The sequence below is a fragment of the Astatotilapia calliptera genome, chromosome 12 (genome assembly GCF_900246225.1).
Source record: "Astatotilapia calliptera chromosome 12, fAstCal1.2, whole genome shotgun sequence".
NCBI lineage: Eukaryota > Metazoa > Chordata > Actinopteri > Cichliformes > Cichlidae > Astatotilapia > Astatotilapia calliptera.
In genome coordinates, this window is record NC_039313.1 from 7,552,234 (window position 1) to 7,693,124 (window position 140,891).

The following is a 140,891-nucleotide window of genomic DNA, read 5'->3' on the forward strand; positions in this document are numbered from 1 at the left end:
TTGCAATAGTGTTTACTGAAATGATAGACATTGTTTCCCCCATTTTTCTGCATGGTACGTTTAATCTAAGATAAACTAATCTGACATATACAAAGCAGCTGGCTGTTTACCACATGACAGATTAGAATTCTTCGAGTAAATAAATGTATTTTCCTGAAGGAAGCGTATTTTGCTTAAATACCTTATTGTTTTTCCCTTCTTCATTTATATAAAGTGAGCGCAGATTATATAGATATTAGCATCACAACGTGCTGAGAACAATGATGATTTCATCAACATCATGTGTAATTCTTAAAAAAAATCCATGATTAGGAAATCGTTGAACAGTGATGCTTGTTGAAACAGTAGGTGACGTAAGAAGCCGAGATGTCAACATGTGTACACACTAAATCCTGGATAAGTCAAAGATACTAAATGATCCCAGGTTACGGGGCATTTGCTTTTCTCTAATATGGGCATGCAGTGTTTTGTAAATGCATCAATTCTTGTTTGGTGTTCTTGCTGCGTAATCCGGCCTAAATGTACCAAATATGTCAGACGATTTGAACCTTAGACATGTAAAGTATACGGCTACAGTTTCATCAGAAGACTGCCCAGAGTGTTTGACCCTTAATTTCACAATCGACCAAATGTATTTAGAAAAAACTAACATGTGAATTCTACTGATCTGCTAAAAATAAACCCATATGTTCATAGCAATGAAAACAAGCAAGCAGGTTTTAGAAGTCAGTGCTGGTAAATGAGTCAAGCCATCTTAGTGTATATAGCTCAATAACAAGCGCTGGTAATAATGACGAATAATGAATCCCCAAGCTCCAGCTTTGTGGTTACAATAGGAGAACACAGGCCTGTGTTTATAACTGACTGTAGGACCTTACTGGAATCTGGCAGCAAACACCCAGCCTGTCTGTTTGGCAAGCAGCTGCTTATGTAAGATGTGACAGGAAGGGAAGGACATTGGGGGGTAGAGTGGGAGTCTCTGGGGGACTAGTGTGTATGTGTGTGTGTGTGTGCATGTGTGTGTGTGTGTGTGTGTGTGCACACTAAGGGAACTGTAAACATATCCCCCTTAAGTGCGCTTTCAAAGGCAGCTTGTGAAAGATCTAGATGTGTGGTGCAGAGGCATGAAGCCAGCACACATTATTCAGACGTAACTGGCACCTTAGTTGTCATGATGGTAACACTTAAACAGTGATATTATAAGAGAATTTGCCGCAGTTGCAAGTGCCCTATGCAAGCAGGGGGTCCTGCTGAGGATTTAAAAAACAAGCTAATTCTGGTAATTGTTTAGCCAAAAATAAAAACACTCAAAGTGCTCAGTAACGTCCAGGAGAGTGTCTCAATTATAAAACAGATATAGTGACTCAACCACCTTCCTCTGGTTTTATGTCATGTTCATTTAAAACATACAAAACGCATCACATGAACACCATCTTCACCAAATGTTCAGAACGAAGTCTTCACAGGTCGTTCTGCCAGCTTTTCTTTTAATCATCACCTTTTGTTTCACAGCTTGCTGGGCACTGGAGCCACAGGCGGTAACAGTAGATGCGGATTAGATGACTGAGCATTGAGGCCACATGGACACCTAGGCAATGTAAGGCACCGTTACACCGAGCCAGTTCAATCCGGCTGCAGCTCGGTTCAGGGCTGGTTGCACCACAGGGGCCCGAGACAAAAACTCCTCTTCGTCTATCCACATGATGCTCCCCCAGTCAGCAGCATGAACTGAGCCTGCAATTCCAAGCATCACTGGATAAGGTGGATGGTACTGAGGTCACTCGTCCATAAGCTGGTTGGTTTTCTAATGTCATTAGTCCACACATTAGTGCCTATAATATATATAATAATATATTATATATATAATATGTATATAATATATATATAAGTCAAACTCAGCTCTTACACTTGCACTTAGGATATTGGAAAGTTTTAGTGCAACCATTATTTTGCTTTTGTTAATGTTATGTATCATAAGGCTGCAGACCTCTCAAGCTCTTATAGCATAAAACGTAATCGCTTAGAGGATCATTTGACCTACATCATCATACATCATCTAGTGGACCAAACACTATTGTATCAGAATATGTACGTTTTTACTACCTCCCAGCCCAACACTGGAAGTACAAATTCTAATTTGCAATCTCTTTTCTTTGTGTTGAATCCAAAAATCCTTTGCCCAGGCTTTAAGGTGTTTATGGCCAAGTATTCCTGTTGTCCTAGTTTTGTGAAAATTTAAGTGCAGCTTCTTTTTTTTTATAATTCTACCCATACATACAAAACAAACGATAACAGTATAGCTCAATGAATAAAGGAATGAGGACAGACTAATCTGAGCACAGTTCAAAGCTCAAGAGTCAGTACGAAGAGAAAAACAGCCATAAAACACATGCCATGCATACGCTGTTTCAGTTTCTGTTTATCATGAGCAGACGCTGCAAAACAGGGCAGTATGGTCACGCACCCTTTACTCCTGAGTGAGGATGCACTGCTGCAGACAGCTTTGCAGGGGCTAACATGGCTCACTGTCTCCATGGCGTAGCCTTAACGACAATAAGAGTCAGCGAGTGGAGGTGGAGAGACAGGGAGGAAACCGAGAGGGTTTGACTGGGTTTCCATAACACTGCACCAGTAAACACGGGGTGACTCAGTTAGATGAATTATAATGTCCTGTTGCATTGGAGGCCGTCTGCTTCTTAAGAAGTGATGAATAAACCATCCCACAATACAGTTTCCGCTTTACGCCTCAATGTTTAGAATAACATTTTTTTTAAAAAACGGACTCACAAAAAGGAGACGACCAGCTCTTTGTTTATAATGATGCTGTTGTTAGTCAGAGGATGTAGATTGATATATTCCACCTCCTGCATAATCTGGCCTAAATGTGCCAAATATCTCAGACGATTTGAACATTAAACATGTAAAGTAAACGGGGACAGTTTGAGCTTCTTTGTTTTTTGTCCTGTTTGCCATTCCTTCAGATAATATGTTCTCTGTAAGCTCTTCAATCGCTTCCTCCCAATGTTTGCCAAGTGCTCATTTTACACATCATTTGATTATCAGGATTCTTTTTTCTAATATGGTAGGGCCTTTTCCTCACCTTAAAGTGCCTTGAGATGACTGTTGCTGTAAAGTGGTGCTATAAATCTAAAAATGAATTGAGATAATATGTTGTTGCATAACTTCGCCAACACTCCAAAACCTGCTTGTTGCATAAACCTGGCAACTCAATAAAGATCCATAACAAGCTGAAGGAGCCTGGGTGCGTTGCATCCTCCGCTGAGTCAGCTGGTAAAGGTTGCAGTGTATGTGGGTGTTTATCTCTGTGCTTTGCCTTGGATATTATTTCGACATGCAATCAGATATTGTAAATTAAATGATCAATATAAGTAATCATTTAATATCTCCTTGGAGTGAATCACACCCTATTCCACCTAGTTGTACAACAAACTGTACTTCAGTGTGTTGAGTCAAACACTAGGTGTTCCCCCAGTACAACCACAGCCTTGTGCCCTTGCCGTCTGCCTCTCCACCTCAGATGTGATAAAAGTGTGCTGACCCCATGGCGTGCACGACAAAGAAGTGTATGAGCTGATGTCGTTTGGTCCGGCACCAGGTAAAGGAAATGACTGGGATGTGTCGGCAGTAGGTCCATTGTTAGCATAGCAGGAAGGCAAGGTCATATCAGAGACACAAGAGGGTGGAGCACGCAAGTCAAGTCTGCACTGATGAACAAGTCAGCTATTGCAAGGTAATAAATCAAGAGGGGTCTGATTGCAGAACACTTTCAGTGGAGACTCCAATCATAGCCTGTAACAGTGAAGCCAGTGCGGAAGTTCCTTTTTACTGGCCAACTGAGGCCAATAGCTGCAGGAAGACGTCCTGGCCTATGGAAGTCTTAGAAAAATGACTGTTAAACTTTGGTGAGTTTGGTAATTAAATTCATGATGGGACTGTCTCCTTAGTCACTTATTTCAGGTCATACTGAATAGATCATTTAATGCAGTTTGTACATTTTGGTCAAAGTACTCATGCTCATTGGCCAACAACTTGTCAAACACAAGTTACTGATACATCCGCTCCACTTCCTGCCAGTGAACCTGTTGCCGCTGCTGGCTTATTTCTACAACACCAGGAAGCAAAAATGTTATGTCTACATTAATGTATTATAAACTATCTTGGTTTCTTCTGTTCTATTCATTTATTTGTTTCATTAAAAGTAGGTCAAAGGTCAAAGATGTTTCAAGTGACATCAGAGAAGTCGCACTTACAGCCCTGCACATCCCTTTTTTGTAAAGCAGACACATGGAAACCAGAAATGACTCTTTCATTTTTGAAAGCCAAAGAGTGGTGGTCAGACGCTTTCAATCACACAACTGGATCTCTGTTTAGACAGAAAGGAAAACGTCACTTATGGGAAATAATGCACCTCTATTTACAGTCACTGGACAATTATTAGACCACAGTAATGCCGACTGAGAGCTTCCACAGACTACTCCTGCCAGTTTCTGTCTGCAGAACAAATATAACAGCTTCAAGGTGTTGACAGTACTGTGCAAAAGTCTCGAGCCACCCATTGTTTCCTTATGATTTAATAGGAAAATGGTTAGTGCCTGGTGTGACTACTTTTATTCTTCAACACAACACAACTCTCTTCGGCAGCTTTCTTGTAATTTCTTAAAGTAGTCTTCAGAAATAGTTCTCCGGGCCTTTGAAGAACATTTACTTAATAGTTGAGCAATCTTTATGCCACTTTCTGCTTATTCACTCAGTAACACACACAATCATACAGTACTTTATCTATACTTAACCTCCATAGTTTGTCCAGGGACATGCAAATCAGAGGAGCTGTAGCGCGATCTACTGACCTGATAGTGACAGTTGACATACTTGCACTGTGTGTTTTTCTACCCAGATAGGCTTTTATTCTATTGCCAGCGTCTCTCATATTATGTTTTTCGTAGACTCAACTAAAGAAAAGAAAACAGAATAATTACAGTAGTTTTTTTTCCCAACAGACCACTAGTAACAAAGTGCCTAAAGGTACAATTTAAAATTAGGTCAACTGAGTTATCTTTTATGTGTCAACACATCAGTAGTTTGTTCCTTGAGTAAGGTGTTTTCTTTATACTTGAGTGAATCGATCAGATAATGGTCAGGTACTGGTACTTGTCTGAAAATGAGTGCATATGCAGGTTTGAAAGTCCTCCAACAAACCTCCAAAAATGAGAAGAAACTCTGGCTGCTTGGAAGTGAAACAGAAAGAAATAACAAGTGGGTCAAGACTTATTAACAGTGCCGTATGTACAAGTGTTTAGTGTGAGCCTTTTCAATAAGTCTGTGAATTAAAAGAAAGAGGTAATGACCTAGACGCAATAAGAGGAAGTCTATCAGCCGAGCCTTGCAGCAATTCTATGAGCTCAGGGAGGTTTAAAAGTGCTTAGCATGATAGTTTGGATATGGAACTGAGAGCAAGTGTCTGCTTTAGGCTGGTTCAAAGCAGTATAGTAAGAAAACTCAGTCTTCTGGATGGCTTTGCGAGTATATATGCTATATAGCCAAGACAGATTGCAGAGAAAGCTGGCATAGGAGCAAATATCAGCTGGGAAAACAAGAAGCACATCTCCTTTAAGATGGGCTCTCTTGACCTCACGTGAAACGCATCATAATAGTACAACTCATCCACTTAACACACTGTATACTGCAATAGCTACACCCTTTTTGCACACGCTCTCCTCTTATTCAGCTATTCATCAATAAGTGCCTTATATGTGTATAAGTCATGTATATATTGTATATATTGTGTCTATTTCTTACTTAGTGTATTGTCTGTCTTTGTTACTGTTTATACTGAAGCACTGTAACCAAAATAATTTCCTCTAGGGATCAAAAAAGTATTTTGATTCTGATTCTGATAATATATGTGACAACGAGGACAAAAATCGTGAGGAAGTGAGAGATAAAGAGAAATGAGGTCAACAGTTACTCTCCACAGGGATCCACTCTTAATGCACACTGAAGTACTGACAAGCACTGAGTCATAAGTTTCAGAACGTAGCATTAAACTAAAAGGCTGCTGTTTCTAAGTCCTTGTTTATACTGCATGCTGGACAGCAGGGCAGGCATCATCATCCCCCCTGCTCCACTTTGGACCACGGCACGTGGCCCACACGAAAAACAAGCCATGTGTGGAGTCAGTGCAGCCTCTTCTTCAACCTGCCAGCGACGTGTTTCCAGCCAGGCTCCTGAGAAAAATCCAAATGAAAAATCACATGTACATGAAAAATTTATTATTCTACAGCTATTAAGGAATGAATGCAAAATGAGAAGGAGATGGCTCAAGGATATTACATAAACATACAGCCTTACAGACATTCCAGAGGTTAATCCTAAGGGGAGGATTGGTTAGATGGAATGTATGATTTGCAATCGGAGCATGAGAGAACAAAAACAAATAGGAAAGATGGAACAGTCAGCATGCAGTGTTTGTTCTGTTGTATAAATGATGCTCTTAAGAGAATTCCTGCCTAATATTCCGCATTCGATCACAACCGGAGAAGATTGTTGACTTGCAAAGTAGCTTCTTTCCACTTTCTGTGTTTATACCAGTAGCTCTTCCCGGCAGTTCAAACTGAATGTGGATAACAAGCAGTTTCTCAAAAAAATGTAATCAACTTAAGGAAATTCAGCACACCAATTAGGGGAAGTGATTTAGTAAATAAGATATAGACCTGTGGAAAATGTGTATCTGCATTTACACGTTTTAAATGGAATTTATACAAAGCTATGTTGTGGTCAGTATATAAAATATAATGCCTTCTAAGAGACACAAGATTTGACTCCAACCCAGGGTTTGAACTCCGGAGAAGCTTTCAATAAAAAATTGTCGATGGATTAGTAATTATATTCTGCTAATACAGTACAGTTAACACAATCTCCCTAGTTCTTAATAGTTTATGTATGCTTTGTTTCTTGCAAACATATTTACCATATCTTACAAGAGTAAGAGACAGTCCAGTTACATGCATGTTAGGTTAGCTTATGATTATAAACTGAACCTATTGGTACAGCTGTTAGCCTGAGTGCTTGTCTGCATGGTTGTGTGTTGGCCCTGTGATTGGCTGGAGACTTCTGGGTGTTTCACTCCATGACAGCTGATATAGGCTCCAGGTCCCCCCTTCAGCAATGAATTGGTTTAGAAAATATATGTAAGTATGGCAGACAGATGAATGGATGGAGTACCAGGAAAATGAAGATTTTTATTTATTCTTATGTATGCCACTCTTCAACTTCATTTTATTCATTTAGCACCAAATCACAACAATAGTCACCTCAAGGTGCTTTATATTGAAAAGACCCTACAGAGAAAACATTCAGAGGACCCCCTATGAGCAAGCACTTGGTAGCAGTGGCAAGTAAAACTCCCTTTTAACAGGAAGAAGCCTCCAGCAGAGCCATCGGCTGTGACTGGTTAGGGATGGATGGGAGGGAGACAGAGCAAATGGTATACTGTGGATAAGTGCCACATTGTTTCTTACATTGTGGGCCCCCTTTCCCCGTTTTTAAGACATGGTGTCTGCTCTATATACCACTCTAATCTCAAATGAAGACTATGAAGTTGCAAGACAGTCTCTGAAATGTTGCTTTTTTCAAAGTATCAGCAAAAAGAAGGCATCTGGATGGCTGAATGCTAACCACTGTCAAATCTCAAAATGGATGTGACCTTTTTCCACTCTCACTGATGTGTTATGGATCTTGGCTTGCGGGTAAATTGGAAAACTCCTGAGCCAGATTAATTTCAAGGTCAGACCAGTGGTGTGGAAGTGACTGTAATGTCCCTGGAGTCCAGTAGTAGCACAGTTGTCATGCTTTCTGTGTTTGCAGTCAATAAAGTTCAATTTTTCCGCACATAGGTCATGCAAGCCAGCTGTTGGATGTCCAACAGCAGAAGCACTGACCACTGAATGACACCAGTTGGTAGGCAGAACAGATAATATGTTCCAGTTAGGGGCATTAACACTGAAATTGTGAAGTGGCTGGTTTAGAGATCACATAAGCTGCCTGTAATCACACGCTGTTATAGTGTGATTTCTCCCATTTCAATATTTCAAACAATATTGCAATGCCCAGTTTCAAAATGATTGTTTAACATCACAGTAAAATGTCATGTTAATGATGATATGCTAGAGCCTCCTACAGGCAGTTCAGGTTTACTGCAGTTTCACTTCATAAACAGCTGATTGTTTAAAAAGCGAAGCTGCTGCTCTCTGCTGGTGATGCTGAATATTTCAACTTTCAGTTTGAGGAGGAGGGATGACACCAACCCTGAGTCTGTCAGGTCATCCGAGGTTACACATATTAGTCTGTATAAAACTGCAATCAAAATGTTGAATAAACCAAACAGTGATATGTTAACATCTATCTGCACTTTGCACCTATCCACACTTTTATTTTGGCTTCACTTTGACGTTTTGACATTTAGAATAGCAATTCTAGAATAGAATAGAATAGAATAGAATAGAATAGAATAGAATAGAATAGAATAATCATTTAATTGTCCCACAAGAAGAAACTTGGTTGTAACAGCGGCAGAAGAAAAGCAAATATACAAACAGATCAGGACAGAGAACAGAAACACACAATTTTTACAGAAAAAATATTTACATCAACTTTAAATTTTCAAATTTCTTTAATGGCTTTTGGTGCCCTGCCTCTTGCTCCATAACAAATGTAAATGTCTCCACGCTGCATCACTTGTTACTCTTTTTTTTTTTACTCCACTACAATATAAGGATGTTAATGGAACGGAGGGATACATCCTAAATTCACACAACAGAAGAAGAATCACTAGCAAACCAAAAACTGTAATATTTTTAAACATTATTTGTAAATCTTGAGCTTTTCCTATCCTGTATTTTTTTTTTTTTTGAGCTTGCTTGTGAGTGCGAAAGCCAGGCTAAAGTCTAAAAATATTATTTTTTCCTTTTTTTTTTTTTGCTTTGTTTATGTATCATTTTTCTATCTTTATTTTCTATGACTTTCTAATCTGCCAAGCTGCCAAACCCTGCCCATTCTTTGAATTATTGTAGTTTACTGTTGCACAATTTTATTAAAATAAACAATGGTGCATTTGAGTCCACCTTTACTGTACAATCTTAAAATATACAGGTGTGAAACAGGAAAAGTGATACATCTCCTGCTGTCAGGCCTTCAGGTTCCATGTGGTGTCTTGTAGCCTGAAAAACAATTTTTTGCACTGGCACAAATAATTTGTGGGGCATCATTTTGTGCCACCTGGTTGTTCTTTCATTTTAGTTTCTGTTAAATTTTTACCCAAAAATGTTTGTAAAAAACCCCCACAAAAACACCAGAGGCTTTGGCTCCATTTTTTTGGTATTTACTTAATTCATTTATATAACAACATTTGTGCATAAGTTTTTAAAATTTACAATTTGTATTAGCATTTAATGTTATGAAAATAATTCACTAAACATGTTTGTGGTTTTTACAGTAAAAGAAATTACTTTTTCCTACCAGGATTTTATGTTTTTGTTGTGATTTCAGATCAGTTGTGTTAATACAGCATGCCAATGAAAAAATAACTGTAAATTCAGACACGTGAGATTGTGCTGAAAGTTATGATACCAAACAAAGCCAGGCACAATATAAAGAAGTTGAAAATGGCCAGTTCTACCCTGAACCCCAGTAAATCATGAAAAATTAGGTTTAAATTTTTGGTGAAATATGTGTTCATGACATTGAGGATGTTAGATTTGTATTGTTGATTGTCATTTATGCTTAGAAATATTTACTTATATATGCTTAGAGTTTTGTAATTAGTTGTAGATTGGTAGAGGTTTTGATCCTTGATAGTCTGCAAACTTTGTGTGTATTAGACAGCACTTTGGGAGCATGAGAGGTCATACCGTGTCTTATTGTTTTATGGTAGGATTAACGTAGTTGCGTCTGTTCTAGTCTAAGTGCTCTTTGTTTAGATGAACTGCAGGACTTCCTCACCGTGTTATCTAGGATGAACCATCTAGGGTGAGGGGGAGGTTACCCTCTTCCTGACCAAGGATGTTTGACCCTTTGATCAGCAGTCCACACACACACACACACACACACACAGGCAAGGTACTCTTTGTGTATGTAGACGTCATATGTTAATGAACTTATGCATATTCATGTAACCTCAATAAAAGGACAGTGATATGGGAGAACGGAGAGAGCTACTGGGGTCAAGCGAAGGAACGGTGCCTGTCCGGTTCTCTCCCGTGCACGAGTACCATGAAGAAGTTTGCCTACTTGCGTCTTGCTTGCAGTGTAATTATATTGTCTTAACGTTCCAGCGAATAGGTTTATGCTACAAACCTATCATTAATTGGTCCTTCGATGCCGGAGCCCTGGAATCGCATTCACCGAGGGGAGGAGAGGCACGCTGAAAAGACTGACGTCAGCCAGGAAGTTCCTGTGGATTCGCTGTATGTCTTTTCTCCTCGATGAATGGCGATTGGCGGGATTCGAGGCTGATATTACACGCTAAGCAACACCGAGTAAGTTTAGAGTCCAACTCTATAACTGTACGTCTTCGCCGCTCAGTGGGGCGTTGTCCGTGGCCGCTCAGTGGGGCTAAAATTCGCCGTCTAAGTGGGGCGATGTACAAGGCCGCTCAGTGGGGTTTTTTGTACAGAAGCATTAAGTCGCAGAGTTGCGCAGTTCGAACTTTTTTTGGTTCGCCGTCTTAGTGGGGCGAAATACAGACCGCTGTGTGGGGTACTGTAGTGAGTTCTCCACCGCTCAGTGGGGTGTTGAGAAGTTCCGCGGGGTCCAGATTGTGCTGGACAGTAGGCCTATTTTGTGTTGTTGTCATTGTCGTCGTCGTTGTTGTTGTTGTTGTGTGTGCGGAGCAGAACATGTGGTCTGTGACACCGACTGTTGTTGTTATCATGGGTTTCTAAGCAACCAAGAGTGAGTCGGAGGGAGACAGACGTTTGTGCTGGACTTTGCTCCTGGCAGCACAAAGTATTTATGTAAAAAAGAGAGAGAGCGACGGCTCCACAGCTGCGCGGGTTCACGCGAGCGCGGTCACGCGGACCTGAGCCGTGCGGTTAATCGCAGGCTTATAAATGGAAGAGATTCAAATGTTAGAAGTTTTCAGAAAACACACCAGCCTTGGAGAGCTGTGGAGAAGGCCAGCCCACATCAGCAGCACTTAAGATATGCTCTGGTGAATGGCTTTCCCCCCACCCCTTGCTGACACAATGTTTATTCTTTAGCTTGCCCTGATCGACAGCAGCCTGTGTGCCAGACCATAGATTTAATTGAGGTGGATAGTTGTTAAAAGTAATCTACATTAAGCTTGTGGTTGCTTAAATTCAGTACGATGACATGTGAGGTGAAGTGATATAGGTAAATATTTAAACTAATGAAGTGCATAGAGGCACTTGACCTGTGTGGAAGACTGTCGTCTTATTATGAACCATTGTTGAGATGTAGAGCACACCTGTGAAAACAACTAATATGCTGAACCCTGTATGAAACATCTAAAAGTACATGATGGAGAAGCTGAGTTGAATATGAAAGTGTAAGACTTTGCCGCTGTGGGCAGAGCAACTACTGTGTGATGTTGCGTTGTAGTTTTTTTTTCTTTCTTTCTTCTGAGCTGATGAGCAGGCTACACATTATCAGATCGAGAGCTGTCTGAGAACTACTCTAAGAGAGGGAAACAGCGCTATGATAACTGTGATAACTGGAGTGTGCAACGTTTCCATGAGCAGTTTTCCTGCATCTTGACTTGTGTGTAGAGTGTTCATAACATCAGCATCATGTTTTTGATTATTTGTTTGTTGGGTTGAAAAATAGTTAAATAAACTGGTGATCATATTTACGGATCACCATGGCACATATCATCAGCCATGTGATTTATTTTTGCAGATGACAAAGTGAGTGTGAATGTGTCTGACATCACAGTGTTTTTGTGCACTGTGCAAGAGTAATTGCCTTTGATTGTGAGTGACAGCGGTGATTTTGCAGGTCACCAGCTATTGTAAATAAAAAAAAAAAAAAAAAGAGTGAATAAGAGGGAGAATTTATATTGTAGAAAAAAATAATCATAGGAAAAAGGTTTTGTGTTGATCAACCAAAAAAAAAACAACTATAATTTCATTTTCTGCTTTTAAGAAAGGACTGTTCACAAAAACACAGAGCGAGAGAGAGAGAGAGATGTGTGTTGATTAAGCAGTGATGATAATGAACATGTTTTAGTTTGTCACTTTCAGGTGAAAAGCAGACCTGTATCAATTTTCCACATGCAACAGTCGGAAGAAAGTTATAGTTTAACATCATTGGAAACATGCAGGCCAAGTTTCTGGCTGACTTATTTACAGTGCCATGTGTTTCTCAACCTCACAAGCGAGCTCACTCCTCCCTGAAGATAAGGAATGCAGCTCCAAAGCAATAACATGATAAAGAGACAGCAGCAAGTCCTGAGCACAAAAAGTCCCAGCAAAGCAGCAGCAATGTGGATAAACAGCAGCAGAAGAAGAAAGCAAACCCATCTTCCTGTCTGATTGGTTGAATTTCACGGAGGGGCGAGCAAGATGGCAGCGTGAAGAGGAGTTTTTGTTTGAGTTCTCAGCACGAGACACTTATTTGATGTCTTTCTGGCCTTCGGGACTTTTTTGGAGATCAGCGCGCTAAACTTGCTGGATCTGAGGCCAGGGTCTGCGGCGGCAGCATGTTGAAATGCTCAAAAAGGACTGAGTGACTCGGGCAAGCCACATGCGGCTAGCGACATGAAAGAAATGGACCCTTCATGATGCGTTCAACGTGCCAGCGCTGTGGTGGGAAAGGCTCCATCATAAACACGCCCTGCACCGAGGTTCAGGCCAAGAAGAAGAAGACGATGACTTCCAAGCCCAAGAAGGTCAGCCTCAGCGTGGGCGAGCTGATTGTGAAAGCCGTGGCCGCTTCCAAGGAGCGCAACGGCCTGTCCGTGGCCGCCCTCAAGAAGGCTCTGGCTGCCGGAGGCTACGATGTGGACAAGAACAAGGCCCGTGTCAAGACCGCCATCAAGAGTCTGGTGGCGAAGGGCACTCTGGTGCAGACCAAGGGCACCGGGGCCTCCGGATCCTTCAAGATGAACAGGGTTACTGAGACCAAAGCTAAGACGCCCGCCGCGGCCAAAGCCAAGAAACCGGCAGCAGCTGCTAAGAAGTCGCCCAAGAAGGCAGCAGCAGCACTTCAGCTACTAGACAGGACAAAGCTGAAGGAGAACTGCCGGGACTGTTGAAGAGGGAGAGGACAAAAGAGTGAGAGGACAACAGAGTGAGAAGACTAGGTGAGAACACATAGGAATTATTTAATGTGGGAAATCAAAATTTGGGTTAGCAAACCTGGGGAAAAGAAAACTGACTGCTTAAGTTGGAAAATTGAGACGGAGTCTGAAACATTGCGAAAATAGAAACATATACAAAATCACACACACACAAGCAGAACATGCATTAACCCTACTAACAATTCCAAACACAAAATGACTCATGAAGACTCATAGCACATTAGTTAAGAAATGATTAAATAATAGCAGAGAAGTGTGTAGGAAAGGCAGCTTTAAGAACATGCTCTGCTGGAGATGCAGCTCCACAGACATGCATTAGACCTGCCTAATAACACAAACACATGTAATGAAAATTAGCTTGTTATCTTTCATCAGTGTTACAATAGTGTCAATTTAGCAGACACTTGTTATCAAATGCTGAATTTATCCTAAAGAAAAAAATTGACTCTCCAAGTTGCAGGACAACAATTTAACTTTTGTGAGAAAAAAAGATCCTGGTTTGACCAACCAGTGATCAGACAATAAATTTAGTTGTTAAAATGGTAAATTGGGAGAAGCTTCCTGCTTGATTGATGCAGCACAAGTAATTTACTGTATGAGGGAAATTGTCTTTTGTGATACTATTTTGAACATGCTTTTCTGTCGTCCTGTCAACTTAGTGGGTTAATAGCTGATATGCAAATTAGTTGATCGGTTTTAGATTAATGAAAGGTGACTGAATTCTAGTACGAGTGAATGAGATGTGTTGGAGTTGTTGTGTGTTGAGTGGAGACTCTAAAACACTGAGTTTCCTGTTTTGATGTGCGAGTGAATCCTGTATTTAGATACACAACTCTGAATACGTCAGAACAGACTGTTTTGTGAAGTGCATGACAGCATGTCACATGTTTTATGATGAAGGGAAAAAGGAAAAATTGAATAAAATAGATCTGTGGCTTAAATGAGTGAAGAGCACAGACCTGGTAATTAAACTCATAGCTAATAAGACATTAGGATTATGTTGTGTGTTGTGCAGCTGATGGTTGATTTGGAGTGAATCTAGCTGATGATTTTTCTTTTGTTGTGAAGTTGAGCCTGCCGATTAGTATGATGGTATGATAAACCATGCTAATGGTATGATTTACCCTCCTGAGATGAGGAGTTTGTGTCATGACTTAACAAGGCCTTTTTATTTTGATACTTTCACAGTGCACTGAAAGTTTTGTTTGATAATCTCTGTTCTTTAAGCAGATCTGCACGTCGGGAATTAAAAGCGCTACACGTCGTCGAGAAAATTGTGCCAAGTGAGTTCTCCACATTTAAATGGACTCTGGAGAAAGCCACTTATTTGGGACAATTATTAAATGACAGTCCCAGTCCAAAAGGATTCAGCGATGTAATCCAAACTAAAGTTCTTCTTTTTCTTTTTGAAATGACGTCATTTTGCTGAGAGTGGAAACTAAATGCGACGATAGGTTCCACTATCAGCAAAGAAAGAAAGAATGAATGCATGAATGAGTGAGTGAAAGGAAAACAAACTGACTGACTGGTAAAAGCTGACAAAAGCTGACAAGACTTTACTGATGTAACACGACTGTGTGAAGTTGACCCCCGCCTGGCAGGGGTGCAGATGAGTCTGTGTGTGCTTCCCTTTACAGAAGCAGGAAGATGACAGCAACACTCGAGGTTGCGTGATGATTTAACATTTTAAATGCCATTTTCTGTGTCTGTGAATTTACTATGTGTGTGTCATTCACTAGCTTGTGTGCTCACAGAGATAACTATGACAAAGTATGCATACGCCTGCGCAAGCGCTAACATTTGCATTTTCGTTTTTACAGCATTATGGTTCTTCATGTGTTTGATCATGTGATTTATAGGAATACTGGCTAATGTTTCTCTACTACAAGATTTCTGGGTTTCTGTGTGAAGAAAACTGTAGTTACAGGCTATATGTTGATGGAGAAATTAATATAGTTTGAGACATACTGTGATGAGACCAGTGTTACTTTTTCCACAGCGAGTGTTAACTTTATGGTGTTTTATGGCACCTCTGGAATGTGGATGGCCGACGCCTGCCCACCAGGATGGTCAATGTGTATTGCTAATGTTTGTTTTTCTGAGACTGCATTTAGTAGATTCAGCTGAAGCGGACAAGTGACATGGGTAAAACAAATAAGAGATTACGGTAATTATGGAATAGTTTATTATGGGCTCATTTGCTGGCCACTTTTGAACCCATAATAATAATATATGAGTGGAGTGACTTTGCTTAAGAGAAGTCACTGATTACATTAATGTTAACAGAGTACATGGGATAATCCATGTCTGAGGTGAATTAGGGTAATAGTTGTAGTTACTGATTTGAGAAAACCTGCACATGACACTTGTCTTGCTGACGTTGAATGCTTATTACTCTTATGATACAATTGTTTACAGGTATGAAGTTTGATTTTACTTCCAGATTTTGCTTTCCAGGCCGTGATGGTGTGTATGCAGGCTCCTGGGAGAGCCAGGTGTTAAGCAAACTTAATATGCAACACACGCTAACATTTTCATTGCAGGATTATGGGTCCAGGGTGGTGCTGCTCCAGGGGAGGAGATGCCCTGATGTTGCCTGGGATATGATCTAGCTAATCTTTTTCTTTAAGACTGGAATCCAGGTTTGGTGAGTTGACGCATGGGTGTGTCCATGCGTCAAGAGGAGGGGTCCAAGGATTAACATTAAACAATGTTTTTTATTATTGTTGCAGTGATTTGTGTGATTAGCCGTTTTATTTACAAATATTAAACCTATGCAAGTGGTGCACCCATGTTCAGATGAGGCTTTGATGGCCTATAAGTGAAGTTCACTGAACTAAAGAATGTGGTTTGATGATTGTTGACATGCTCTCCAAATAGTTTGTCTTCCTAGCAAGGAAATACAGGTGCAGCAGTAATCTCCTGAGAAATCTTCAGAGGCCCAGTGAGAAGCGCATAGCTGACAGGACCAGGCAGTGGTTGAGGTCAAAGATCAAGCTGGTTGGGGCCCATCATGAAATCAGACCTTGGAGCCACAGCAAGGACCATGAAACTGCCTGCAAAATAGAGGAGAGGATCGTCCACAAGATGGGAGAGAGGCTTCAGGAGGATCAGAGATCATCTTCAGCACAGCAGACATCACACAGAGAGCTGTGCTACTAAGCTTCCAGGGAATCAAGAGGAGACTTCCCACAGCAAGATTTTAAATACAATGAAAGATTCAATATTGACGCTGAGGAAGACGACTAAGGTGTACGACGTGCTCTGCCTTAAACCTTCAGCAGCGTTGGAACATAAACACTCAGGGGATGAGGAGCGTGCCAAGCTCCATCGACAGCGTAGAAGGAGTTCGAGGATGACATCATGATTCTGTGAAAGCACAGGAACCAGAAGCTATGGTGGTGATGACAGCAGTTTCCTATGAACATCACCTAATGCTGTGCCACTATACTGTGCATACGATGACACTCTGAAGGCTGCTGGGATCATAACAGCAGTAAGATGACGGAGCCCAGCACCCTTTCCACAGAGAGCTTTTTCTGCAGAGCATGGACAATTAAGGAGTCATAAATATCCCCCTCACAAGACGAAGGTCTGAAGTCAGGTGATGGGGGCTGGTAAGAGGCCATAAAACTGGAGTGCTGAGAGGTCTGCAGCTTGGAAATAGCTGAGACCCATGTTGACGATCCACAAAACCAACTGGTATGTTTGAATGTTTATTCTACATACATTTGGACTCTGGTCCTATGGACAACGATGGAAACAACTAGAAGAGACATTCATGACGCCCTGCAGAACTCAAACCACTCTGCAGAGAGACATGTGATGTGCACACCTGGAGGAAGCATTACCAAGCTGAGATGTTTTTGAAAATGTTACTTTTTTATTTTCACTTTTAAATTAACAATTTCTTTGTTTGCTCGTAAGATGCAGTTTGCCATGAGATGAGCTCAATGAATGGGATAACTGCTAATACATTTGTTGAACTGTGTACCTTTTCAGTAATTTAGGGTGATTTGACATATGCTGAGTATAAAAATGTTTGCATTGAAACTGTCAGACATGAGGTATTCATACCTGGGAACTTTTCAGGCATAAAGGTCAAAAAGGGGGGAAATGTTAGATTTGTATTGTTGATTGTCATTTATGCTTAGAAATATTTACTTATATATGCTTAGAGTTTTGTAATTAGTTGTAGATTGGTAGAGGTTTTGATCCTTGATAGTCTGCAAACTTTGTGTGTATTAGACAGCACTTTGGGAGCATGAGAGGTCATACCGTGTCTTATTGTTTTATGGTAGGATTAACGTAGTTGCGTCTGTTCTAGTCTAAGTGCTCTTTGTTTAGATGAACTGCAGGACTTCCTCACCGTGTTATCTAGGATGAACCATCTAGGGTGAGGGGGAGGTTACCCTCTTCCTGACCAAGGATGTTTGACCCTTTGATCAGCAGTCCACACACACACACACACACACACACAGGCAAGGTACTCTTTGTGTATGTAGACGTCATATGTTAATGAACTTATGCATATTCATGTAACCTCAATAAAAGGACAGTGATATGGGAGAACGGAGAGAGCTACTGGGGTCAAGCGAAGGAACGGTGCCTGTCCGGTTCTCTCCCGTGCACGAGTACCATGAAGAAGTTTGCCTACTTGCGTCTTGCTTGCAGTGTAATTATATTGTCTTAACGTTCCAGCGAATAGGTTTATGCTACAAACCTATCAGAGGATTTTTGGCATTTTGCATAAATTAAAGCATGCAACAATTTCATTTTTCATGTTTTGATATTTAGATTTTTGTGTGTTCAATTGTAAGTTATTTATTTTTTATCTTCTGTCCCTTTTGTAGTGAACACAGTGACTTGTTCATGACGATATTGTTTCTATTTTTCACTCTAACAGTGATCAGGTATGGATTATGACCGAGGGCTGAGTGATTTCACTCTATGGAATCTGTGGCGAGGTGACTCAGTGCTGTCATGAGATGAGGTGGAGGACGGCCAGGCATTTGAGCAGGAAAGTGACAGCTCAGAGGAGGAGATTGTGGTCAGCATTTACATAAACATTGCCTATGGGACCAGTGCCAGCATTTATGTGGCAGATACAAATATTTTATACAATTCCCACAGTCATATATAAATTTGTTCTTTGATGTGTCAATTGAGCACCGAATGGAAAGTCAGATTAGATTCATATGATCATAGGATCATACTTCCTGAAGTCTGGACACAGGTTGAACTGTGAGGTTGTAAGTCCTGCTGTCCACTACAAATAAGTCAAAGTCAAAGTCAAAGTCAACTTTATTGTCAATTCTGCCACATGTACAGGACACTGTAACACTGAATAAAAGCTTTATTTAGCTCTTAGATACCTTGGCTCCCCAGAAAACTCGAACTGTTTCTTTCTCTCACTCTGCCCCATGGTACTCCAACTTAAAGCTACTGGGCGCCGCCTGGAACATCTCTTAAGGAAAACAGGACTTACTATTCAAAAGGACATGTATCTCAGTCATATACAACATTGAAAAGAAGCTATTCATCATGCTAAATCTGCCTGCTACACTTCTATTATTGAATCTGCTGAAGGAAACACTCGCACTTTGTTTTCTACATTACACAATACTGAAAAAAAACAGCTCAGACCCTTCCAATCTAAATAATCTCAGGCCAATTTCAAATCTGCCTTTCTTAGCCAAAATTCTGGAAAGATAGTGACTGCACAGGTTCATAGACATCTCACTGGAAATAACGTGTACGAACAGTTTCAGTCTGGCTTACGTTCATTTCATACTACAGAAAAAGCTCTAGTAAAAATCACTAACGATCTTCTGCTTGCAGCTCTGGACTCATCTCCATCCTCATTCTCCTTGACCTTACAGCAGCTTTTGACACCATCTCCCACCACATCCTTCTTCATAGATTAGCATTTATTGGCATAAATAGTATAGTAGTCGCCTGGTTTACCTCTTATCTCTCTGGCTGCTTACAGTTTTTTTAATTACTCACTCACAGATCACGATCTACTGCAGTTAATTCTGGAGCACCCCAAGGTTCTGTCCTGGGTCCTTTACATTTTATCATTTATATCCTACCCCTAGGCAGAGATGGGCAGTAACACGTTACTTGTAACGCGTTACTGTAATCTGATTACTTTTTTCGAGTAACGCGTAAAGTAAGGGATTACTATTGCAAAAACGGTAATTAGATTCCCGTAGGGACGCTGCGTTACTGCGTTACTAAAACCGTGATTTTTTGCGAGAATGTCTCACGACAGTGACGTAAGCGAGTGCGCCGTTAGTGACAACAGCTGTGTGCAGATCAACAATGGATCACATATCGATTGTGGGAGAGAGTATGAGCGTGCAGCGTTTAAAGCGTGGAAGTACTGACCTTACTTTGAGTTCGATTCCATAAAAAGTGACAAAAACATTAGCGTCCATCGTGCGTGGGAAGAAAACTTCTTTTTACAGCGAAAAAAACCCCTAAACTCCCAAGCAAACACCAAGTGCGCAACGACGTAATGGGAAACTCACAGAGACACTGCGGTATCCTTCCACTGACCGCTGCACACCTGCACCAGGGTAAACCTCCGCCTACCGCAGTCCTGCTTTACAGGTGAAAATAGAGCAACAGGACCGCTGAGTCTTTGACTTTATTCATGTTCTGCTGTGTTTTACTTGCATCTATTTGAAAGAGTGAGTGTAAACAAAAAAAATATTTTATTTTATGTGCTGGAATGTGGCAGCACGGTGGCATGGTGGTTAGCACTGTTGCCGCACAGCAAGAAGGTCCTGAGTTCAATTCCAACATCAGGCCGGGGTCTTTCTGTGTGGAGTTTGCATGTTCTCCCCGTGTTTGCGTGGGTTCTCTCCGGGTACTCTGGCTTCCTCCCACCGTCCAAAGACATGCAGCTTGTGGGGATAGGTTAATTGGATAACCCAAATTGTCACTAGGTGTGAATGTGCAAATGAATGTGAGTGCGAATGGTTGTTTGTCCCTGTGTGTTAGCCTTGTGACAGACTGGCGACCTGTCCAGGGTGTACCCCGCCTCTCGCCCCATGACAGCTGGGATAGGCTCCAGCGCCCCCCGCGACCCTGAAAAGGATAAGCGGAAGTGAATGGATGGATGGATGTGCTGGAATGTGCAGAAAATAGGTTTAAATGTTCAACTCAGAGAATGTTGCATATAATAAAATTTTTGCTTGATGCATAAAGTTAAAAGATTAAAACTAATAAAACAAGTTTAAAAAAGAGACTTTTCCATTTGATTACATTTTGTATGATGGATTGTGTAGAAAAAGTAGAATTGGGCTGAAAGATATATCGCTTTATCACCTGTTCAGGTTGTAAATCGTGTTTTTAAAAAGTAACTAAGTAACTAAGTAATTAATTACTTTTGAAAATAAGTAATCAGTAAAGTAACGGGATTACTTTTTGGGGAAGTAATCAGTAATTAGTTACTGATTACTTTTTTCAAGTAACTTGACCAACACTGCCCCTAGGTAATATTTTCAGAAAGCATAACATCCAGTTTCACTGGTACGCAGATGACACCCAGCTCTACCTGTCCTCCAAACCCACAGTTACTCTCCCACCCACATTCATTTCTGACTGTTTAAGTGAAATCAAGGTCTGGTTTATTCACAACTTTCTCAATCTTAATGGCAATAAAACAGAATTCATTTTAATAGGCACGAGATCAAAACTGACCCAACAGTCCCAACCTGAAATCTTTCATTATCCATTGGTAACTCTGTTGTCACAACCTTCCAATGTTTAAGAGTCTTGGTGTCATCCTCGATAGCACTTTTTCCTTCACAGCTCATATAAATAATATCACTCAGTCTTCCTATTTTCATCTCCGTAATATTAACCGCCTCGTCCTTCACTCACTCCAAACAATACCACCACACTTGTCAATGCTCTTGTCACATTTCATTTAGATTGCTGTGATTCTCTTCTCTGTGGTCTACCTCATAAATCCCTCCATAAATTGCAGTAAGTTCAAAATACAGCTGCTCGTATTATTTCCAGAACTACATCCACTGAATATATAAAACCTGTTCTTAAACAGCTCCATTGGCTTCCAGTTCACCTCCGTGTCAATTTCAAGATCCTGCTTCTTACTTTCAAAGCGCTTCATAACCTTGCTCCTCCATATTTATCTGCTCTCTTCCATACATACTCACCCCATCGTACACTTCGCTCTTCCTCAGCTTCCCTTCTGTCTGTTCCACCTGCTCGCCTGACTACCATGGGACTCAGAGCCTTTAGTTGTTCAGCCCCGAGACTTTGGAATGCACTTCCAACACAAACTCTCTCCCCACTTTTCAATCACACCTCAAATCCCATCTATGCAAAACTGCATACACCTGATTCTGTCTTAGTCCAGTTTTACGTTGCTCAGCTTTTGTACTGGCTTTTATACTTTCATGCTCTTTTTTTCTCTTATGTCTAAATTTTTTTTGCCATGTTTTACTATATTGTATCATTGCTATTGTTCTTGTGCTATTGTAAGGAGACCTTAAGGGTCTTAAAGGTGCCTATAAATAAAATGCATTATTATTATTATTGTTACCGGTACTATTATTATTATTATTATTATTATTATTATTATTATTATTGTTATTGTGGAAGGGGTAAAACTATTCGTGAAATGCTAGGAAATCCATGTTAGGACTCTCAAATTGAAGAAACAATTAGATTTCTAGCAACAGGGTCATAATGTTGTGTTACTTAACCTTGCTTATTACCATAAAATAGAAAGTCCACGATGTCCGCTTCACAGTACAGTAGGACTCATACACACTGTTCCAAAAAATAGTAATGTCAAATTATTTTACTGTGTATTTTACAGTTGTGTACTGTTTTTCTAGAATATCATTACATTTACATAAGTAGACTGTGATCTGACACGTCAAATGTAAAATAACATAACATCACTGTAAATGTAATAAAACACAATTTACTTGTTTTTTAAATATATTTTTTGTACATATGCATATTTAGATTTTGTAAAAATACATCCAGAAATGTATCATAATTTCACAAATATTTGTCTGTTATGTGAGAGAATGGTAAATGGTAAATGGCCTGTATTTATATAGCGCTTTACTAGTCCCTAAGGACCCCAAAGCGCTTTACATATCCAGTCATCCACCCATTCACACACACATTCACACACTGGTGATGGCAAGCTACATTGTAGCCACAGCCACCCTGGGGCGCAACTGACAGAGGAGAATGATCTGTTAAAGTCAAATGTAATACTATGGAAAAATATATAAAATGATCGACAATTAATGAGAATAATCAATAATTAAAGGAGTATTTGAATTATAATTTTGCTGAAAATTTCATGTCACCTAGGTCTGATTCAATAATTCAGAGGTAACAAGTGAAGATATAATTAATAGGAATAAAAACTTAAAAAAAAACATATTGTGGCGTGTTGGGGGAACAGCTAGTTCTCGCCCATCATGCCTTGGGACATGTGCTGCTGCTTAGATGTTCTTGTTTTACTGTTTATGGTTACGTTACTTTTAACTGTTATCTTGAATGTTGTGTTTACGCCATGGTGCAGCGTCACGGACAGTTGTTGTTTTGTAGAGAGAGTGCTGTACCATGAGTGACTTCTGTTGTGCTGTTGCTGAACATTGAGGCACATTGTTAGGAAGCGTAGAGCTGCCACCCAGGCAAAAGAAAAATACAAGTGTATCACGTTATAAGGTGAAAGGTTTATTGTTCTAACAAGATACTTTTCCTGTTTGTACAATATACTATCATGTTTGTACAATATACTTTTCACGTTTGAACAACATAATATCACGTTATTACAATATACATAATTATCACGTTCGTACAATATAGGATCACGTTCGTACAATATAGGATCACGTTCGTACAATATAGGATCACGTTCGTACAATATAGGATCACGTTCGTACAATATAGGATCACGTTCGTACAATATAAATATTATATTGTACGAACGTGATAATTATGTATATTGTAATAACGTGATATTATGTTGTTCAAACGTGAAAAGTATATTGTACAAACATGATAGTATATTGTACAAACAGGAAAAGTATCTTGTTAGAACAATAAACCTTTCACCTTATAACGTGATACACTTGTATTTTTCTTTTGCCTGGGTGGCAGCTCTACGCTTCCGTACATTGTAGCACCGGCAAGTGTTTTAATAAGGAGCTCCCCCTACCAGTTTGGGATTAAATAACAAGCTCAATCTCTCTCTGTGTTCTTCTTTATTAAGATTTCTCTGCATGCCACAATGTAAAACATTGCACGGCCACGCTGTGCTAATTATATATTTAGCAAAAGAAATGTCGAGGTAGGAATTGCAATTAATATAAATAACATGACGCTAAGCATCGGCCAATGAATGTGAACTAACAACAACAAGGTCGCTGGTATGGCTGCGACCGTAGGAAAAAACCCTAATATGAAGGTATTTTACTGTGCATTTTACAGTAATGTTCTGTTCTTCTAGAATATCATTAAAGTTACGTAAATAGACTTTGACTTCACATTTTGAATGTAAATTAACGTTAAATCACTGTAATGTAATACAACATAATTTTCATGATTATTAAATGTATCTGTCTGTACATATGCATATTTAGATTGTTAACAAAACTTGATGGTTGTATGTAAAAGCCTGTCACAGATACAAGACGGTTTGTGAAATTTCTTTGCTAAAGACATCCTCCCAGTTAATTTTAGAGTTAAAGCCTGAGACTTCTAAGTCAGTCTGCACTGTTAGAAAAAGCATCTTGAAAAAATGGTAATATTCCGGCAGCTGGGGCGCCAAAATACGACCGTATAATTACAGAAAATAATTCCCGCATAAAAATACGGTCATTTTCAGTAATGAAAATAGAGTTTGTTGCGCTAATTTTACATGGGATTCTGCCTTTTCCAAGTGCTTTTAGACATTAAATTAGGAACATTTTAGCGTGATCAAACAATGAAATTACCTATAAACAAGGTCAATGAATGTGGAAATATGAATCATAATACGTAAATGTACAGAAATATACAGTTAAATAATAATTGATTGCATGCCCTGGGACAGACTGACAGAGGTGAGGCTGCCATATCGCACCATCGGCCCCTTTGGCCAACACCCACCAGTAGGCGGTAGGCGAAGAGTCTTGACCACGGACACAACGACGGAGAGTGCCCGAGCCGGGGCGCGAACCGGCAACCTACAAGGCGAGCTGCCAACTCTTGAGCCACGAACGCCCTAACTAACAATGATAATAATACTTATGTGATGTAACACAAGCTTATAGGGCTCATGTTATATGCTTTTACATAGCATTACATTTGAATTCAACAGTTCAATCTTTCAAATAACGGACAGATATTTGTGAAATCATGATACATTTGTGAATGTATTTTAAGATAATGATCGCACTCCGAGGTCGGTATCAAGCATCAAACCTCGTATTCCTCCTATTCCGTTTTATTTATATAGGGTCACATCACAAAAACAGGCTGTGACTTTCATGTCATGAAGTATTTCATCATAACAAAATTAATCTCTGGCTTCATTTTAAAGATTTATTGTCTACCACTTACAACTGCTGCTTCTCACTTTTGGGTTAAGTCACCTCAGTCACTATGAGACAGTCATTCACTTTAGTGGTTTTAGTGTCAGTGAATGGAACTTTGTGAAATTAATGAGAGCCATAAAAATTAGAAAAACTTTTTTTGTTCCTAAGATGTGCATGGACACAAATCTAGCCAACCTATAGCTACTCCATACACAGACTCTCACCCGATTGGATTGTTACTGATTTAAAATTAGGTCTTTTTTTCTGACAGTTTTTGTTGATGTTCACTTAGCTGACCAATGCGGGCTATCGATGTTATCAATGCACTTCTAATTTTGCTCATTTTCTGTGTGAATTTGGTCTTACACTGAGTCATTAGAAGAAGAAAACTTGCTTTCAAAAAACATCAATCACTGTTAATTCCAAGTGTTCCAAAATAAGATTTGGGGAAACCTGCAGTCAGCTGAGACTGAAGAAGTCACTTGGATGAGTGACGAAACGTTTCTCCCACAAAACGCTACGTCCAGATGAACAGAATCAACTTTTGGAGATTTACTTTCCTGGATGATTGAGAATGCATCAAGACGAAATTCCAAGTGTTCAGTGGATGAAGGACAGAGTTTGAGGAACTAGCGTCCAAACTGCTGCATAGAGCTTACAAGACACTTAATATCTATATTTGGAAAACATGGTGAAACGTTATGTTTCTACAGTGGCATGACAAATGTGACAACGGAAATGACTGCAAAGCTTAAACCACAGCACACAGTGAGTCATACTGCTTATTTATGGCTTTTAAGAAGAAGTATCTTAAGTGTCACTCAGTGAAAATGGGAGATTTACAACCTCATTCCATGTACATGTCTAAATAAGGCCTTATAAAGCCTATAGGCGTGGTCAACTAGTTAACCCTCTCAGGCTCAAATTAAACTTTTTGTTGCTAATGCACAACCAAGTCCTGCAGTGGTACTTCTAATTAAAAAAAAAAACCTCATAAAATATCTATGTGGGGTAATCGGGTAGTTCGTTTTTTAACTGTTGCAAATCGGCAACGCCTGCCTCAAGAGGGTTAAAAAATTCTCATCACAATGCTCTGCTGCAGGCTGCGATGCACCTTCACGCGACCAATAGAAAGAAGATGTAATATGGTGTTATTTTTGTGCCTCTATTCGGAGCCTACGTAAATGGATGAACAGGATGGAGGTGGACCCCTGCCTGGTCGCTTGGATCTCCGACTACCTCACCGACAGACCACAGTACGTCAAGCTGAAGGACATCACGTCTGACACCGTGGTCAGCAGCACAGGAGCACCACAGGGAACTGTGCTGTCCCCTCTTCTCTTCACCCTGTACACCTCTGACTTCTGCTACAACTCTGAATTATGCCACATTCAGAAGTTTGCAGACGACACAGCCATCATGGGGTGTATCTGGGATGATCAGGAAGAGGAGTACAGAAGTCTGGTGAGGAACTTTGTCGCATGGAGTCACACAAACCACCTGTAACTCAACACCTCAAAGACTAAGGAACTGGTTGTGGACTTCGGGAGGTCTAGAGCAGGTCCACTGCCGGTTCAGATAGAGGGGGAGGAGGTGGAGGTGGTCAACAAGTACAAGTACCTCGGGCTGTGGGTGGACAATAAACTGGACTGGTCATGCAACACAGAGCACCTGTATAAAAAAGCACAAAGCCGACTGTACTTCCTCAGGAGGCTGAGGTCTTTTAACATCTGCAGGAAGCTCCTGAGGATGTTTTACCAGTCAGTGGTTGCTGGAGTACTTTTCTATGCTGTGGTGTGCTGGGGGAGCAGCACAGCAAAGAGGGACTCATCCAGGCTGGAGAAACTGATCAGGAGGGCTAGCTCTGTGGTCGGCATGAAGCTGGACACTCTGGTGACAGTGGCAGAGAAAAGGACATTAAAGAAACTGATGGACATTATGGACAATGCCAGGCATCCTCTGCACACGGCCATTAACAACCAGAAGAGTCTGTTCAGTGACAGGTTGCTTCTCCCCAAGACAAGAACTAACAGACTTAAAAACTCCTTTGTCCCACACGCCATCAAACTGTTTAACTCCTCTCTGGAGGGGAGAGGGAGGGGAAACAGGAGGACAAAGGAGGGGGGAACAACTAAGCTGTAGTGCCTCTTCACCTCACTGTGCAATACCTTTTGTAAATAGTCAACAGTGCAATAGACAATACTTGAAATGTGCAATTCACTTGTATTTTTATTTTTTATTCCTATTTATTCTATTTATCCCCTTCGTATATTTTATTTATATTGTCTCTGTATTTATATATATATATGTGTGTGTGTGTGTGTGTGTGTATATATATATAATATTCTGTAACTCTGTAACTTCTGTCGGTGCTGTGCTTTTTTGGAAATCGAATTTCCCAGAGGAACCCACCCGAGGGATTAATAAAGTTCTATCTTATCTTATCTTATCTTATCTAAATAATTTTGCAAGGACAAATGTGGCATTTTGAGGGCAAAATTATTCTGAGCAAAGCAAAACTTAAAATTTATTGCATCATGCAGTATTTCAGTGTTTGCTATTATCCATATAGACACACAATAATAGCCCCTCTCGCTCAGTCGTTGCATTTATTCTTGCTCAGATCTCTGCTCTGTGTGCTGACATCTGCGGACCTGCTCTCAGTGTGTTACTCTCAAAATCTCTGCTCCCTGCATACTCAACTCTGTGCCACAAAACCAATCAATCACACACTTGGATGCAAAAATCCTGATTAGCTGTTTTACTCTTCAATCAGCTCGCTAGCTACTGCATTCCACAAACACTAGCCAAAATGTAGCTAAATCCAGTGGAGTGGTTTGGTTTAACTTTATCAGATCAACTATATTTTCAGTTAGAATGTTTAATTATTTTATTTCAAAATATATAATTTTTAAGACCATTGTTGGTGTAGTATAGTGCTGTCGCATTGTCGTGATTAAACTTCTGCTGCCTTCATCCTCAAAATTCTATTAAAGAGAGAAAAACTGAAGAGATTGTTGAACACTCAGCTGCCAGTCAGCTGCACTGCTAAATGTCTTGGTGTTTCAAGAAGGACGATCTACCTGAGGATGGAAGATTTTGACTTGTCTGTGACAAGAATATACAGTACAATGAATGACCAAAACCTGGACAATATCATATCATGTATCAAAAATCAAATGCCAAATGGCTATCAAATGGTTCAAGGACATTTGGTTTCTAATGATCTCCACGTTCAGTGGTGGAGAATGATGGCCTCCATGCACTGAGTTAATGCTGTCTCTCCCTGGTCCACATAGACACAAATCACAACCTTATAAGGTACAATACTCAGTTATACAGCTCTAACACAAGTTCAGCAGAAAGATGTATGTTATACTTTAAAACTGCTTTAATCAACTTTGTATATCGATATTTATATTTTCCATCATAACGACTCTATCTAAACACATAATCTTCTTCAGAAGGTGTGCAAAACGCTGAGGAAAGGCAGCAGTGGGAAGTGTGTGTGTGCCAAACCCTGAACGTATGCCTTGTATTATTGGAACCATTGTTTGATTCTGTCATCTCTTCTTAAGATGCAGAGTAAATGAAAAATCCCTCCTTCTGGAAGAAGGCTGAAGAGGAAACATCTCTTCAGGACTGACTCTTTCCTAATCTGTTTCACAACAACGCGACAGCACTATACTACACCAACAATGGTCTTAAAAAATTGTGTATTGTAAAATAAAATAATTCAACAAACTAACTGAAATGGGTTTTAATTTAAACCAAACCACTCCACTGGGTTTAGCTACATTTTGGCCGGTGTTTGCGGAATGCAGTAGCTAGCGAGCTGATTACAGATCAAAACAGCCAATTAGAATTTTTGCATCCAAGTTTGTGATTGATTGGTTTTGTGGCACATTTATAACGGTGTACGGAAAGAGTTGAGCATGCAGGGAGATTTTGAGACGGGATCTTCATGCTGAGAGGAGGTCCGCAGATGTCTCACAGAGCAGAGCTCTGAGCAAGAGCAAATGCCAACAACTGAGTGAGGGGGCTGTTATTACATGGATATGATATGGATATCTGTATGGATAATAGCAAACACTGAAATACATTTATTGCACGCAGCAATAATTTTTGTTCAAGTTAAGCTTGTCTTTGCTCAAAATAATGTTCCTCTCAAAATGCCACATTTGTACTTGCAAAAATTATTTACTTACTCTAGGTAGCAGGGATAGCTCAGTAGGTAGAGTGGTGGCCCCATGATCGGAAGGTCGGGGGTTCAACTCCACTGAACGGCTACCCTGAGGTACCCCTGAGCAAGGTACCGTCCCTACACACTGCTCCCCGGGCGCTGCATTGGTGGCTGCCCACTGCTTCACTGGGTGAATAGGTTAAATGCAGAGGAACTATTTCTCTATGGGGACTAACACACACACACACACATACACATACAAAAAAAAGTATAGAGGTACAATAACGCCATACTACTGCTGCGCTAAATTCAACCACACGATGAAAGAAAACTTCCTGTGCGGTCTACGTTCACATATAGGGACGTATATATTGGGGGGAGGGGGGAGTATAGTGCAAACGACACACTCTTCACGAATCGGGGAAGTCACAAAGCTTTCTTTTTTAGCAATGAGGGACACATGTTATTTAAACATTTGAACATTATACAACACAAACTTTCATAGAGGATCCGAAGTCTGAGAGATACATGTTTTGAAATGACAAGAAGCAGATGCATCAGCACACAGAGCGGCCGCCAAAAAAAAAAAGCCTTTGCAAGCAGAGTGCAGCGACCAGCGCAACACAAATTTTTGGTCCTTCTTTTTTGCTTGCGGTGAGCGCAGCGCATGACACTCACTGTGTACACTTGGACAATGACACGAAACCTCCTATTGTGGGTCCTCATCCTATATGCCTCCCCCAAGCTCTCGGGTAAGTCACTGGATACTTTTACCTCCACTCACACTCTGGGTACTAAAACCTAGTTTTGTCCTACCCTCTGTTCATTCAACCCTCTACAGGGGACAGGTTTCTTTTCCACAATTAGCCCTCTAAATCTCCTAGCCAAGCAGTTTATCAGTTCTGGTCTTTCATGTTCAGATGAGCTCGCCTCTCAGCCCATTGCATTTGTTTATTAGACATATGATTATAAGGGGAACATTAAAACACTATGTCTCACGCCTGTGGAACACATTTTCGATGCACACTCATTACGGCCAAATAATGCCTCAAAAGACAAACACAATTTAGCTAAAAACATCAAAAGATCCGTTTTTTCGGCCATCCAAAGGTTCCACAGTAGTGGACTCTCAGCAGCTGCAGTCTCCACTTGAAACCCCACAATCGCTGCAGCACATATCCAGCCAAATCGCTGAACATGCTCATAGGCAAGAAGTGAAGCAGCTCACAGCGGTGAGAAGTGACCATCATTGGAGAGCAGACACAATCTGACCACTACTGGCACAATTTTGCACCTGATGTTTTCGTAAAGCTTTTATTTTGGTATTTCCGTTGAGCCGTACCATAAATTTGCATGTTAGCAAAATATTTAGTTTCCTGTAACATTTACATTTAACATTTAGATTTAAATATAATATTTCGATTTAACATTTAACATTTAGATTTAACATTTAAAATTGTGCTTTAAATATGAAAAATTACAAATATTTTACTAAATGTTGTAAAAACTGACTCGAAAAAACATGTTTTTGTAAAGTTTTGAGCTAAATCTTGCCGTTAATTGCAACATGTTTCACTTTACAAACGGCGCCCCATAGACCTCCACTCGAACTAACATCATGCATGCAGTGTGGATGCTGTCATTATGACACATAGCCACATTTTAAATTTGGCAGCCTAAATATGGACATTTCCAAAGTAATCTCAATATTCTGAATTTAATACTACATTTATTGTCTGTAATGTTATAATCCATATCACTCACTCACTGAGCCAAGTGGAGCAAGTAAAAGGAAAGCGTGGGGTGTGTTTGAAGCTCTGTCAAAGTGCTGTTTTAGGAAATAATCAATGCGATTGTTTAGTTGATCATTTATACACATAAAGTTATTCAAGCAATTTTTATTTACATCACAAATAAAAATGAGTGACACTGATTGTTATTGTTTTGAGCACTGCAAAATCTCACAGGGAGCAGGTCAACAAAGTCATTTTGTTTTTTTCTCAAACTTGAGAATGTAACTTTAATTAAATGTTTAAAGTCACGATGATCACATGTTTGAAGCCTAAATGACATTTGGAATGGGATATCAAATTATGTAGTCAGTTTTGGTTTTTTGTTGTTGTTTTATTGGTTTGGTTCAAAATAAATAGATACATAAAACTTTAAAGCAGGATGTAATCAGACGAGATTAGGTAGCACAAATATTGAAAGCAATGAGTTAAGCATTCGACTAATTACAAAATAGACCCTGTTGACACTAGCATCCAAAATTAATATCCTTTTTCTAATCACACATATGTGATTCACTTCCACAGGAAGCCATGGTCCTGAATTTGAGGAGGGAAAGCACTATGAGGTGGTTCGACCGGTCAGACTTCACACAATCAGAAAAAGACACACAGAGGTTTCTTTTCTTTTCTATTTTAAATCCTGTGATGACAATCAAATCAGCTGCTGTTTTTCTCCTGATTATGGAAAATAAAAAAATAAAAATGAATGACTAGAAGCAAAATTTCCTGTTTTTTTGCCCACAGTACCACAGACCAGACACTCTTACGTATGCAATGACTGTGGGCGGACAAGACATAGAAATGCAACTTGAAAGAAATAAGTAAGTTTTTACTTCCCTAAACCTGTGTGTCTGTGCAGTGTGAGAAAATAAGTGGACAAATGGATATACAAGTAATGTAAAATATCCTGTTTCAAAATGCAAAAAAAAGCAACAATTAAAGAGACTAAAAAGTACTGAAAATGCCCCAATCAACAAATGAGTTTCTGTAAGAAAACACTGAATAAACTGGAATTTGACTCAGTCTTCACGTCAAATCATATGACATGTATGTTATTCTTTATCTTTCTGTATTCAGTGAATTATTTACCAAAGATTACACTGAGTCTTACTACCAAGAAGATGGGACTCGAGTCACCACAGTACCGAATGACATTGTAAGTGTTTGCGTTTGTAGACAAACTTACCTCAAACTTACAGCTGTAAAATTGCACATTTTACTAGATTTAAAACGCTTCAAAGGCTTTTAAGGCTGTTAGTGAACGCTGGAGACATAAGCAGATGAAAAGAAAGTTACATGTTGTCATTTAATAACACAGTCACCATTTTCATGTCCTTGCCAGGATCACTGCTTCTATCATGGGAGGATTGTGAACGACAGTGAGTCATCTGTTAGCATCAGTACCTGTGATGGACTCAGGTGAGCCACCGTCTTCTATCTTTTCTTTATTTAAACTGTCATGACATCTTTCCAAAGCGATACCCACCCATGCTGTCTGTCATAATAATTCAAATAACCTCACAGTTTCATTCCTTTGTTGTATTAAGCCACAAAGACAAGTAACCAGTTTTTGTATTTGCATAACGCATTAAATTAATAATGTTAAACCTTCATATGAGATGAATAGATTTCAGGCCAGAAACAAGTTCTCCAAATACTCTCATTACTTTTTAGATGTAAACCTAAAGTTAACCTTATCTTAACCCTCAACCAAACCTCACCTCACAATGACCCGAACTTTAATTACACCTCACCAGCAAAACATTAAATTAACATAGAATAGAATAATCCTTTAATTGTTCCAAAATGGGAAATTTGGTTGTAACAGCAGCAGAATAAAAGCACATATACAAACAGAAAAAGACAATGAACAGAAAAACACACAATTTTTACAGAAAAAATATGTACATCATCGACAATAGTTACAAAAACAGAGTACTGTACAGTTATTAAGATTAAAGTATAGGGTTTTTTTTTAATACGAATTGAAAAAAATAATGTGCATGTTATAACAGTAGTAGTTGTTTGGTTGATTGTTGGGAGCAGTTTCAATTGTACAGTCTGACAGGGAGGAAGGACCTGCAGAAACACTCCTTCGTGCATCTAGGATGCAGAAGTCTGTCACTGAACGAACCCTGCAGTTCAGCAACATTTACATGCATGGGGTGGAAAACTCTGTCCATCAGAGATGTTATTTTGTCCAGAGTCCTTCTGTCTCCCACCACCTGCACTGGGTCCAGGGTGCATCCTAGAACAGAGTTGGCCTTCCTGATGAGTTTTTCCAACCTGTTCCTCTCAGCTGGAGATAAACTGCTGGTCCAAAGTAGAACACTGTAAAATATGACAGGTGCCATCACAGAGTCATAGAAGGTCTTTAAAAGCGCTCCCTGGACTCCAAATGACCTGAGCCGCCTCAGCAGGTAGAGTCTGCTCTGACCCTTCCTGTAAAGAGCATCAGTGTTGTGGCTCCAGTCCAGTTTATTATTCAGGTGAACACCCAGGTACCTATACGAGTCCACTATCTCAATGTCCACTCCCTGGATGTTCACCGGTGTCAGTGTGGTGGGTCTGCGTCTCCTGAAGTCCACCACCAACTCCTTGGTTTTCCCGGCAGGTGGTTCTGCTGGCACCAGTCCACAAAGTCCAGAGTCCACTGTCTGTACTCTGAGCCGTCCTCACCTGTGATGAGGCCGACTATGGCAGAGTCATCAGAGAACTTCTGTAGGTGGCAGCGTGGGGAGTTGATGGAGAAGTCTGTAGTGTAGAGGGTGAAGAGGAACGGTGCCAGCACAGTTCCCTGTGGGGCCCCCGTACTGCAGACCAGCGTATCAGAGACACAACCCTGTCCTCATATACTGTGGGCGTCCCGTGAGGTAGTCCAGTATCCACTGGGACATGTGGTGGTCCACTCCTTATAGCTCCAGCTTGTCCCTCAGAAGTCATGGCTGGATGTTGAAAGCACTGGAGAAATCAAAGAACATGATCCTCACAATGCTTCCAGGCGAGTCAGAGTTCTGTGCAGGAGGTAGATGATGGCGTCCTCCACCCCGATGCCAGACTGGTAAGCAAACTGCAGCAGATCCAATGAAGACCTCACCAGGGGGCACAGATGGTTTAGAACCAATGTCTCGAGGGTGCTCATCAGATGTGATGTCAGGGCTACCGGCCTGTAGCTGCTGAGGTCCTTGGGATGGGAGGTCTTTGGTACCGGTACCACACATGAGGTCTTCCACAGCTGTGGTACTTTCCCCAGCGACAGGCTCAGGTTGAACAGATATCCTAGGATGCCACACAGTTCATCTGTGCTGCATCTCAGGAGCCTGGAGCTGATGCCATCTGGACCTGCAGCCTTCCGCACCTTAATCTTGCAAAGCTCGTTCCTCATTTGAAGTGCTGAGATAGAAAGAGTGGATTTTGGGGGAGGGGGGTGTATGTTGGAGTCCACAGCATACACCCTCCTGACTGGGAGCTGAGAGGTGTGAAGTCCTGAGATGAAAGACAGGCAGTGCCTGAAGATGAGGGAGATAGCTTCAGGGGGGACGATGCTGGGAGGGGTGGGTGGTTGATCAAACCTATTAAAATATTTATTTATGTCATTCACCCACCCCAAGTCTCCTGCAGCCTGGGGGTTGGTTTTTGTCCTGAGATTGTCTCCAGGCTCTTCCAAACCCCTCTGATGTTGTCCTGTTGCAGCTGCTCTTCCATCTTTCTTCTGTAGTTTTTCTTCCCTTGCCTTATCTTCCATTTCTGCTTTTTCTGGACAGCTCTCAGCTCCTGTTTGTCTCCAGATCTAAAGACTCTCTTCTTCTCCTTGAGGAGAGTCTTAATTTCAGGATTCATCCATGGCTTGTTGTTACAAAAACACCGTACTTTTATGATGGGTACGGCGTTGTCCACACAGAAGTTCATGTAATCTGTAAAGCAGTCTGTGATGCTGTTGAGGTCACCCTCTAGGGGGCTGCAGAGGTTGTCCCACACAGTAGAATGGAAACAGTCACTCAGGACCTCTTCAGTCTCTGCCAACCATTTCCTTACTGTGCATTTCACAACTGGTTCTCTGTGTACTAGAGGTTTATACACAGGCTGGAGATTAAAACAACAGAAGAGAAGGTTTGGCCCAAATAAGTCTTTAGATGACAGTGGATAGGTTCCTGAGTTGAGTCAGCCTCAAAGCAACATCTGAAAAATGAATGAACTAACCAGCATGATTTGGTTTAGGGGTTACTTCAGAACATCTGCTCAAAGGTACCTGATTGAGCCACTATCCAGTGACGATGAGGGGGATCATGCAGTGATGACTTTTAATGAAAAGAACTTCACGCCTGCCGTGTGTGGGGTCACTAACACCAGCTGGAGTGACGACTATGAACCTCCAACAAGCCGCAGCCGCTCTAGATCAGGGGTAACACAATTAGTTTTGTCCTCTTCACCAGAGTTCCTCCAAGTCATGACCTCTGAAACCTTTGAGGTCTTCAAACTATCTAAGTTAAATGTGACAAATACTAATACATCCGTCAGTCTACCAATATTATTCTTATAATAACAAAGTTTAAGTAAGTCTTCATTTGTGTTGTTCTGCTTGAGTTATCCATATTAACATTTTTCTTCAGGGTATTTCTATTGTACAGCAGCAGAAATACGTTGAGCTCGTCCTTGTTGCTGATAACAGCGCGGTAAAATTAATCTTCTTTTCTAACTTTTTCATTTTTTCCCCTTGGTTTGCAAAATTTGATTTTTATAAGATAAACTGGTGAGAAGCAGGATGAGAAATTTGTCTTGTGGTGTTTCAGTATGTGAAGATGAACAGGGATCAAAAGAAGATGAGACAGAGAATATTTGAGATTGTCAACTTTGTCAACATGGTGAGTCTGTTTTTTTGCTATTTCTATACAGATTCCATACCAATACAGACGCACTGTACTACATACTGTTCTGCAGTAGCTGCTAGCAGTTGGAGTATAATGTTACATCCCCAATGTTGTCTTCTTCAGGTCTACAAACCTCTGAGGACCTTTATTGCTCTGGTGGGGTTGGAGATATGGACGAATGGTGACCTGATCTCTGTGACCCCCCCAGCAGGAGCAAACCTGGATGCTTTCATGAAGTGGAGAAACTCTGAGCTGGTGATGAGGATAAAACATGACAATGCACATCTTATAAGGTATGGATAGATTCTATAAGTAGAATCAGTCAGACTCAAATCATGTGGAGCAAAATGTCTCCTACTTTCAACAGTAACCGAGCAGGAAAGAGAAAACTAATTTCAGAAATCTGAGTTGTGAGTATCCATATTTTTTTCTCCCAGGTTAAACCGGCCTGACACATCAGCTTAAGAGGTTTTAAGCTTCCACATAACGCTTGTGTAACTTGTGTTTTATACACAAGATACAACCACAAGCAGATCCATTATTGAATCTTAAATAAGAATGTGCTTGAATGTTCACACCTCAACATTCAGGAAAATTCACAGTAGCTAATCTAATCTAATCTAATCTAATCTAATCTAATCTAATCTAATCTAGTCTAGTAGTAGCTAGATTAGTGAGTAGATGGATGATATGAATCCTGTATATGAATTTAAGACTTTCTGATCTTCTCTTTCAGTGGTATCAACTTTGAAGGACCAACTGTGGGTCTTGCTTTCATCGGGACTCTCTGTTCTGGTCACTCTGTCGGCGTAGTACAGGTGAGGTGTTCATGCTTCCCAGATGATGTATCTCACTGACTTCATAACTTCTGCCCTTGCTTCATGTTGTGGTAAATGTGAATTTTGGAAACATGTTCCTAAATCCATTTAGTTCAGTCATTCCTTTGCCCCTCAAAAATCAACTTAATTGTTCATCTGATACTTTGATTAATGACCAAATACCAGAGAAAATAAATGACAGTTCCATCAATTTATCACTAACATGTAGTGACCACTTCCTGCTAAAAGAGAAAAACTAAGTTAAATTATGATCTAGAACTAGACTCGGTCTACAAAGTCTTCTTTGCACATTTGAGATGCACACATCTCCATAAGTGCAACGTGGAAAACTCATTCTTTGACTAATCATGAATTTTTCACAAAATCCTTTAAAACATTTTCCTCCTTTTTGCACTGCACTTGTAGACCACTACACTAACTCTGTCAATAGATCCATGCAGTCTGAAAGTCCCGACTGAATAGACTGAGAAAATGTTAAAACTGAGACAAACATGTGACATTATTGTGTTGCTCTCTCTTGCTGTTAGTAAATTTTTGCTGCTTTCTTGTGCTTCATTTTTTTCTTAGGATCACAGTGATGCAGCCATAGCAGTGGGAGCAACACTGTCTCATGAGATGGGCCACAACCTGGGCATGGACCACGATGACTCCAGTGGTTGTTTATGTTCTGACGATAGCTGCATCATGGCAGCAGCCCTCAGGTAAGAAAAGCTGACTTGAGACATCCTTCAAGTTGAATGCAGATTCTTTCTGTTAGCAAATAAATTCAGGCTATAACAAGTGACCGTAAATTAACAATACGAGCCTTACAAACCTCACTAAATGTTTTGATCATCATAACATGTTTCATTTGGTACAACAACATAATAACTGTGTGTATTGGACCAAAAAGGAGGTCAGCTGGTGCAGCTCTTAATTTCACATGGCTATAAGACTGAAGAACGTGTGTGAGCATGTTTGGTGCGTACGTGCTGTATATGTACCACCATACCGCTTTTGTGCAGCCATGTCTTCCTAGTGTCAGACACTGATCAAGATAACACAAAAAAAGATAATAATACTAATAATGTGTTTGTTCCTCTTCAGCTGGAAAACTCATCGAAGCTTCAGTAGCTGCAGCAGCAGCAACTATGAAAAGTACCTAACAAGCCGCAGCCCCAGCTGTCTGCTGGACAAACCAGCCTACAAGAGTGTCGTGGCTCCCGCGGTCTGTGGAAACGGCTTCAAAGAGGAAGGAGAGCAGTGCGACTGTGGTTCGGTGAAGGTAAATAAGCACATCAGCTGCTTAAACCTTTCATTTTGTAGCAAGTTGATCTGATCTGCAAGCTGTTGATGATTTGATCTGGTGAAGGAGAACTTCTCTTTTTCATTCAGTTCAGTTTTATTCATTTAACAGCAAATCACAACAACAACTGTCTGAAGGGACTATATTTTGTAAGATAGAGGTCTTATAACAACACAGCGAAAACCCCAACAATCAAATAACTGCCTATGAGCAAACATTTGGCAACAGTGGGAGCGAAAACCCCTTTTTAACAGGAAGTTAAAAAGGGGTTAAAAAGGGTCTGCACAAGAAAGCCCAACAGCGTCTCTTCTTTCTGAGAAGACTGAGAAAGGCCCGGCTTCCACCACCGATCCTGACCACCTTCTATAGAGGAACTATTGAGAGCATCCTGAGCGGCTGCATCACTGTCTGGTTTGGGAGCTGTGCCATATCAGACCGCAAGACCCTACAGCGGATAGTGGGAACAGCAGAGAAGATCATCGGGGTCTCTCTACCCTCTATTGAGGACATCTACACCACACGCTGCATTCGCAAAGCCACCAGCATTGTGGCTGATCGGACACACCCCTCTCACACACTCTTTACACTCCTGCCATCTGGAAAAAGGTACCGAAGCATTCGGGCACGCACATCCAGACTGTGCAACAGCTTTTTTCCACAAGCCATCCGTCTCCTCAGCAAAAAGGGACTGACTGATAAACACGCACACACACACATACACTAACATTATCACTCAGCTTAACTCAAATACCTCAAAACATTGAGACTGGACTGACTAACCAACACAAAGCGCAAACACACTGACCTACACCACCAAACCATCGCACACACCAACCTGTAAATGCTCTTTTGCACAATATTATTACTAGATATATTATATATATTTTTTTTTTTTGCACTAACTTGTCTTGTAGCACCTTGGTTCCTGGAGGAACGTTGTTTCGCCTCACTGTGTATTTTTAAACTGTATATGGTTGAAGTGACAATAAAGTTGAACTTGAACTTGAACTTGAAAGCCCTCAGCAGCCTAGGCCTATTGTAGCTCCACAAACTTCTATTTCTTCTATGTTTTGCTGGCCTCTCACTTACAAAGACTAGTTTGATAAACAGTGTAGCAGTACAAATGTTTTTATTACTATTATGCTATGATTCTGATCTGTGTCTGTGCATGCTCAGGTCTGAAATGGCTTCTGAACTCAGAATGGAATTCAGCTCCATGTTTCCTTTGTCTGATCTTGAGTCTTTTAATGAAGTGCTTGCTCTGAGGCGATGTGAGAAAAACAGCTTTCTGATACACACCTGCTGATAGCTAGCAGGTGTGTTCACTTACATCTTCAACGAGTCCCTGGCGAAGTCTGTGGTCCCCACATGCTTCAAAAGATCCACCATCATCCATGTGCCCAAGAACAGCAAACCCTCATCCCTGAACGATTACCGGCCAGTTGCACTGACCTCGGTAGTAATGAAGGTGTTTGAGAGGCTGCTGAAGAACATCATCTCTTCCTCCATCCCAGACACCACAGATCCGCTGCAGTTCGCCTACAGATCCAACAGATCCACAGAGGATGCCATCGCCCACGTCCTACACACCACTCTCAGCCATGTGGACAAGAAACAGGGTAACTATGTGCGAATGCTGTTTGTTGATTACAGTTCAGCGTTTAACACAATAGTGCCCTGCAGACTGTTCACAAAGCTCAGGGAACTGGGACTTAACAGCCGTCTGTGTGCATGGGTGTTGGACTTCCTCACTGGCAGAACTCAGGTGGTGAGGGTGGGCAGGTGCTTCTCCAACAGCATCACCATCAACACAGGAGCACCTCAGGGATGTGTCCTCTCGCCACTGCTCTACTCCCTCTACACTTCAGACTGTGTGGCCACCCATGGCTCCAACACCATTGTGAAGTTTGCTGACGACACAGTGGTGTTGGGTGCCATCTCCAACAACGATGAGACGGCCTACATGGATGAAGTGAAGAATCTGGCATCATGGTGCCAGGACAACCACCTCCAGCTGAACGTCAGCAAGACCAAGGAGCTGGTGGTGGACTTCAGAAGGAGTCAGCACAGAGACTACAAGCCCATTATCATCAGTGGAGCTCCAGTGGAGAGGGTGCAGTCCTTCAAGTATCTTGGTGTCCACATCTCCTCAGACCTGACATGGGCTGCCCACATTCAGGTCCAGACCAAAAAGGCTAGGCAGTGCCTGTACCACCTACGACAACTGAGGAAGTTCAGGGTCTCTCCAAAGATCCTCAGGATTTTCTATACAGGCGCTGTGGAGGGCATCCTCACACAGAACATGACATCGTGGTTTGGGAACAGCTGTGTGAAGGACCAAAAAGCTCTCCAGAGAGTGATCCGTACAGCAGAACGCTGCTGCAGGATTGCTCTCCCCCCGCTTCAGGACACCTACACCAGGAGATGCCGGACTAGAGCAGCGCAGATACTGAAGGACCCGTCCCATCCTGGCAACAAACTGTTCCAACTCCTGCAATCTGGTAGAAGGTTCCGCATCTTCCGGGCAAGGACAGAGAGACTCAAGAGGAGCTTCTATCCCCAAGCCATCCATGCCCTAAACACACACACCCGCCCGCTCACATCATCTATAATTGACTAAGACAGGACTCTCTTCTAGACGCTCTAAACCAAGGCACAATGTACATTTCAATTCCTTTAATTTTAAATATGTTTATATTGTCTATCCTGCAAAATAGTCAGATATCTATTCATATTAATGTACAGAATTCACCTGCTTGCTGCTACTACTGCACATTCACCCAATGTATATACTATATATATATATATACACTGAACAAAAATATAAACGCAACACTTTTGTTTTTGCTCCCATTCCCCATGGGATGGACGTAGAGACCTAAAATTCATTCCAGATACACAATATAACCATCCCTCCCAAACAGTGGTCACAAATCAGTCCAAATGTGTGGTAGTGGGCACATCTGCTATATTGAAATAATCCATCCCACCTCACAGGTGTGCCACATCAGGATGCTGATCTGACATCATGAGTAGTGCACAGGTGTACCTCAGACTGCCCACAACAAAAGGCCACCCTGGAATGTGCAGTTTTGTCTCACAGCAAAATGCCACAGATGCCACAAGCAATGAGGGAGCGTGCAATTGGCATGCTGACAGCAGGAATGTCAACCAGATCTGTCGCCCGTGCATTGAATGTTCATTTCTCAACCATAAGCCGTCTCCACAGGCGTTTCAGAGAATATGGCAGCACATCCAACCGGCCTCACAACCGCAGACCTCGTGTAACCACACCAGCCCAGGACCTCCACATCCAGCAGGTTCACCTCCAAGATCGTCTGAGACCAGCCACCCAGACAGCTGCTGGAACAATTGGTTTGCACAACCAAACAATTTCTGCACAAACTGTCAGAAACCGTCTCAGGGATGCTCAACTGCATGCCCGTCGTCCTCATCGGGGTCTTGACCTGACTCCAGCTTGTCGCCGTAACAGACTTGTGTGGGCAAATGCTCACATTCGATGGCGTCTGGCACGTTGGAGAGGTGTACGCTTCACAGATGAATCATGGTTCACATTGTTCAGGGCAGATGGCAGCTGAGAATGTCCCAGTTCTTGCATGGCCAGCATACTCACCGGACATGTCACCCATTGAGCATGTTCGGGATGTGCTTGACCGGCGTATACGACAGCGTGTACCAGTTCCCACGAATATCCAACAACCTCGCACAGCCATTGAAGTGGAGTGGACCAACATTCCACAGGCCACAATTGACAATCTGATAGACTCCATGCGACGATGTGTTGCACTGCATGAGGCAAATGGTGGTCACACCAGATACTGACCGGTTCTGGGTCCCCAGACCCCCAATAGCGCAAAAAACTGCACATTCCAGGGTGGCCTTTTGTTGTGGGCAGTCTGAGGTACACCTGTGCACTACTCATGATGTCAGATCAGCATCCTGATGTGGCACACCTGTGAGGTGGGATGGATTATCTCAATATAGCAGATGTGCCCACTACCACACATTTGGACTGATTTGTGACCACTGTTTGGGAGGGATGGTTATATTGTGTATCTGGAATGAATTTTAGGTCTCTACGTCCATCCCATGGGGAATGGGAGCAAAAACAAAAGTGTTGCGTTTATATTTTTGTTCAGTGTATATATATATATATATAATGTTCTTCCTCTACACCCCCCCCCCCCCCCCCCCAATTTTTTTGCACATGTGGAGGAGCGTGTCAGGCTACATTTCACTGTGTGTTATACTTGTATAACTATACATGTGACAAATAAAGAACCTTGAACCTTGAACACCAGATATGTACTGGTGGCTGTAGCTCAGGTGGCAGAGCAGGTCAGCCACTAATCAGAAGGTCGGTGGTTCGATCCCAGGCTGCCTCCTGGCTGCATGCCAAATATCCTTGGGCAAGATACTAACCCCATGTTTGCCTACTGGTGGTGGTCAGAGGGCCCGGTGGCGCCAGTGTCCGACAGCCTCGCCTATGTCAGTGCGCCCCAGGGCAGCTGTGGCTACAATGTAGCTTGCCATCGCCAGTGTGTGAATGGGTGAATGACTGAATGTAGTGTGAAGCGCTTTGGGGTCCTTAGGGACTAGAAAAGCGCTATACAAATGCAGGCCAGTTACCATTTATGAAATAATGAATGGGCCTGAGCCACACACATATTTTTTTTTTCAAGTCCCACTATTCAACTGACTTCTTCCAGAAGCTGAAGAACTGCTGATTTATTTATTTTTTATTTTGCAGTATTACTTGGAATATGTACTTAACACTTTTATGTACCTATATAGAAATATAGTGAAAGTATAGCTGTGTGTAACAGATGAACAGTTTGTAGTTTTCGGTGAAAAGAAAATTACAGTCAGAGTGATGTTTAGACCTGTTTTCACCTCTGCTGGAATTCAACAAGGAGAGATCATTAGAAGGAACTGAACTAGTGCTGTCAAAATTAACGCATTAACGCAAATTAATCCGCCATCAAGGTCAACACGATTAAAATTTTTAACGCAATTAAAGCATCTGGAGTGCAGAATGTGTCAAAATCCCCGAAATGCTTCTGTCAACACATTTCAGGCAGTTTGTCCAAGTAGTTACCTTCGCACATGTGCAAATGGGCAGTTGATCTGGTAGTGACGGGCAGCTGAACCAATCAACTCAATATGGAAGATGATAAACGCACATTGGCCCTCTCAATGGGAAATTTGAGTATTAAACCTAGCGATAAAGATTCCTCACGGGAACAGAGCAAACAGATGTTTAATAATGCATCCCAGCAGTAAGACCTAACACCAGCCTGATGAGTTCTAATATATGTCGTCCCTGTAGGAGTGCACCAATCCCTGCTGCAACGCCATCACCTGCACCCTGAAAGAGGGTTCACAATGTGCTGAAGGCGAATGCTGTGAGAACTGTAAGGTGAGTCAGTAAGAAGACCGATCAGTGTAACTGGTGTCACTAAGGCTACGTTCACACTGCAGGGGAAAGCAATTTTTTTGACCCTATGCGACCCATATCCGATCATGGTATGACAGTGTGAACGGCACAAATCCGATATTTTCAAATCCGATCTGGGTCACTTTTGTATGTGGTACTGAATCCGATACATATCCGATGTTTTAGAAAGCGACTGCTGTTTGAACAGTCAGGTCACATTAAATCCGTCTTTTACGTCACTGACACAAGACAGACGCTAATTATCAGCGCCGGAGAAGCTCTGGGTCTAAACAGAGCGTGTTGTGTGTGACATCTTCTTTTGCGCATGCGAGCCGCTTTGAGGGTTCACACTAGAGCGCGTTTGCTGTCACATTTTATTTGTAGTGTGAACAAGCAGACAAAAAAAAAAAAATAGGATTTGATCAAAAAATCGGAATTGAGCACTTAGACCCCCGGAGAGCAGTCATTTTGGTTTTCTACCTTAGACCCCCGCGGAGTCATCATTTTGCGTTTCTACCTTTAAAAGCCGGAGAGCAGTCAGTCAAATGCTGGAGTCATTCATATGTATATTAGGTTGTTACCTAGGAATTCTGGAGGGAGGGGAGTGGGGGTGAGTGATTGAGGGGGTGGGGGAGTGGAGTGTTTCAGTTTGCCATCTTAGGGAGAAATCAACACATGTCCTTTGTATGTCCTTTGTTGCTGACATTTATTGATGAAAACAGTACAAAAAACCAAGCATTTGTACACATATTTACAAATAATGATAAAAAGTGAGTGAGTACATTTCAACATTTTCAGCAATCACTCACAATCCTGGCACTGCCACGGTATCTGTCGTCTGCATTTACCACATGTGTACCTGTAGCAGTGAACACATCGCACAGTGGCCTGATTTTTTTTGCATCTGTGTTTGACCTGACACGTGGCCCTTTTTCCAGGGCTCGGTGTGGAGGGTTGTGTCCGAAGCAACTGTTCTTTTCTTGCCTTCTTCGCAGCTACATGAGAGCGAGCCAATTCTGTTGCAAGCGCCACCAGGAAGTCCACCCGTCTTTCCTTCGTCCCGGTGCATGCTTGATACAGCACATGTGCATTCAGTGCTGCCATGTCAATCATGTTATAAAACACGGCAACTGGCCAGCGCCGTGTTCCTTTGCGGACAGCGTACTCCCGAACCATCTGGTCCATCACATCCACGCCACACTTTGTTTTGTTGTAAAGGGAGACAGTGTTTGGCTTCCTTTTGGTAGTGTTATCAGTCTGAACCACGCTGTGCATGCTGCTAAGAATATAGACTGTCTTCTTCCGTTTGGCCGCATACGCCGTCAGCGTGGCAGCAGAGGTTGAAAACACCTAAGAAATAAGATAAATTGTTATTTCCATAGCCCTTTTACACACTGTTACACCCCGGCCTAGGCAACCGGGGTGCAACGTAGAAAAACAAAGATAAGGAAAATAAAACCACGAAGGCTCTCCACCAAAATCCCAAAACGAAAATATCCCATGACGAAAGTATTAACAAACCCATTCACAACTATTTACAACAGACTATTTATTTACAACAAAAACACCAAACTATTTACAACACGGGGGAGATCGCGACCATGACACACTGAAACACAGGGTTTAAATACATAGAGGGAGCAATCAGGAAATGGACCACAGGAGGGAAACACAGCTGGGGCAAATTAGAACTGACGAGACAGGGAAAATGTAAACTGAACACACTAAGATAACACAGACTTTCAAAGTAAAGCAGGAAATACATAAGTCATGCAAAAACAAAACACTGACACACCGAAACGTAACATTTCCCCCTACCCAAAAATCAAACATGTAACCCCAAGTGAAAAGTTTGATTCAGACAAACGAAGGCTGAAACGAAGGCAGACGAAGCTGATGGAGGCTGGAGCGGTCCCACTGACCCTCCAGCAGACGACGAAGGCTGGAGCGGTCCCTCCAGCGAAGGCGGATGAAGGCTGGAGCGGTCCCACGGGCCCTCCAGCGACGACAAAGGCTGGGGCGGTCCCACGGACCCTCCCCCCAGCGAAGGCGGATGAAGGCTGGAGCGGTCCCTTGGACGCTCCAGCGAAGGCGGATGAGCAGCCCACCAGCTGCACACACGGACACGCAGCCCACCAGCTGCACACACGGACACGCAGCCCACCAGCTGCAGAAGGCTGGAGCGGTCCCTCGGATCCTCCAGCGAAGGCGGATGAAGGCCGGAGCGGTCCCTCGGATCCTCCAGCGAAGACAGACGGAGACTGAAGCGGTCCTCGGACCCTCCAGCGAAGACAGAAGGCCGAAGCTGTCCCTCCTTCGGACCCTCCAGCGATCCCGGACGAGCCCCCATATGTTACACCCCGGCCTAGGCAACCGGGGTGCAACGTAGAAAAACAAAGATAAGGAAAATAAAACCACGAAGGCTCTCCACCAAAATCCCAAAACGAAAATATCCCATGACGAAAGTATTAACAAACCCATTCACAACTATTTACAACAGACTATTTATTTACAACAAAAACACCAAACTATTTACAACACGGGGGAGATCGCGACCATGACACACTGAAACACAGGGTTTAAATACATAGAGGGAGCAATCAGGAAATGGACCACAGGAGGGAAACACAGCTGGGGCAAATTAGAACTGACGAGACAGGGAAAATGTAAACTGAACACACTAAGATAACACAGACTTTCAAAGTAAAGCAGGAAATACATAAGTCATGCAAAAACAAAACACTGACACACCGAAACGTAACAACACAATGAAACACATAAACATAGAACCACAAAAGACCTGCAACATACCTGAGTGGTGAATTCATTGCGATCTGTCTGTCTAGTGGATTGAGGAATTTCCCTGCGAATCTTGTTGACTGTGCCGAGGATGGTGGTTTTCCGTCCAAGAAGTTTTTGCGCAAGTGAAAGCGATGTGAAGAAATTGTCCGTGGTAACATTTCTGCCCTTGTCTAGGAATGGTTCCATCAGCCTCATTACTACATTCTCAGAAAGTCTCTCCCCAGTGGGACGATTGGGGTCCTTGCCAAGATATGGGAAGACATTGCAAATGTACTTGGATTTTAGGTCGCAGGCCACCCAAAACTTGATCCCAAACTTGTCCGGTTTACTTGCAATATACTGCAGGAAACAGCACCGAGTCTTTGATGGGAAAAGCTGTTCATCAACGGTGATATGTAGACCAGGGTTGTAGCACGTGATGCAGTTGGTGACAAATGATCCCCACACACTGGAAATTGCAGCGAACTTATCAGTCTTTGCTCGATCACTGCGGGTGGACTTGTCATCAAAGCGTAGGTGTTGCATGATGTCTTGGAAGCGGTTTCGTGCCATAGTTCCAATTATCTGTGGGTTTCCCAGGTTTGCTGACCAGCAGTCATTTACCGATGGAACCCTGTAAACCCCCCGCAAGATGACAATTGCAATAAATGCCATTAGTTCAGGGAGGTCCATGAACCAATGAACATGTTCCGCTCTGGATGTGATGGACCAGATGGTTCGGGAGTACACTGTCCGCAAAGGAACACGGCGCTGGCCAGTTGCCGTGTTTTATAACATGATTGACATGGCAGCACTGAATGCACATGTGCTGTATCAAGCATGCACCGGGACGAAGGAAAGACGGGTGGACTTCCTGGTGGCGCTTGCAACAGAATTGGCTCGCTCTCATGTAGCTGCGAAGAAGGCAAGAAAAGAACAGTTGCTTCGGACACAACCCTCCACACCGAGCCCTGGAAAAAGGGCCACGTGTCAGGTCAAACACAGATGCAAAAAAAATCAGGCCACTGTGCGATGTGTTCACTGCTACAGGTACACATGTGGTAAATGCAGACGACAGATACCGTGGCAGTGCCAGGATTGTGAGTGATTGCTGAAAATGTTGAAATGTACTCACTCACTTTTTATCATTATTTGTAAATATGTGTACAAATGCTTGGTTTTTTGTACTGTTTTCATCAATAAATGTCAGCAACAAAGGACATACAAAGGACATGTGTTGATTTCTCCCTAAGATGGCAAACTGAAACACTCCACTCCCCCACCCCCTCAATCACTCACCCCCACTCCCCTCCCTCCAGAATTCCTAGGTAACAACCTAATATACATATGAATGACTAGCCAATTTAGCTTCCACTTCCAGCACTTCCAGCATTTGACTGCTCTCCAGCTTTTAAAAGGTAGAACGGTAGAAGCCTGGCAATCCCAGTGTTAAGACCTGTAGTGTGAACGTAGTCTTATTTTCTCTTCCGGCGCCGCTCCAGGCAGCCAGTATCAGCAGCTTCGACCTGACAGAGTCCTTTTTTCTCTTTGTTGTTATTGTCTTTCTTGTTCTTGTTTTTATATTGTGGAGTGTACTACTCCACAATGGAGCTCAGAAATTTATGGACAATTGTGTTTTTTATCACATTTTTTACGGTATCTGTGTCCAGAGAGCGTGTACTGGCCAGGAGTTACACACCTCCACACAAAAGTCACTGATGCCAGAGTGGGTTTAGACTTCGCTTTATATGGCAGGTGTGAAAATGTGATAACAAAATACAGTGTATATGAGTGACAAACTAAAATAATTACTTGACGAGCTGCGTAACCATGTGCTAATGCTAACAGCAAATAACCGCCATAAATTAGCCTGCGTAATACAGCATGTAAGTAACTGCTATTAATTAACATAAAGTGCCAAACAATAACGCATACTCACAGGGAATGCCTTTTTATGAATAGAACACATGTTAGTCAGTCGATTGTCAATTGTCTGAGTCTTTCTGACTCTTCTCCTGTCCACGCACGGACCATGCCTTTCTTTTAAAGGGCCAGCACACTAACCAAACAAAAACAAAACATGTACAACATTGACAATAGTCAGAACAGAGCGCGTGTAGGTCCGACCTCCCATTGTTTACAGCAGGGATCAGCTGTTAGCCCTCAGGGGCTCCGCTGTTCTGCCTACTGCCAAGCGAGCCAACAGAGAGCAGATGCAACAGGACAACATCAGAGGGGTTTGGAAGAGCCTGGAGACAATCTCAGGACAAAAACCAACCCCCAGGCTGCAGGAGACTTGGGGTGGGTGAATGACATAAATAAATATTTTAATAGGTTTGATCAACCACCCACCCCTCCCAGCATCGTCCCCCCTGAAGCTATCTCCCTCATCTTCAGGCACTGCCTGTCTTTCATCTCAGGACTTCACACCTCTCAGCTCCCAGCCAGGAGGGTGTATGCTGTGGACTCCAACATACACCCCCCTCCCCCAAAATCCACTCTTTCTATCTCAGCACTTCAAATGAGGAACGAGCTTTGCAAGATTAAGGTGCGGAAGGCTGCAGGTCCAGATGGCATCAGCTCCAGGCTCCTGAGATGCAGCACAGATGAACTGTGTGGCATCCTAGGATATCTGTTCAACCTGAGCCTGTCGCTGGGGAAAGTACCACAGCTGTGGAAGACCTCATGTGTGGTACCGGTACCAAAGACCTCCCATCCCAAGGACCTCAGCAGCTACAGGCCGGTAGCCCTGACATCACATCTGATGAAGACCCTCGAGACATTGGTTCTAAACCATCTGTGCCCCCTGGTGAGGTCTTCATTGGATCTGCTGCAGTTTGCTTACCAGTCTGGCATCGGGGTGGAGGACGCCATCATCTACCTCCTGCACAGAACTCTGACTCGCCTGGAAGCATTGTGAGGATCATGTTCTTTGATTTCTCCAGTGCTTTCAACATCCAGCCATGACTTCTGAGGGACAAGCTGGAGCTATAAGGAGTGGACCACCACATGTCCCAGTGGATACTGGACTACCTCACGGGACGCCCACAGTATATGAGGACAGGGTTGTGTCTCTGATACGCTGGTCTGCAGTACGGGGGCCCCACAGGGAACTGTGCTGGCACCGTTCCTCTTCACCCTCTACACTACAGACTTCTCCATCAACTCCCCACGCTGCCACCTACAGAAGTTCTCTGACGACCCTGCCATAGTCGGCCTCATCACAGGTGAGGACGGCTCAGAGTATAGACAGTGGACTCTGGACTTTGTGGACTGGTGTCTGCAGAACCACCTGCCGATCAACGCCGGGAAAACCAAGGAGTTGATGGTGGACTTCAGAAGACGCAGTCCGACCACACTGACTAACCCTAACTAAAACAAAAATGCAAAACAAAAGACCTACCTAGCTACTCGACAAAAGGTCAGTGAAAACATACAAAAGTGACATCAACCGAATAACCTAGTGTGTAACAGTTTAAAACTGCAGCCAGTGTATAGGGTACCCCAGCTTACCTGTCCAGCCTCCCACCACACACAATACAAAGAAGCCTTCACACAAATGTTTGTCATAAAGCAGAAGCCAGCAGCCACTAGATGGCCAGGGAGATGCTCATTTGTAGTCGTCCTCGGAGAGTGATTGGCCAACTGTGCCCAGACCAGCCAATAGACACATGCAAATCAACTTTGAATTGGCCAATAGGTCGAGGCTTGACACCTGAAAGATAAAAAGAACACAAAAGAAAAGCCACATCTCTTGGCACGTAACAGTACAGTACTACCCTTAATGTAAATATGTAAAAAAAAATCGTGTATGTTTCTGTTCTGTGTCCTGTTCACTGTTTGCTTGTACATGTGTTTTTCTTGTTGCTGTTACAATCAAATTTCCCCTTGTGGGACAATTAAAGGATTATTCTTTTCTTTTCTTTATTTATTTTCATCCCTGGAAGTCTCTCCTCTGGCTGTAGTGATCCAGTTGTTTGCTCAGCTACAGTCCTCAAGTAATTAGAGGATATTGCAAATGTTTGAACCAACACCACAGTATTGCATTTTGATATTTTGTTTACAGAGCTCACACACTCAGGGTGTTTCACATAGCGCTAGAAAATTTAAACATATAACACTTTAAGAAAAACAATGTTTCAGATAACTTACACGTTGATGGTATATGCTCGGCACAGATCTTGCCTACCTCCAGACAGTGCCGCGCAAAGCAGGATGACTGTGATTTGGCAGAGTACTGTGATGGGAAGAGCACGACCTGTCCGGAGGATGTGTTTGCTGTGAATGGGCTCCCATGTGATGGAGGCCAAGGGTACTGCTACAACGGTCAGTGTCCACAGAGACCTAAGCAGTGTGTCAAGATGTATGGATCAGGTGAGTATCCTGTCAATACGCATATGGATGTATGTGAAAGTCATATGGAGAGTTAGGTTTTTATGCAATCTCCTGCTGCTATCAGGAGCTAAGGAGGCCAAACAAGGATGCTATAACTACAACACCAGAGGAGTCTACTATGGCTTCTGCAAACGCCCCTCAAATAATCAGTTCATCCCCTGTCAGCAAGAGTGAGTCCCAGTAGAACGTACAGGGCAACAGTTGCTCTGCAGCCGACCCTTATTTTGATTCTTCGTTCTTCATATCAACCAAACATGATCAGAAACAAACACTGTCTTTCTTTTGCAGAGATGTTCTTTGTGGAAAGCTCTTCTGTGAAGGCGGTAATGACAACCCAAACTATGGCCGGATGGTCGCCATCGGCACATGCAAGGCAGCATTCTTCTCAGACACCACCGGTGACGAAGGCCAGGTGGAAACGGGGACTAAATGTGGAGATGGAAAGGTAGCAGGCTTCCTGAATCCACTTTTTGCTTACTGCATCTACAGTGTAGAACAAAATAAAGTTAAATATATGTCTGACTTGTCTTTTCCAAGGTGTGCAGCCAGAATCAGTGTGTGGATCTGCAGACGGCATACAGAAACACCAACTGTTCAGCAAAATGCCCAGGCCATGCTGTGAGTACAACACCAAAAACTGATCCACTGAGGTGGAACTGATTTATAACAGTTTTGTGCTGGACTGTACATTCTGGTATTTTCATTATTAGTTCATCTGTTTTCAAAAGGTTATCAAGAGGAGAAGCTGCGTACCCTCATAGTTGTGAACAGGGTTCTAAAGCTTTTAAAGACTTTAATGCCACTAAGAGTGAAATTTAAGATCAACTTTACAAAATCAAAGGGTTAAAAGTAGTTTTTGTGTGATTTCTCGCTGCAAAGTTTAACTAAATCCTTTGTTAGCCGGGGGCAGCTAATCTACCATATCCATGTTTAAAATGTAGCTTATGTGTAAAAGGTGGATGGAGTCACTGTCATAGCCTGCATTGACTTTTGGACTTAATGTTTTATAACTTCAATCTTAATGGGGTCATATTGGTCATATTTAGCCCTATAAAGACAAAGACACCCTTTTAAGGCATCCCTGAAATGCTAATGTGAGATATACAACCATGCCCAAACTTACTCATGTAGACTTTTGTAGAACCATATGCAAACATTTGCAACTGCAGTGTCATTGCAAATATGCACTGAATGAAGTGTGTGATTTGTAAGTTATTTTAAAAAAATGGATATAACAAATTGCTTTTGAAAAGTGACTGTTCTGAGAAAAACAATTCATAAACGTCCAATATCCAAAGCAGTTTGGGAAGTTTTCTTAATATTAAGGTCTTGTATTACTTTTTACTTGGTGCCTTTTAATTGGCTCTGCAAAAACTCTGTTAAACTTTGAGCCCCAAAAAATCTTTAGTTTAGCTATATTTTATAAGAATAACTGATGCAAGGAAAAACTCTTAGCTGATCATAATAACATAATTTAGCCTAGCATCTTATACATATTTTACCTATAGTCTATCCAAAACTAAATAAAACTAGAGTCAGTTGGTCAGAAGCTAAAGTGATGTAGGGATAATATGTTACTATGAACAGAATATGCAAGAAAAGTCCAAGTAATTCAAATTTGGCTAAATCTAGTTAATTACATGCCACCAGTTATACTGGGCATGCAGTGTTTTATATTACTTAAATTCAAAAGGTAGGTCAGTGTTTTTGTTGTTGTTTTTTAAATAAAGCATATTCACTGAAGTGTATTTTTTAAGACTAATAATGGCAACATGTTCTTTGTGCTTTCCAGGTGTGCAACCACAAAAGTGAGTGCCAGTGCGAGCCTGGGTGGACGCTTCCTAACTGTGACTCAGTGGACACAGCTTTTAGTGGTACTGGTAAGAGTCATCTACTTCAGTCTACAGATTAAGTTCAATTTACTGTGTCATGTTGCACAACTACAACCCAAGGAAACCGATTTTTTTCTGTCTCTGTAGGAAAAACTATTGTCACTGCAGTCAAGTTTACACTAGTGGTCCTAGGCATCATTGCTGCCATCGCAGGAATCATCTGGAAAAAGCGGCAAAGTCCCATCCTGCCAACGTGAGTAATCATGACCGCAATCATGACCCCTCTCATGGAGAGTGCCATGCTCTGTTGCACTCTACAGTGAATGCACTCAGAAATCTTAAAGACTGCACTTTCCCCACCAGCTGAACATTATGAAGCACCCTAAGTGTTTGATTTTTTTAATATTTTAAACCATGCTTTCTCTTATGACACTGTAAAAGTTTGAGTTGTATTTATATTTTTATCTAAATGTACATATTTATCTACTTTGTTTACAAAATCAGACTTCTGCATGAGTAGAGAAAGAACAGAAGCATGATGCCAAATGAGCTTCTTATTGGTGCCTTTTTAGAAGCTGGACCACTAAACGTGTATACAAGATTAGGTCTCACATGCAAGTGGTAAGACACATATCATTTGCCACACCATTAAAATGAGCGACTGTGATGTTTTTTAATGTTGATGTTGTATAATTCTTCTTAATTCTTATATTGAAACATTTTGTTTTACATTTATTTGCATTATGGTTGTTTCCCAATATATTTAACTATATTATTGTCCTGCTGTATACTTTGTCCTATTACTTTGTAAAGTGGGGCCAAACTGTACAAAGATGAAATAAAATTGTTTAAGTGACTAACAGATAAGGAATCTTACCCTGTAACACAGTGGCACATAATAAGGGGTGAAATAAATCAGACAGCAAGTGAATGGACAGTTCTTAAAGCTGATGTGTTGGAAGCAGAAAAAAATGAGCTGACTGCAGAACATGGGAACAGGTTGTATGATGCTCCCAGAATCTGGGAGCATGATTTGATATATTATATATCAAATCACCCTATTGCCTAGTGAGTTGTTTCACTAACGGTTTTCAGTTGTGTTAATAAACCTTATATTTTTCTTTTTATCTAACCCTCCTGTCTCTGGGCTCATTTATGTTACATCCCCTGTCGCCTAGCAGAGCCGGGTCGTAACACCAGAATGCAGAGGTAAAGCCTGCCCTATGCATTATAATCTCTACAAAGTAATACAAACTACTAAAACAATGAATTGGAGCCAATTCGAGCTGTCAAAGAGTACGAGGTGCAGTGCATAGGTCACCAGCGTAGGGTTAACACATAGAGAGAACCATTCACACTTAGAGCCAATTTATCAGGATATTTGCAAATTACATGTCTCACTCCCAGCGAGTCAGATTTTGATCCAACATGCAATACTATGTGGAAACCATCTGATTGGCAACAGTTTCAATTTTCAGCATTACAATGACCCCAAACACATTACCAATGCAGGAAATTCATACATGGATTGAATAACATACAGTGAAACACTAACCATGGATCTGCCTCTCCGGAGCTGAACTTCAACATTTTTTGTAAGCTTAGTTGGATCATCTTGACAGAGAACAGATAAAAAGCAGCCAAAACCTAAAAGAGAGCTCTAAATGACCTTCAAGAAGCCTGGAAAACTATTCCTGTGTCACGACACTGGGTCTGTGAGCCAGTGTTTTGTGTTTAATTTATATTTCTTCTTTATTGTTATTCATGGTTTTAGTTCTCTTGATGTTATATTTGTTGTTCTATCTTCTAGTGCTCCATGTTTCATATCCAATCAGTCTTGTCTCAGTGTCAAGTCCATGTCTCTGTGCTTACATCATGTTTTACTTTGACAGTCTTGCGTCCTATGTTGATGTGTTCAGTTTTGCTTCCCCTTTGTCCTGTTGTGTCTGATTAGTCCCAGCTGTGTTTCATTCTGTTTCTCATTATCCTGCTGGTGTTTGAGTCCTCAGTATTCCCCTGTTTGTTGTCGCATCCTCCCACTCTACGTATTCCTCACTCGTCATGTTGTCATGTTAGGTTATGTCATGTATTCCCAGTTTAGGTCATTCTTCCTAGCTTGAGTTTTTGTTGTATTTCTAGTGCTCATGTATTGTGTTTCTCAGTTTGCTTTTGCCAGCGAATAAAAGCTGCCACCTTTAAGTTAAATACTCTGTCTCAGAGTCCTGCGTTCGGGTCCAACCACTGCCTGCCACACAGCAAACCTTGACATCCTGAAGACCACTTAAAGAAATTAAAAGAAAGTTTACCTAAGAGAGATAAGACTGCATTCATGTTTTTTGCCTTGTTTAATGTATTTCCTTTTTTACAGCCATTTTGACAAGAAATTTTATTTGAATAAGTGTTTGCTTAATGATGGCTCTGTACCGGAATAAAACTAGATTTCCTCATAAGGTTAATAAGACGCCTACCAACTATTTGATGTCCAAATAACTGCTGAGAGATACTCCAAAAAAAAAAAAAAAAAATTAGTGGCCCCTCATTAAAATGTAGTTTTTTTATGTCATGGGCCCTGTTTCAGGAAGCCGGTTTAGTGGAAAAACTGAGTAAGTATACCCTGAGTTAACGAAAACTCTGGGTTTTCGGTTTCACAAAGCGAGTTCAGCTGCAGCCTGAGTGAGTCACTATGACGACACACGCCGTGAAGCTAACCTGCCCCCTAGCAGGTTTACTACAACTAACCCTTACTGTCTCCGCCCCTTTGTCGGAAACCTGACAGTAGGAAGTGTCGGACATGGCGTGCCACTTCCTTGAAGAGCCAGTAGATGTTGAAGCCCAAATTCTCCGCAGAGCTCTCCGCCGGGAGAGAGTGATTAGAGCGCGTTCGGACATTTTATCATTTCCTGATGATTTTCTGTGTGAACGTTACCGTTTCTCAGCACAATCTATAATTTATTTGAATAACATCCTCAGGCCATATATTACGCATGTGACACATCGCGGACATTCTCTCAGTTCTGTACATATTATTTGTATTGCACTTCGGTTTCTTGCAAACGGGAGCTTTCTGTATAATATTGGTGACGCTGAGCACGTTTCCAAGGCTACCGTCTGTCGGGCAGTCAGGAATGTTACAGTTGCACTGAAACGTCTCCTGTACTCGTCTGTGGTGTTCCCCGGTCACAGACCCACAAGATTTATCAAAGAGGGATTCCACAAAATTGCAGGTATCAGGATGAACGAAACTTAATTCATGATGTGGTGATATTTGAACTACTACTTAAATTTTACATTTATTTTCACGGTTCCCAGGCGTGATTGGCTGTACAGATGGCACTCACATTCCAGTCATTGCTCCTTCAGTAAATGAAGGAGACTATGTGAACAGGAAGTCTTTCCACAGCATTAATGTACAGGTACATAGTTCCCTGTAGCATGTCAAACTAACAAATTATTTCATCATAGTAATGGATGCTAATTTGTGTTCTCTGCACTGTGAAGATCATATGTGATGCTGCCAACATTATCACAAATGTGGAAGCCAAGTGGCCAGGCTCTGTCCATGACTCACAAATATTCCGTGAATGTACACTGAGCACAAAATTTGGACATGGTGAGTTGAGAATACTTTAAAATATATAAAGACCAATTGCTTCAGGGACATTTGAACTGAAGTGTACCCTTCTGTCTTAGGAGAGTTCACTGGCTACTTGCTTGGTGATAGGGGGTATCCATGTTTACCCTATTTGCTTACCCCTTACCCTGACCCTGAACCGGGCCCACAGCAGCGATATAATCTGGCTAATTGCAGGACAAGAGCCAGAATTGAAATGACTATCGGAATGCTTAAGGCCCGGTTCCAGTGCCTGCAAAGACTCAGGGTCACCCCAGAAAGGGCATGTGACATTATTGTGGCATGTGTGATTCTTCACAACATTGCCACAATTAGAGGAGAACACTGTCCTTCTGAACCAAACATCAGCAGTGATCCAAACCATGAACATCCTGACCCTCCCACGGACATACAAGATGGAAGAGCAGTCAGAGACACCATATGTCACAATCATTTCTTTTGACCCATCACCTCAACATGTTGAAAGAAGAATAAACAGATTTTTTGTTCAACTGACTTTATTGGTCGCCTGTGTTTCCTGTACACAAAGTATTAAAAGATGTAAACCTCATAGAGTGTCTCTGTTGCTTCCTCCTCTGTAACAGCTGTCAATGTTTCTTCATTATTTTCCTGTAGTAAAGAAATAAACAACATTGCTGTTCTACTGTAAACTCATATAATCTGTGGAGTATTAAGAGTACTCACAACTGCATGTTGGTCTGGCTCAACAGGAGGCTGCACCAGATGCAGTACACCACCACCATCAACTGATAGAATATGAGGTTTATACAGGTCACTTATAACTTACAAGGGACCAAATGGCAATTAACAAACATACCAATCACCTTACACTTCATTGTCATTATGCTCTCAAAGACAACCAAGACTGAGGCAAGGCAAAATCAGTAGGAAAATAACTTCACTACAAAATAATCCATTATGGTAAAGAGTTTATCAAATGAATGAGTCGCACTGCAAAGGTGACTGTGAAGAAAGGATGTATGCACATCATGTATTATTTTGGATTTACCCCCTATGTAGGCACTTGTGTCTTGCGGGGCTATTGACTCAGAGGATGTCCCCGCAGAGATGCCTTCGGCCACAGGGCGCCCACTGTTTTGGCTGAGGGCCAACTGCTCAGCCTCTGTGAGTGGTGGTGGTGGAGGACCCCCACCTGTTTTTCGGGCCTGCGCTTTTTTTCTGTTGGCTATAACGGGTCACATTTGAGCATACAGAGTAAGCAAATATGTACTTGTAATGTGCTCAGATAATTTCAATAAGTGCTTACAGACAGAAAATTAATGTAGCCTCTAACTGCAATTGATTTACATGGGACAAACAGACCAAGCACTATGGCTCATAATACAATTACACCTTACCTGTTTGGACTATATTTTTATATTTCATTTTTACTTGCTGCCAGGAACGTTTGGGTCCTGTTGGGTTGCACCTGCGCTCACATCACGTCACAAAATAAAATGTATAAAATAACAAATAAAATAACATATGATAAAATAACGTGTTAAATGGGTGGAAATCCCTCGATCAATGTTTCAATTAACACTCACGCATTGACTCTGTCGGCTATGTTTTGCCATGCATGCTCACTTTCTTTTGCAGCTGTCGCTGTGTTACTTTTTTCCGCGGAATTTGCATGTTATCGGCATATGCTGCCATCAGAATTTCGGCCTCAAGCGCTGTGAAATACATTGACCGCGCCTTCTTTCCCTCCGTCTCCATGGTGACTCGCTTAATCTGTGCTCCGCTTATCAGGGCTTTATGTATCCTCGTCCGCGCGCTTCACTTGGGGTTAAAGCAACTCCGCCTTGATTGAACTAATTGTTATCAGCCTTTCTGAAACGGAATATTCCGAGTTGGACAGTTCGGGGTTACTCAACCGTGAGTGTCGTTTTTCACTCTGAGTTTTCCAAACCGGCTTCCTGAAACAGGGCCCTGGTCTCAGTGTCTCCTTGGCTGACTCAGCATTCAGGCTACATGTTTTGTTATTCTCTCTCTCTCTCTCTCTGCCTGGGCGGAGCTCATCATAGGCTCATGCCCTTGGCCCACACACCTGGTTTGATTACCCACCTGTCACTGAGCTGCCTGATTACCTGGGTCACTAAGGTGGTGGCTCAGTAACCTTTGAGTAACCTTTCTCTGTCTCGGTGCAAATCTCTAGCTTGTTCTATTCAGTTTAATTCAATTTTATTTATATAGCGCCAAATCACAACAACAGTCACCTCAAGGCGCTTTATATTATACAATAGATCCTACAATAATAGATACAGAGAAAACCCCAAAAATCATATGACCCCCTATGAACAAGCACTTTGGTGACAGTGGGAAGGAAAAACTCTCTTTTAACAGGAAGAAACCTCTGGCAGAACCAGGCTCAGGGAGGGGCTGCGACCGGTTGGGGTGAGAGAAGGAAGACAAGATGAAAGACATGCTGTGGAAGAGAGACAGAGATTAATAACAAGTATGATTCAATGCGGAGAGGTCTATTAACACATAGTGATTGAGAAAGGTGACTGAAGAAGAAATACTCAATGCATCATTGGAATCCCCCAGCAGCGTATGCCTACTGCAGCATAACTAAGGGAGGATTCAGGGTCACCTGGTCCAGCCCTAACTATATGCTTTAGCAAAAAGGAAAGTTTTAAGCCTAATGTTGAAAGTAGAGATAGTGTCTGTCTCCCGAATCCAAACTGGAAGCTGGTTCCACAGAAGAGGGGCCTGAAAACTGCAGGCTCTCCTTCCCATTCTACTTTTAATTCTAGGATCGTGTTTGCTTTGTATATAGGTTCCCTGGACCTGTCCCTGTTTCTGGTAGTGTGGTGTGGTGCGGACCTAGTGAAAGCGTGAGTGACTGAACAGGAGCGTGGAATATTCATGAGAGCAATGTGGATTGAATTGTGTGCAGGGACCTGTTCCTCTCCTTCTCCGGAAACCCCGACATTTTGGTGTTTTTTGTAAATAACCTGACTTTTATTCTAAAGAGCTGGTCTGTGCTTGAGTCAGTTTGGTCCCTTGACATTTTATTTGTTTACATGAAAATCAGTCACTTTTTTTAACACAACAAAAATTCAATGTAATCCCGTTATGCTACCCAACAACATAAAAGGATCCAACAATGTTAAGTATGGAACATCATATGGAAAATCATATATTGAACTCTAAACACAGTAGATGTGAAATGGCAGAAAAGATAAGTGCTCTGTTGACATACACAGAGTACAGGCGTAACTCTGCCTTTGCAGACTGATCAAATATGAATGGAAAATTACAAATACCTAAATGTTGCTGTCTTATAAACATTCAGTGCCACCTAAATGCAGTAACTGATAAATAAGACAGCACAGCAGTTACATCATTAGATCTTGCTACAAGAGGTCAGTACAGAAAGACTGAAACTGAACTTTTAAATCATGAATACATTAAAGTAGTAGACACATATCACGCAGGTTAAGGCACATAAAGGAAAGTGAGGTAGTGAGACTGAAAAATTATATTTTCTTTTTCTTCACACAGTCCAGACGGACTGTAGGCTTCTTGTCTGCTAATGGTGGGTGTTTTTCAGGCTTGCTACCTCTTCTTTTCTCCTTCACTTCCAGAGATGGTTGTGTGGGAAAATCCCAGATCAGCATTTTCTGAATTACTCCAATCAGCCCATTTTGCACCCACAGCGATGCCTTGCTCAAAGTAACTTAAATCACTTCCTACTATTCTGATGCTCAGTTTGAATTTCATTGGGTCATCTTGACCATGTCTACATGCCTAAATTCACTGATTTCCAGCCATGTGACTGGCTGATTATTTCTGCTAATGAGAAGTTGAGCAAGTGTACCTAACACAGTGTCCAGTGAGTGTATTTTAGTCATTAGGCCCTTTAAAATGTATTACTGCAATTTCTGTCTCAATATATGTGCACATAAAAACATCCCTACAGATGTCTTACTGCAGTCTTCACACAATAAACCACATAAACCAAGTTACAGTAGGTAGTTCTGCAAACTCTCGTAATTCTGATTGTTGTGAAATATATCTCTTTATTTGTTTTTTGGACTAAATATTATTTCAACACTGAGAAGACAAATCATTATCATCATCTAGCACAACTTCAAAATGCTGAATCAATTCCCCTGACCAGCTCTTTCCTGACATTCAAACCAGGAACAACATACCTATAAAAGCTGAAGTATGATCCTTCCACCCACCAGGGAACCACTCCCAGCTGTGGGTTCACCGAACCTTGCTGAACTCATAGCAGCAGCAAACAACCAGTCCAGAGACAGACTCAAAAGTGTGGCCTCTTTAAAAATCAGGAACTAAGACAACATGTCAGTAGATATCCTAGTAATTAATGACTTAATTATTTGGGGTATTATTGTTATTATTATTATTATTATTATTATTATTATTATTATTATTATTATTATTATTATTATTATTATTGTGCTACTTGAATTTCTAACATCGCCATTCAAGCCAATTTGTAAGAAAAAAAGTGACAGAAATAAATTAATGATTACTATGCATATTTAGCCAGTTTGTTTATGTGTTTATGCTTATGCATTTCTATTATGTGTCCCGCTTGTCTTTGGCATAAGTAGGGAAATGAAAATAGGAAATACCCCCGAAGTGGCACTTCTCGTTATACCACCTCAACATTTGTTCTTCGTAAATTAACCAAATTGTCCCTCCACCTCAGATTTCAAATTGAAAGACTCTGTTGTTTGCAGTTTCAAACACCATCAGCAGAGAGCAGCATATTCACTTCATAAACACTCAGCTGCTGTAAACACATGAAATGAGCTGAAAGTGTCTTTTCCATCTGTCTGCACTTGCACTTTTTAATTTGACATTTTTACATTTAGGGTAGAAATTTAACTTTATATTTTCCTATTTTTTCATTGCTTTTATTTAATCTGGCTTCTTGCCCCATATCAGCTGTAATAGTCTCCACCTCACGTTCAACTCCAGTTGGATAAGAGATTACAATGAATTGGTTTGTCTTCCTATTTCAGCTTTACTCCATTAACATATGACATGTGTTAGGAAAACTTAGACGTTTTGCATGCAAAAAATGATTTAATTTTTCTATCTCTGTTTATGTTGTATGAATTTTTAATCTCAAGATGCCAAACTGTGTCCATTCTTTGAATTATGATAGATTAGCAATGATGCAAATAGATAAATAGCCAGTTGTAACACATTTGTTACATAACACAATTGTAAATGATTAAACTTCTGATTAAAAACTCCACCAGTTTCACAGGAAACCGCAGATCATTGTTATTGCCACAAGGACTTCAGCCAGGGCTTTCCCCTCGTAGCCGAGATTTGCTTGACAAAGAACAATTTTATTTGCATTTAACGCATCAGAAGTTAATGATAAACTACATTTTCAGACTCAGTTTCAAGAGGGATTTGCACAGTGAAGATCACAAACTCTGAAATACTGGAAAGTCCAGATCTTCTTGATTATGTCATTGCTTGGTTGTTTTTGTATGTAGCTGGGATTTGTGTGTGAAACTCAAATAAGTACACGTGTGAATATTAGAGGCCTTTGAGTATTGTTGAATTTTAAGGAATTTGGTAAGAGGTCACTGCTGAGGTCAATTTTTTGACTTTTAGGTTCTTCACTAATCAAAATTCCTGGAGAACAAAAGATGACTTCAGAGAACAATCTGTTTCTGAATGCTCAGATACGCTGAAAAACTGTTTTTTATTGTATTTCTTAATCTCAGCCTACACCAACCACATACTTCATTCATTCAAACTGGAAAAAAAACCAACTAAAATCAACAAATAGTGAAGAAGCAGGAAATAGAGAATGTGTGATGCATTATATGGATAAAAGCCCCACGCTGCCAACCCATCACAGCTGGGGAGGAGCTGCTCAGCGATGAAGGTGGTGTTTACACGGCTGAGCAGCTCCTCCCCAGCTGTGATGGGTAGGCAGCGTGGGGCAGTTCCTGTGCCTAATACCACACACAGAATAACCTCGTGAGACTCGGAAGAAAAAATGTTTTGATATTTAGATTTTTCTGTGTTCAATTGTAAGTTATTTATTTTTTATCTTCTGCCCCTTTTGTAGTGAACACTGTGGCTGTGGCTTGTTGAATGATGAGATATGATATTGTTTCTATTTCACTCTAACAGTGATCATGTATGGATTATGACCGAGGGCTGATTGATTTCACTCTATGGAATCAGTGGCGAGATGACTCAGTGCTGTCATGAGATGAGGTGGAGGAGGGTCAGGCATTCGAGCAGGAAAGTGACAGCTCAGAGGAGGAGATTGTGGTCAGCATTTACATAAACATTGCCTACAGGACCATTGCCTGCATTTATGTGGCAGATACAAATATTTTATACAATTCCCAAAGTCATATACAAATTTGTTCTTTGGCTTGTTAATGGAAAGTCAGATTAGAATCATATGATCATAGGATCATACTTCCTGAAGTCTGGACACAGGTTGAAACTGAGAGGTTGTAAGTCCTGCAAAGAACATTGAATAAAAGCTTTATTTTGGAAGGTATAAAACTATTCGTGAAATACTAGAAAATCCATGTTAGTACGCTCACATTGAAGAAACAAATAGATTTATAGCAACAGGGTCATAGTATTGTATCACTTAACCTCTGTTATGACCAGTGTTGGTCAAGTTACTTGAAAAAGTAATCAGTAACTAATTACTGATTACTTCCCCAAAAAAGTAATCCCGTTACTTTACTGATTACTTATTTTCAAAAGTAATTAATCACCTAGTTACTTAGTTACTTTTTAAAAACACGATTTACAACCTGAAGAGGTGATAAAGCGATAGATCCTTCAGCCCAATTCTACTTTTTCTACATAATCCATCATACAAAATGTAATCAAATGGAAAAGTCTCTTTTTAAAACTTGTTTTCTTAGTTTTAATCTTTTAACTTTATGCATCAAGCAAAAATTTAATTATATGCAACATTCTCTGACTGGAAGAAATTTGTTTAATATTTAAACCTATTTTCTGCACATTCCAGCACATAAAATATATATTTTTTTGTGTTTACACTCACTCTTTCAAATAGATGCAAGTAAAACACAGCAGAAAATAAATAAAATCAAAGACTAGCGGTCCTTTTGCTCTATTTTCACCTGTAAAGCAGGAGTGGGTTAGGCGGAGGTTTACCCTGGTGCAGGTGTGCCGCAGCGGTCAGTGGAAGAATCCACGAGTTTCTCTGTGAGTATCCCATTACGTCGTAGCGCACTCGGTGCTTGCTTGGAAGTTTTGGGGGGGGGGGGGGTTTTCGCTGTAAAAAGAAGTTGTCTTCCCACGCACACCGGACACTAATGTTTTTGTCACTTTTTATGGAATCAAACTCAAAGTAAGGTCAGTACTTCCACGCTTTAAACGCTGCACGCTCATACTCTCTCCTGCACTCGATTTATGATCCATTGTTGATCTGCACACAGCTGTTGTCATGAACGTTGCACTCGCTTACGTCACTGTCATGAGACATTCTCGCAAAAAAATCACGGTTTTAGTAACGCAGTAACGCAGCGTTCCTATGGGAAAGTAACGGTAATCTAATTACCGTTTTTGCAATAGTAATCCCTTACTTTACTCGTTACTTGAATAAAGTAATCGGATTACAGTAACTTGTTACAAGTAACGCGTTACTGCCCATGTCTGGTTATGACCATAAAATGTAAGAGCAAGAAAGTCCCTGTGCTCTGTTAGCCAAACCCCCAGAAGTGTGGCATGAATAGAAACTCCAGGATGTCCACTTCATAGTACAGTAGGACTCATATAGACTGACTTAGAGGTCTCAGACTCATGTCCCGAAAAGAGGACAAAAATTAACTGGGAGGACGTTTTTAGCAAAGAAAATTTCATAAATCGTCTCTTTGCAACTATGACAGGCTTTTACATGCCACCACCAACTAGTATTTTTAGATAATGATCGCACTCTGAGGTTGGTCTCAAGCATCAAACCTCGAGACCACGTCTACGCCCGTCACTACTTTGTAAGCAAGTTGACATTATTTTCTTCCCTGCACACGTTCCTGCCAAAATATTTTTGGCTTAACCTCTAGAATAGCATCATGTTGTTCATCTTTACATATCATCATAGAACAGTGACGGTGACAGGAGATTAATTTAGCATGGGCGTGTGAGAAAGCCAACCAGACAAGGGCTTTCTGTGTCCTGCCTGCCATTTATGGACTTACTTTGCTGTTCATTTTAAGAAATAACAGTATCATCAAGTTTACCTGAAGCATGGAGACTAGTTTAATAGAGAAATATGTGGTTATGGTAAGAAATGACTAACAAGCTGTTATGTTGAGTTAAGATTTAAATGCCATCGTTTTTTAACACACAAAAAAGACTCTATTCCAAGAAATGCAAATTCTTCTCTGAAAAACAGACCATGGCGTTTTTTTCCTCCCCCATCTTTCTCAAAGTACACCATAAAACCAGAGCATTTGCATATCCTGCAGGCTGCCTAACAGCACAGACCAGAACTTTTAGTTCCATTTCCTTTTTCCTTGAGTTTTTCGGGTAGTTTCTGCCTAGCTGATTCATGCCATGTATGCCATCTGAAAGTCTTGTTTTTTGTTTTTTTTGGCAGTTGTACAACCAGGTCTGTGACACATTGTAAGACCAGGTTGCAAAACTTGCAGCACAACAGGCTGAGCATGTAAAGATTCCAAAACCCTACAGGCTTTGGCTCTTCTTGGTGCTAAAGTAGAAGTGGGGCTGCACTGTCAGAAGTGTGATCCCTTTGCCGATTCTAGAGTTTAAACAGTGGTCCAAGGTAACCTTTCAAGCCAGATTATCTCCTCTTGTAGGAACAATGATGAGAGATGAGGTGACAGTTTTTTTGTTTTGTGTTTTTAAAAAAAGAGGGATTTCATGTTTGTGTGGTCAGCAAGGGGAGGGTTGGTGCGGTCGGTTCAGCTGGTGTCCATCATTCTAATCATGCATCCCCTTTTACAGTAGTTGGAGGAGGAGAGGAGTTGACGTAGAGACATTAGAAAGTGGAGTCAGCGTCTAACAGCAACAACAGACATGTGTTTGAAATCACAAAATAAGACATTAACAGTGACATACACCTTGGTTGTCTTGGGTCCGTGCTATAGTGTGGAAAAATGACGCTAATCCAGAGACAGAAGACAGCTGGAGAAAAGAAGGATGAAACAAATCTTCCCAGAGAAAGTGTCCTTTGTATCCTTCCTTATGGCAGTGTGTCAGAGTGGATCATGACCTCGACTGTGACCCCTCACTGGCTACACCTGCTCAACATCCACCTCCACTGCCACCATACAAAAGAGATGAACACCATGTGGCAGGGACAGATTTTTCTAGTGACTTGATATCCAGTGTACTGACCACAGCACATTCATCATCAGAGCTTTCACATCAATTCAATTCAATTTATTTATATAGCGCCAAATCACAAAAAAAGTCGCCTCAAGGTGCTTTATTTTGTACATTAGATACAGAGAAAAACCCAACAATCATATGACCCCCTATGAGCAAGCACTTTGGCGACAGTGGGAAGGAAAAACTCCCTTTTAACAGGAAGAAACCTCCGGCAGAACCAGGCTCAGGGAGGGGCAGGGCCATCTGCTGTGACCGGTTGGGGTGAGAGAAGGAAGACAGGATAAAAGACATGCTGTGGAAGAAAGACAGAGATTAATAACAGATATGATTCAATGCAGAGAGGTCTATTAACACATAGTGAGTGAGAAAGGTGACTGGAAAGGAAAAACTCAATGCATCATTGGAATCCCCGGCAGCCTACGTCTATTGCAGCATAGCTAAAGGAGGATTCAGGGTCACCTGGTCCAGTCCTAACTATATGCTTTAACAAAAAGGAAAGTTTTAAGCCTAGTCTTGAAGGTAGAGATAGTGTCTGTCTCCCAAATCCAAACTGGAAGCTGGTTCCACAGAAGAGGGGCCTGAAAACTGCAGGCTCTCCCTCCCATTCTACTTTTAAATACGCTCGGAACAACAAGTAGGCCTGCAGAGCGAGAGCGAATCAGAAAGATGAGACATCAGAAAACAGCCACCTCCACTTTTTCTCCCGTAGCCCACCATACCTAGCAGGAACATGCAGACCCTCCAGACACTGGGCAAAATTCCTAGCAACTATCCTACACCTACAGGAGAATCTGCAGACAACATTGTGATGCCAGTCAGGCATATAGTAAAGACGTAAGATGTAATTAGTTGGAGACTTTTCCTCCATGTGCGGATACTGAAACGGATACAATGAATACTGTATGGATACAAAAATCTCTGCATGCAAACAAAAGGATGATGAGACTATCCAGGAATTTTATGTTTGCCTGACTGATGTTTTCACTGTACACAATAGCACTGACCACCCTGCAGACCTGGGCAATGAGATAACAGCCTGGGAAGCTGATCTGAAAAATGGCTTTATCAAAGGTCTCTGGGAGGAGATGGCAGCAAAGGTTGAGAGAAATTTTATTTCCTGGAAAAACTACAGACTAGGAAAGGTCAGGCATCACGTTCATGTTGATAATGACCTTAAAGCCCAGCAAATCAAGAAAAATGAGAAATAGAAAAAAGGCAAGCCTAACCATGTATCAAAACTCCTGGTGGAGGAAGAGGCCGTCCAAGCACTAGAGGATGAAGTCGCAGGGGCAGAGATACTGGCATTAGCTAAAAATTGCCCTAATGAGGGCAATGCTGCTGGTGATAGCTATGGAAAGACGGAATGAGGCTGGGAAGGGGTTTAGGAGAAACTCAGCTCATGTTGATGGTACCACACATTCAGGATACACACAATAACATGCAACCAATCCACACAGACATGACACAAGCCATTTTTTGAACTTGAAGATAAATGATCATAGATAGAGTATCATGAAAGTATCATGCAGCTTTGGTATGAATTGATATTAGGTGGCAAGAAAATTCTTTTCTTGTTGAGAAGTAAATTAATACACACTCTGCAGCTCCTCAAGGTGTGTGGCAACTATGGTGTGTGTATATTTGTGTGTGTGTGTGTGTGTGTGTGTGTGTGTGTGTGTGTGTGTGTGTGTGTGTGTGTGTGTGCCACTACAGAAATCCCCACATATGTGCCTGGCACACGGTATTTCTTTGTTCGGTGTCTTTTTACTCACACATTCGTCACTGCACTCGTGGTTCAGAGATGCAATATGCACACCCCACCACAATGATGCTGTTCATTTGGTAATACTCCACAATAGCACCTGCTAGCTATTCCAACCCTACAGGAAGTCTCTAAGACTCACTGGACTCACTGGCCTCACTGACAACAATACCCATGTGGGGTGGCTGTAGCTCAGGAGGAAGCGCAGGTCACCTACTGATTGGAAGGTTGGTGGTTCGATCCCTGTCTCCAGTCTACATGTCAAGTATCCTTGGGCAAGATACTAACCCTCTCTGATGCATCCATCGAGGTGTGAATGTAGTTAGAAAGCATTAAGTATAGAGAAAGTGATTGTGGCATGTTGGCACGCTTTGAGTACTCCGGGAGAGTAGAAAACTGCTATATAAGAATCAGTCCATTTACTCCTAACATTTTTGAGATCTTAGCTCTTTATACAGTAAAGTTACAGTAGGATACAAATAATATCAGGCTGATCCTGCCACAATTTGTTCCCTCTGTTCAAATCACGGACAAACAGTATCCCACAGTTGTTTATGTTTTTGAACCCATTTTGCACAGAGAGGCATTTTTTGAAAAATGTACACAGCAAAATCTCCAGTGTTAAATTAACACTAGAGAGTGTCTATATGGGTCCACACCTCTGAGTGTTAAATACAACACTGTTGAGTGTTAAATTAACACTTTTGACAGTGTTATATGTTTAAAAGTAACCTAGTCAGTTTTGAAGATGAACAATGGCTAACACTGAGCAGTGCTGATTTTCTAACACTGGAATATTTCTAACATTTTGAGTTATTTTCCAGTGTTAGAAAATCAGCACTGCTGTATGGAGCTGCATTGCGGTATGCAGCTCCATACAGCAATGTTACGACTTAGATTACGGTACATCTTATAACTCATAACTCTTATGTTAGCTCCCTTCAGTAGCATACTGTCCGAAATATTCGACGGCTGCAGAATTTCTTTAAGTGTTATTTTTTCCTTGGTATTCTAATTTCACCAAAGTTTACTAAACTCAACAAACTTAATATTACTTACCGGGACATTTATTCTGTCCTCATTTTCTTTCACTGAAAAATTGTTTCCTGCGGTGCCGTCTTTCGTGCTCCTACCTTTGCTAACGTGATGCACATGGCGCAGAAGCCGATGCTGCATTCACTTTGTAATGGGCTAAGTTTCCATTCAGCTTAAACACTCCCAAGAAAATCTCCAGGACTCAGATGATTGGATTCCAGAAGTTTTTACTGGGCACTGTTTTGTGAAACTGTAAACACAATACAATGAAATATACTGTAAACACAATACAATGAAATATATGAAATGTATTATAGATGCAATAAGCTCAAAGCATCTGGCTAATTATCACAGCTTGACAGCCTAGCCGCATAGCTTATATGAGACACAATAAAGCTAACCGAATAACAGACAACGGTTCAAAACGCTTCACCGCTTAATTGTACAAAATGAATTATACTCACAGACTATGCCTTAGCAAAGAGAAAAGGATTAATCCTGTAATGGCGGAGCTGGCGGTTGAATGAGCCCACACGCTAATATCCCGAGTCACACAGTAGATTCACTTCCTGACTCTCAGCGTAAACTGCTCTTGCGTTGTCATGGTTACGAAAATACACACACCGCTCTAAGCTACGATAGCGAGATAAAGAGAACACAAAGAACACATTTCTGGGGGCATAACACACTTACACTCGGATATCTGAGCTTCACCGTGAACACATAATCGTACATTTGATATTTGATTGAATTTTATTGTTTTGCCTTTGGGGTGGCACCTGGGGTGGCCAGTCTGGTTGGGGGGGGGGGGGGGGTGGCCCCACAGGCCACCCCGCTGGACACGCCACTGCCCTCAACCCGCTGCCCCAGCATGCAACAGCATAGAGGATAGCACTGACCACACCAGAGATAGAACAACATAACATTAATTAGTCCGGATAGTGAAAACTTCTGTTTACGTTTGTTAGACACTTGGCTATGATATTAAACAGTAGACACTGATGTAGCTATCACGAATTGTGATGGCAGGTTGTTAGCCGTTTGCACACTATGCATACTCTCTTCATATGTGTGTGTGTGTGTGTGTGTGTGTGTGTGTTTCTCTGCTTAAATTCAGTATTGTTCTGACAACAGTTTTTACAATAAAATATGTTAATGTACAATCCTTAATATGTTTTATGTGTGGGTGGGGGGGCACCAGAGGGGGTGTTCGCCCAGGGCGCTAAACAGGCATCACTGTCACCACTGTCGGCATCATAGCCTTGAAAATGTATGCCATGCCTTCTAATGCTATTACCTAAGGGGAGCATATACGATATGATAATCAGAACTGGTCCTACATGTATATTCCTGATAAATTGATGTACACCCATATTCAATGAAGGGTGACAGGAAGTCGTCAGCGTATTCCAGTGGTTACTGGATGAGAGGCACTTCAACATAAGGTTATCCAAATCACATAATTCTTAAATTCTGGTTTTATGGATTTCATTTGTATGCCTCCTCTTGTCCTTGATCTGTTTTTCTTTACCCTCCAAATTTTAGGGAACTGGAGAGTCCCATACTGTAATGACTCTCTATAGCTAGTCTTCAGCAAATGTAATTCTGCAGATTAAGGAAGATATGTAGTATCTGAGAAATGTGGTTTGACAGACTGCTTCCTCTACTTAAAACTTTGCATCACAAGAGCAAAGTTCCACTTGCACTCCTATTTCTTGTTTTTATGCAGTGCCTCTTAGCTGATGTTTGGGTGAACATTTTGTTTTAATGATTATTTATTTTCAAGTCTGCTTTAAGTCATCAAATGATAAGTAAGGAAAGAGCCATTGATTCCTTACTTCTCATTGTGTCTCTCTGCTTCTCTTTCACCTCACTCCCAACTACTGATGGCATATGGTTGCTCCTCCCTGAGCCTGGTTCCTGGTTCTCACTATTGCCAAGTGCTTGTTCATAGGAAGGATGTTGTGACCTTGATGATCACTTTGGTACCCCTGGGCCCTGTTTCAGGAAGCCGGTTTAGAAAACTCAGAGTGAAAAACGATACTCAGGGTTGAGTAACCCCGAACTGTCCAACTCGGAATATTCGGTTTCAGAAAGGCTGATAACAATTAGTTCAATCAACGCGGAGTTGCGTCAACCCCAAGTGAAGCGCGCGGACGAGGATACATAAAGCCCTGATAAGCGGAGCACAGATTAAGCGAGTCACCATGGAGACGGAGGGAAAGAAGGCGCGGTCAATGTATTTCACAGCGCTTGAGGCCGAAATTCTGATGGCAGCATATGCCGATAACATGCAAATTCCGCGGAAAAAAGTAACACAGCCACAGCTGCAAAAGAAAGAGAGCATGCATGGCAAAACATAGCCGACAGAGTCAATGCGTGAGTGTTAATATAAACATTGATCTAGGGATTTCCACCCATTTAACACGTTATTTTATCATATGTTATTTTATTTGTTATTTTATACATTTTATTTTGTGACGTGATGTGAGCGCAGGTGCAACCCAACAGGCCCCAAACGTTCCTGGCAGCAAGTAAAAATGAAATATAAAAATATAGTCCAAACAGGTAAGGTGTAATTGTATTATGAGCCATAGTGCTTGGTCTGTTTGTCCCATGTAAATCAATTGCAGTTAGAGGCTACATTAATTTTCTTTCTGTAAGCACTTATTGAAATTATCTGAGCACATTACAAGTACATATTTGCTTACTCTGTATGCTCAAATGTGACCCGTTATAGCCAACAGAAAAAAAGCGGAGGCCCGAAAAACAGGTGGGGGTCCTCCACCACCACCACTCACAGAGGCTGAGCAGTTGGCCCTCAGCCAAAACAGTGGGCGCCCTGTGGCCGAAGGCATCTCTGCGGGGACATCCTCTGAGTCAATAGCCCCGCAAGACACAAGTGCCTACATAGGGGGTAAATTCAAAATAATACATGATGTGCATACATCCTTTCTTCACAGTCACCTTTGCAGTGCGACTCATTCATCTGATAAACTCTTTACCATAATGGATTATTTTGTAGTGAAGTTATTTTCCTACTGATTTTGCCTTGCCTCAGTCTTGGTTGTCTTTGAGAGCATAATGACAATGAAGTGTAAGGTGATTGGTATGTTTGTTAATTGCCATTTGGTCCCTTGTAAGTCATAAGTGACCTGTATAAACCTCATATTCTATCAGTTGATGGTGATGGTGTACTGCATCTGGTGCAGCCTCCTGTTGAGCCAGACCAACATGCAGTTGTGAGTAATACTCCACAGATTATATGAGTTTACAGTAGAACAGCAATGTTGTTTATTTCTTTACTACAGGAAAATAATGAAGAAACATTGACAGCTGTTACAGAGGAGGAAGCAACAGAGACACTTTATGAGGTTTACATCTTTTAATACTTTGTGTACAGGAAACACAGGCGACCAATAAAGCCAGTTGAACAAAAAATCTGTTTATTCTTCTTTCAACATGTTGAGGTGATGGGTCAAAAGAAATGATTGTGACATATGGTGTCTCTGACTGCGCTTCCATCTTGTATGTCCGTGGGAGGGTCAGGATGTTCATGGTTTGGATCACTGCTGATGTTTGGTTCAGAAGGACAGTGTTCTCCTCTAATTGTGGCAATGTTGTGAAGAATCACACATGCCACAATAATGTCACATGCCCTTTCTGGGGTGACCCTGAGTCTTTGCAGGCACTGGAACCGGGCCTTAAGCATTCCGATAGTCATTTCAATTCTGGCTCTTGTCCTGCAATGAGCCAGATCATATCGCTGCTGTGGGCCCGGTTCAGGGTCAGGGTAAGGGGTAAGCAAATAGGGTAAACATGGATACCCCCTATCACCAAGCAAGTAGCCAGTGAACTCTCCTAAGACAGAAGGATACACTTCAGTTCAAATGTCCCTGAAGCAATTGGTCTTTATATATTTTACAGTATTCTCAACTCACCATGTCCAAATTTTGTGCTCAGTGTACATTCACGGAATATTTGTGAGTCATGGACAGAGCCTGGCCACTTGGCTTCCACATTTGTGATAATGTTGGCAGCATCACATATGATCTTCACAGTGCAGAGAACACACATTAGCATCCATTACTATAATGAAATAATTTGTTAGTTTGAAATGCTACAGGGAACTATGTACCTGTACATTAATGCTGTGGAAAGACTTCCTGTTCACATAGTCTCCTTCATTTACTGAAGGAGCAATGATTGGAATGTGAGTGCCATCTATACAGCCAATCACGCCTGGGAACCCTGAAAATAAATGTGCAATTTAAGTAGTAGTCCAAGTATCACCACATCATAAATTAAGTTTTGGTCATCCTGATACCTGCAATTTTGTGGCATCCCTCTTTGATAAATCTTGTGGGTCTGTGACCGGGGAACACCACAAACGAGTACAGGAGACGTTTCAGTGCAACTGTAACATTCCTGACTGCCCGACAGATGGTAGCCTTGGAAACGTGCTCAGCTTCACCAATATTATACAGAAAGCTCCCGTTTGCAAAAAACCGAAGTGCAATACAAATAATATGTAATGAACTGAGAGCATGTCCGCGATGTGTCACATGCGTAATATATGGCCTGAGGATGTTATCCAAATAACTTATAGATTGTGCTGAGAAACGATGACGTTCACACAGAAAATCATCAGGAAATGATAAAATGTCCAAACGCGCTCTGATCACTCTCTCCCGGCGGAGAGCTCTGCGGAGAATTTGGGCTTCACGATCTACTGGCTCTTCAAGGAAGGGACACGCCATGTCCGACACGTCCTACTGTCAGGTTTCCGACAAAGGGGCGGAGACAGTCAGGGTTAGTTGTAGTAAACCTGCTAGGGGGCAGGTTAGCTTCACGGAGTGTGTCGTCATAGTGACTCACTGAGGCTTCATCTGAACTCGCTTTCTGAAACCGAAAACCCAGAGTTTTCGTTAACTCAGGGTATACTTACTCAGTTTTTCCACTAAACCGGCTTCCTGAAACAGGGCCCTGATATGGAAATGTCAAAGCCTTTTTATTGGGGTTTTCATGACCAGTTTACTCAACAGCAGGTTGAGTCATTACTTCTGGGTGATGGAGTCACAGCTGTTAGGTCAGCGTATTGTATCCTTAGTGGATCACAGAATGACACAATCACTGGTCTGATTGACAGTGATTGATTCTGTGATCAGTGTATTTCATGCCACACAGTTGTCCTTTTAATCTATCAGTTAAAGATGTATATGTGTTCCACTGGCAGCTCTGTAAACTGTGTGTTCAAATCGAGAAAAAGTACTGCCATAAGTAGTTTTTTTCCTACAGGAAGAGGAAGGATGTTTGATTACTTAACTGATGCTGTCAGTGATATGAACATGTTGTGAATCAGCACAATTTGTTCTTGGCCCTGACACAATTCTGGCAAAACCTATTTGAAATATTGGTGATGCATCAAAAAAATTTCCGTTGTTCAAAAAGTTACTCACTGCACTGGTTAGCTTGATAAGAGGCTAATATGTGCTACTCTTGGTTTAGTAAGCATACGATGATTCTAGTGGTCAAGACATTCAGACTGAATCTAGTATTGGCTGCAGCTGCTGTTCAGGGTCGTCTCCTCTTACAGAAATATGCCACCAAAGTCCATCCTTGTGAACTTTATCAAAACTGAGATTCTGTGACTTGAAATTGTTTTAAGAAAGAGGACAGCCATATCTAATAAACTGGGAAAGGGGTGAGTGTAGATTTTGTTCATGTTGCCAAAAACGTGTTCTTTCATGTTAGTACTGTAGAAAAACTCCATGGGGAGCAAATTCTGATGATCATGCTGCATCAGCTGGGGGCTTAAACGTTACAGGATCTTCCACTTAAGACTGTTTGGTGTCTACTCTGACCAGTGTAAGTGCTTTACAGTAAAAGTCACATTTGCTCTTTTGGCATTTACTTATACGGTACACGCACATATAGCCAATTTAGAATAATCAGTTAACCGAACATGAACATATCTTTGTATTGTGGAGTGCCAATTGGAAACGCAAGCAAGCACAGGGACACCATGCAAATTCCACCCAGAAGTGTTCCTTCTCACACTGTACCTTCTCACCTTGTAGCAAGAGTATTAACTGATGCATAACTGTGCCAACACCAAACAATGACTCAGTTTGATATTGATGTTGAAGAAATTACATGAACAATTTCATGTTGTCTGAATAATACTTCCAGACAGCGATCTTTGAGAGTGATGTATTAGACGACAACCTTGAAGTGGTTAGCATCAAGTATTGAATCTTAATAAAGCTGTGACTTTCATGTAATGAAGCATTTTATCATTACAAAATTAATCTCTGGCTTCATTTTAAAGATTTATTGTCTACCACTTACAACTGCTGCTTCTCACTTTTGGGTTAAGTCACCTCAGTCACTGTGAGACAGTCATTCACTTTAGTGGTTTTAGTGTCAGTGAATGGAACTTCATAAATTAATGAGAGTCGTAAAAATTACAAAAAGACTTTTTGTTCCTAAGATTTGCATGGGCACAAATCTAGCCAACCCATAGCTACTCCATACACAGACTGTCAACCGATTGGATTATTACTGATTTAAAATTAGGTCTTTTTTTCTGACAGTTTTTGTTGATGTTCACTTAGCTCAGACCTTCCCAAAGTGTGGGGCCCGCCCCCTAGGGGGGGGGCGCAGAGCCATTGCAGGGGGCGCGGTATGAAAGGGAGGGTGGGGGGGGACAAAACGCTTGGACACTGCTAGCACTGGGCAGCCACAGAAATGCAAAGCAGGAGATGAAGCATCGCTGAATATGTTTCCAAACCAACTTCATTCTAAGCCAAAGACTAGAAAATATGGTGAAGCATATCTTCCCTTCACCTGCACAAGTAGGTCTCCCCTGCAGAATTGGTTTTCCCTGTGTCGGGAGCAGCACTGGGCTCTTCAAATCACGGACAAACAGTATCCCACATTCTTGATTTTTAGTTCACAAACACTTGTTGTAATGACTAACTACTCCTGACATTTTGGAGATGTTAGCTCTTTATACAGTAAAGTTACAGTGGGATACAAATAACATCAGGCTGATCCTGCCACGATTTGTACCCTCGGTTCAAATCACGGACAAACAGTATCCCACAGTTGTTTATGTTTTTAAACCCATTTTGCACAGAGAGGCATTTTTTAAAAAATGTATTGATAGCAATGTTGAATATTATTACACAGGGGGGGAAAAAACAACTACACATAAAATAATCACACAGTGATGCCTCTGCCTATCTAAATGGAGGGACAGTAACTGCATGTGTAAGCCTGTAAAACCTGAAGATAGAGACAAAATACTTTTAATCTGACTATCTGCCATTTTGCAATTCCTCTCATGTAAACAATAACGTGGCGCACAGCATGACGTGAAAAAAGGCACATACCTTTCACGTTTGGTCCTGAGGAACTCTGTATTCCTTGTCCACAGGTAAACGCAAAAAAGGAGTTTTAAAAAATCTCAGTTTTCGGTGATTCGAAATGCCGTTTACATGTGGACGAAACAGCTGGGTTTTCAAAAATACCCACGTAGGTGTGGACGTAGCGTAAAAGAGTTAGTAGTTTATTTTCTTATTACCTGTAATTTATTGCAGATTACTTGTATTTGCTTAATTGTTTACTAAATGTTCGAGGTGTGAAATAAACCGCAATGGAGCAAAATATGGGTGTGTGTGGTTGGAGGATGTGTTTGTGCGTGTGCGTGCGTGTGCGCGCGCGCGGGAGGGGGGCGCGAACATTTTTCTTGTAGCGCTTACAAGACAATATCTATATTTGGAAAAAACTGTGAAACTTTATGATGTTTCTACATGTGTGTGACAAGTGCGACAACGGAAACAGCAAAGCTTAAACCACAACACACAGTGAGTCATACTGCTTATTTATGGCTTTTAAGGTGAGGTATTTTAAGTATCATTCATAAAAAAGGTGGGAGGTTTACAACCTCATTCCATGTACATGTCTAAATGAGAACTGATAAAGCTTAAGGTTTATAGGACGTGAAAATTTGCCACTTAATAATTAAGTAAGAGCATGGAGCATGTTCTACATGTCACAACACAAGCAGTGGCGTGTTTGAGCCAGTTTGTAGAAGTGAATGTTTGTAAGAGGTAGGCGTGGTTAACAGAACAGGAACTCCTAGTTTATAAATTGTCATTACAATGCTGGTCTGCTCTGTCACACTCAGTTTGCACTTGGACAATGACACGAAACCTCCTATTGTGGGTCCTCATCCTATATGCCTCTCTCGAGCTCTCCGGTAAGTCACTGGATACTTTTACATCCACCAGCACACTGGCTACTTAATAACTAAAACCTAGTTTTGTCCTACCTTCTGTTTATTCAAACCTCTACCGGTGGCAGGTTTCTTTTCCTCAAGTAGTCCTCTAAATCTCCTAGCCAAGGACGATGTATTTTGTCCGGAATTAAAGACACTATGCTTTAACTCTGGTCTGTTTCATGTTTCGTGCTCAGATGAATTTGCCTCTCAGCCTTTTGCATTTGTTTACTAGACATGTGATTATAAAGGGAACATTAAAACACAGTGGCTGTGTCTCACGCCTGTTGAAAACACGTTTTGTGCACACTCATTACAGTCAAATAACAGAAAGAGAAAGAATTACTGTAAACACACTGCTAGTGTTGTGACGCTCCCTCAGAGTTAAGTTATGGAAAACAACAAAGCCAACACCCTCTCAGGTGCTACTATGTACCAGGTTATCAGGTAACCGTGACTCAGAGTCACTTAATCATTTATTCCAGGCAGGTTTTGCAGACTGGGAAATACAATCTTGAGTCACAAATGTTCTTGGTGAAGCAAAGGACTTTAATTTTGTAAATGTTTCTCCACAAAGTGAGAAGAGAATTAAGCAAAAGAAAAAAAGATGAAAATAATGGTTAATTATTTAATTAAATATACTGCATCTGGCTCCTGGAGCAAGTTATGGTACAGAATGGTCAGAAATTTACAGAACTGGCTACTGGGTGGGAGTCTTAGTCAAGAAAAATGCTACACTGAGAATGATGATTTTATGAGAAAATCTGGAATGCAGAAATAATTTCCATAAAAAGGAACTAATAATATTTTCTAGCTTAAGTTGAAATCAACTTAATAACTAAAACCTAGTTTTGTCCTACCTTCTGTTTATTCAAACCTCTACCGGTGGCAGGTAGAGGTTTTTTTTACAAATGTGATTATAATTTGAGAAGTTGCCCTTTTATTTAATCACGCTACTTCTGCAGGCTCTGTAAATCACACCTGATTTTCACTTTGTTTTACGTCAATACCAGTAATAATTGAGTAAAAATCCCCGCCTTGTGAATGTGATGTGGAACATTCTAAATACTGCATGGATTTGTGAGTTAGGGCAAAAAAAAAAATCAGCTGATGTCAATTCTTTTTTGTGTCAGGATAACGCAAAGATGGTAGTAAAACCCTAAAACGACCTCTTGGTAGCCTGGGGGGGGGAATCAAAGAGCAACCTCTGCACCACCCATTAATGCAGGTTAGGTAGTATGTCAATATTTCTATGTGGACAATAAGAAACTATACCCGTGAGCTTAAAAAAATATGAATTCTGCCAACATTAGTCTCCTGCTAAAACCAGGCAAAGACCCTTTATTTCCCTCAAGCTATCGTCCAATATCCCTTATAAATGTAGACATAAAAATAATCTGCAAAGCCCTGTCAAAAAGATTAGAGAAAATAACCCCCCTCTTAATTCATCCTGACCAAACTGGTTTCATAAAAGGTAGGCACTCATCAACAAACACTCGTAGATTACTTAATTTAATAGACTACTCATACAGTAAAAACACTGAAACCACAATATTATCTCTAGATGAAGAAAAAGCGTTTGACAGAGCTAACTGGAAATTTTTATTTGCAAATTTACACAAATTTGGTTTTGGAAACTCTTTCATAAACTGGCTAAGATTGTTATATAATTCCCCAACAGCTTGTGTCAGAACAAATGACCAGACATCCTCCAGCTTCTCTCTCCTGAGGGGCACCAGACAGGGATGCCCACTCTCCCCTTCACTGTTTGCTCTTTTTATCTAACCATTAGCAGCAGCAATTAGGCTACAACAATTAAGGGCATAAAATGTAAGAAAGTAGAACATAAAAGCAGTCTCTATGCGGATAATGTGTTACTTTTTCTCCAAAACTCACAAACCAACCTTTCTGAGGTAATTACTCTAATAAACTGGTTTTCAAGAGTTTCAGATTATTCAATTAACTGGTCAAAATCTACAGTTCTTCCCATTAACTGCTCCTTCCATAATTCTTCTCCTGCCCCACTACAATCTGGAAATATTAAATATTTAGGTATTAAATTCAGAAATTTCAGACCTACCATTTATCAGCTCAAACATCAAAAGACATGAATGCTTTAAAAGTATTAACATCAGCTCTTCTCTGACAGCATGGTGGGAGTTTCTAAAAATAACAGAGTCTTCATTAATCCCATGCAGACGTACACCTATCTGGAACAACCCTGACATATTACAAAACAATAATATGATTAATCTTACAACACAAAACACTACATAGAGTGCACTATACAGGTCATCGGATGTTCTAGATGGGGTTTACATCTTCCAACAACTGCTCACACTGTCAAGGCAATACACCAGACAATTACATCCACGCTCTTTGGTTCTGTCCACCAGTGCAGAAGTTTTGGCGCAGGATATGTGAAGACTAATCAAAGTGTCTGAAATGAAAAATTCCAACCTCCCCTTTAGTGTGCTTGTTGGGCAAATTGGATGATGTCACTACAGAAACTAATACAGTCCACATGGTTTTTACTGCCCTATGCATCGCCAAGAAAACGGTCCTCATGAACTGGAAAAATAAAAATAATCTTAATTCAAGCCAATATAGAAACCATCTAATAGATCACATTAGTCTCGAGACAGCCTCTGCCACCACATTAGATCAATCCCTCTGGGCTACTTTGATCGGCTTCATCACCTAGCGGGGATGGGGGGTCGTGGTTTGGTCCCGCCTTCGCCATTGTGGTTGATGTGGAGGTGGGACGGGCTTAGGGCGTCTGGAGAATCCCTAGGGACGTTATCCCTGGAGGGCTTAACCCAGGGGTTGTGGTCATAACCTTGTTAGTGGCTCTGGTCGCTCTTAGAGGTTGTTCTCCTTGTGGCCGCGTACAGTACGGCTGGAGGAGGGTCTGTGCTGGCGGACGTAGGTTACTGGCCTGGTAGCCTGGTTGCCCCTAAGTGGATCCGGGGCAGGCGTGGGGGCTTGGGGTTCTGGGGTGCTTCGCCTCTGTGCTAGGGCTCTGGCTGGGCCTTGGGGGCTTCGGTCCTCCTTGGTGTGTTGCCGAGGTTGTGGGCGGATGGGTGCACGGGGGCTCAGCCCTGGCGCAGGGGGCCTCTGGTGCATCGGCCTAACTAGGGGGCTCTTCAACTGACAGGAAGTTTGTTCCATCCTTGTAGGAGTCCACTCTGCAGGTGGGGGAGAGTCACAGGAGAGGTGGAGAATAAACTTAACCTGGGTGTCTACTGTCTTGTACAGTCTGGGAGATGATTGAATGTTAGGGTGGGTACAGTTTCCTCTGCGGTGGGGTCGGGTGGGCTGCCCCGGGTCCTGTGGGGCTGGGCGGTCCTGCTGCCGTAGGCCCCGGTCTGGATGGGCCTGGAATCCCAGGCCCTCCAAAGGCCTATCTCCCCTCACCACACTCCCTGCCGGTAACTGATGCCCTCAGGGGTCGGTGCGTTGGTGGTTCTTGGTGTCCGGGGCTGGGCGCTCAGGTATGTACCAGCTCACTCCCGGTGCCTACTTGGCAGGGCCTGGTGCCTGTTGCTCGGTCAGGCCTCTTCCGGGGCAAAGGGGGCCCTCGGGCCTCCAGCCTCTGGGCCTGCGGCTCTGGCACAGCTGGCTGCCGGCAGAGCCGGCGGACACACCACTGCAGCCCCTCTGGCTTCTGCTCCGTGGCTACTGGGTGACCCCTCACCTGGGGCTCTCCTCAGCTCTTCCCAGGAAGATGGCACGGATGCCCCTCTGGTGGTCCTCCTTGGGCTCTCGCACTCTGGGGCCTCTGGATGTCTGGAGCCTGGATCTCCTCCATGCCTGCTTCATGCCCTGGGGGACGGGGCTATGGCTCTCTACATCCTCTAGCAGACCATTACATGGGGAAACCTTTTGAATACAAGCGCGCTGATCCACACAGGTGTGCACACGGGTGTTCACTGTTCATAGACATAAACTACACCTTTATTGGCTGCTATTTCCAAGCACATTGTGCGCTGTCGGTTCTGTTTGCTACACAACAACATTCAATATTTAGTATTTACTGCTGTTTACACTTAGCTAGATTAACGCGATGGTGTTGTGTTTAGTATGTTGCCCTTTTTTTTTCTTGTTTTCTCTTCTTTTTCTCTCAACAGGTGATCCAGGACATTTTTTTTTCTCTTCTTTCTCTTTTTAAGTGCCCTTTCTCTCTGTCCCTCTCCCCTTCTGTTTTTCTTTTCCTTCATCTTTCTTTCTCCCTTTCCTATCCCTCAGTCATGTCTGTCCCGTCTGTAACAACTGAAAATAAAATAAATAATAACAACAAAGGTTGATCAAATGGACCAATACGGCAAGGCCGTGATGATCCATTTGGCAAAGTAAATCCATTGGGTATCCTTGTTGGTCTTCAGACAACAATTCTGATGGCTAAAGAACCAAATGGGACAGGCAATAAAAGTGGTTCACCTCTTTCTCCAGGGGACATGATTGCGAAAGCATTCATGTGACTAACTTGATATAAGGCTATAAACTTTCTGTTTACAAAAGGCTTTGTTACCAGGAATGCACTTAAAAACTTGAGAATGTAACTTTAATCAAATGTTTAAAGTCACGATGATCACATGTTTGCAACATAAATGACATTTGGAATGGGATATCAAATTATGTAGTCAGGTTAGTTCTTTTGTTGTTGTTTTATTGGTTTGGTTCAAAATAAATAGATACATAAAACTTATAGAAAAGCAGGATGTAAACAGACGAGATTAGGTAGCACAAATATTGAAAGCAATGAGTTAAGCATTCGACTAATTACAAAATAGACCCTGTTGACACTAGCATCCAAAATTAATATCCTTTTTCTAATCACACATATGTGATTCACTTCCACAGGAAGCCATGGTCCTGAATTTGAGGAGGGAAAGCACTATGAGGTGGTTCGACCGGTCAGACTTCACACAATCAGAAAAAGACACACAGAGGTTTCTTTTCTTTTCTATTTTAAATCCTGTGATGACAATCAAATCAGCTGCTGTTTTTCTCCTGATTATGGAAAATGAAAAAATAAAAATGAATGACTCAAAGCAAAATTTCCTGTTTTTTTGCCCACAGTACCACAGACCAGACACTCTTACGTATGCAATGACTGTGGGCGGACAAGACATAGAAATGCAACTTGAAAGAAATAAGTAAGTTTTTACTTCCCTAAACCTGTGTGTCTGTGCAGTGTGAGAAAATAAGTGGACAAATGGATATACAAGTAATGTAAAATATCCTGTTTCAAAATAAGCAAATTTTTTTTGAATAAACTGGAATTAGACTCACTCTTCACATCAAATAATGTTATGTTATTCTTTATCTTCCTGTATTCAGTGAATTACTTACCAAAGATTACACTGAGTCTTACTACCAAGAAGATGGGACTCGAGTCACCACAGTACCGAATGACATTGTAAGTGTTTGCGTTTGTAGACAAACTTACCTCAAACTTACAGCTGTAAAATTGCACATTTTACTAGATTTAAAACGCTTCAAAGGCTTTTAAGGCTGTTAGTGAACGCTGGAGACATAAGCAGATGAAAAGAAAGTTACATGTTGTCATTTAATAACACAGTCACCATTTTCATGTCCTTGCCAGGATCACTGCTTCTATCATGGGAGGATTGTGAACGACAGTGAGTCATCTGTTAGCATCAGTACCTGTGATGGACTCAGGTGAGCCACCGTCTTCTATCTTTTCTTTATTTAAACTGTCATGACATCTTTCCAAAGCGATACCCACCCATGCTGTCTGTCATAATAATTCAAATAACCTCACAGTTTCATTCCTTTGTTGTATTAAGCCTTCATATGAGATGAATAGATTTCAGGCCACCTTGGTTCACCAGAAACAAGTTGTGAAAATACTCTCATTACTATTTAGATGTTAACCTTATCCTAACCCTCAACCAAACCTCACCTCACAGTGACTCTAACTTTAATTAAACCAAAACATTACATTAACATTAACATGTATAATGATTAACATGATGTCAGCATGTTAAAGTTCAGGAAAACAAAAACAAAAGTGCTAAAAGCCACTAAAATCACACTGCAATAATAACAATCTTGAAGTGAAAACAACACAAGAGGAAGTTTGGCCCAATTAAGTCTTTAGATGACAGTGGATAGGTTCCTGAGTTGAGTCAGCCTCAAAGCAACATCTGAAAAATGAATGAACTAACCAGCATGATTTGGTTTAGGGGTTACTTCAGAACATCTGCTCAAAGGTACCTGATTGAGCCACTATCCAGTGACGATGAGGGGGATCATGCAGTGATGACTTTTAATGAAAAGAACTTCACGCCTGCCGTGTGTGGGGTCACTAACACCAGCTGGAGTGACGACTATGAACCTCCAACAAGCCGCAGCCGCTCTAGATCAGGGGTAACACAATTAGTTTTGTCCTCTTCACCAGAGTTCCTCCAAGTCATGACCTCTGAAACCTTTTAGGTCTTCAAACTATCTAAGTTAAATGTGACAGAGTTTAAGTAGACATGCCCAAAAGTCTTCATTTGTGTTGTTCTTTTTCTTCAGGGTATTTCTATTGTACAGCAGCAGAAATACGTTGAGCTCGTCCTTGTTGCTGATAACCGCGCGGTAAAATTAATCTTCTTTTCTAACTTTTTCATTTTTTCCCCTTGGTTTGCAAAATTTGATTTTTATAAGATAAACTGATGAGAAGCAGGATGAGAAATTTGTCTTGTGGTGTTTCAGTATGTGAAGATGAACAGGGATCAAAAGAAGATGAGACAGAGAATATTTGAGATTGTCAACTTTGTCAACATGGTGAGTCTGTTTTTTTGCTATTTCTATACAGATTCCATACCAATACAGACGCACTGTACTACATACTGTTCTGCAGTAGCTGCTAGCAGTTGGAGTATAATGTTACATCCCCAATGTTGTCTTCTTCAGGTCTACAAACCTCTGAGGACCTTTATTGCTCTGGTGGGGTTGGAGATATGGACGAATGGTGACCTGATCTCTGTGACCCCCCCAGCAGGAGCAAACCTGGATGCTTTCATGAAGTGGAGAAACTCTGAGCTGGTGACGAGGATAAAACATGACAATGCACATCTTATAAGGTATGGATAAATTGTATAAGTAGAATCAGTCAGACTCAAATCACGTGGAGCAAAATGTCTCCTACTTTCAACAGTAACCGAGCAGGAAAGAGAAAACTAATTTCAGAAATCTGAGTTGTGAGTATCCATATTTTTTTCTCCCAGGTTAAACCGGCCTGACACATCAGCTTAAGAGGTTTTAAGCTTCCACATAACGCTTGTGTAACTTGTGTTTTATACACAAGATACAACCACAAGCAGATCCATTATTGAATCTTAAATAAGAATGTGCTTGAATGTTCACACCTCAACATTCAGGAAAATTCACAGTAGCTAATCTAATCTAATCTAATCTAATCTAATCTAATCTAATCTAATCTAATCTAATCTAATCTAGTCTAGTAGTAGCTAGATTAGTGAGTAGATGGATGATATGAATCCTGTATATGAATTTAAGACTTTCTGATCTTCTCTTTCAGTGGTATCGACTTTGAAGGACCAACTGTGGGTCTTGCTTTCATCGGGACTCTCTGTTCTGGTCACTCTGTCGGCGTAGTACAGGTGAGGTGTTCATGCTTCCCAGATGATGTATCTCACTGACTTCATAACTTCTGCCCTTGCTTCATGCTGTGGTAAATGTGAATTTTGGAAACATGTTCCTAAATCCATTTAGTTCAGTCATTCCTTTGCCCCTCAAAAATCAACTTAATTGTTTATCTGATACTTTGATTAATGACCAAATACCAGAGAAAATAAATGACAGTTCCATCAATTTATCACTAACATGTAGTGACCACTTCCTGCTAAAAGAGAAAAACTAAGTTAAATTATGATCTAGAACTAGACTCGGTCTACAAAGTCTTCTTTGCACATTTGAGATGCACACATCTCCATAAGTGCAACGTGGAAAACTCATTCTTTGACTAATCATGAATTTTTCACAAAATCCTTTAAAACATTTTCCTCCTTTTTGCACTGCACTTGTAGACCACTACACTAACTCTGTCAATAGATCCATGCAGTCTGAAAGTCCCGACTGAATAGACTGAGAAAATGTTAAAACTGAGACAAACATGTGACATTATTGTGTTGCTCTCTCTTGCTGTTAGTAAATTTTTGCTGCTTTCTTGTGCTTCATTTTTTTCTTAGGATCACAGTGATGCAGCCATAGCAGTGGGAGCAACACTGTCTCATGAGATGGGCCACAACCTGGGCATGGACCACGATGACTCCAGTGGTTGTTTATGTTCTGACGATAGCTGCATCATGGCAGCAGCCCTCAGGTAAGAAAAGCTGACTTGAGACATCCTTCAAGTTGAATGCAGATTCTTTCTGTTAGCAAATAAATTCAGGCTATAACAAGTGACCGTAAATAAACAATACGAGCCTTACAAACCTCACTAAATGTTTTGATCATCATAACATGTTTCATTTGGTACAACAACATAATAACTGTGTGTATTGGACCAAAAAGGAGGTCAGCTGGTGCAGCTCTTAATCTCACATGGCTATAAGACTGAAGAACGTGTGTGAGCATGTTTGGTGCGTACGTGCTGTATATGTACCACCATACCGCTTTTGTGCAGCCATGTCTTCCTAGTGTCAGACACTGATAAAGATAACACAAAAAAAGATAATAATACTAATAATGTGTTTGTTCCTCTTCAGCTGGAAAACTCCTCGAAGCTTCAGTAGCTGCAGCAGCAGCAAATATGAAAAGTACCTAACAAGCCGCAGCCCCAGCTGTCTGCTGGACAAACCAGACTACAAGAGTGTCGTGGCTCCCGCGGTCTGTGGAAACGGCTTCAAAGAGGAAGGAGAGCAGTGCGACTGTGGTTCGGTGCAGGTAAGTAATCACATCAGCTGCTTAAAAGTTTTATTGTGTAGCAAGTTGATGATCGCATCTGGTGAATCTGGTGAGTTTTATTCATTTAAAAGCAAATCACAACAACAACTGTCTGAAGGGATTTTGTAAGATAGAGGTCTTATAACAACACAGCGAAAACCCCAACAATCAAATAACTGCCTATGAGCAAACATTTGGCAACAGTGGGAGCGAAAACCCCTTTTTAACAGGAGGAAAGCCCTCAGCAGCCTAGGCCTATTGTAGCTTTACAAACTTCTATTTCTTTATGTCTTGCTGGCCTCTCACTTACAGAGACTAGTTGATAAACAGTGTAGCAGTACAAATGTATTTATTACTATTATGCCATAATTCTGATCTGTGTCTGTGCATGCTCAGGTCTGAAATGGCTTCTGCCTTACAGCTATTGATTTCTCAGAATGGAATTCAGCTCCATGTTTCCTTTGTCTGATCTTGACTCTTTAATGAGGTGCTTGCTCTGAGACAAAAAAAACTTTCAGATGCACACCAGATATGTACCTTCTTCGAATGGGCCTGAGCCTGTGCATTCAGACAGATATTTATTTTTTCAAGGCCCAGTATTCAACTGACTTCTACCAGAAGCTGAAGAACTGCTGATTTTTTTCTTTTTTGCAGTATTACTTGGAGTATGTGCTTATGTGTTGTCTTAACACTTTTATGTAGTGTTAAGACTATATCTATAGAATGACAGTGATAGTGTAGCTGAACAGAAATGATTGTTTTAAGTGAACTTCCGTGTTATGCGAACACTTTTTCCAGTGTGTCTGAGAACAGTTTTTTGTTTGCTTGCGATGTGTAACAGCTGAACAGCTTGTGGTTTTCAGTGAGACAAACATTCCAGTCAGAGTGATGTTTAGACCTGTTTTCACCTCTGCTGGAATTCAACAAGGAAAGATCATTAGAAGGAACTGAACGTGATTTATTGATGTACAAAACAGTATTCAGTGGTGTTTATAGATTCGACTCTGATGGCCCATCACAGCAGAACGGAATCCAAGCTATGATGCTAATTAGTGCAACAGCACAAACTACCATCATCAAAGCAGCATGGTGAGTGAGAAAATTGTAAGATGGTTCCAGATAGTGAAGAGAAAGTGCGAAGCAGACTAAACACTGAAACTGTGATAAGGCTCAAGGGAGATAAGGCATGAGTGTGGACTGGGGTAAAGAGAGAGAAGCAGAGCCTGTAGGCTCAAGGCTGCTGTAGGCCAGAAGACCAAGCATAGATCCTGCGACAAAGCTGAGAGCTGTCAAAGGACAGAAGAGAGCGAAAACAGGCAATGGTACATTAATGCATTGAGATCACTTTAATTATTTGTAGAGCTCAGTACTTCCACAGTACTTGAGCATCTTGGTAACCAACATGACTGGGGGAGGGGCAGATTCTGGCCTGAGCAGGTCAGACTCTGGGAAGTATGCCTCATGTCTCTGAAACTAAAAACAGGTTATTCGTCAGGTCGCAGCTTTCACCCAGTTTTACGCATGACCCTGCTGAAAACTGCAAAACCAACAAAAATGTGTTGATGATTGTATGAGTGTGATGAGTTTACTGATCCACTTCTGCACTTAGAGAAAATGTCTCTCCTGTTTGTTTCCTATTTTGCTTCTGGAATCTAAGATATGTTTTTCTTTTTATCCTCAAATCTCATCCTGGGAACGGCAGCAAGAAGCAAATTAAATTGGACTTTACCTTTCAGTATTCCTGAATTCTTGTGCATAGAAGAAACACTGGAAGCTGGGAAATTGAAGATGGCCCAGGGAAGAAACAATGTTGCAGAGGCCAGTGATAACAGAAACCAACATGTGGAGACTCAAGCAGCACTCCCAGGGTGGAATGTTGGCTGATTAAGACATCTGTATGCTGTTTATGCTTCCCATACAGACGATGGTGATGCCTGATATGGAAAGGATTGTAAAAGCAGTTTGTTGGGGAGAGTGACAGAGTATGCATTTTAACATCCCCATAGACTACCAATGCAACGGAGATTAACTCACGTGGGGACCATAGACAGTATGAATGGTAAACATAGTTTTAGGTGTTGTGTGGAGTCAAAGCCGCATTCTTTTACTGGCCCTGTTGAGTCCATAGGAGAACAGCCCTGACTTCTTTGAACACTTCTTGATGAGTTTACGGACTCAGTCACTCATTCCACGTCATACTGAAAAAAACATGGTATCCTTTTTGCAAACTTTGTTTCTTTTATGGAGCGCAACCCCAGATGTGCTCACTGGATATTAACTGATTGAAAAGCCCAAACGGGCACGTGACTTCACAAGCACATCGAGTCCTCACTCGCCCCAGCTGGTTTCAAAACACCAGGATGTGCAAATGCGGATGATGTTGGCTCTTTCAACCACAGGGGTGCTGCAATAAGCAAAAACAGCTCGTTGTGTCTTACATTTTTTTTTGATTACCAAAGTCTTTCTTTTGTTAGGTGGTACTTTGAGATGAAATCCATTAAATATGGCAGCTGTGTCGCACAGAAGTTTGGGTTTTTGTTTTCCAAAACTGTGGTTATATTGAAAAAACAGATTTTAAATTATAAGTTTGTGGTATTTTGTTTACAACACTTTCTTACATGTTTGTACTTCAGACTCAATAATGGTCTTATACCACAAAAGTTCCTGAAAATCAAGAAATAAGGAAGTAGAAAGTAGAAACTGAGAACAGTGATTATACACTATATTGGTGACACTCGACATTGCTCTTAGTAGTTTGAACATCGTGATTTGTGATCATGAGGCCAGCAGACACCCACAGTGGAAATCATTCATCAGGTTCTTTTCTATGTGTCAATAAACCATCAAACCTAGTGATAAAGATTCCTCACGGGAGCAGAGCAAACAGATGTTTAATAATGCATCCCAGCAGTAAGACCCAACAGCAGCCTGATGAGTTCTAATATATCTTGTCCCCGTAGGAGTGCACCAATCCCTGCTGCAACGCCACCACCTGCACCCTGAAAGAGGGTTCACAGTGTGCTGAAGGCGAGTGCTGTGAGAACTGTAAGGTGAGTCAGTAAGAAGACAGATCAGTGTAACTGGTGTCACTTATTTTCATCCCTGGAAGTCTCTCCTCTGGCTGTAGTGATCCAGTTGTTTGCTCAGCTACAGTCCTCAAGTAATTAGAGAATCTTGCAAATGCTTGAACCAACACCACAGTATTGCATTTTGATATTTTGTTTACAGTGCTCACGCAGTCAGAGTGTTTGACATAGCGCTGGAATTTTTAATCATATAACACTTTAAGAAAAACAATGTTTCAGATAACTTACACGTTGATGGTATATGCTCGGCACAGATCTTGCCTACCTCCAGACAGTGCCGTTCAAAGCAGGATGACTGTGATCTGGCAGAGTACTGTGATGGGAAGAGCACGACCTGTCCGGAGGATGTGTTTGCTGTGAATGGGCTCCCATGTGATGGAGGCCAAGGGTACTGCTACAACGGTCAGTGTCCACAGAGACCTAAGCAGTGTGTCAAGATGTATGGATCAGGTGAGTATCCTGTCAATACGCATATGGATGTATGTGAAAGTCATATGGAGAGTTAGGTTTTTATGCAATCTTCTGCTGCTATCAGGTGCTAAGGAGGCCAAACAAGGATGCTATAACTACAACACCAGAGGAGTCTACTATGGCTTCTGCAAACGCCCCTCAAATAATCAGTTCATCCCCTGTCAGCAAGAGTGAGTCCCAGTAGAACGTACAGGGCAACAGTTGCTCTGCAGCCGACCCTTATTTTGATTCTTCGTTCTTCATATTAACCAAACATGATCAGAAACAAACACTGTCTTTCTTTTGCAGAGATGTTCTTTGTGGAAAGCTCTTCTGTGAAGGCGGTAATGACAACCCAAACTATGGCCGGATGGTCGCCATCGGCACATGCAAGGCAGCATTCTTCTCAGACACCACCGGTGACCAAGGCCTGGTGGAAACGGGGACTAAATGTGGAGATGGAAAGGTAGCAGGCTTCCTGAATCCACTTTTTGCTTACTGCATCTACAGTGTAGAACAAAATAAAGTTAAATATATGTCTGACTTGTCTTTTCCAAGGTGTGCAGCCAGAATCAGTGTGTGGATCTGCAGACGGCATACAGAAACACCAACTGTTCAGCAAAATGCCCAGGCCATGCTGTGAGTACAACACCAAAAACTGATCCACTGAGGTGGAACTGATTTATAACAGTTTTGTGCTGGACTGTATATTCTGGTATTTTCATTATTAGTTCATCTGTTTTCAAAAGGTTATCAAGAGGAGAAGCTGCGTACCCTCATAGTTGTGAACAGGGTTCTAAAGCTTTTAAAGACTTTAATGCCACTGAGAGTGAAATTTAAGATCAACTTTACAAAATCAAAGGGTTAAAAGTAGTTTTTGTGTGATTTCTCGCTGCAAAGTTTAACTAAATCCTTTGTTAGCCGGGGGCAGCTAATCTACCATATCCATGTTTAAAATGTAGCTTAGGTGTGAAAGGTGGATGGAGTCACTGTCATAGCCTGCATTGACTTTTGGACTTAACATTTTATAACTTCAATCTTAATGGGGTCATATTGGTCATGGCATGTTTGCATTTTGGAGCCAAAAGTAAAGTTGTAAGCTAATACTAGCATTTTGGTAAATGACCTGGATCCATGAGAGGTCTCATTCACTGACTCAAACTAATGGAAGTTTGGCCTAGCAGACAGATTCTGAGGTTAACTTTGTTTTCAAGGCTATATGCACACATTTTAATACTGTTAAATTGGTCAGTTTAGCACTGTGGTCTACTCACATTTGATAGCCAGCTTCAATCAGCCATTCAGCTGCAGCTTTTGGGATTTATCACTGCTGACTTTATTGTTCAGTCCCAGAGGTAACGACTTCGTAGAAATAAGGGGAAAAAATGCATCATTTTGGAATTTTGTTAATATTCTGTGTATTTTGCAAATTTTAAACCCAGGATTTTACAGGATTTCCCCCCTCTGCCAAAAAATCAGTTTCATCTGTAGCAAACTACAATACAATAACACCATAAAATAATGATAAAATAAATAAAAAATTGTGAAACATAACCTAAATATTTGAAGTGGATGTGATAACCACACCAATGGTGGCCATGCAGCTCCAGTTGTTTTAAAAGGTTTAGGCCCTGTAAAGACAAAGACACCCTTCTAAGGCATCCCTGAAATGCTGATGTGAGATATACAAGACATGCCCAAACTTACTCGTGTAGGCTTTTTTAGAACCACGTGTAAACATTTACAACTGCAGTGTGATTGCAAATATGCACTAAATAAGTGTCCAATTTAAAAAGAAAAAAATATTTTAAAAAAACCATATAACAAATTCTTTTTTCACTTTTTGAAATGTGAATGAAATGAGAAAAACTTGAAAACCTCTAAATATTTTTAATTTAACTTTATTTTATAAAATGGCTCAAGCAAGCAACAACTCTTAGTTAATCATAATAATATAATTTAGCCTAGCATCTTATTCATATTTTACTTATAGTCTATGCAAAATGAAATAAAACTAACTAGAGTCAATTTGTCAGAAGCTAAAGCGATAATATAATATACACTATAACTATATACTGGGTAAATCTAGTTAACTACATGGCACCAGTTATACTGGGGCTGAGTGTTTTATATTACTTAAATTCTACTTAAAGTCTAATAATGGCAACATCTTCTTTGTGCTTTCCAGGTGTGCAACCACAAAAGTGAGTGCCAGTGCGAGCCTGGGTGGACGCTTCCTAACTGTGACTCAGTGGACACAGCTTTTAGTGGTACTGGTAAGAGTCATCTACTTCAGTCTACAGATTAAGTTCAATTTACTGTGTCATGTTGCACAACTACAACCCAAGCAAACCGGTTTTTCTTCTGTCTCTGTAGGAAAAACTATTGTCATTGCAGTCACGGTTACACTACTAGTCCTAGGCATCATTGCTGCCATCGCAGGAATCATCTGGAAAAAGCAACAAAGTCCCATCCTGCCAACGTGAGTAATCATGACACTACTGGAGGCCATTGTATGCCTCTGTTTCTGCAAACTCGCCTCCATGAGGGTCATCACCTGTTGATTCAATCTGTGTTTGCAGTGCAACAAATCAGAGGAAGCAGATAGCCGTGCAGAACCCGGCTTACCACAGCAAACAGCCTCCACCCAGTTACCCTGCATCAGGCCAACAGGTGATGTTCTGAATGGAGCTGGAATTTGATCTAAAAACTGTTCCGACACGTTTCTAATGATACCTGAAATTTGTAGGCTGGCAGACCAAAGCGTGAAGGACCTCCACCTCCACCACCTGCAGCTGGGACCAAACCCAAACCAGTCATTCAGATCCACAGAACTGCACCAGCTCCACCAGGGAACAAACCCACACCACCCATTTCAAACTACACAGCTGCACGGCAGGTACCAGAGCTCACCAGCCTTTAACCCGTTTTCTTTACTATTTCAGCTGGAAAAAAAACCTTCCCCATAGATTAACCAGCAACTCTTTAATTTGATTGGATAACAAAAAAAGCACATATAATTGGTTGGTTGTCTCCTTTGTTGGCTAGCTTTCCCCAAAAAAAAAGTGAGTTAAAAGATGCTAAACCATTTCATAAAGTTAATGACCATTTTACTAATTCTGTTCTCAGTGCTGTAAGTGATTCATTTTATATTACACACAGTCATCTGAAGATAAAAATAAACATAAAAATTAGCACAGTGTCACTTTAACATTTTTGGACATATCCATCTCTCTTTTGTCCTCCAGGCTCTGAGGCCAGTTCCTCCACCAAAGGTCTGATGTCTGCGTGGTGCCATCTCTTAGCAGCTCTTATTGCTCTCAGTAGGAGGCTGCCGTCACCGCTTTCTCAGTGCTGAAGCAACATTTCTACAATGACTCACAGATTGCACGAGGAGCAGGCCAGACTCTGATTGTTACTAGCATGCCATCCGCTGATGTCGTCATCGCTTTATATTTTCTAAGGCACTTTTTCATACTGCAGGGTTAGAGATACAGACAAGTATCTCTACTAGTGTTCGTATCTCTAACAAGGCAAGTGCAAGTACAGGCATCCCTGACTCTGAATGTGACTTATAACTCTTTTTATCACAGTAATGGCACAGAATATGAGTGTGTGTGCATGACCTAATGAAAATGTTATAACAGTTTTCAGAATTTGTTACAGTTTCATATTTCATTTGTGTTTTTAAAATCCTTATAAATTTCGCTGACTTTGATGTGACAGTCAAAAATCGGAGTGCGATGCTCTGTTGCACCCTACAGTGCTCTGCTTTAAAGTGAATGCACTCAGAGAACTCAAAGCCACCAGCTGAACATTATGAAGCACCTTAAGAGTCTGTTTTTTTTAATATTTTAAACCATGCTTTCTCTTATGACACTGTAAAAATTTGAGTTGTATTTATATTTTTATCTAAATGTACATATTTATCTACTTTGTTTACAAAATCAGACTTCTGCATGAGTAGAGAAAGAACAGAAGCAATGAGCTTCTTATTGGTGCCTTTTTTGAAGCTGGACCACTAAACGTGTATACAAGATTAGGTCTCACATGCAAGTGGTAAGACACATATCATTTGCCACACCATTAAAATGAGCGACTGTGATGTTTTTTAATGTTGATGTTGTATAATTCTTCTTAATTCTTATATTGAAACATTTTGTTTTACATTTATTTGCATTATGGTTGTTTCCCAATATTTTTTTTACTATAATATTGTCCTGCTGTATACTTTGTCCTATGCACTTACTTTGTAAAGCGGGATCATGCTGTACAATGATTAAATAAAAGTGATTAAGTGACTAACAGATGAAGAACCTTATCCTGTTACACGGTGGCACATAATAAGGGCTGAGATCAATTAAATAGCAAGTGAATGGACAGTTCTTAAAGCTGATGTGTTGGAAGCAGAACAATGGAACAACAATGGAATGGAGCCTATCCCAGCTGTCAAAGGGTGTTAGGTGGGATACACCCAGTGTAGGGTTTACACATTAAGAGAGAACTATTCACACTTCGAGCCAATTTAGAATCACCAGTGAACCTACAGGTGCTGTCTTTACACTCTTGTAGGGTCCAAGTTGGCCATAAAGCGAGCAGGTTTCATCCGGCCATAAAAATACTTCAGTCAGATTCTGAAAATGTGGGAAAGTGAATTAAAAGAGCTTTAATTCTTAAACAGTTTAGTGCAAAGCTTTTTTAAACCCCTTGAATTCAAACTGGAGCTTTATATAAGTCAGAAGAAGTCTGTTTGGAGCAAAGATGCAGCCCAGATATGTTTTATTAGGATGTTTGCAAACTATGTTTTCTTCCCTTTACTCCCAATGCATCACAGCAGTTGGCTGTCCCTCCCTGAGCCTGGTTCTGCTGGAGGCTTCTTCCTGTTAAAAGGGAGTTTTTCCTTCCCTCTTAGGTGGTCGTCTGACTGTTGGGGTTTTTTCTGTTACATTATAAAGCACCTTGAGGAAACTGCTGATGTCATTATATAAATAAAATTTAACTGAATATGGTAAATGGCCTGTATTTGTATAGCGCTTTACTAGTCCCTAAGGATCCCAAAGCGCTTTACATGTCCAGTCATCCACCCATTCACACACACATTCACACACTGGTGATGGCAAGCTATATTGTAGCCACAGCCACCCTGAGACGCACTGACAGAGGTGAGGCTGCCGGACACTGGCGCCACCAGGCCCTCTGACCACCACCAGTAGGCAACGGGTGAATACATCAGAAGCACCAAAACATCACCTGTTGCCCACATAGAATAAGTCCTCAGATGATAGCTGATGGTTTGTGAGACTGATTCAGCCTCAAAGCAGCAAAAGTAGCATCTGAAAAATTACATTTAATCTTTAACCAGTCTGGTTAAAAAAATATAAGAAGTAATAATATACAGGTTTTGAAAAAGCTGCGATAAAACTGATGTGTTTTTAAGGGAGAACTTCAAATAACTTTAATATTTAGTTTGTATTTAAGTCAGCCTTTTAAATCAATTACATATTTATAAGAACTCTTTAACATTTGTATAATTTTAAATTTCTCCAATTTAATAGAAACTTGAAGAGTTATTAGCTTTTCCTGTTTCGAGGTTGAGTTTTGTTTACATTTGTGTATAAATACATATAAGGTGCCTTTGGGTGCCTTGAAAAGCGCTATATAAATCCAATCCATTATTATTATTATTATTATTACTACAGTGTTTGACTTCAGATGTTTGCTATGCTTTGCTAGTCATGGGAGGAACAGTCATCGCAGTATGCAGGCTGACTTCAGGTGAATACGCATATTTTGACCCTCACCCATGTAAGTCAACAGAAATGCCATTGTCGCTATGTGTAATGGTGGAACTGCAGTTATGTTGAAATTCACACGTCTTAACAACATGATTGACAGGCTCAAATGCTTATACCAAATTTTTGGCATTGCCCCAGCCTGCACTTATGAGCTACAGCCTATTGAATTTCACAGTGAAAATGCTGCCAACCAAAGATATGCTAATCAAACCACTGAATACTGGCAAACAGCTACAAGTGCACCAGCACCAGCTTTAAATGAACGTGTTCATGAATTAAACTCCCAAACATTCACTGAGCAGACATGGAAAACTGTGACAGAAACTTTAACCACTGAAGTCACGTCATTCAGCACGCATTTAAATGAGACAGCTGCTGCATCTCTGCTACATCAAAACTCTGCATCTTCTGTGAGTGAAACTCAGGTAACATTAGATTCTGTACCTCAGAATAATTCAAACAATGCATCCTGTTCAACCAAGACAACACAGGAACTCTTACATAAACTTCTAAAATGTAATAAACAGGAAAGAAGAAAAACGAGGAGAAGATTATTGGCACAACAAAAAGTACCACAAAGAAAGGAAAATCAGAAAAAGAAAGAAAGGCAGATGTACACTTTTGATGAAAGCTTCCAAAAAAAATCCCATTGGAAAGTCTGATGATCCCGCTCACAGACAGAAGAAGAGAGTGTACAAAAAAACCTATATAAACTAAATGCTACATATAGAGAGAAACAGACAGAACATTTGAGAAAGATCTATAGAGAATGGAATGATTTTAAGGAAAAAAAGAAGGAGCAAATGAGAAGGACCTATAGAGATGGATTCAAGGAAAAACAGGAGGAACGAATGAGAATAATTTATAGAGAAAGTGCTAAAATTAGAGAGAGAAAGAAAGAGCGTGCCATAAAGACGTATAAAAAAAATCCTATGTTCAGAGATAAGCAGAAAGAGCGTATAAGAAGAATATACAGAACTTGTGCTGGATTCAGAGAGAAACATAAAGCTTACATGAGGTCAAACCAGGGGCGGAGCGTGGGGGTGGCTTACTGGGCTTAAGCCCGGGTTGTTTTGTCAGAAGCCCAGGGTCTTTTGGAGTGTATTTTTTTCATAGTTAGATGTCTGGCTGACAACTGTATAAAACCAAAAGTACACACAATAATCGAAGCACATAGTGCACACTGTGGGAATTTACGACTGTGCGTGAATCCCCCCTGATATTGGTATGATCCGAGCTCAGGCACTAAGCGACTGAGCGAGAGGGCGGGACAGCTGCTGCCTGTGAGTGCGCTGTTGGAGAAACGGAGCCAGCTATACTAAGGAGAGCTTAAGTTTGACCAGGTACCAAAGCAAATCATTCGTACCGTACAAATAATGTAAATATGACGGTGCTCACGAAATCAAACTGATCACTTGACCAATATTACGTTACTTGCTCTTCAAGTGAATCAACAAATGGCGAAATGAAAAGCTGAACAACAACAAAGCTGTTTCTTTAGAGAGTCTTAGCTTACATGTGTGTTTATTTCGTATTTTCAGTTGTTACCCTCCACGGCTAAATAAATCGGTTTCAGTAATGCACTGATACACAAGAATGGAGATAAGGGGCTTCTTTCAAAGAAAAAACTCTGGTAGTATTTTATATATTATGCTTTGTATGTTGTTCAGTATATTTCTATGCAAAACAAGAGGACCTTCAATACACAGCAGTATATCCACAGTTCAAACCAGATATTTACATACACTTTATGGAAAACACAATAACATTTTTTTTACTGTACAACATCAATTTAGAGTAAACTGGTTTTGTTTTGGATAAATAAATATTGAAATATCTTTTGAATTATTTAAATGTCAGAATAAAGAGAGACAGAGCTGTTTATTTTTTATCACTTTCATCAAATTTAGGAGTACATATACACTAAGTTTATTGTTAATTAATAAGAAACTCCAGACGATTCCATTCTGAGCTGAAGAAGCTTCTGATAGGTTAGTAGAGTCCATGTGAGTAAATTGGTGGCACAGCTGTGGATGCATATAAGGCAAAACACAGAGCCTGTTTCTTTGAAATGGGAAAATCAAGAGATGTCAACCAAAACACCAGGAAAAGAACTGTGGAGCTCCATAAGTGTGGCTCAAGTTTGAATACAATTTGGTGCCATTTACAATTAAGAAATACAGATAGTTTCTCTCTTTACTCTTAAAGTTAACAAATATGTTTTTTATATTAATCAATCTAAAAAAATAAACATTTAGTCTGATTTGAGGTTACAATTAAAAAAGTGTTTCTGTTTTGATCTGAAGAGTTTGTAAATATCTGGTTTCAACTGTATATTTGATGATTGTCAGCACAAAGAGGGAGAGAGAGGAGAATGAGGACAGAACAGAGAGGGAACAAGAGCAGGTGAGACACACATGTTAGTCAAATGGTTGTTTACCAGAAGTATCACCGTATCATAGGTACTCATGTATCTCGTACCTAGTGTTTCTTTTTAGGTTTGCTATTTTTCAAATTCTATATTTATTAAGTTATGCAGGCTTGTTTGCACAACAAGGCTAAATAATTATATAAACCCTTCTCAATCTAAATAGTGGACTTTGGTAGAATTAAAAAAATAAGTGTAGTGCAGGTATATGATGATTTTTAGTGCTACTTTCATCTAGTTCTGATTGTGGTTCTGTCTTGGTTAAATCCCAAGTAGTCCTGATTTTGAACTGGTGTAGTCCTGTTTTAATTCTGGATCAGTTCTGGGTCTGGTTGAATTGGGGTTTAGTCCTCGTGTCTTGATGCAGCCCTGACCTTGTTCTGCCTTGCTGCTTAATTAAAAAACTAGTTTAAGGTGTCCTGCATATGTGATATATAATTTTCCCTATATGAAGTCATTCTTTTTTGAACAAAACTCAAAACAGAGCCTATTAATCTTTCAGTCATTTCTACCCCCCCCCCCCCCCCCCCCCCGGGTGTTTCAAACGTCTGGCTCCGCCTCTGTTCTAGACTATATAAAGAAATTGAAGAATTTAGACAGAAAAAACAATTTTACATCATTAAACGTTATGGAGAAGAGAGATAATTTCAGCAACAACACAAGGACAACATGAGAGCAAATGAGAGTAAAATATTGGAACGGTTTTTCTTTTAGACAGATACATAATATCAGATGTGCAGTGAACATAAAAAGAAAATATCGTCAGATGCATCGACCAGCTGAAAGTTTACAGTGTCATCCAGATAACACTTTAATGAATGAGGCCATATCTTGTTTCAGATCAAACATTAAGTCAGCACCATCTTATGTTTGTACTGTTTGTCTAAAAGCTTCTTTTCCTAATCAAGTGAAAATCTGCAAAAGAAACAATTACTCAAAACACCAAACTGTAGCTCAGCAGTGTCTAACTGGTAAATTTGCTCATATGTGTGATGAAGCATGTAATGATTCCTGCAGCTTTCCTGTTGAGAGAAAAAAGGAGTATATCTGTCACATGTGTCACAGTTCCCTCAAAAGTGGACACATGCCAAGACTTGCTGCTGTCAATGGTTTAGAACTGCAGGATATTCCAGCTGAACTGTGTGATCTCAACATTCTGGAGAGACATCTGATTGCCAAATGCATACCATTTGCTAAGATTATTCCACTTCCAAAGGGCAGAAAACGACTCATACGTGGTAATGTGGTGTGTGTCCCATCTGAGGTCCATGTGAGGTTCTTCTATGTCAACGGTGGTGCAGGAACTGGAAAGTCACATCTGATTAAATGTATTCACTCTGAAGCATCAAAGATCCTGAGCAGACTGCCTACTAATGCAGAAGAAGCTGACATATCAAATCCAACTGTTTTACTGACTTCATTTACCGGTACAGCAGCTTTTTCTATCAATGGCGGCTCTACGTTACATTCCCTGCTCAAACTACCCAGGAGTCTGAAACTACCCATTCAAGGACTTGGTAACCAACTGGATGAAGTCAGATCTGAGCTTATGAATGCTGAAATTATTGTTATTGATGAGATTTCAATGGTTTCAAAACCCCTTTTTGCTTATGTGGATGCAAGAGTGAAACAAATCAAAGGCACTCAGAGACCTTTTGGTGGAATGTCCATTTTAGCTGTACATTGTTTCTTGTTTCTGATAAGTAGGTAAAATTCGTTTTTTTTTCTATAGTCTATTCGTTTCAACTTCATTTTAACTTTGTCAGCACAGTGTTTTTGCTATTTGTGGGTAAATCCCATGCCAGCTGTAGCAGCTAGAGGGCAGAAGGGCAGTGTCATCTAAGCTGATGCTTACAATGCTCTGAGGACCTTTACTGAGGTACTAATACTTTTGTGTTTCTCAACTGCGTATTCAGGTGACTTTGACTTTTGAAGAGCACCTTGTCTACCAATCAGAAGGCTGGTGGAATGATCCCTGAGCCCTTTAGTGTGCACGAAGTGATCCTGGGAAACATGGAAGCCTTCATTTTCTAACATCCACGTCTTTTATCCTGTGCAAGACGCACATGCAACATTACAGTCAAATTTATTAAATGTGTGCACTGGGCTATTATGTATACCATCAGTATACTGCCTTTCCCCATATCTGTGTACAAGGATATATACTGACCTCCAGCTGAACTAGAGAAACTAGGGAAAAAACACATTTGGACATGAAAATTGTTATGAAAAAATACCAACAGCCTGCAAGAGACAGAAGAAAGCGAGTGGAGGACAAGGAGCACGGTCCTCCACTCGCTTGCTGGGTATGAGAAACTCACTGCAATGAGAAAAAAAAAGAACAAAATGCAAATACTCCATCATCCATGGGACAGTGCCAAGAAACTGGACTGTAAGTGGTGACACCCAGCAGTGATAGAAGTCACCGTTAATGAAAGATACAGTGACATAACGAATATTGGAATATGTTTAAATTAACAAGCTATGACCTACATTTTCCCATTTTAATGTTTTCTTGAAATTTAATTTATTTATCTGTTTATTTCATTTTTTAAATTGTGATTATGAGCATTTTGCAGCCTATGGTAGTTTGGAAAACTGTAAATAATGACCTTCGGTTTAAAGATTTGTGCTTGCTCAACTACAGCCATCTAGTGGCTACTTGAGATAGTGTAAATATTTGAACCCAGACTGCCATATTTCATTTTGAAAGCCCTCATCCTTTTAAAACTGTGCTTTCATTTAGACTCTTGAGATTCACTGTGCACAGTGATCACCACAGTCAGTCTACAGACTTTGTGAAATGGCTTTAAAGTGAAGCATAACACATTTTCTGTCCAGTTTTTAGTCTATATTTTTTTTAATGAGTGGAACAACCTTAAATAAGATTAGACAAGATATATCTTATTTAAGATATTATCTAAGATTGTATATTTTACAGTTCTTTACAAAGAATAAATATTTAACAACTGTTAAAAGGAAGGTGGTTGTAGTGAATTGGGGTTTGCAGAAGCTCTTTTCACCGTTACAAAACAATGCAATACAACTGTGAGGCAACAGTTGTTGTGAACCGTCATCATATAAACTGAACTGAACTGCTGCCCATCGTCTTCAACGCAACAGTAGTTTTTATCACCACTTAGCTACCTTTCAGCCCAGCAAGCTTTAAACACAACACTGCTGTTGATTCTGTTCTTCTGGACGTAGCGTTTTCAGAGGGAGAAACGTTTCATCACTCATCTAAGGGGCTTCTTCAGTCTCAGCTGACTGCAGGCTTCCCCAACCTTACAAGCAGTACATTTGCACAATGACTGAAACCAGCCCACTGAAGGAACAATGGGCTGTGAGGTCAGTTTTATAATCATTAATATGCAAATTCTCATGACCACTGATCAACAGCCACTGATCAAAGCTAATTGATTACTGACATGCAATGAGCAATGTCAGTATTTATAATCTCTTCTTTGCTTGTTAGCTTGCTTTTAACTTCGCTAAACAGCTACCCGATGATTCAAAAGAGTTTTTAAAAATCAAAACTGAGTTATTAAGTGTATGGTCATTCTGTGCTCTTTCTTCTGTCTGTACCTCCACCAGGGGTCTGATACCTGACACAGAGCCCAATCCTAACAGCTCTTATAGTTGTCAGTATGAGGCTGCTGTCACCAGTTTCCTCTGTGGTTTGTTTTTATGCAGTGTTGAAGCATCTAACTGGTTGCAGGAGGGACAAAATGGGCTCTGATTGTTACTGGCCTGCCGTCCACTGAGGGCTTCATCACAGCGACTCTGTTTTTGCATTCTAAGGCACTGTTTGGTCTGCTTTGTTAGAAATAAGCACAACCATTTCCGCCCCTGAATGTGACTCATGATTTTTATTTTGTCCAGGTAAAGGCAGAGAGTATGACTGTGCATGACCAAATGAAGTCTGTTTTCACAATCTGGAGGCAGTTCTTTCTCAGAATCATATAAACATTTCAAACTGTTTTTATTGATGTGACTGTCTGAGTTTGATGCTGTGTGGTGCATTCGAGTGCAGTGTTAACAGAATATATATTTATATATTAAGATATGTGTATCATGGTAATAAACATTTACACAATTGACATTTTTATCTATGTTATTTACAAAATCAGACTGAGTAAAGAATGGCCAGCAGCACAATTCTGTACTTTTCTTTTTTGCCAAGTGAGCGTCTTATTGATGCTTTATTAGGAGCAGGACCACCAGGTTTGTACACAATGTTAAACAGGTATCACAAGCAAGTTTTCAGTTGTTAAGGGGTGAGATATACACATCAGACAGCAAATGAATGGTCAGTTCTTAAAGGTGATGTGTTAAAAACAGAAACAATGAGCCGATCTGTGAGGGGTGAGGGCTACATGAGCGATTCAGAGCACAGCAGCAGGTTATACAGAATGCTCGCAGAATACAGAGGCGATGAGCTGCAAACCGCTAAAACAAATTGTGGTGATCCCATCTGCCCAACCATCTTCTTATTTGTAATTTCTTTAAGTAGTCTTCAGGAATAGTTCCCCTGGAGAACTTAAAGATCGTCTTTGGATGGTGGCTGACTTTTATTCTACTCTCTGTCAAGATGATCCCACACTGCCTCAGTAAGGTTGAGGCTCCAGGGAAGGCCAATCCATGACTGATGATGACCTTAAGAATGTCTTCTGGAAAGCCAAACTTTCACTGAGACCATTTCTGATGAGGCTTCCCTGAACAGTAGGTGGTTCAACCGAAGGGCCAGATACATGTTTTGGGTCTTTGCTGGATTTTTTCCACAGCTTTTGCTGTTCCAAAAACATCTTGCTTTTAAAGATCAGCTCTATAAATTCTCTCTGTTCTTGTTTTGTTTATGTATAAACAAATATTTGTTTATTCTAGTCATGCTATTTAAAGCTTTTACATTACATGTGGTGTGTGTGTGTGTGTGTGTGGGGGGGGGGGGGGGGGGTATAATTAAAGGACAGAGTACAAATAAAAATTTGTAATGTATGGATGTATACAACACCTAGAACACACAAATTCAAAAATACACAGATACAAAAATCATATCTTATTGTGGTGTGTATGTGTGTGAGAGAGAAACAGAAAGAGTGTGAGTGTGTGTCTTTGTAATGAAATTCACTTAAAAATGTCAGGAGACAGACACTAAGATTAGGCTTAAAACTTTCCTTTTTGCTAAAGCACAGTTAGGGCTGGATCAGGTGACCCTGAATCCTCCCTTAGTTTTGCTGCAATAGCTGTAGACTGCTGGGAATTCCCATGATGCATTGAGTATTTGTTCTTCAGTTACCTTTCTCACTCACTATGTGTTAAAAGACCTCTGCACTGAATCATATTTGTTATTAATCTCTGTCTCTCTTCCACAGCATGTGTTTATCCTGTCTTCCTTCTCTTCCCCGCCCCTCCCTGAGCCTGGTTCTGCTGGAGGTTTTCTTCCTGTTAAAAGGGAGTTTTTCCTTCCCACTGTCACCAAAGTGCTTGCTCATAGAGGGTCATATGATTATTGGGTTTTTCCTCTGTATGTGTTATTGTAGGGTCTACCTTACAATATAAAGCGACTTGAGGTGACTATTGTTGTGTTTGGCGCTGTATAAATAAAACTGAAGTGAATCGAACCTGCAGAGGTATAAAAGGACCCCAGTAGATTCAGACCACCAACCTTATAGCTGTAATGTGACAGTGCTAACCGGTGCTGTTCACCTCATCTGTGGAAATGCTCTAGACAACAGTTACTTTCATTCAACACAATATCAGGCCCGAGCAGTATTTCTTGTTGCTGATCAGTAAGTGCTTTGGGAGTGAGAACATGTTGGTGATTCAGAATGAATGTTTGAGCTTTTTAAAAAAAATTGGTTTTTCAATACAACAGAGAAGTCACATAAATCACTGTATTTGATTTTCATTTTATTTTTTCCAAGTGATACATCTACATAAAAGACTTCATGGCCTCGCATGACAAATACGGTACAGCTTTTTTAATCCCCCCCCCTTTTTTTTTTTTTTTTTTTTTTTTTTTTTTACAGCTATTATAAGATCTGATATGATGAACAACATTTTTTTTAACATTCTGCAAGATATGTATAGGACCTAACAGGAGGTCAGTATACTGTATGCCTCACCCAATAAAGCCTTACCTTTAAAATAAATGTCAACATCACAGTTCTGAATGTAAACCAATAAAACAAAACAAAAAACAAACACTTTCGGAAGCCTTCCCAGAAACTACAGAACATAATGGCAAACAACAATATTTTGGAAAATTTAAGGATATAAAGAAACGTCATCTTTAATCACGTGAGACTCAAAAGCCTCCTGGCTGGACTCTGTTCACCATCCACACAAGCACACTCACACAGATCAGAGTTTGACATGTGTGGCCAAGGTGGCATGGCACATGAACGCAAATGGCTCGTGCTTTTTTTTTCTTTCCAAAAAATAAAAGCAAAAAGCGGTGTGTGGGGGGGTTAAACTCGCGACAGAATAGCAAATCTTAAAGCTTATGTCTCCGTTCCATGAGTGACAGAAAGACAACTGAATTACAGTCAGGTGTGTCGAAGCACCAGTAGAGTCAGATCAGTGTGTCCTAGAGAAAGCAGGTCTTAAAGGGTTGGGAGTGCCGGCGAGAAGTGGAGATGTTCAGACCAGAGCGGAGCTGGATTGCTGAACACTTCAGAGAGGGAGGGGGAGAGAGAGAGAGAGAGAGAGAGAGAGAAAGCAACAGCAGCAATCTCAGCAGGTGTTAATGGTTCACCACCTTTGTGTGACCATAGGTTGTAAAAATAAGATACTGGGTATGTGAGTCAGCCAAGCTTGAGATGATTACAGTACTGTTAGGCCTTGACAGACAGCTGTCCCTGCCGGGGGGAATGACTCAGTCCATCGTATTTAAGTACGGCAACGTCAAAGTGCTGTTGCTTCACTGCAAGTCAAATGTTTCCCTTATTCGATATGCACGGTTATCACAATTTAAAAGAATACTGCCTAATCAACAGTAGATGGAGACACTAATACAGACTGAGAAACAAAGGTAAACCCCCAAAAGCATGCCCCCCTCCCCCTTTTTTTTTAGTGTTTTACAATAAAAGATCACATCAAACTGCCATATTTCAGTTAAATACACTGAAGTTTCCTATGCAATAATGAACATCAGTCTGCTTTGAGGAGAGTACGACATGCAGGTCCTCTTCTGGCCAATAACCGGAGAGAAATCTGGTCCTTTTAGTGTAATCTTGATGTGCGGCGCTCAAACCCAGAGAGGAGTAATAATGGGTCTGGTTGCTGTGTAGAATAAGACATGCTTTGTACTTTTCTTTTTTTGAGGGGGGTCAGGGGTTAAGGGCAGCAAGAACTTCCTAGCTGCCATCAAGTGAACACGTCGTAACCAGCACAAGACAGCCAGAAATACAAACTATCATTGCACATAAAGAGTTAATCCTTCACTTTAACCGTGTCATTTACAAACCATAATACAGGAAAACGTTTCCTCTGGAAGTGAACAAAATACTTTACAAAAAACAACCACCTTTAGGGCTTCAAATTGTATAAATAAGACAAAGTCTTAAAGACATAAGTCTTCACATAGAAATTTTTACTTTAAAAATTGTTATTAGATAAGATAGAATTTAATATTTTTTCCCATCATATTTTTTTAAATACATATGCAATTTATCTTTTGACTGATGTACATATAGGCATACTGTATGTAGAACCTCAAGTGTCCAAAATGTCTCGGGAAGAATCTCGCAAGACCCAGACGAGGCTACAGTATTTGTACTTTCCCTTATCAAACACATGAAGAACAACAGTTCAAAAAACAAACTTAACATGACTAAAAACTCATCTTCATCTACTGGTACCAACTTCAATTTATAAAATCCTGTTTTTTGTTTTGTTTTGGTTTTTTTAATCGTTTCGACATGTATAGCCTCAGTGGACAGAATACATTTCGACTGTAAAATGTCTTCATTCAGTAATTTCTTGCTATAACACAATATATCTAATAGGTTTTATCTTTAATAAATAAAAGAGTCAAATGTTTGTCTTTTCTTGAGCAGCTGTGTAGTGCTTTCCCAGCACTGCGGCTCCTTTTGTTTTTATCCACTGATGTGTCTGCTTCCATTCACTGCCCGGCTGTGGGCGAGCAGATGATGGACATGCAGCTTCAGCAGAGGAGACAGATGAAGACAGCGAGAGAGAGACAGCGAGAGAGAGCAGTTGGGGGCTATGACTGGTGTGGGTTGTGTAAAGATGGCAGGGTAGTGTTTCAGTTGCCTATCCATCAGTGCCGTTCTTGTTGGGGGTGTTGGTGTTGATTGTGGTTCCATCTGGCTGCTGGCCATCTTTGCGCGGAGGCATCCTCTCGTTTATCCTGTCTAGGCCACGCGCCTCCTCAAAGTTGCGAATTTTCCTCGAGGGAGAGAAGCCTTGAATTGCTAAAAATCAGAAAAGAGACCAAAGAGAAAATTAAAAGAAGGTAGAAACAGCTTAGTAATAGCAGTGCGTCACAGCAAGTATTCACTGTAAACCGCCATTTTTAGCTTTCTCTTTTTTTATTTTCTTTGCCACCCTCAATCAAAATGCATTCCTTGTGGGATTTCATTTGGTGAGCAATAAACACAGTATTTGCTAATCACAGAACGGATGATCTGTAAATACAACACATGCACAACTAAATAATGACTCCTAACGTTCAAGCACCAGTGGGACAAACTACACCAATTAAACACCTCACACGTTATAGACTTACGTTAATGTCCCGAAACGGCCAAGGAAACCAGAAAGAAAACAAGTGCAAATAGAAAAGCAAACTTGTAAGAGACAGTTCATATATTTCACTCATTTTATCAAAGTAAACAGACAGTGAAAACTCAGTGGTTAACACTTTATATGGGAATTATATATTAAAAAAACAAACCAAACAAAAAACACCCTCAAGGCCACTCTTGCACAACCAGATGTCTGTGATTTAAAAAAAAAAAAAAGTTCCTTGAATATAATAATTGAATTTATCAACTTTGAGTTTTGCCATTTCCAACCAGCGGTACTTGGACCTGCATCGGTCACACGGTTGTATAAAAAGATTCCAATTTGAAAACATTTTTGATTTGATATAATGAATATGGTACAAAGACATATTAGTCCTTGTGACAATGTCCAAAATAATCTTATCCCAGTGATAAAAGTTAACACTCAACATGATGTGATAAAATACATTTGTGCACCGATGTAGTTAGCTAACTGTTGATAAAACAGCTCAGAAGAACATACATCACCTAATTAGCTAAAAGTAATTGATGCATAATTAAAAAAATTAGCAAAAAATACAGGTTACATAGGGCGGTAATTATCTGAAATGAATGGTTATGTGTTAGTAAAGTTGGTAATAGTTACATAAGTGAAATGATTAGGCGAACGCAAACACCATGTAGTTAAATTAATTGTCTAAAATTAAAACAGTCAATATGTAAAATATTTAACATATTAATTAATTAAATATAGATTAATTTATATTTTAATTTAGTCAAAAAGCAGCTTAAAATACAGGAAATGTGGTTGAAATTAATAGATAAGTAATCTTAGACTGATAAAAATTGTAAAATGATATTGTTTCTATTATGGCTGTGAATAAATATCAAATAATAAGCTAAAAGCAAAGGACAAGTAGCTGACATATTTACAGAAGTAAATAACAGTTACACAAAATAATTAATTATAATATTTCCCTAAAAGTACAGGATGCATTCCTGAAATATTTATCTAAAAGGTGTGAATGAACAGATACTAAAATTTGTAGACTGATGGTAAATGTAACTCTGAGTGGTAACAGTCTAACGTACGCTTTCATGGCCTAAAAGGTTTACTTAAAAAAAAATCAATTGAAATGAATACATTTGAAACATAACTGAGCTATCTGAGCTCATCTGTTTGATAAACAAGACATAAAAGGTTGATGACTATTTGTAAGTAACGCTCCTGCTTTACCTCATCTACAAAGTTAACTGTTAATGTCTTCTGCAATAGAATATTTTATGGATTTGATGAGATAACTGAGACCTGTTGATCCGCCAACCATCACTGTCGACCAGAAGAGACGAGCGGTGTAGCAACAGCCAAACGGAGCAACAGGATTAGATTCTGAAAATATCCCAGACAGGGATGTCCCCGGTCTTATCTTAACCAGGTCTTAGCAGGCTTTTCTCTGTGTGGGGAGCCACACTTGGCAAGAAAAGCTTATGTGACCACAGCCAGGGACTTCTTATCAACAAAGGACAAATCATGTCCTAAACCTGATCGACAAAACAAAATACATAACCTCTTTATAACAGTCTTTATTTTTCAGACATACAGAGACGAGCCTGATTTAGCTAATGCTGACCTGAATCCTCCAAAGCTTTAAACTATACAGTGGTAGTTGACACTTTTTGAATCTCATTTTAGCAACATAGTCTAAGTCTTAATTAGTGCCGGTGCAAATTTGCTTTTTGCCTGTATTAAAATGTTTTAGAAAAAAGATTTCTGTATTTACAAAGAGAACACAGCAATTACAAAAAGGCGATTACTTATGTTCACTTCTTTCTCATTCAAGCATTTTGTTTCAATTCATGTTCTGTTGCTGTTTCCACCTCATTCTGTCTGTCAAAGAAAACACTAGTGCTGATTTTCACAATGACAGAACCAGTGTTATCAACAGATTCTGATGATGCAAGAGCAACCAGCAATAACGGGATTCACTATAACAGAATAATCAATAGAAATAAACAGAAAGGGGGAAAAATACATATTTGACACACAAAACACAGACAGGGGGATTTGAGCCAAACAGCCAATGCATACCTTTTGCTTTAGCTGCCTCAACGGTAGCTATGTTAATGGGAGTTGAGGAAGGAGGGGGGAAAAGGAAGTCATCAAAGTAGCCAGAGACAGCAAATACAACAGTGTTTAAAAAAATAAACTAAAAAATAAATCTGAACACCCCTGTGGGATAATCTGAAGAAACAGATGGCAGAATATAGGCCAACACCCACGGCTCATTCAAAGGGAGGCAAAAATTCATAGCAACTGTGAAGCGTCACCAAAACACTTAGGCGATTGGGTGGAAAGGTTAGAGTGAAGAAGTCTGCTGGAGTTTTAAGCCAGTGTTGGTGTTAAAGGGTCACGAGGACTTAGGTGTGGAGAGCCAGGGGGGATTTGGTTAAACACTAAGAGTCTAAGATGGGGGCGAGATGCACAACCATGACCAGGCAGTCCAGCTCAACACACATGCAGTCAGATGTTCCCTTTAGAAACACACTCATTTACACATGTACAATCAGCTTCATGCCAAAGTGAACTAAAATAATTTTTACAGCTTTTGGAAACACGACGAATATTTCTCCTTTAAATTTGATGCAAACTGGATTTAATTAGTGCAGCAATGATGTTATGTGTTCATAAAATGCACAGGTATATTATCATCAAGATTGAAACAAACAAGAATCGGAGAATCAAGGAGGACTGGATAAAAATACACACAGCCCCCTGCTCCCCTTGTTTGAACTAGCCTAGCTGATCTGAAAGCTGTGATTGGGGGAACAGACATGGACAATGACATTCTCAGAAAGGTCACAACATGTGGTTTTCCCTTTTGATTGCTCTGCAACTTCTGTGAGCCTCCAGCATGGCAGAGCATGGCTCCCAGCACGTCCTGTGGCAGGTGAGGCCTGGTGCTGACCTTTAGATCAAAGGGTCAGCAGCCACTTCCAGGTGACAGGCTGACCTCCTCGACCAGCCGGCCCACGGCTCAGCCCCAAAGCTTTCTGCCGCATGGAGGCAGGGGGCAGTCAAAGTCCTGACACTGCTTCCTGTGGCGGGAATACCACCATTGATCTCGAACCCTTCAAAGAGACTATAACCGAATGGTGAAGCTGCTGTATCAGATATTCACAGACAAAGCTGAAAACAATCCTCGGATGCTTCTTTTTAACATACTGAAGTTGTTCTAGAAAAAGTCTCCCACATGGCAGCAGGTTCATCCCATCTCAAATCATCGTTGGCCGATTAAATTTTACTGAATTATAAAACACATCCAGGACAGAAGGTCTCAAAAATCAAAAATCTGTAATTTAACAAATTTATTTTCTCAGTTATAATTAGAAGACCATCTAGAAGCTATCTACTGATATTTGTAATGATACAACTTGTCGTACTTGCTCACTCCTGCATGAAAGTTTCTGTGACTGAAAACTTCACATTAAACATTATTGTACATTAAACATGGTCATTTTTGCATTATTGTGAAATACAATTCTATGGTATTCAGAAATTGTCAAACATTTTCATTTGCAATGTGTAAGTTTTTGGGGGGTTAGTGTCTGCTCAAATATGGGACTTTCAAAGACTTCAATTTTCTTTTAAGTCCTATTTTAACTCAGACATGTTGTGATTTATCGTCCCTAAATTAAAGACTCTCACTCATTTTTATGGCAGGGAAAGCTCAGAAAACTGTTCGCACTTTTATCTTTAATAGTTTTTGAAATATTAATGTTCAAAAATGGCCTCAGATTTTAAAGTGTTAAAAAAAACGCGAGTGACAGGTCGATGGACCATTTTCAAAATATATCCAAATATATCCAAACGTTGGAGTGTGACATTTTTATGGATATTGGAGAAAATGTTCTTAAAATTTTTTGATTTGAGATGGAATGGCCTGGCAGTTTTAAAATGTCACTGGGTACTTCTTTGGGCATTTATATTAGGACATGTTGTGACATATGTTTGCATGTATAGGGCTGTATCATAATGTATCTGAACACTTGTCTCTTCAGCGTCACTGAGATGCACAGATATGTCCGTATTTTCCACACTCTTTTGCAACCCAAACAGAAGGAAATTACCAGGTTTATTCTTCAGTAACAGGAAACCCCCAACACAGAAGCTGTGGCTTCTTTAGTTTAGTTGCAACAAAACCAAAGGAAATTATTTTTTGTGAATGTTAACTCTACAGCTAAGCCCATTAGAGATGACTCAATTTAAAAAAAAAAAACAATAATTAGAGCAAACATATTGAAATATGTCAGTTTTTATGACTTCACACTCAAAATGTTGCATCAGAGTTTGAAGCCAATATAACAGAGGAGCAAAGACCTGAAAGTCATCCAACTAATCAGGTGAAATGAAAGCAACATTGCTACAGAATAAACATAATCAACTGCAGGGAAAAAAATGGCAATAAATTAATTTAGTTGCAAAAATTATTACACATACCCACAGACATCAGGGTATCAGAGGGCGGAGTCAGGAGTCCTGACAGTAATACTTCAACCACCATTCTTCTGACTTGCTTCACATGTCAGCAAGTGTATAATGTATATATTAGCATGGATAAGCAGGCTAGGATAACTGGATAACTGCCACAAGAAAATAAGGCCAATCTTTAAACTTAAATCTTAGCAAGAAAAGCTAAGTGTGTAATAAAAGCAAAAACAGGGGGAAAATCAGGTGTGCTTAAATAAACAGACTCTGTGACACAGAGTGAAGAAATGAGCCTGTCTAATTAGAGCTAAGTGGTAAATGGACACAGTGGAAAGGTTACACAGCATAAGAAACACTTACCGCTCTGTAAGGTCTGCTTTCCCCCAGACAACACTCCCACTGGAAGAGTTCCAGTTGGGGTCAGGCCTTTGAGTGTTAACACACTCTCACTTTCCTCCCTAGTCCAAAAACAACACACAGGAGCATGAAGAGCACACACAGTTTAGGTCTCAACAAGCGCAGCGACCCACACCTTGTGGTTTAGAGGCGGTTTTCAAACCACGAGGTCATGAGGTCACTGGATGTTTCACCTGCTCCGTCTCATCCAGTCTTTGTTTGGTTCGATGGACTATCTGCACTAATTGTCTCCAGCCAACCTGCTAGCATGTGCCCTGCTTCTGTAATTGGGTCACTGACAACTTGTGTCAATTTTAGCAGCTGAACCAATATTTTTAAGACTCGGTTCTTAGTGTACAGATTTGTGTTAGCACACTTTTATGTTAACATGTTGCCTTTAATGGGTCCTCTGCTTTTTATTCTATAGAAACTTTGAGACACTTCAAAGGCAAACTTCACCTTTTCTTATCCTACAGAGACATCTGTGCCTTTAAAAAGTGTCATTAGCCTTCTTTTACCCCCCCCTCTCCCTTTCAGTATTCGACATACGGAGGCGTTTGACAAATAGGCTGCTTGTCCACTTGCAGCAGTGTGACGAGCTAGCAGCAGCGCCATTAATCTGGAATAATGTGTAATGTCATTACAGAGTCTAGGTGCATCGTGACTCATCTTGTGCCCGCTCATTAATCCCAGCAGGCCAACGCTGTGTTTTCAAACTCAGCTTCACCAATCCTGCTGCATACTGGCAATGTGGTGCCCTGCAAATTATTTCTGGTATTGTGATGACCCAGTGCACTGAGCTCATTGAAATCCCTTTAGCATATATACATGAACACAAGCATTTCCAACTGGGATTATATTTAAAAAAAAAAAAAAAAAAATAGAAGAAGAAGGGGAAAAAAAGAGAATGTCAAAGTCAAGGCAGACCTGAGAACTGCGAAGACTCGGGCCATTTTTCCCACAGCACGAATCTTGTTCCGAATAACCTCCTTGCGCATCGCTGAGGTGCCGCCTGGAGACAGTGCGTAGTATGAGTTAAGACAAAGCACACCGCACTTTCCATCCCGTGGGAGTGATATTCTTCGCCCTCTTTGGTCACGCGTTCGTTTCAGAGCAGAGTGCGTGTACTTCAGGGACCAGAACTCCCTATTCAGCATCAGCCATGTGTGACAGAGGCTGAATTATGATTAAGCGCTACACATAAATCACCTCCCAGCATTCCATGTCAGTTAAGTGAGTGCCAGGACTCATTATCACTTCATCCAATTTAAAAGCCAAATTAAAATATTCATTCACTGAAGAAGCAGAAATGAATCTGTATAAAGTCTACAACCTAAGCACATGTGCACAGGTGAGCAGGCCACCTATATTTATGGGTTTTTAGACAAAAAACACGCCTTAAACTAGGTTTAGCTTTGATACATGTTATAAATGTGTTAACCTTCTCAGGTCTGACTCACCATAGATAATAATCCTAACTATGCCCTTACCCCATTATTTGTGAAAAATAATTTTTGATGTGTGTCAGTGAGAAAGATTATTTCCTTTGTTTCCTGATTGCCACAATTCTAGAGAACAATGTACTAAAAACAGAGTCTACAATGTGACTAGTAGCTCATCCAGCTCACGATCCATCACAATTCACAGGTTACTGTAATGTGTGAAGAACAGAAAGAAAGTGAGAAGTTGTCTTGTCATTGTTTGGATGTATTTGTCCAAACTAAGAAAAATTCAAACCCACTGAGTAGTTTGTGTCCAGGACACATTATCCTGGTTCATCACCAAGTAAAAGTGTTTGATTCTAGGAGCACTATGAGTATGTGGTCACCGGTAAATATGAGGACAATCCCAAAAGTAAGGTCTCCTATTGTTTTAGAAATACAAACAACCGTTTATTTTTTCACAATATTTACATCACGGGTGACGTGTGGACATGCAGTGTTGTGGCGAATGCTTACGTCTTTCCTCAGCATTCCTCTTCTCCGGTTCTGAAATGGCCTTCTGAGTTTTTCCTGTGATTCACAGTACCTGTCAGCATTTACTGTGGTCCCAACAGGCAGAAAGTCAACCAATAATACCCCCTTTTGGTCCCAAAACACAGTTGCGCACTGTGCATAAGCATTCTCCACGATACCGTGCATCCACACGTCACCGTCAAACTATCGCTCTCCTGCCAAACTTTGGTTGGAACTTCATCCCTCACCCGCCCTACAGTCTGGGCTACGCACCCAGTGACTACCACCTGCTCCCAAAGTTGAACGAACATTTGTCCTGAAGACGAATCTGTGGCGGTGGCGAGCAGGTATGACATGGGCATTGTAAAACTGCCACAGCATCTACAAAAATGCATCGACCAAAATGGCGATTATGTAGAAAAATAAGTCTTCAAGCTTTAAAATGATGTAAATATTATGGAAAATTAACTGTTGTTTGTATTTCTAAAACAATAGCAGACCTGACCTTTGGGATTGCCCTCGTATAAAAAAGTCTGAAAAGACATCACATCGGCTTGTCGTAGCTTTGATCGTATTACTGACTGGTGACCAGGAGGTATCGTGTTAGGAAGAGAGGTGGACTGCCAAAGATTGCTAAATAAACAGTTTGCCTGCATGACAATGCTTTCATTTCAGCTTCTTCTCAATTTAGTGAGATTACCACTGTGGAAAAACACACTGGCAGTTCTCACTAATAACCTTCCCCAACTTAGTGGGTTTTTTTCTTGTTTTATTTTTGTACTGGTCCCAGTCCATTGGTTATATTTATGAGTAAAGAGTAAAGTATTCATCAGAAACATTTCGAGATGAACGTTGTCTTCAGTAATAATAGACATGCATTTTTTTTTTTTACCTACCTTCATAAAGGTCGTCTCCCTCTGACATGAGCTCATCGTCGGAGCAAATGTTGAGTACATTCACCAGCATCTCCGTCACTGTAAATGAATCATAGAAAGCTCAATACAAGAATCGTTGTCGGCCTCCAATCCACTTTTTCCAAACTCGGCACCAGACGTACCCTTCTCTCCAACAAAAGGCAGAGACCACGTAAAGACATCCATAAAGTTGGGCAACCAGTAAGGGTGCGGGGAGCAGTTGAACTGTCGGATGTTCATCACGTTGTTCTCGTATTTTAATACAGCAGCTAGGATAGAAAGAGAGGAGGAGATGGGAGGCGACATTGAAGGACTGACGACAGGTAAATGCAAGAAAAATACAATAATGAGAGAGGTATGAGAAAAAAGAAAAGACAGAGACCTTTGTTGTTGTAGACATCTAGGTAATTTGGAGCTGAAAAGATTGTGATTAATGAAGGGAAACCTGTGGTCTGGCTTTTTCTGTACATCCGATACCTATGCAGCCGCAAATAAGAGTGACCCATTAAACATGTTCCATATCATCAAATGCTGGAAATGTGTTTTCAAAATACCACTTACCCTGCATCCTGTGCTTCATGGGCTCTTATTACCGACAGCAAGTTATTATTTACCAAAAAGTCACAGACTGCTGAGTAACTGCAAAGAGAGAAAGAGACAGAGAAGGCGGACCAGTTAAAACCACTAACAGAGGGGTCAAAGCGTAGTTCAAATTTAAACCATTAGACGGAGCAGCGTGAGGCCTCTTAAGATCAGTTACTAATTGACTGTTGGCCTGAGGAGATGCCTTCACGTTTATTTTCAGCATGTTGTGCCCTCTGGCCTCTTGAGCTCAGAGTTTAAAGATGCACAGTATCCAGCGGTTGCTCTGGTGTATTTATGGGATTCAGCAGCACTGGCTGGCCTCTCCAAAAAGTTTAGACCAAGCAGAGGCTAGATGAGGACAGCTACTTTATTTTAGAGTACAACTAATCCATTAGCTCTGGAAATTATTGGGAATAAACAAAGCAACATCAAACCAGCCCCAATGGTTTCTGATATTGGCAATATGAACAGACTTTAGACACGCAGACTTAAATGTTTTGACCAGTATTAATATTCGACTAAGGCAAAATCATAGTCACAATTATTTGTTCCATTTACTCAGCAACTCCAGAACCACCAAAGGAGGGGATGTTGGAGGAACACTAGTGAGTGCTGCTAAAAGAAGACCAGGTGAGAGATCCTCAGTGATGCAGAGATAAATGAGAGCATGCTGCAAGCAGCTGTTAAATAATCATTCAGCAGGTTCATCAAAGGAAACCTTGTTTTACTTTCAAGTTCTTTTGATGGAAATCTTGATGACTAAAACCTCTCCTTCCACGGTCTTGGCTCTAGCTCAACTCATCAGTAAGTAAATCTGGGCTCTAAGGGACTTGCAACACAAGACAAAACAGAGTGTTTTATCACTATTACTTTGGTTTAACACTTGATAAACTGGTCAGTTCTTAGACTATTTCATCTAAACTAGGGATCAGCTAAACAAAATCACTTCACCTTAAGATATGCATGAAAGGAGGAAATGTCTATAGCACTGCCAATCAAAAGTTATCAACTCAAGGACTACACACTTTCACAAAACCTCCAGCAAATCACGTCTATATTCAGTATAAATGTGTTCTTATTTCCCGAAACTTTATCAAGGTATCTATGTTTTATTTATTTTCTTGCACAGCTCTGCATTTCAGAGTTAGCAGCAATCCCAAAGTTTGTGCTAACAATCTTTTAGCCAATCAGTTAAGATATTTAGTTTTTATTTTTGTGAAATACAAACATAAAAAAAAATCTAATTAGTGGTTTAGACAGCATTTTAACAAAAATGTAAAATTATGCTAGCACCTGTTATACTTTTACAATAATTGAGATGCTGCTTTATCAATCTAATGTTAGCTTTATGAGGCATCAGTCACACGGGCCTACAGGCCGCAACACACTGGCAACTTTGAGAAACCAAAACAAAGGTAAAATTGTCTGCAAACAGAATGCTGCTGCACCAAAAACATCATTGTGATTGCTTTGGTTGCTAGCAGATCTCTGCAGTCACCTGTAGTTTGCATTGCAAACCAGAGTAACAACCTTTAGTCTGAAGGTGAACATTCCTCATTTCTGGTTTGCCTCACACTTTTCATGTTTCACTACTGCTTAGTGAGCAGTGTGTAAGTGTTTGCAGACAAGTTGGCGCCTTCCATGCAAACGTTTGGCAAACACAGCAACCTGTTGACAACCAAAGCAGTCGGAAGGAGGGTTTTCCATACAGCTGGTCGTGACCAAAGTGGTTGCCAGATGGTCGCTGACTGGTCTCTAGTTCTTTGTGACTGAGGCCTTAGTTAGCTCAGATTTACACTGACTGCATCACAAGCAGGCATCACTGCTCTTTGCCTGTGTGTCGTCACCTTGTTTATACAAACAGACAGCAGTATACACCAGTGGAAAAAAGCAATCCTTTCAATGTTGTTGGAGTAGAAGGTCATCATACTGTTCCCTGGATTTATCAAACAAGGCAGGTTGACAGTCGGCATAACAACTACAGTGTTTTACATTTAGGTTAGGTGTAGAGTCGCTGACATCGCTGAATGCAGGTCGTCTATTGTATTTGGCTAACTTTTGTGTCAGTCTCAAAGACTGTTGAAAACTGACCACATTCTAAACAGGAAGAAACCTTTATTTAGACATTCTGACATTGTGAGTTATGCATATGTAATGTGTGAAACACTGCAAACCGCTGTGACAAAAGTCTTTCCCAAATATGAGCTAAATAGTTTCTTAAAAGTACTTACTTTGTCACGTGGAGACCACAAAATGAAAGCTATGATAAGTCCATCCAAAGTGGCTGACCAACTCCCCTAAGCTGCCATCTCTTGGTAAGGTCTGGTGCAATCTCTTAATTCACTGATGCATTTACCTTCACTTAATACAGACTTACTGAGGAAGCTGGTTACATCTCAAGTTGCACACAGCTGATGTAACTAGCTCCAAGCTAACTGATTTAGCTTATCTCAGCCTAACATTTTCTGTCATAAAGGACTGTGATAGGCATTGTTCAATTTTTCCTCTCTAATCTTATTACACGTAATCACCTGGCTGTTGTTTCCTATTCTGAATAAGCATTTTGTATCTTTAAACCCACAGAATTCTAAACAAGCCATTTAAATGTGTAAATCTCTAACATGTTTGTCTGCTCTTGACCATTGATGGACCCATTTCCACAGAATATTGTGAAGGAGCTCTTTGAATCTGTTGACCTATTTTGTAGAGGCACACTGAATGTGTTGACCCATTTTGAACATGCTGTTTTTATCTGCTAACCTGTTTTGAGAAGGCCATTTTTGAAAGTGCCTCAATAAGCTGATTGACCTATAAAACAATGAATCCACAACCTGTGACCTGCGCGATGCAGCTCGTTTTCAATTCGATTCCTCATTATTATTATTAAAGTGCTCTACAAGGGCAGTGCTTGTGCAGAGCGTAACAGTGACGCTAAAAGCGGCAGTTTTACCTGAAAAAGTAAGAGCAGCCTCTGACGGAGTTGTGGTTGAAGTGTTCTGATGTTTTTTCACTGCCGTAGTCCTCACCAGGGTCTGCCCAAATCAGGTCGCACATTGGCCCGAATGCTGGAGGCTCTTTAAATCTGTCTAACTGCAGAGCACAAAATACAAACATGCTTAGCAGAGGAACTGTTTGGTTGTGACAAAGTGGCTAAAGCCACAAAGTCAAGGAAATGGACTCTCTCACATGAAAGCACTCCATTCAACTGCCTCGATGGAAATGACATGGAAGGAACTGAAAAAATGCATTTTTAACCGAACTCGCTTTGTTACACTAGTTCTGTCCCTGCTGACAGAACTAGTGTAACAAGCTGAGAAGCTTGTGAAAGGCTACAACCCATGTTAAACAATAAAAACCGATAAACAATTTCTGGCCTTTTTATTTTGACTAAAGCCCCAAGACCAAGACAGCAATATGCCAACACATCTCCTAATACTTTTTTCTATCAGACACACAAAACAGAAAACACGTCTCTAACATTTGCGATATGGTGTTATTTATTTACGTTGGACTTCGTTCTGTTCACCTGGTTGTGTTTGTGGCACTCGAAAAATGTATGTTGCCAACAGGGAAGTTGCAGGGTGCCCTCTGCCAGACAAACTATGTAACGTCAACACTCAAAACACGACTGAAGAGTGTTTATCCAGAGTCCAAAAGTATTTGCCCAACGAGTATTTATAGCTTTTAACTGTCCATCTCTAACAGACTGTAAATAAGAGATCAACGTAGCTCCAAAGCTAAAAAGTGAAGCCAGTTTAAGCCTGCCTTCGTTCTATCCATCCATCCATCCATCCATTCGCTTCCGCTTATCCTTTTCATGGTCGCAGGGGGCGCTGGAGCCTATCCCAGCTGTCATAGGGCGAGAGGCGGGGTACATCCTGGACAGGTCGCCAGTCTGTCGCAGGGCCAACACACAGGGACAGACAACCATTCTGACCCCCGGCCTGATGGTGGAATTGAACTCAGGACCTTCTTGCTGTGCGCAACAGTGCTAACCACCGTGCCACCTGCCTTCGTTCTAAATATAGTAAACTAAGTTGATGACTTAATTTAGATGTTACTGTGTTTTCATGTCACCCTCTGGTGCTGTTAAATGTGCACTTTATTGTAAAACTTTTGTTTTCAATAACAGCCATATTGGTTGTCCTGCCTCAGTTTGACCAGGGCATCCATGGCACAGACAGGAAATGCCCATTCTGGATTTCAACCTGCCAACAGTGGAACAGGCTGTACATCAAAGCTAGAATCACGTGTAATGAGGCATGACGGAGTGAATGATCTGCGATTAGAGCTGACACTTTAACACATATTCTTGGAACATATAAGAGATTAACTTGAAAGGCAGATCTTGATAATGTCACAAGCCAGCGGTCGATCACTTACTTTTCTTATGTCATCTAGGCAGTTGATTTCTGGTGAGAGTCCACCATGTACACACAGGAACTGCTGGTTGAGTAGGGCAGCGAGGGGCAGGCAGTCAAAGGCCTCCATACAGGCGTCATACACCCGTTCAGAGTATTTAATTTTACCTGCAGTAAAAATAAAGATTGGGATTCAGTCTGAGGTCATAATTGCTGCCAAAGATGGCAAAAAGTCTGTTGAATTTGCTCACTACAGCAAAGGTTTGGTAGATGTGTTATGAGCGGCTAGCAGAGCTGCCCTGCCAACTGTGCCAGTGGTGATTGTTTCCAGACAGCTTCTACAGCGCCACTTGCAGAAGAATGAAAGGGTCAGATTAGGTCAGGAGGAAGTCCATGCCTTATAGAGGAGAAGCAGCCAGGACAGTACAATGCGAGTGCCAGTTTGAAGACAGTGCTACTTTAAGGTCATAAAGGGGAGTGTGGAGCTTTGAGCTTGGAAATTAAAGTTCTTTACTCTGTGAAAATGTTTTAGTAAATGAACATCTTTAATGCTTAGTTGGAATAACAATGAAACACTACTCATGGGATGAGAAACAGGAAAATGCTATTTCTGCAGTTAGCTAAAGTAAAGAGTTAATGCCGTCTTATGAATCTAGGTTAACTCTGGACTCCGCACACTAACCCATGTCTTCCCAGAAACGACGTCATGGGGCTGTAGACCATAACAGATAAGATGAGTGTGCTTGGTGATAATAAACTATGCTAAAACTGTTTATTGATGAGAACAAAGATAATGTATTCATTAAATAAAACAGGTCGTCATTGTATCGCGCTTGCTCATGAGGCTATGAGCTGCATTATATCTACCGCACAACAAAGTTGCCGTCAAATCCATTGTAGCAAGCCGCTGTTTCTGCCGCTTGTGCAAGTCTCTATGTCTGTTACTTGTCTTATTGCGTAAAAGATTACACAGAGGGAGGTTTCGACCCCTTTTTTGTGAGTGCTGATGTGGAGGTATAGTGGCGACGCCTATCATTCATGAGAATAGCTGTGGGATGTGGAGGAATCGCAGGAATAGATGCAAGGATAACAACATGGTCAACAGAGCCTTAATGCAGTAGCCAATATTCTGCCCACGTCATAACTCCGAGTTGTACACTGTGAGGATCAATCATAAAATAAGTTGTAAAATAATCCCCACTCTTGACTGTTTAATCTGAAAAAACAAAACGTTCTAATATCATTAATGCACCACTTAAAACAATAAGGCAACATGGGTTAAAACATCGTGTGAGGCCACACTGACTTGGATTGCCACATTTTACTACTTCTACAAACCTTTCCTGTGTGTACTACAAGACAAGGCTACGAGAGAAGTGTGATCGCAGCTGCAATCAATTACTACAACAATCCCTAATCTCTCTGATTAAATTTGTTAGTGTTGAACTGATTATCGATCAACAAGCTTTTCCGATCAATAAGCTTGCCCCAACCGAACAGGTGGCAAACTGTGTGTGTGTGTTTGTGTGTACAGATGAGGTGGCATGTGGGTGGGTGTGAGCAGGGATGTAGTGAGTGAAATCTATTTGCAACTGGCAAGACATTCTTTGCCGACTGCTTTCTGAGTTTGCATGCTAATACCTCCACACTTGCTCTGCACACACACACATGCAGCTGTCACTGACTGAAATCAAAGTGTGAGTGTAACTGTCTAAATAGCATCAACAGCATGCCTCGCTGCTCTCCATGCTTCAGCAGTTTGCTGTCGGCAAGACAAACGGGACAAAGGCTTCATCTCCTCGCTGGAGATTCGCAGATGAACTGTTGCATGTTGTGACGGGACTTCCCAATTCAACGTGTTTGTGACAAATGTGTCCTACTTACGGGGCGCTAGTCATTTTACTAAAGGGGAATAGAGAAAACACTCCACTTCTCTGGCATGAAGTCTGACTTAACATAGCTATGTTTCCCAGCACTGTGTTTTCAATTCCTTATTTGTGTCTGCGGTACTTGAAAGTGAAAAGAACTATCAATGGGACTAAGGAAATACCTGCGACAGCAATCCTGCACTCACACTATTAGCACCAGACTGCACCATTATATCTGGGCTATGTGTGAAATCTGAGAGCTGACTGATACAGGTCAATTTAAAGTGGTACAGAGAGCATATGAGCCCCCTGGGCTGGTCTTCATACGGCTGAGAAAAGCAGCACACTTACATTCCTGTTTGAAGGTGAAATACTCGGTGAGGTGCCGGCACTCGTGGTTCCCACGCAGCAGGAAGAGTGTGGTGGGGTGGTTGATCTTGAGAGACCAGAGGTAGAGAACGCACTGAGAGGAGAGACGGCAAGAGAGAAATGTGAGAAAGGTCAGAGACGTGTGCTCATAATTCTATTCAAACATATTCAGTGTTCTCCACACACAGGCTTCCCTCACCACTGTCATCAAGAGCTGTTCGAGGGGGAACTGTTGAGCTGCTCTTTCAAAGGTTTTAAGGTATGGACCTTACTATGTAAAGTCCCAGGAACTGATTTTTGGTTTAATTTCACACTATATAAAAAGCAAAAACACTATTTATGTTAATTAAATGTGTTATCTCTCTACATATGAACTAGATTTAATCATCTCTTGAATATGTTGACATTTTTACAACAAGCGTATTAGCATCCCAGATGACCCTCTCAAAGGCAGCAAAAGGCCCCGCTTTCCAACACAATTCACATTGTGTGAGTATTGAAACATTGTTACTATTGTAAAACAGTGTTCCAAAATGTTGCTACTATTAACATTTTCATATTTTAGAGCCACCGGAGATACAAAGGAGACATTACCGGTACTTATTGCACACAGACTTTATTTTGGCTGGCCACCCGGCCTTAATCAATTATCCAGTTCAGGATCATGGGAAGGGAGTATCCCAGGTGACATAAGGTGAGAGGCGGGGTGCATCCTGGAAAGATCTATCATAGTATTAACACTAAGTAATAGACAACCATTCAGACTCACAGTTACACCTATGACTAATTTAGAATTACCAATTAACCTGACCTGTGTGCCTTTGCACGGTGGGAGGAAACCAGAGTACCCAGAGGGAATTCACACAGCCAAAGGGAGAACATGCATACAAGCCCCAACTAGCCAATGGACTCATGTCCCATGGAAGGACTTCAACGCCACTGCCTTGGACTGCAGCTCGCAATGGTACTCCTTCTGCTCTGGAGATCTGCTGCAAGATGCAGGCTGACGCTAAGCAGAAACAGCGGGTAGCTGAAGAGAGCTGGTTCATGTCTTAAGCCAACCTCACTTACAGATTGGTTACAGAACAGAACAAGGACTACTTTGCCAGCTGCAGTCCAAGACGATGGAAGGCCTCCAGGTGGACTCAGGGTGAGAGATGCCCTTATTATGTTCTTGCAGCAAGATACATCATATTTTTAGTTCCCTTAGACCCTTAGAATGTGTGCATCTCCTTTAATGATAGACAACCCGTATACCCCTCCATACTGAACAATAATGTTTAGTGAAGCATACTCATATTAGAAACGCTAGAAACAGCAAATGTTGGAATAATTACTCAGGCAATTATCTATCACTCCATCCATCCCTGCTCTTAAAATGAATGTGCACTCTCAACCTTTGACCACTTTTGATCACAAGGTAGTTGCACAGGCCGCATGGTGGGAGACAACCTGTCTGCAAACAATCACAGACTAACTACAAACACTCTCAGACAGATTGGTGAAGGTTTCCAAATAACTGCTGCTTAATTTATAAACACAATGTGTCTCACTGCAACGCAAGGCTCAAACAGACTGGTTGCCATCTGGTTATATTCCTATATAAAAGTAAGGTATGAGTGCTTATGTCATTTTGCAGTTAAATTCCTGTCCTGTAGAAACTGCTACACCTGCTATTTGCTTTCTGCCACATGAAGCTCCAAACACACATTAACCATCATACGCCAAACAACAGTTTGTTTTTCCCTTTGCTAACCAAATATTAGAAGCAGTGGGATGGGTTTCGTGTGACTACATTACTGGTTCTAATTTTAAAAGAACAGAACAGCATTTACAATCCAAATCCAAACATGCTTTCTCTTCAGTTCATGCACTGTTCAATAGCTGCTGCTTGACACTCTCAACATGCTTTTTTAACATGTGCAAACCATGGCCCGCTATCGATGCAACGAGATGCCAAGGTAACCAGAGCCTGCAGGTGTGTGTTCACGCAATGTCGAAATAAGGTGGTGGTGGTGGTGGGTGCACCCATCTCATCTTATACACATTGATCACTGAGAGGAATATCAGACTGTGAAGTGCAGGTAAATGTGTTGAGGGGGCTGTCGGTGTGACTTGCTCTCTCTTATGTGCGGAGGCGTAGGAAAGGACATGGCTCTGAGTGGCTTGAAGCTGACATGGGTTTTAATGAGAGCTCTCTGCACTCTTTCAGCCAGCTACTCACGAGCGGGGAAAAGAAGACAAAGAAAGGGGCATGGAGCTTTGTGTGGCAGACATGAACACTGGCTACCTTCACCTCATCTCCCACAAACACACACACACACACTCTCTTCAGCCTGTGCATGGTTTATGTAGGGGTGGAGCTGGGGCTTGGACGGTTTGTCCAAAGAAACACTTGCTTGGATCAAAGAGAATTCACTAAGTGAATAAAGAAATACACAGAATAAAACAGGTTGTGCACACACAATGAATTTAGACTTTGGCAAATTGCTGGCCTGCAGTGGTAACGCACTGCTTCAAGAGGCTGCGGTGACTCTTTATGTTACCTAGGTAACCACATCCTGATATCCATTTTCCTATATCTGCCTTATGCATTACTGAAGTGGCCTAAAAAAACACTAGCCCTGCTAGTGAGATCAAATGGCTGCAAATCTATAGATTTTACACTTCAGTGCCGTTTCATGGTGACTTTAGGCTGCTTCCTCTCATGTGTAGAAACAATGACACATTTCAGAGATCTTAATCACTATTTTAACAAATCAATAGCTGCCAATTAATGATTATTTTATATTTGTAATAATCTACCTCAATCAAAAGTCTTTAAGAGAAAAAAAACCAGACCATCTAATCTCAAATTTTTGAGAAAAATCATCAGAATTTAGAAGGTGAAATTGGAAGTTCTTTTTTTTTTTTTTAATTCACTTAAATTATTAATTTATTAAAAAAGAAAAAAAAACTGTTTTACCTTAGAATGACTGACTGATCCACTGTTTTAGCTCTAGACGAATTAAGAAAAATGCAATTACGAAGTTGCTCAACTCAATTTTTTCTAACAAAAGGGACAACTTCTGGGATTAAAAAAAAATGAACCCATCAACTAACAGAAACTGCAATTTCTCTACTGACCCTTTGAGGCTGTCTGTAAAAATCAAGTGAATTTTCATAGACTTAATATACATAAACAGACAATTTAAAAGCATATTTTCAGTCTTGTATATAAGAAAAATGGTTTTGGCAACTGTCTTATTTGGACCATATGGATCAGAGTCCAAACTGGTGAGTTCACAGCAACTGTGTCCATCTTTTATCTTTGAATTCAACTCGATGCAAAGCTTCTACTACTAGCTTTGTATGATTCCCAGTCTAAAATAACGCTTGTTTATCTCATCCTTGGTGAAGCCCCCTAGTTATTCCGCTGTCCCTCTTCTTCTAACTTTAACCCAGCTTTCTTTTGATTGGCTGTCACTTATAAACAGAAAGCTTGAACAGCAGATGGGTGGCGCTTCTGAGTTGTGTGCCTGGGATGACCATAATAGTGATAGTGTCCCTCATGGACATAGAGCCAAGATTACAAACACTGCCTGAAACTGAGCATTCAGAGCAGTCTGAAGCCTGAGTTTTCAGCTCACACAGATTACTTGTACATACACTGACTACATTTAATCTTTTGCTCATGTGCTCATGAGCATCATCATCGAAACAGTATATAAAAATACAGCAAACAATAACAAAAACCAAATTGTGCTATTCCTGTATGTGTGCTCCAAAGCTAATCCAGTGTCTGGTACTGTTAAAAAACTATCCTGGCAGCTTATTGGATTGGTTTCCCCTCAGCAGCATTTTTAATTATATCCTAATAATTGCCTGGCTGCATATTATGTGTGTATCCCATTACTTTTAATTAGTTGCTGCATGTTAGTTGTGGACTACTTTGTGACCCCAGCCAGCCACAGTAGGTTGTGGAGTTTTAGAACCACAAGAAGCATACCCAAACAAATCAAGCTGATTCTTAAGAGATGCCACTGTTTCTAGAAAAATGTGGTGAAAAAATATAAGCGTCTTTAGTAAAAACAAATCTATCTTCATCATCAAGAGCCTTTCATTCCCTTTGCTACTTCTCTGCCCTTTTTTCATCTGTGACATTTCACCCACCTCAGGCAATAACCCAGGGCCATCAAAAGACCCCAGAGGAGGCTCAAAATGTTAGCATACGTCCTAGTTGACTCTTACATAGCTTTCATTTTCTGCTTTTTCTCCACAAATATTCAAAATACTTGAAGACATGAATCAGGACTGCACACGCCCTTAAGGAAAAACAAAAAACCCCACTCATATCCATCATGTATCTACTATCAAAAGGTGCAGCGATGTCTGAAAGGCTCCCTTCAAGCACTTATGGACCAGCTTTGGGCCCCAAACAGTCACTATTTCTAGGCTCTTTTCTGTTATATAACATAACTTTTACAATTACTATGTTCTTAAGTTGTCAAATATACAAGACGCCGGGAAGAAGGAGGAAACTTAGACTCCAAAAGCCAGTCCTAGCAGGTCTGGGGCTAAGGATAGAAGTCGTCAACAACTGAAATGTCAAAATGTTATTTATATTTAAAACATCAATACTTTAGATGCTCTACGAGGACTCGTGCTCCACAGGGTGCTTAATTCAGACCAAGAAAAGTACTTACAGGAACAATCTGAAATGTGTGCTACAAGGAACCCACTGTTAATACACTAACTCATACTGAGTCTGAGTAAGTAACAGTGAAGCTTGAAATTCACACTACTCCCACAAGGTATCCATATTTTATTTATTTGGGGGTTTTTTGGGTTTTTTTTTACAAATCTGGCTCTCAAGGCTATTTCACTGCCATCTGGCATAATTTCTCCCTAGTTTTTGTTACCAGCATGAGTGCTGACATACAATATTGTGCAAAAGTCTTGAGTCACCCCTCGTTTCTTAATAATGTGCTAGGAAAATGGCAAACAGCAATACAATTCACAGAAATATGTGCAAACATACATGGAAATAAAGCATATAAGACAAATGGAATATGTACAAAAAGGACATTCAAAGCTCTTCTTTGGACGCTGTCTGCCTTTTGTTTTGTTTTCTGTCAAATTTTCACGCTGTTTTAATAATGTCAAGGTCTGGGGAGGCCAATCCATGACTGACAGTGTGTTTTATGCTTTTACAGCAAGGACAGTGCTGTAAAAGGATCACTGGGATCACTGACATGCTCAAACAAAGAAGCCGTTTCCGTCAATTCTGACAAGATTAATTCAGTTCTTGTGGCATACCTCAGCCTTTTCTCCACATTTTCCTTAAGAATTTCTTCCTCACATACATTCTTCCACTGAGACCATTTCTAATGAGGCTTCAGTAAACAGTAGATGGACCAACTGAAGGGCCACATGCATCTCTCAGATCAGCTGTTCATCTGCTATAGATAGTTTTAGGTCTGCCCCTTCTTATTTCATTCTCCATGTTAGGGCAGGGCAATATGGCCAAAAATATTTATCAAAATATATATTAAAAAATTTACGATAACGATATAACTGACGATAATTGATAATTGATGTGAGACAAAATACTTTAAAACTCCGCAACTTTATTAGTGCAAAAAAACCCATCAATGTATTTTCACTTAAACAAGCAGCTGTTTTTTTATGGTTCGAGGTCAGTAAGCACAACCAGAATTCATACATAAGGCGCACCGGATTATAAGGGGCACTGTCAATTTTTCAGAAAATAAAAGGATTTTAAGAGCGACTTATTTTCCGAAAAACACTGTAATAACAACGGCCCGCTTGCATGCTCTACCAAAAGTTGTGCCAAACCAGTTCCACACCACTGACGTTGCACCATTTTTACAAACCAATTCTGATTAATCAGTTTCATTCAACGATCCGCCTTCACCCTTCTCATTCTCCGTCGCCCCCATGCTTTTTCTGCCATGTGCGTATGAAAACAAAGGCACTGCGCATGCACGTTTTACCCATATTCTATTGCGATATTTTATTTTCTTATAGTTGCCTAACATTATACCGGTATTACCGTGAACAGTATGATATGGCCCAGCCCTACTCCATGTGTCTAGTTCCCTCAAATGCACACCACGATGACACCTGCCAGGTTTCAGGCTCTTTTGGAACCACCTTCAGTGATAAATTGTCTCTTATGTGTAGACATAACACTGAGTCATCCCCTCAGTTAGATGCTTTTCTTATGCTTGATTCATATGCCACTGTTTAGTGGCTTCAAAACAAAACAAAAAAAAAACCCCTCACACATTCCCCTGAAAATGGTCAGATTCAACAACTGGACTGAAAATAAGCGAAAAAGCAGCCAATGTCTTAAAAAAAAAAAACACTTTTAAAGACCTTCAGAGAGCCTGGAGAATGATTGCTCATGACAAATTTAAAGGCTACAAGAAAGTCTGGCTCCTTGGGACCAACACATAAATAAATGCTTGTTTTTTTGTAATGTACACAAACCATTCCAAATGTGTGATTTATGTTTTACTTTAAATGGTAAATGGTAAATGGCCTGTATTTATATAGCGCTTTTCTAGTCCCTAAGGACCCCAAAGCGCTTTACATATCCAGTCATCCACCCATTCACACACACATTCACACACTGGTGATGGCAAGCTACATTGTAGCCACAGCCACCCTGGGGCGCACTGACAGAGGCGAGGCTGCCGGACACTGGCGCCACCGGGCCCTCTGACCACCACCAGTAGGCAACGGGTGAAGTGTCTTGCCCAAGGACACAACGACCGAGACTGTCCAAGCCGGGGCTCGAACCGGCAACCTTCCGATTACAAGGCGAACTCCTAACTCTTGAGCCACGATCGCCTTTAAACCAGCTCACCATTATAACTGCAATAAATTCAAACGCACTACAGGCACAGCCCTCCAGCCAGAGATCTTGAGAGTCGCACTGCAGCTTTCTGCTCCACTCCTCTGTCTTATTTTTAACTGTTCTAATCAGCATGTAGAAAAGTGTGCCCTTTGGAGGTGTCACTGAAATAAAAGTTAGGGCACAAAAACCCATTTGGTCAAGGAGCACTGCAGTAGTACTCACATTTTAGCAGCCTTTCTCACCATGAGCAACCATCTGAATCAAAGTGGCACTGAAACACGCTCAAGTCCAAATGCTTTTCATTACATCAGCTCTAGCCCTTTCAATGTGACTTGCAGCCAGTGGTCTTACTACAACATCATATACACTTAGAATACAAGCAGCAGTATAAGAAGCCACCAAAACATAACTAAACTAGATTTGACTTTCTGACAGTAACACTTGTATCCAAATTGGATATAAAGACAGCTTTTTTTCTTAAACATACAAGACATACAGTTAGAATACATCAAAACATATCACACTGTTAGATAAACAATAGTAACTGATTACATTAGCATTTTTTCCCAATCCATTTATTTCCCACAAAAGAATGAGCCTGCCTAGCATTTATTAACAGCCCAGCTTAAATATCTGAAACGCTTTACTCAAAGTCGCCAGATCTGAAATCAGTCAGAAAAATGAGGAATAACCCTTCTAAAAAAAAAAAACTACAAAGAAAAACCAAAACATTGTTATAAGTCTGATTATTTCTTTAAATTCATAAATTAAATCTCACTACTTAAGCTAAATGCTTTCAAATTGCTATTTTTTTGTTATTGTAAAGGACTTCTTAATCCTTAAAATTGAAACATTTAAATGCAAAAAAACATGAAAATATAAAAATTTGGAAGATAAAGAAATAACCTTTTAACACTGACACATGCCAAGATAACTGCAGATAATTTCCAAGCGTTATCTGTGAACCAAACCTATACAGCATGTTCATACAGTGTTTACTGATAGCAGAGTGAAAAATATTCAAAAGAGGAAATAAATGTTTCATTATTATTAAAGTAAAAATAAAAATGACTCAAATATACTAACACAACTACTCACCTCAATACTGAAGTACCCTCGATCTACGTAGTCACCAAGGAAAAGATAGCGCGTGTTACTCGGTGAACCTCCGACTTCAAACAACTTCATAAGGTCAAAGAACTGTCCGTGTACATCTCCACATACTGCCAAAGACAGACAAACACGTTGCTCTTAATTTCTCAGTTACATATTATAGCCATATTACTTATTCTGGATATAGATGCTGCTCTTATGAAAGTAATGGCCATAAATGCAAATAGTTCAAATAGTTCTCCTAAAAGATTTTATCCTACTTGTTGTTTTGATGATGATGGTGGACAGAAAAGTCAAAAATGACCTTTACGTGTTTGGGACCAGACGATGTGGCCCACATCTACTTTAAACCATTTACTGACTCCTTGTGGCTTTTCACCAGTATACTTCTGGCAGGCTGCCACTGCTGCACCCACCAGGCTTAACAACTCTTCTGATGAAAACTCTGCTATGATCAGTGATAGTATATCTGTGACCTGTAATCCTGGAAAACATGGATTCCATAGAAATAGAATCACAGGGAGAAGGCGATCACTCAGATAAAGTAGGTATTGCTTCACTCTGAAGCTGAGAAGGGTCACTGCACTCTCCTTTTATGACACCAGCCAATGGGTTTTCTTGTTATTCCTTATCTAGTGTGACTATAGGATGCATGCTTGGTAGTCTGTGTGGTCACAGGTGTGAAAGCATGTAGATATCCACCTGGAACCTGGAACCAGGTCAACTTAGGTCAATAGCGGACGGTGAAACTAAGGTTACCAGTGGGCTCAAACCATGCTAATGTGACATCACGACTTCTGACGTGTAGGATGGTTTAATGTTGTTTCAGATATGCATGCCCGCAAGCAGGTCGGTCTTTCCATCTATTTCATATTATTGTAGGACTATAAATAATCCAGACGGCACAGGGGCGAGAAGCTGGAAAAATAAAAACCTACGTTCGCTTCATTTCCAGTTACTAAAGCTGTGCTTTTCCCTGAGTACAGACACGCACCTTTTAGATGAGGTGAGTGCATACTTAAGCATACAGATAGATGGTTACTCAGCTGTGCTGCTCTCACAGTTTCAGAGCAGTGACCAGTGCGTAAGCTATACTGTGACTTGACAAAGCCGTAGAATCCCCTCAATGAATGGAAATATATACATAGAAGGGTTATAGACACTGCAACAGATTATTAAAGATTGAGTATACTGCACGCTAAATTTTAAGCTAAGTTGTAAATGCTGATGTTTGCTTGGCACGCAAAAGGTCGCTGGTTCAACTCCAGCTGGACACACAAGGCCCTTTGGGGTTGCGTCAGAAAAGGCATCTGAGGTAAAACTCAAAACAAGCATGTGGAGCTACCTGCTGTAGTGACCACTTGTGACAAGGGAGCAGATAAAAGTCACTTCCTTTATCATAACAATACAGACTGTGGCGGTACCTTTCTAACCTTTTCAACCATTGTAGAGGTGGAGGGGGGAATTCTTTTTAAGTTGAAATTTTTTTTATTATTCACTGTCACTGAAGTCACTACTTCTGAATTATGCAGTAAATGAAAGCCACTTATCTGTGGGTTCAATGAGAACGAAACAGTAGCACAGCCAGGACTTTGTACAAATACTTCCTGCGTATTTAAAGAACAACTGACCAAGCAATACTTCTCATATCTCTTTACCTAGGACTACTCAGCTATACAAACTATATGAGCTGAATGAGCTATTCTAATTAATCACATAAACGTGCAAAGCCATATTTATCATGCTTGTCATCCCCTCCCCCAGAGTTTAGCTTTAGTAGTTTTAACAGGGTTTTGCTTCCTGAGGTTGAAAAACAAAACAGAGTATGATAGGGTCAGCTAAGGAGCTGACACTTGTCAAAGCCTGACTGACAGCCTGCGAGGCCCTCTGATCTGGTGAAAGAGTGAGGCGTCAGCCATAGAACATAAACAAGCCTGCAGTGGAATAATGCTGAAGCATCACCGAAGCAGACTTTAAACATCTGCTCAGATGTCTTCAAATAGCTTGTTTATTCTACATCCACCTGCTTTACACTACTTGACAGTGATAGTCTGTTGAACTGTGCTCTTTACTGTATGTCAAAGTTCAAAGTCAGTTACAGAGGAGCAGCACAATTTCTTAAATGGATCTAGTGTAGGGTACAGCACATGTGGGTGGGCAATATTATCGAGAGTCCGAACAGTAGACCTCCAGCTCAAGGGTAATCTGCATTTTTGTTAGATTATCCTGGAAACAGATCTGAAAAAATATGCAAGTAATACTTAAATAATGATTTCCAAATTCACTAAACACATGACACAGTCCTCCTTAAGCTCCTAATATCGAGCATCTCACCTGTAATAGGTGCCTCCACCTCCAGCATGCACTTCTCTTGACGGAGGATGTTGGCGCCGTCATTGATGATCTTGAGAGCCACGTCCTCTTCCACGCGGCCCTCCTTGACGAGGTGGTTGCGTAGCAGCTCAGCATTGGGCTTGCCATCTTCATACAGCTCTTTTATAGTCAGCTTATGTTGTGGAGGGTATGGCACAGCTGTTGATTAACAAAAACAAAAAAATCATTATGATAGTCATATTTGAGCTTAGGTTGGCAGCTGCATGACAACTGAAGGGGAGCAATGCCGTCACAGGGGAGTGAGACAATCTGTGCCAAAATTCAAACTTCTGCCTGGATTCATGACTCAGACAATTTAGAAAAATTCAAGCATGATGATGCTCATTATTTATCAATTATTATATTTGCTTGTTCTTAGCCATCCAAGATGACATCATTATGGTTCACCAATAAACATCAACAAATCCTCGATCATTCGAGAAAAACCTTCCATGGTAGGGGTGGGACCAAATCTCGATATTGTCACGGGATGTGGGGTTTCCTCCTGAATTATGATAAAAAGCTAAAAATCTGTCAAAGTCAAGCTTATAAGGGCATCGACAGTAACTAAGTTGCTGGCAACATATTCATTCGTGTTTATATAACGAATGCTGCCAAAATTGCTGCATTAAGATTATTGGCCCAGTTCATCTAAAAATCTGAAAATGTGTTCATCTAAACATCAAAAAAAAAAAATCACTGCATCCTTAAGATGAAGTGCATTTGTGGAATTTTTACACTGATAGTGCGCATTAATTAGCATTAAGGGCGTAACCAGTGTGAAGCAAAGCAATCTGTAATGGTGTAATCTGGTTCCACTACAGCACCAGCACAGAGCTGCTAATGTCCACTTCAGACATACTAGTCTGGTAGTAATGTTGCAATATTCAAAGATTGTCCAGAAAATCAAGTGAAGTGGAAATAGATCATGATAAGAAGTTTGTTTGGATTTCTTGGTAATGATCAAGATTCCAGTCAAAAATCATTTTTCCCTTTTTTGGTTTTTAATCTCTAAGTTTTTCTTTTCCAAAGAAAAACTCCAGCATGATGCAAAGTCTGAAGGCCTGATTCTCCAGAAGAAACCACCATCACCAATTAAGGATAAACTGATTTTCACCATTTGTGAGCAGCCGCAGATTATGATTCAATCTTATTTTTATATGGAGAGAAAAAAAGGAGACGGCTTGGAGAAAAAAGAAATCATAGGACTTATTTACTATATTTGCAAAACACCAAAAATACTCTCAATGTTCATTATTGCATTCAATTAATTATTAATTACAATAGAATAGAATAGCCCTTTATTGTAATTGTACATGTACAACAAAATTGCGGGTGCACCAAACTAACTATGCCAGAATAGAATATAACTATGACTAAGTATGACTAAATAACAAACAGGAAAATATGGATAAACAAGAGCAATATATACAAAAACAATAGAAAGGCACACATTAGAGAACAAGTTGCAAAGTGAAAAGAGCAGACTTGATCTCAATAGAGTCCGTGTGTGAGTGACCTGAGTGATGAGAGTTACTGGTGAGTGGGCAGGGTGGGGTGGGGTGTGGGGGGCAGTGTTTTTTAACAGTCCGAATGGCCCAGGGGAAGAAGCTGTTTGTGAGTCTGGAGGCGTGGGACTGATCAGATGGGCAGCGTATCAAACAGCTGGTGTGCGTTAGTTCTGTTGATGTAGTTTCATAGCAGTTTTATTAGAGTTTTCACCATTTCAATAATATAGAAACAAATACAATAACGCTACCCTGATTAGTACTTGGTGACAGCGGGGAGGAAAACCTCCCTTTGAAAAGGAAGAATGCATCAGAAGAATAAGACTGTGTGGTCCCAGCAGTCCACCCTTGGATCAAAATGTTAATTTAGAAGTAGTATTGATACATAAGGACAGATTACCCCAGAAGTAACACAAAAGAAAAAAGCAGTAAAGAAAAAAAAAACCCAAAAACATTATGGATCTCAGCCTGCATTCACTTCAGCTGAAGTCATGAGGTGTGACATTTTCCTTGACTGAGCCAAGACGAAGTTACTTGCACAGAAGCAGCGACGCATACACCTACATGATGACTCCATGTAAGAGACAAACAACAAGAAGCCCTGCACCTCACTTAACCCCCCCAGCCGCACCCTCCCTCCCCCCATAAGCTGCTCCACACCACCTACACAATCCTTTTACCATCATCACTAAAGGTCAGTGCTTTTGAGGCTGAGACCTGAAAGCATCACGATCAAAACACAATTAAGTGAGTAACAAGTAAACCTGGAAAATGTATCACAGAGGCAGTGTGACAGCAATGCAGTTGGGGCATTAGCTTACCGTGTATGGAAAACAACACGTTTTAGTAATCACGGAAGCAATATTTAATCTAGCTCTCTGACAAGAGACTATAATGCAGGGAATTATATCAAAATTGCATAACTGTTTTAAAACAGTGTCCACAGTGCTCCAACACTGGCATCATGGGTTCATAAAGCTGCAGGAGCAGATAGCTGCCGACTAATCTGCGCTAGCTCAAAACAATAGTAGAGGGAGATCCAAGCTCTCACTGCCTGGGTCTGAGAGGTAAAACGGATTATGCCTGGTACGCCCAACAACAGACCAAGCGAACACAAATGCATTATGCCACCAATTAATTATGGTGTAAAGCCACCGTCTGTATGGCATGCAAAAAGAGGTGAGCCGATCTGGGATCGTGCTGATGATAGGACCCTTCTTTTAAACCCATCCCTCACAGGAATCGTGGAAGGAGACAAACACCGGTATCAGCTAAGTGGTGCAGGCGGCAATGATCACAGAAAGGAGAGAGAGAGGAATTCTGAGAATACTGTCACACCTACACACAGTAAATCAAACTGCAAGCTGAGGAGAGAAAAAAAAAAAGGGATTCAGACTTAAGTGTGTGTTTTTACTAATCAGTGATGTGGTGCCTGGGGTTGCCAAATGTATTTGTCACTCAGGCTCATGCCATGAGTCTAGACTAAGAGTTTAGAGGCAGATCTGCAGATTGTTTTTTTTTCCCCACAAGGAAATAAGTGCCGTGTTTTTATTGCTGGTGCAATAAAGCAAGGGAATAAGTCACAAGATGTTATTTGGGCGACAAACTACTGCCTGGCCTGTAGTGGAAAAGCTCCGACTTGACTAGCCTGTGTTGAGGACAAGCTGTCATGCACTGGCTAGTGTGGTATAAATAAACAGTAAGTGCTCCCAAGCATACGAGGCACGGCCGCAAAGAGAGCTGTAAGCTGAGGTACGAGCCTTAAGAACAGATTAGGTAAAGCCTCTATTAGCAAGGGCTTCGAGATTCAGGGGCTGTTTACTTAAAAGCTTTGTCACACTGGAAGAAGGTTCCTGTATGGACAAAGCCGGCCCTGTTTAAGAAAAAAAAAAAAATCATAAAGATACAGAATGGGCATGACATAACCTGACTGTTAAACATTTCAGGCAATAGCAGCGCTGACCACATTTACAAGCAATTGCCTGGAGGCTAGCTGGTAATCCCCCCCATTCCCCTCACATGCTGGACAATAACTTTTCTCAGTGCCAGTGGAGTGAACAAGCCATGCAGCTCAACAGGAAAGAGCCTGCTGTCCTCCAGTAATGATAATAATAGCAGTAATAATAAATTCTGGGGTTGATTTGCCTGCACGATCAAGACTGGAGCTGTCTGTTCAAACACAGATACAAATGAACCTCTGGCTGCCAGTAAACACACACACGCTAACACACACACTTACACTCTCCACTTCGTGGTGGGGGGGGGGGGGGGGGGGGGGGGGAAGCGAAGCAGCCCGCTCATTTACCCAGTGAAGAAAAATGTTTTGTTAAAAATAATAAGCTAATAATATAACATTAAGCTGCCACCGCCCTGAGAGTGGCTTCTTATTAGAGGCTGCCTGGCCTAATTAGCATTAATGTTTGATGAACTCTTCAAAACTACACACACACAGACGCAGGGCCGCTACTGCACCGCATCAACACCCACAGCCTGGCAGGACAACAAACGACTCAAGAAACAAAGACGCGACTATCTGCCATCCTGCCCACTGAGGATAATGTTTTGGACAGTGATATGAGCCGGCGTCTCGAATATGTTCGCTATTGTTTCAAAATCCACACAATGGGAGAGGATTGAATTACAAAGATGCGGCTGGGCAGAGATGAATGGAGTGCACTGTGGCTGCATGAATTGTCAAGTCCACTTCAGATTGCTCTAATTATCAGTGAATGCATTACCCTTCACGAGCTAAACAGGCACAGCCTGGGTTTTTAATTTCCCGTCTCAGTCACTCGATCAAGTGGGGTGGTAGTTGCATCCGCTGCCCCTGTGGCCTGTCTGATTTTATTTTAGGTGCAGGGTCAGATTTATCACGGAGCAATAATCGAGTTCGATACGCATCAAAAGTGACACGAATCTTTACGAAGGGCCAAATCTCAACTTCACTGAGGGTCTTGCGGCATCGCTCAGCTGTCAGACCCGACTCTGAGGGACGAAATACCAGGTCAAAGGAAGTTAATTGAGCTTAACTGCTGACTTACACAACCAGAGGAGCATTAGTCTCAACAGGTCTATCAGTTAAGCCCTCTTACAGTCACAGGTTAGACGGTAGACTCAAACCCATAGCAGTGTTTTGTTTTTGTTACTTAAAATCTGCACTAATAAGAAACCGAGCCTCACTTCAATCTACAGTCCTTCTCTCCTCCCTGTCACTGTGATGCTCTCTCTCTCTCCACCATGTGGCTGGCCATGTTGGGAACATCACTGGGGAGATTCTTTCCACAATTAACTCACTCTCTCCCTTCTGGCTCACACTTCAGCATTCCAGTCCCCTGGCAGGACACTCTACTAGTGCCCTTGCAGACAGCGATGGAGGCTGCTTTGGCATTAAGAAGCAAGCGGTGGTGGTTACAGGGGTGGGGTTAGACTCTCTTTCTTTGGGGGGCTACCTCAGACTTTGCTATGCCTCAGCCATCATACAGGAGACACAACAGATGTTCGCCCAGTCTGTCCAATGAGCCTGGACGATGTAAGCGTGAAGGAATCCGTCTTGTTGTCGAGCTCCACTGGTAACCTGAGCAGACCTCGGGTATTCCCAAGAGAAGGCCTCATGATTTTAGAGTTCATTCATTTGAAATATCAAGGTGACCGGAGAGGACGGCTTCTCGGCTTTGATTTGTGCCAAGCTGCGATCACTGGCATAGGTACCAGTGGCCAAGTGTGAAAATAATACTTTTATGAAATCATGATCTTGACCTGATTCAGGTTCATCCACAGATATCTGAGCATCCCCCTGATAAAACTGAAAGGCTTATGAGACTGCAATAGTACACATTAGTATTCACACACGTACTGATGATAAGGTGAGACTTTAAGTGTATATGTCGCTTTATAAAGCGTGACTTGTGTGACCAGGTATAACCATTAAGTGCAACTCTGTCATGCAACAGCCCGAGTGTGTTTAAACAAAGTTTCTTCAAACGCTACAGGTGGTTTTCTGTACCAAACGTTAGCTTCCAGTCAAATCATGCATGATGCGCTGGTACTGTGAGAGACTCTCACCTTTTACGAGCCGTTCCGTTGTGGACTGTTTCTCCGGCTTGTCTTTATCCTTTCCTGACATGTTTCCACTGAACGCTAATGTGTCGGGGCTTAAATCTCGAACACTTCTCAGCCCGCTAGTCTCAGGACCAGCTAGCACCCAAGTCTGGCCGTCACCTCCGTCTTGACTTTCGGCTGGGGGGGTGGGGGGTCAGAGGCACTACTACTTTTATGTTCGCCCTCCCTAACGAACTGTGCAGACTAGAGAACGACAGAGGTCCAGCTTTTGTTGTGGTTTGACTAGCTAATAACGTAGCTAGCTCGCAGAAACATTAACACTAGCGAATAACTATAGCACAAAGTAGGAATTTTGACACTGTCGTAGAAATACAATTAACGCAAACACTGACAAGCGCTTGATGGTCTATATTTGTCAAGTGCAGCAAATAATACCCGGTTGTTACCCAGAGGGAGGCTGCCGTTAGCAGCTAATCCGATTTAGTTACTCTTTTTCAGCTAGTTAGCCAGCTAACATCTTAACGTATTGGCAAGTCGGCGGACAGGCAAAGACAGCAGCGGAAGACTGGCGTTTCATCTTCAGTGTGCGGGGCGCTCGTTGAAGGAAACAGTGACAGCAGCACGCGAATCGCGATTATTCTGAATGCATAAAGAGCGCAAGTCCTCCCGAGATGCAGACAGCGTCTTGACAGAGTATCCTCCTCCACCTCCTCCTCCTCCTCGGATTAAACTCTAATCTGACAGTGAGTGAGGAGCAGCGGCGGGTTTCCTACAACATGGTGGAGCCCATATGACGTGACTATGGAAACGCAACACGTGATTTAAGGGTGCGTTCAAAACGACAAACCCACTTCTTCGTATTGTTCTGTTTTTTTAAAGTAACCCGCAGTTTGCTTGGTTGCTACATATAAGCGAATGGAGAGACTGCCACCAAATACCACGCCAGCTAATAACGAGTTACTATGTCAACCGTGACAATGTCTCCCTCTGGCGTTCTCCTTTGGATTGTCATTTTACTAACTGTCAATGAACGCTTCCTGTTTTATTGATTTCCAAGTTAACTAATGCAAAGTTCGATCGTATAACTGGGAAACTGGTCTTAGCTGATACTTTAGAATGTGTGATCTTATATAGAAAATTTATATATAAGAAAGGGTTTAGAATCTATAGGAAGACTTAAACATGTGAATGGTTGTTATTAAAATTTCCGATTACGAGGTAAAAGTAATCCTGTGAGCCAACTGCTCAGGCTTTAGACTGCTTTAATTGCTCAGCTCATACATTTTTTTAAAAAACCTGAATCCAAATTATGTCAAATTGAGGGGATATGCTTATTACGGTCATTTCAGAATCCCAGCTCTTGCTGTTCAGTACAGCAACTCTGCTCTACTATCCTGCTGTTTAGACCTTCTGTTTGTTAGAAGCAGCCAATTAGAAGAAAGCTGGCTTAAGAGAGGGTGGCTTAAAAATGCTTGTTTTTGTCAATGAATAAAGAGCCTCACCCATTTAAGATAGATAAGGATTATTTTATGAATCATGTAAAGCTAGCTAAGTAGATCCACTTTAGAGATTAATAATAATGTATACTTTATTGATCCTCATGGGGAAATTCCTCTCTGCATTTAACCCATTCACTAAGTGAAGCAAGGGGAGCAGTGTGTAGGGACGGTACCTTGCTCAGGGGTACCTCAGGGTAGCCGTTCAGTGGATTCGAAACCCCCGACCTTCCGATCATGGGGCCACCACTCTACCTACTGAGCTATCCCTTCCCTTTATTTATTTAGTACCCACAGAAGTGTAACTAAAGGGTCTCATGTTTTTTTTTTTCTCAAGGAATAGCTTTGAATTCAGTAAAGGTGCACACTGTTGTGTTTCAGTGCACTTGCAGATCCAACAAGAGACAAAGTAGGTTTTTCCATTGCATGGATTCAAAAACACCTCTTATTAATACACAACATTTATGATGTAGTAGCCTATTTAACCTAATCATATTGTAGTGGACAACCACTCTGCATGGACATATGTTTATATCAAATAAATGTAGAGTTGAATTTTAAAGACTGACAAAGCCTGGAGGCTTATTGCTCAAGAGCACTTTAAAGGAGTTAGACTTCTTTGTAATTCTTTTAAGGAAGGCATAAAGAAATGAGGGGTGGCTCAACAGTTATACTCTACAAATACATGAGCTGGGGGAAAAAACAACTAAACTCTGGATTTCTGTATCTTAATCTAATTCACACTGCCATACAAAACAAAACAGAATTATATTCAGAACTGCTTTTCCCAGCCTGCACTGTGAGTAATTTACTCACTGTACTAAAAATAAATACAGCAGATTGTATAGAAATCTATCACAATTTCAAAGTTTTTCTTTGGACACTAGCCGCTTTTCAGTTGAGTCTTTGTATCTGACTAATTTTACAGGAATGTTTTTTTTGTTTTGTTTTGTTTGCTAAGCTACTTAACATTGACCCATGAATTCCAGCATAAAAAGGCACCAACCAAGGGATAGATCAAAGCTGTTTCTATGCACAATAGACAACAGACATAAAATAGCATTTTTGCTGCAACAAGGTGATTCCCAAAGAGCTATTAGCCTAAAACTAGAGGCATGGAGGACAAAAGAAGAAAGGGCAGGTTCAACAATCACGTACATCTGTTCAAAGAAGATTTGTACAAACTGTTTGTGCCATTTATGTTTGCACCTTTCGATAAATTGCTGCACCTACTTTGCAATTTCCTGGAAAAAAATATATAAGAAACGAGGGGTGGTTCGAGACTTTTGCACATTACTGTGCGAACTGTGGCACTGTTGCCCACATTAGAGGACGTTTTCATTGCATAACAACTATGGAACACTAGATGGCAGTCTTATTTCATTGTCAAAAAGTAACAGGTCTGTGAAACTCTGAGGAAGCTGTGGATTACAAAGAAAGCCCTGCAAAAAACGGATACAAAAAGAACAGATTTATTGAACTTGAAAATAGCATTAAATTCCACTTAAACATTCATTATAAGTAAATACCTACAACATTACACTGAAATTATCACCAATCACATATAAAACCATGGATGCAGAGGATCAGTTCGAACACAAAAAGCAGCTCAAGAGCTAAAAAAAAAAAAAAAAAGAAAAAGGAAAAAAAAAAAAAAGGTAGTATTAAATAGGAATCCTCAAAATGAACACAGAACAAAGGCCATGCACGAAAGAATTATCAGTTGTTAGTCGTTAGAAATGCTGGTTCATCGAGACGTTGATGCTTTAGCTTCTGCTTTTTCCTGCTGACATTTGCTTACATGTGAAGTTCAACCACATGAGACATGACACAAGTGATTGACGAGCCCTGTTATTTTACCAATTAAAGAGAAAAGGAAACACTAAATACAAAAACCAGTAAGATCCCTCCAGGCGTTGGAAGCAGAAATAAAAGCACCACTTGGCACAGAGCCTGGGGGAGTGTCCCGTCTCTCTGGCACATAAGTATGGGCTTTCTGCTACCGGTGAGAAAGCAAAAACAGTCAGGCTTTTTTTTTTTTCTTTCTAAACTGTCTCGTGGAACAGAGAGTCAGCAGGAGAGGGAGGAGATAATGCTCAACCTGTTTTGTTTTCATTTTTCATGTTAATCTGAGGCTGGGGCGTAAGGTGGGGATTCTCTATGTGAACATAAAGAAACTTGGAGTAGTCAGCAAGACGTCATCAACGTCACTTCAAGTGTAGGCACTCGTGGCTCTTCAACAGTGCACAGCGACCGCAGTCAGGAGGAGAGGGGGGAAAAAAAATTGATTTTTTTTTCCAAAACAATTGCACCAGAATGTTTCTCCCAAACCAGGTTAACCTCTGCCTCCCATCAGCACACCTGGCTTGCATGTACATAAGAAGAGTGTTTCAGCTCAATATCACAAACAGATACGTTAGGAACGATGGTACATAACCCTACTGTTTACATAAAAAATAAAAATAAAATAAAAAAACTAACACAGAATGATGTGGGAAGTCTTTGGTGCTCAGTGTGACAGAAAACTGATGAGATCCAAAGAACTGTTGGCATCACTTCCAACCCCAACTGAGGGTGTTAACGACATAAAAGAGGAGTGTAGCACAGGAACCCACAAACAAACAAACAAAACAAACAACAACACACATCTTGAGTGTACTGTATGGCTATACACGAATCCTTCATTAT

General features: G+C 41.0%; 4 protein-coding genes across 7 annotated transcripts; 3 read left to right on the forward strand and 1 right to left on the reverse strand.

Moving 5' to 3' along the window:
- The first annotated feature begins 12,500 nt into the window (after positions 1–12,500).
- LOC113033480 (histone H1-like) lies at positions 12,501–13,507 on the forward strand. Its single transcript, XM_026187304.1, has one exon. It carries the CDS (start codon positions 12,815–12,817, stop codon positions 13,289–13,291), a length of 477 nt encoding a protein of 158 aa, XP_026043089.1. The 5' UTR covers positions 12,501–12,814; the 3' UTR covers positions 13,292–13,507.
- Positions 13,508–31,406: 17,899 nt separating this feature from the next.
- On the forward strand, positions 31,407–52,609 carry LOC113033482 (zinc metalloproteinase-disintegrin-like crotastatin; the record flags this gene model as incomplete). Its single annotated transcript, XM_026187307.1, has 18 exons — positions 31,407–31,508; positions 31,639–31,715; positions 31,972–32,050; positions 32,237–32,313; positions 35,113–35,296; positions 35,505–35,567; positions 35,685–35,756; positions 35,886–36,055; positions 36,499–36,580; positions 37,169–37,302; positions 37,688–37,865; positions 43,237–43,326; positions 50,304–50,499; positions 50,585–50,690; positions 50,809–50,965; positions 51,058–51,138; positions 52,313–52,400; positions 52,500–52,609. Coding segments are annotated over 18 exons (2,046 nt in total), but the record flags the coding sequence as incomplete, so codon positions are not given.
- Positions 52,610–76,324: 23,715 nt separating this feature from the next.
- On the forward strand, positions 76,325–93,189 carry LOC113033966 (zinc metalloproteinase-disintegrin-like crotastatin). The gene is made up of 22 exons (XM_026188197.1): positions 76,325–76,406; positions 81,288–81,376; positions 81,507–81,583; positions 81,768–81,846; positions 82,033–82,109; positions 82,637–82,820; positions 82,971–83,033; positions 83,151–83,222; positions 83,352–83,521; positions 83,980–84,061; positions 84,650–84,783; positions 85,169–85,346; positions 88,307–88,396; positions 88,687–88,882; positions 88,968–89,073; positions 89,192–89,348; positions 89,441–89,521; positions 91,071–91,158; positions 91,259–91,364; positions 91,465–91,555; positions 91,632–91,781; positions 92,131–93,189. Exons 1-22 carry the CDS (start codon positions 76,349–76,351, stop codon positions 92,161–92,163), a joined length of 2,361 nt encoding a protein of 786 aa, XP_026043982.1. The 5' UTR covers positions 76,325–76,348; the 3' UTR covers positions 92,164–93,189.
- Positions 93,190–103,000: 9,811 nt separating this feature from the next.
- On the reverse strand, positions 103,001–137,656 carry ppp3cca (protein phosphatase 3, catalytic subunit, gamma isozyme, a). Of its 4 annotated transcripts, none has more exons than XM_026187062.1 (14): positions 136,711–137,656; positions 131,102–131,299; positions 128,753–128,877; positions 120,772–120,883; positions 118,575–118,720; positions 117,142–117,281; positions 114,168–114,245; positions 113,989–114,083; positions 113,750–113,875; positions 113,589–113,666; positions 111,665–111,749; positions 110,702–110,799; positions 107,945–107,971; positions 103,001–105,543 (listed from the first exon to the last, which is right to left on the reverse strand). In XM_026187062.1, the coding sequence occupies exons 1-14, from the start codon at positions 136,769–136,771 to the stop codon at positions 105,383–105,385; spliced, it is 1,530 nt and encodes a 509-aa protein (XP_026042847.1). In that variant the 5' UTR covers positions 136,772–137,656; the 3' UTR covers positions 103,001–105,382. The 4 variants fall into 4 exon arrangements, with proteins under 4 accessions (XP_026042847.1, XP_026042848.1, XP_026042850.1 ...); XM_026187063.1 differs by having other exon boundaries at positions 103,001–105,534; positions 136,711–137,655; XM_026187065.1 differs by lacking the exon at positions 107,945–107,971 and having other exon boundaries at positions 103,001–105,534; positions 136,711–137,655.
- Positions 137,657–140,891: the final 3,235 nt, after the last annotated feature.

Excerpts from the sequence above, each read along its gene's own strand:
- LOC113033966 (XM_026188197.1), top strand. The coding sequence starts at position 76,349 with ATGACACGAAACCTCCTATTGTGGGTCCTCATCCTATATGCCTCTCTC. Across the intron at positions 82,821-82,970 it reads GCAGCCGCTCTAGATCAGGG|GGTATTTCTATTGTACAGCA; the intron begins GTAACACAATTA and ends CTTTTTCTTCAG. Across the intron at positions 91,159-91,258 it reads CACAGCTTTTAGTGGTACTG|GAAAAACTATTGTCATTGCA; the intron begins GTAAGAGTCATC and ends CTGTCTCTGTAG.
- ppp3cca (XM_026187062.1), bottom strand. The coding sequence starts at position 136,771 with ATGTCAGGAAAGGATAAAGACAAGCCGGAGAAACAGTCCACAACGGAA. Across the intron at positions 118,721-120,771 it reads TTTCACCTTCAAACAGGAAT|GTAAAATTAAATACTCTGAA; the intron begins GTAAGTGTGCTG and ends TTTTTACTGCAG. Across the intron at positions 114,246-117,141 it reads GGCTGCTCTTACTTTTTCAG|TTACTCAGCAGTCTGTGACT; the intron begins GTAAAACTGCCG and ends CTCTCTTTGCAG.
- LOC113033480 (XM_026187304.1), top strand. The coding sequence starts at position 12,815 with ATGATGCGTTCAACGTGCCAGCGCTGTGGTGGGAAAGGCTCCATCATA.